This window comes from Lygodium microphyllum, chromosome 24, assembly GCF_053477565.2.
Source record: "Lygodium microphyllum isolate KBCC chromosome 24, Lygodium_microphyllum_v1.1.10, whole genome shotgun sequence".
NCBI lineage: Eukaryota > Viridiplantae > Streptophyta > Polypodiopsida > Schizaeales > Lygodiaceae > Lygodium > Lygodium microphyllum.
In genome coordinates, this window is record NC_141158.1 from 6,114,801 (window position 1) to 6,258,979 (window position 144,179).

A 144,179-nucleotide genomic window follows, 5' to 3' on the forward strand; every position below is an offset into this window, starting at 1 on the left:
ATATATGAACGCCAGTGAGACTGGGTTGAAAGATGAATCCTGGAAACTAGAGGGAGTATAAAGAAATCGGGACATATCTTGAGACTCCTACACCTAGGGGGAGTATAAAGGACCCAATACAAGTCGAGCTACCATGTGCAGAAGTGCGGATGCAGCCCGAATGGTTTGATAGGCTATTGATGTGGTTTGAGGAGAGAAAAGCATGCATGCTAGAGGCCCTATTCATGAATGCCACGTATTGAATTAGATGATGGCTATGTGATAGTAGAAGAAGAAGATGAGGCCATGTGGTTGCACTGTGAAGAACTCGTGGAGCTGGTGAGTATAAAGTAGCAGGTCATGTGTTGTGGAAAAATGGAAGGCCAAGTGAGTCCACATTGTGTGGAAGAACTCATGAGCCACGAGTCTAAATGAATAGTTGGGTATGATGTGGAGAAGGATGAAACTCATGGAGCCACAAGTCTAAATGAATGTGTTGGTTGTGTCGAGATGAGTCATGAGGTCATGAGGCTGTGTTGCGAAGAACTTGTGGTTTTGGTGAGTATAAAGTAGCTAGAGGATGGGAATGGAGTGGGAGTAGAGGCCAGTGGGCCATGTAAAAAGATAGAGGTGTATACAATGGAGGCCAACACTACAAGAGAAAGGCCCTATAGACGCGCACTGTACACGCGAAAAAGCGGGCGTGTTTATAAGTGAGTGTATCAGCACGTTTATTCACGCTAGTGTAAAAAACGCGTCTATATATCCGTGCTGATAAACACACTTATAGATGCGAAAATAAACACACATATTTTTCATTTCTCATAAAGTCCTTGAATATGACCAAACCTCTTAACAGCTAGTATTTGTTTGAATAGGGCATGATTGGATGTATATATGACATAATTACACCTGGATCATACGCTAGGACATGATATACATGTATAGGATCATATAGACATGATATACATGTATATACGACATGATATACATGTATAGGACATAAACATGCATATGACATGATATACATTACCAACTTTACTTCTTTCTGAGTATTACAAATATGCATCCAATCATTCAAAGCTAATTATATATATGTGATTTCATGCCCTATATACATCCAATCATACCCTATACAAATGTGATTGGATAGGGCATGATGATTGGATGTATATATAGATCAAAGGTTGACTTGTGCGTTTGCAATATATAAATATAAATAAATAAATAAATAAATAAATAAATATATATATATATAGAGAGAGAGAGAGAGAGAACTGATCAATAAACTCACATGTCTCATTTGTTGTGCACTTAACCTAGCCATGCATGCCAATTCATAGCATGAGTAGATTGATGTAAATCAGTTGGCTTGTGCATGTGCAAGCTATTCCAATCATGTCAAGGTGCACTTATAGCTCACATATAATTTTAGATGAGGTGAACCACATGTAGCCAATGTGCACATGTACTCTTTTCATCATCTTTAGTCAATGTGTCCACTTGTTGGTGACTAATACCAACAAGCCAACTACAAATCTCTTATCTATGAAATGTATAAGTAAATTAACTTGGTTAATTTGATGAGGCCAAGTTTTCCTTCCATGGACAGTGTGGTTGGCTATATTCTACTTCAAGGTTATAGGAACTTACAGAAGTCAATGGAGCATTCTAAAAATAATGATACTTTAATTACTATATCGAGTCACTTCATGTACATATCTTTGATTGATGGATGGATAATATGTCTTCCTCTATCTCTTTCATATACACCTTCATTGCATTATCTCTCTCTAGCTAAAAACCATTCGTGCTTTATCCACCTATTGATACTTGCATGCAATTGTAAGTGGGATAGTCTAGTAAGTCACTACATATGTGCCAATTGACTTACCAATGTGTTCTCTCTTATCCTCAAGCTTTGTTATATATGTCACCACATAGGTCAATTGATTCCCTAAATTGTTCCTGCGCGTCTGTAAGCGCGTATAACATGCATTATCTGCGCATATACACGCGCAATTATAGACGTGCCACGCAGGTATAGAAAAATTTAAAAAAAGTTGTGGCTTTCTTTTCAAACCTGTGCTTTCTTGCGTTTTTTGTGCGTTTTCTGCAGTTCGAGCTCGACAATGAGGCAAGGAAATAAGAGTAAAAAGAGGACAGGAGGAAACAAGAGCCAAAGAGTAAAGAATAAGAGCCAAACAGCAAGGAAGAGAAGAAGATTCAAGCAACTTACCAAGGGAAGGGAGAAGGAGGACAAGGAGCTTGCAACCTAGCCGCCACCCGTTGGAACAAGCAAAGAAGGTGAGTTCTTCTTCTCTCTCTCAATCTTGTTTGCTTTCTCTGTTTGTTTGTCTCTCTCTTCTCTCTCTTCACATGCTGGATCTTGTAATCTATGGAGGTTTTTTTACACGTTTTTAAAGCAAGTTTGAAAAGAAATGGTCCGACTGTACGCGTCTTTCAGCGTGTCCAGATGACAGTGTGACGCAGGTATAGACGTAGAAATAGACACGCTGACAGCGCCCACAGAGACGCAGATATGGACGCGCACAGAGATGCAGGTATAGACGTAGCATGTAATATATTTTATCTGCACAGGGTAATATGATTTTTCTTATGTAGATGTGGAATCTTGGATCCTCTAGCACCCCATTCAACAAGGAGCAATTCATGGGGGAGATGACCAATTATCTTGGTTGCCCTTCCACTATAGAGGAGGTTTTCAGTGTGATGTTTGGGACACCTATCACATCTTTGCCTACACAGGGATCAGCTGACGTACATGGATCGGCCGAAGCACATGCATCTGCAGAAGTACGTGTATCGAGTGAGGTAGAGGGTAGTGCACGTCGAGGGAGAAGGGAGAGTCGTGCAGGAGGACGAGGAGGTCGAGGGCTTTGTGGGGGTTGCCTAGGTGGTGGCTTTCGATAACCCTCACCGGAAAACGAGAGAGGTGAGCCTCCATAAATGTACTACTCTGTCACTGATGGTGGTGGTATCTTGCATGACTTTGAGGGAAGGGAAGTGATAGCCTACTTGAGGAGTGTCGTGCATGCCACATACAAAGATTGCATGATTCCCTTTAAGCACCAAAAAAATGGTTTGTGGCAAGAGGTGCTACGGGCAGTACATAGAAGGTACCCTAATCCTGAGAATTCACGATTCTCAGATGATTGGGGACGGTCAAAGGTGAGAGACGCGCTTCATAACAAGAGGTCTCACCTTATGACGCGCGCCAAGGAGTCATTGCGGAGACAAGAGCAGGGGCGCCCTGGATATGGCCAATCACCCAATTGCCACCGCAAGGAGTGGAAAGAGGCCAAGAAGAGAGCAGCGGAGAAAATGACAAGTCACCAGCATGCAGAGGCACGACGTATCCAGATGGCAACCATGGGATCGTCGCATTATGGATGGGTGGCAGTCATGGGAGGCTGAGTTTGTAAGTATTATTTGATATCTTTTTTTAAATTAAATTTTGTAATTTGTTTCACTTCATTATGTAGTGTGTTTTAATACGTTGTATGTTCAAATTGTTTTGTAGTATCATATCGTTGGTAGGATGCCTACTCCTAGAGAGGTAGGCTACCATCGAGGTCATAACCGGGCATCCACTTGGCAGCATTTCTACGAGGAGGGACTCATCACGGAGGAGCAATATAATTGCGCCATGAGGATTTCACCACCAGAAGAGGTATGTTTTATTTTTTACAGGAAAAGTATAGATAACTCTAATTTATTGTTTGTAATGGTATTTATATACCTTAATCCTTTGTGTAGGCGAACCCTGATGCAGTTGAGGATAGCGAAGGGGGGACTAGCAGTAGCGGTGGTGGCAACGGTAGTGGCACAGGCAGCGGTGTGGTGGTAGCGATGATGATGCCTCTTTTGAGGAGATATAGAGGAGCCCCATGCATGCATACCTCCCCTTGGCTTGTAATTTTCATTTTTGATATGTATTACTTTCAGCTAGTGCTTGTGACCATGACGTCACAAGCACTAGAACTCATAATGTAAAAACATTTCATCTATATATATGAAATTTTGTGTTCTACATACATTGTTTTGTTTTCAGTATCCAATCTTCGAAATAATCTTACTTTGTTTTTCCTAAGCATACAATTTGATGTTGATGGGGGGAAAAAAACCAGAGAGCATATGGCTTGCAAAGCCACATGCTCTCTGGTTTTTTTTTCATACCTCTGCTTTGTGCGTCTATCAGCGCGTCTAAATTGCAGGATAAATGCGCGTCTATTCTCGTCAAAAACTTGCAGAGTAAACGCGTTTTTAGACGCGTAGATACACGTGTGTATAGACGCACAATATGAATATAGCCACTTTTTTATAAATATGATTATATATTTACATAGTGCGTCAATACGCGCATCTATATGCGCGTCTACGGGGGCGTGTAACTCTGACTATAAGCGCGCTTTTAGATGCGATATGGTAGACGCAGAAATAGACGCGCCTGATATTTTTTTTCACAGTTTAAATATTGCGACTACAAGCGCATCTATGGAGCCTTTTTGTTGTAGTGCAAGATGGCCAATGAAGAGAATAATGTTTTGGGGATAAAGGTGCATGTACCCAAGAGCCCGTGTATTCATTACTTGCACGCTTGTACATTGCAGGTGGTGGACGCCATCATCATTGCCACTTCATTCTTTATCCTTTCAATGACATTTGAATAAGGGAAGGTTGGTCACACATTGTGACTAATGGAGTTCCCACATACAATGTCTCTCTCTCTTGCTCTCTTGCTCTCTTACTCTATCCGTTATAGCTCTTGCGTTGCTCTTGCCTTCACTTGTGTGCTCGTGCTCTACCTTTCAACTAGTAATCCTTTGCTTCACCCGAGATTCAAAGCTTCAACTCAAAGGTTTCATGGCAGCCATTGTTTGCTTCTCTCGAGGTATACATTAAGTATTTCTTTCTTTCGACTTGTTCCAGTTTGCTTTACACTTGTTGAGGAGCTTTCCAAGGCTTAATTGAGTCTTGTTGAGTACTTATTAAGTTTAGGAGTAGCCATTTTATCCATTTTGAGTGGATATAGAGCGTGATGTTGAAGTCGTGGATAATTATGGTAGCTTGACAGTAGTCGTATTTTGGCCATAACTTCTGCATTTATAGGGTTGTTGGTTACATTGCTTAAATTATGAAACATATTTTATACTACTATGTGTATAAAAATGTCTATGATGGGCTGAAATTATAGAATGTGTAGAGGTTGCACTCTTGAATGAAGAGGTTAATAGAAAGAATATCAATGCTTTTTGCACCTCTCATGATTTGGGTAATAATGATAGGAGTGGTAATGAAAACTATGGGAGAGACTCTCAAAAGTCTCATTCTTAGTCATGTGGACAGTGTCATAGCAAGTCCCATGGTTGTAAGTTCGCACATTGACTTGTCACTATTGTGAAAAGCAAGGCCATATTTGGTCACAGTGCCATAAAATGCGTGATGACAAGCATTAAGAAAAGAAAAATGATAAAGTGTAGGAAAAGAATGATGATCGCAACATTTTCCCTAGCAAGTCTAGTGTCAAGATTGAAGAGATTAATGCCATGTAGATTGATTCTAATGATGGCTACATACTTGTAGCTTATTCTCTTGATGCTTTGCAGTTGAATGATGGCTCATTTATCCATACTCAATGTTGATTTCTTAATTTAGGGGCTTCATTTCATGTCACCCCTCATCATTGAGAGTGGTTCCACTCCTATCATAGTATGACATGATTTATCAGATTATTGCGTAATGACCTAGCATTGGATATAGTTGGTATTGGAGATGTCCAGTTCGAATCTCCTTCACACAGTATGTTTACTTTGTATGATGTGTGCCATGTTCTGGCTTTGACTAAAATCTTGTCTTGGCATGAGGTGCCAAGTATAGCACTCTTTACTCCTTACTTGTATTTGGGTCTATAGACCATGTTTTGGTAGTGGTGACTGTAGTACCACATGTATCATTATGGCATAGTCGTCTTGGACATATGTCATTAAAGGGAATGAAAATGCTTACTTGTTTACAATATCTTTTGCCTCTTGACTATAAGTATTTTGATTCTTGTGATTATTGTCTTTATGGTAGATAGACCCATAGTTTATATAAAAGGTTTGGCATTACACGCATGGGTGAGCCTCATGCTCTTGTTCGTTCTGATGCTTGTGGACCTATGCCTTGCAAGTCGTCAGTTGGTGGGAAGTATTTTATTAATTTCATTAATGATTACTCGCATAAGGTGTGGGCATACCCCATAAAGCAAAAGTTGAAAGTCTTAGGTGCATTTTTACATTGGCTTGCTATTGTTGAGAATCAGTTTGGGTATATATTGAAATGCCTATGATCTGATAATGGGGGAGAGTATGTATTTGAAGCCCTTGAGCAATTTTGTGACAAGAGGGATATTAAGTATCGGTTGATCGCCCCGTACATGCCATCCTAGAATAGTATGGATAAGCACATGAATATGATGATTTAGGAGTGAGTTCGTAGCCAGACAGGCTTACCACATCACTTTTGGGCTCAGGTAATTACCATTACTATACATTTGATTAATCAATGCCCATGTATAACTATTGGTTGTTAGGTTACAAAGGAGGTATGGTCTAGAAAACCTTCATCATATTCTCATTTGTGTATCTTTGGATGTGAGGCATTTTTTCATATTTTCAAATATAAACGTAATAAGATAGATCCTAAGTTTGTGAAATGTATCTTTTTTGGTTATGCAGCTGTAGGTGAGATGGGTTACAATTTATAGGATCCGCATGCTCAGAAGGTCATTCACAGTCATGATGTTATTTTCCATAAAGAGAAAAGGGATAAGCAGCATGAGCAAGTCATTGAGGTACGTAGGGTGATATTTTAGAAGGAGCTTTTGTTACTGTACAACTCACTAGATAGCTTGTAACAATTGATGCTTTAATGTCCTAGGACAATGATGTTAGACAAAAGGTGCAGGCTTCACAACCTATTTTGTGACAATCTACTAGACATACACGTTAGCTTGATCGGTTTGCATCCTCTATAGTTATGTTATGGTGACATATGCTGGTGAGCCTCTTACCTATGATGACACCATGTGTAGAGGTAATAGTTACTCTTGGGAGAGAGCCATGCAAGTAGAATATGATTCACTTCAAAAAAATCATATGGCGAATTTGATTCCTTTACCTAGTGAAAAATGTGCTTTGCCATGCAAGTGGGTGTACAAGTTGAAGAGTACTCCTGGATGCCCTAACCCAATTTATAAGGCTAGATTGATTGTTAAGGGTTCTAAGTAGGAGCATGGTATTGACTTTGATGCAGTCTTCTCTCCTATCATCAAGATGACTACCCTATGAATGGTCTTGGAGTTGGTAGCACAGCTCGATCTAGACCTCTATTAGATGGATGTCAAGACAACTTTCTTATATAGGGACTTGCATGATGAGTTCTATATGCAGTAGCCTAAGGGCTTTGAGAAAAAAGACACGGAATACCTAGTGTGCAAGTTGAGAAAGAGCATTTATGGCCTTGAGCAGACACCTAGAGAATGGTATTACAAGTTCAATACTTTCATGCATTCACAATGATATACATATAGTGATATGGATTTGTGTTTAAACATGAAAGTGGCTCATGATGGCAGCCTTATGATTTTGGTACTCTATGTGGATGATATGCTAATTGCTGGGAGTCCTCATGATGAGCTCGATGCCTTGAAAGGTCAACTCAAGAATAGCTTTAAGATGAAGGACATGGGAAAAACCTCACATATTCTTGGAATGCGTATCACATATTATCACTCTAAGGGGCTCCTTTACTTGTCACAGTAGTACATCTAGAAGGTCCTTGAGTGGTTTTATATGCAGGATATTAAGCATATTGGATGTTCTTTACTTTCTCATGTGAAGGTTAGACAGGTCGATTGTCCGCAGTTTGATGAGCAGAAGGCCGAGATGACCAAGATCCCTTATGCATCTGTAATGGATAGTTTGATGCATGCCAATGTAGCCACTTGTCCTAACATATCATTTGCAATGGAAGTTGTGGCATGTTATATGGCTACACCTGGAAGGTGACATTGGGATACCATGAAAGGTATCATGAGGTATCTTAAGGGCACTACAAATATGTGTATATGTTATAGTGGCTAGGATATAGGAGTCATGGGGCACATTGACTTTGATAATGTAAGACATGCCGACAATAGAAAGTCCACTACTGGCTGTATCTTCACCTTTGTTGGATGTGCTATTTATTAGATGTCTAGGGTGTAGAAATGCATGACCCTATCTACTATAGAGGCAAAGTCTATTACAACCACCATTGAGGCTTGCAAGGAGGCTCTCTAGTTAGGCCATCTAGTGGCAAACCTTGGTATTATTGATGTGGTCCCTACACTGCATTCGGATTCTATGAGTGTGATTTAGCACTACAAGAGAAAGGCCCTATAGACGCGCACTGTACACACGAAAAAGCGGGTGCGTTTATAAGCGCGTGCATCAGCACGTCTATTTAGCTAGTATACAGAACACGTCTATATATCCGCGTTTATAAACGCGTCTATAGATGCGAAAATAAATGCACATATTTTTCATTTCTGATAAAGTCCCTAAATATGACCAAACCTCTTAACAACTAGTATTTGTTTGAATACATTACAAACTTTACTTCTTTCTGAGTATTACAAATATACATCCAATTATTCAAAGCTAATTATATATGTGTGATTTCATGTCCTATATACATCCAATCATGCCCTATACAAATGTGATTGGATAGGGCATGATTGGATGTATATACGACATAATTACACCTGAATCATAAGGACATGATATACATGTATATACAACATGATATACATGTATAGGGCATACATGTATAGGACATGATATACATTACCAACTTTACTTCTTTCTGAGTATTACAAATATACATCCAATCATTCAAAGCTAATCATATATATGTGATTTCATGCCCTATATACATCCAATCATGCCCTATACAAATGTGATTGGATAGGGCATGATGATTGGATGTATATACGACATAATTATCAGAGAAGTGATTGATACATGCACATGTTGCATCTATTGTGCACTTATCCTAGCCATGGCTAAAACTTATAGATCAAAGGTTGACTTGTGCATGTGCAATATATATATATATATATATATATATATATATATATATATATATATATATATATATATATATATAGAGAGAGAGAGAGAGAGAGAGAGAGAGAGAGAGAGAGAAGTGATCAATACACTCACATGTCTCATTTGTTGTGCACTTAACCTAGCCATGCATAAACTTATAGATCAAAGCTTAATCGGTGATTCAAGGGAGTACCCTCACTTTTTAGGGTAGTCCCTTGATTCTCATTATTCTTGAGGAATATACATCACAATCAATACAATCAAAGCAAAAGCAAGACATGCGTGCCAATTCATAGCATGAGTAGATTGATGTAAATCAGTTGGCTTGTGCATGTGCAAGCTATTCCAATCATGTCAAGGTGCACTTATAGCTCACATATAATTTTAGATAAGGTGGACCACATGTAGCCAATGTGCACATGTCCTCTTTTCATCATCTTTAGCCAGTGTGTCCACTTGTTGGTGACTAAAATAGATCACTGTAAGGATACTTTGCAATACCAACAAGCCAACTACAAATCTCTTATCTATGAAATGTATAAGTAAATTAACTTGGTTAATTTGATGAGGTCAAGTTTTCCTTCCATGGACAGTGTGGTTGGCTATCTACTTCAAGGTTATGGGAACTTGCGAAAGTCAATGGAGCATCCTAAAAATGACGATACTCTAATTACTATATCAAGTCACTTCATGTACATATCTTTGATTGATGGATGGATAATATGCCTTTCTCTATCTCTTTCGTATACACCTTCATTGCATTATCTCTCTCTAGCTAAAAACCATTTGTGCTTTATCCACCTATTGATACTTGCATGCAATTGCAAGTGGGATGGTCTAGTAAGTCACCACATATGTGCCAATTGACTTGCCAATGTGCTATCTCTTATTCTCAAGCTTTGTTATATATGTCACCACATAGGTCAATTGATTTGCTAGTGTACCATCTCTTATCTCAAGATTTTCTATATATTTCACCAGTATTCTCAATCAAAAACATCATATCAAGCATATCTTGCATTAATCAAGCAGATTGGCCAACCCAACATAAATGAAATTGTATGAATAGCAATGTAGATCAAGATCTTAGCTTAAATCAATGACACCTTTTTGCACAATATAAACTGTTAGAGTTTAACTATAATATATAATGCCTACAAATAAGAAAGAGGCTTGATTTGTTGGACCACTATGCACATACAATCTATATATGTCATATTCCCTAAATGCATGCATTGATACTTACAACATGGAGGCAAACATTTTGATATTGAACGACTAGGAAAGTCATGTCATGTTGATCCAAAAACAACCAAAAGCTAGCATCTAATCAGTTTAATTGTTATTGCGCATCTGTCAGCGCGTGTAATAGGTATTATCTGTGCATATACACGCGCAATTACACACGCTACGCAAATATTAAAAAAATTTAAAAAAGTTGTGGCTTTCTTTTCAAACCAGTGCTTTCCTGCGTTTTTTGCGCGTTTTCTGCAGTTCGAGCTCGACATCACTACTCATGTCTATCTATCACTTCATGAAGACAATGAGGGAAGGAAATAAGAGTGAAAAGAGGACAGGAGGAAAGAAGAGCCAAAGAGTAAAGAAAAAGAGCCAAACAACAAGGAAGAGAAGAAGATTCAAGCAACTTACCAAGGGAAGGGAGAAGGAGGACAAGGAACTTGCAACCTAGCCGCCACCCATCGGAACAAGCAAAGAAGGTGAGTTCTTCTTCTCTCTCTCAATCTTGTTTGCTTTCTCTGTTTGTTTGTCTCTCTCTCTCTCTCTCTCTCTCTCTCTCTCTACATGCTATAGACTGTCATCTATGGAGTTTTTTTGCGTGTTTTTTAACCAAGTTTGAAAAAAATGGTCCGACTGTGCGTGCCTGTCAGCGTGTCCAGATGACAGTGTAGACGCAGGTATAGATGCGGAAATAGACGCGCTGACAGACGCACACAGAGACGCAGATATAGACGCAGCATGTAATATGTTTTATTTGCATAGGGTAATATGATTTTTCTTGTGTAGATGTCTGATCCTGAGTTGGAATGCATGAACAACACCTTAGCGGAGTTTTCTAGAGGTGTTAGTAGCTTTTTTGGAGGTTTTCCAAACAAGGAGCAATTCATGGGGGAGATGACCAATTATCTTGGTCGCCCTCCCATTGTAGAGGAGGTTTTCAGTGTGATGTCTGGGACACCTATCACATCTTTGCCTAGCACTGCCGCACAAACACCAAACCTTGGCACACCTCTACTAACGTGTACTCCATGCACTATGCATACACACAGATCAGCTGATGCACAGGGATCAGCTGAAGTACATGGATCGACCGAAGCACGTGCATCTGCAGAAGCACGTGCATCGAGTGAGGTAGAGGATAGTGCCCGTCGAGGGAGGAGAGAGAGTCTTGCGGGAGGACGAGGAGGTGGAGGGCTTTGTGGGGGTTGCTTAGGAGGTGGCTCTCGATAACCCTCACCGGAAAATGAGAGAGGTGAGCCTCCACAAATGTACTACTCTGTCACTGATGTTGGTGGTATCTTGCATGACTCTAAGGGGAGGGAAGTGATAGCCTACTTGAGGAGTGTCGTGCATGCCACATACAAAGATTGCATGATTTCCTTCAAGCACAAAAAAAAAGGTTTGTGGCAAGAGGTGCTGCGGGCAGTACATAGAAGGTGCCCTAATCTCGAGAATTCATGATTCTCAGATGATTGGGAATGGTCAAAGGTGAGAGACGCGCTTCATAACAAGAGGTCTCACCTTATGACGTGCACCAACAAGGAGTCACTACGGAGACAAGAGCAGGGGCGCCCTGGATATGGCCAACCACCCAATTGCCACCTCAGGGAGTGGAAAGAGGCCAAGAAGAGAGCAACATAGAAAATGACAAGTCGCCAGCATGTAGAGGCGTGACGTATCCAGATGGCAACCATGGGATCGTCGCATTATGGATCGGGTGGGAGGGAGTCATGGGAGGCTGAGTTTGTAAGTATTATTTGATTTCTTTTTTGAAATTAAATTTTGTAATTTGTTTCACTTCATTATGTAGTGTGTTCTAATACGTTGTATGTTCAAATTGTTTTGTAGTATCATATCGTTGGTAGGATGCCTACTCCTAGAGAGGTAAGCTACCATCGAGGTCATAACCGGGTGTCCACTTGGCAGCATTTCTATGAGGAGGGACTCATCACGGAGGAGCAATATAATCATGCCATGAGGATTCCATAACCAGAAGAGGTATGTTTTTTTTTTACATGAGAAGTATAGGTAACTCTAATTTATTGTTTGTAATGGTATTTATATACCTTAATCCTTTGTGTAGGCGAACCTTGATGCAGTTGAGGATAGCGAAGGGGGGACTAGCAGTAGCGGTGGCGGTAATGATAGCGGCATAGGCAGCGGTGGTGGTAGCGATGATGATGCCTCTTTTGAGGAGATATAGAGGAGTCCCATGCATGCATGCCTCCCCTTGGCTTGTAATTTTCATTTTTGATATGTATTACTTTCAGCTAGTGCTTACGACCATGACCATGCTTGAGGTCACAAGCACTAGAACTCATCATGTAAAAACGTTTCATCTATATATATGAAATTTCGTGTTCTACATACATTGTTTTGTTTTTTTCAGTACAAAAATCTTCGAAATAATCTTTCTTTGTTTTCCCTAAGCATACAATTTGATGTTGATGGGGAAAAAAAAACCAGAGAGCATGTGGCTTGTAAAGCCACATGCTCTATGGTTTTTTTTTCATACCTCTGTTTTGCGCATCTATCAGTGCGTTGAAATTGCAGGATAAATGCACGTCTATTCTCGTAAAAAAACTTGCAGAGAACGCTTTTGCATGTGGCTTGTAAAGCCACATGCTCTATGGTTTTTTTTTCATACCTCTGTTTTGCGCATCTATCAGTGCGTTGAAATTGCAGGATAAATGCACGTCTATTCTCGTAAAAAAACTTGCAGAGAACGCTTTTTTAGACGCGTAGATAGATGCGTGTATAGACGCACAATATGAATATATCCACTTTTTTATAAATATGATTATGTATTTACGTAGCGCATTAATACACGCGTCTATATGGGCGTGTAACTCTGACTATAAGTGCGCTTTTAGATGCAAAATTGTAGACGTAGTAGTAGACACGGTAATAAACGCGCTCGACATTTTTTATCACAGTTCAAATATTGCGTCTACAAGCGCGTCTATGGAGCCTTTTTATTGTAGTGTAGTTGGCCAAGAATTCAGTCTTTTATGCAAAGAAAAAGCATATTGAGGCGTATTATCATTTTATTTGAGAAGTCATTGAGGACAGGTCTATTAAGCTTGTCAAGATCTCAAATAACCAAAATCTTGTAGATTTGCTTACTAAAAGTCTCTCAGCAGAACGTTTTGCCTTCCTTAGGAAGCTGATGGGCATTAGATGAGATAACGTATTTCCTCATCCTATTGTACTTTATGTACAATTGTCCTTTGTTACTTTTTTTTTCTCTCATTACTAAGGACACACTCATCTTTAAGTGGGAGGTTGTTGGGGGTAAAGGCACATATGCCTAACCACACATGTATTCATTACACTGATAGTACTTGCACACATGTATATTGTAGGTGGTAGGCGCCCATCACTATCATTTCATTCTTTATTCTTTTAGCAATATTTGAATAAGGGAAGGCTGGTGACACATTGTGGTTGTTGGAGTTTTCATGTATGGTGTCTCTCTCTTGCTGTCTTGCTCTCTTGCTCTATCCTCCATAGCTCTTTCTTTGCTCTTGTCTCCACTTGTGTGCTTCCACTAAGGTTCTACCTTTTAGAAAGATGAAGGCCCAAGTTGAGGAGTAGCCTAGTTCTAAGGACTCTTTGATTGGTGAGGCAAAGGATGAGATCATGCATTCGACCCCAAAGCCTTAGGAATCCAAGTAACCTAGTGAGAGGATATGTGTGCACTTGGAGATTTACTCTTATGACACTGATGATGAGAGAGATTGTACTATAGTGGCTAATTGTGAGGGAGTGGAGCCCTCATGTATTGGATGAGATGGGGGTACTAGGGTACCCCTAATGTGGATAGACAGTGGAAAATGGATCTTCTCAAGTTGTAAGGCTTTAGTGTTTTTCACTAAAGCAGCACCCTGTCAGCTTGAAGTTCCTATATCTCACTTCACAAGTCAAATCTCTCTGAACTTCCTTCTAGAGAAGTGTTTCTCTGCTTCTAGAGCTCCTCCTTGGCACCTCAATCATTGACATTGGGCAAGTATAGCTTTAGCATTGCCATGTTTCAGAGTTGTTGTCATACTCTTGTATATGGACATCAGTATCTACCCAACTTGGAGGAGATGGATCTCTAAATGTAGAGCATATCTTCATGAACTCTCTTAAGATTCTAGACATATCTTTCTCCACTTATGGCACTCCCTCCTGGCCCATAACTCATTGACATTAGTACTCTATATCCTTAGCATGATAAAAAACATTGAAATTTGTCCAAGAGTGCACTTGTTGCCGTTGTTCGCCCTACATGCCTGAATCCGCCAACAATCTTGATCATCATTATGGGGCTTTGATAGAGCATAAATAGAGCTTCATTTTCATTAAAAAAGTTTTCAAAATGATCCATTGTAGCTCCTACAATCAGTAAAAAACTGGGGCTGGGTCAAAACCCTAATTCAAGAAGCCATAGCCAAACTTTACTAAAACTCAAAAATCTCATCATTTTCTCTCTTCTGCCACTTGGAGTAACCCATTGCCACTCTGATCTATTGTTCCAGCATCAAATCAAGGAGGGGAAGAACTTGGAAAGATTGATGAAAGATCAATGACCTAGAACTAAGAAGATTCAAGTTCAACATAAACTCAGGCATAGTCTTTACATAGTGTCATTACTTGTGTCTCTTGACACAATGTAATTTGCTCTTCCACTTATAAAATTTGAGAATTCAGAAGTTGTTTGTTGCAACTCCAGCCATCTAACATGGGCAAAGTCTCTCCAAATGCTCGCTTCAAAGGAGTTGGGTTTCACACTTGGCAAACCCGCATCAAACTCATCTTGATAAAGAAGGGCCTTTGGGCCACTACCACTGAAAAAGAAAAGAAGCCTCATGATGCGAACCTTGCATTCACTTGGCAAATGAACGATGATAAGGCTAAGGCCATTATCAAACTGGAGCTAGACGACAGCTATATCCACCATGTGGATAACTATGATACTTTACATGATATACAGAAGAGACTTGACACTTTGTTTGGTGCATAGTCAAAGTCATCAAAGTATGGTCTCTTGATTGAGTTTTTCAGGCTTGAAATGAAGTCCAGCACATCACTTGCCACACATCTAAATTACATGGAAGGACTTCTAACCCAACTTATAGGAATCAACATTAAAATGGAAGAAGATGTTTGCATCAGTGTTCTACTTAAAAGTTTGCCTCCTAAATATAATAATGTATCAACAATTCTAATCAATATTCCAAATCCTAAACTTGTTGATATCCAAACATCATTGTTAGAGGAGGAAAAGAAGCTCTGATACTATGTTAAATATGCAGGATCTAGAGCATGGCACATGCAGAAGCTATGGAGGTTGGAAAATAAAGAGCGAGTTCATGAAGACATTGACATGATTGATTGTTACACAAGTGAATTAGGTTCCAAGATGGAAGCTTAGACTCATAAACACAATCTTGTGTATTAACTGACAATGACACAGAGACTTTACTGAAGGACAAAAGTACTATGACATTGCATTAGAAAATAGTGCAAGTACAATGCTTTATAGGAAACTGAATGGTAGTACTTCTCCTACTGTGCATATGGGATTCTGGTCTTGAGCCCTCACTGCTCCTTACAAAGAGACTGAAGTAGGTGTGATTGCAAATATCTCAACAGGTGATATGTGGCAACCCTACATATCAACTTATATAAGTCGTTTTGGATCCACTTGCAACATCAAGTTGTACAAGGCTACTTCGAGGTGGACATAGTGAGGGAATGGCCCTCATGCTGCATGCTAGATGGTTTAATGATCCTCATCAAATCGGTCTAACTTATATGTGGGTATTTTAGCTCAATCTAGCCAAGTAGGGCATTCTAGTGTAAGCTGACGCAGTATGGCCATCCAATAGTGATGGATTCTTCATCTATTTGCACATCATAGGGACAGATCCAACTGTAGAGGGTTGATTCAATTGGTTTCAACCACCTTGTGCAGTAAAGTTTGATCTAGCAAGGCATAGCATTCTCCTTCCCCACACCTCTTCACTGCAAAGCAGTGCAAAAAGAGAAGGATAACTCATGTAGGAACTATGGACCTCGCTAGGAGAGCACATTGACACTTAGCTTCACAAGGTGTCAAGGTATACTTCAGTGGTACTTTCTCGAAGATCCGTGCAATAAAGGGTACATCAACCAAAAGACGTAGGTCCAAGGATGGTGTGGCGAAGTGGGATTGCGTTTTCTATCCCAATCAACATGCTACCTCCATAAAGAGATAGTTTGTTGCCAAAGGAGTTGTAGAGTCCAACCCCCTCGATTCAAGCCAATTCGCACACTTCAAAGACAACCAAGGCACACTACGGGGGACTTCTTGATATAGGTGCTATGGACTCAATGAGGAGGGCAAAGCGGTATGTGGCCATACGATATACTGCAACAAGTTCCTTCAATGACACCCAAAAGGATGATTTGGCTAAATAGAGCCACTCCACTGAAGAAGCCCACGAGATCGATGCCACACTTTAGCATTGGCAGTCTAATGTGGCGAAGGCAATGCGATGGGGCTTGCAAATAAACCTTGAGAGCTTAACTAAGTAGGGGTATTCGCATAGTTATATTCACTTTTTTGAATCTACTTATGAGTATTGGGTTTATTCTTGTACATAGAAATCCTAGTAACTCCACGACTTGAAGTGGGCTTCAAGTCTTTTGTAGGGGGAGTGGGTATATTGGGGGTACGGTGAATGGTTTCATGCATGTGATGTTGCGTAAGCAGCAAAAAAGTTATGGTGACATGCTAAACTCCCTGCTCGTTGGGGGAGGTGTCAAGGTGGAGTGTTGTGACGTGTTGGATTTCGTGCTGTGATATGGTACGGTGTTGTGTTGAGTTTCCATGCTGTGTTGTGGACTTGGGGCTAGCTCCTAGCCCGCCAAAGGGGGAGCCATGACGTGCTGTGCCATGTTGAGTTATGGTGCCATGCTATGTTGAGATGGTTCACAATGCGACGCATGAGACTAAGACTAGGGGGATCCATAACACAGGCTTGTTGGGTGGGTGGCATGTTGAGCCGACGCAATGCACTACTTGTGGGCCGTTTGCTTAATGATATGTTGGGGGGAGGTATGTCTTAAAGAGACAAGTATAGAGGGCTCGCTGGAGGGGTGGCATGTCGAGCCAACACGGTCCACTACTTGTGGGCTGTTTGCTCAATGTGTCGTAGGGTTTAGTGCAAAAAGCAAGAAGACAAAGACTTTGAGAAGAAAGTTCAATAGTGCACAATCGAGTTGTAGGGTAGGGACGAGAGAAAAGATGTTGACTTCAGACGGGGGTTAGAGCCACACCATGCCCAGGTCAATAACTTGACCGGGCATGATATTGACCTGGCGTGGTGTTGACTTGCCAAGCTTTGTGGCCACACCCGAGTCATTGACTACAAGTCAGGTTACAGCCGGTGACCTCTCTCTCTCTCTCTCTCTCTCTATTGCTTGTGTTTAGCACAGGGAATGCTCATCTCTCTCCCTCTTTCACTACTGGTGTCGAACGCTTCTATCTCGTCGAACGTTGATCTTTCTTGTCGCTAGTACCTTACAGAAGGCTAGGTCATCGTCTGGGTTGAGAGCGCAATACCTGCTGCGACAGATATAGCCTCAGCCCAATACCTGCTACGACAGACGTAGCTCAGAATTTCCATGTGATGGGCAGCAGAGGCCGCAATGTCGATGATTGACTGCAATACCTCAATGAATGATAACAATAACCAGGATGAGCTCTTGACCCAGGCCTATGACGTCTACGACAAGAATTGAGACGGCTTCATCTCTGCCTCGCAGCGCGCAATAGGAGTTGGTGCAGATGTAGTCGTTGAAGGCGCACAGGAGGAGCAATAGCAGGGTCTCGCTCCACGATGAAGGATTGGCGGAGGGAGGCGGGAGGAGCCATAGCCGCGACATCAAGTGGTACTTTTCTCCACCTGCTGGTCAAGTGGGCGAAGCAAACTCACTGCATTTTTGGCGCTACTTCACGAACCATCCTAAAATAACGGACATGAGGTAGAGTTGCACCACCACGCTATGTGTTACTTGATTCTATCGACCTGAGAGATCCAAAGATCAATCTATATTCGTTACATGCATCCTTTATACATACTTCTGATTGTATCAGACCCATTACCCTAGTACATATTTAGATGTAGTGTATTCAGTTGGTAGCATTACTGTATCAGACTTGTATTTAGCCCACATAACCATAATTTACCTCTTGCTTTTGATTACAAAAAGAGTCCTTCTTGCATCCCAAAACATCAAAACTTTGCTTCTAGGATAGTAGAGAACCATAAAAGCTTTGCTTTAAATCAAGAGATCACTTGGAACAAATCACAAAATGTATTCTAATGTGTGAGAGAAGGGGACAACAATGATGCTACCTTGTAATTCCTTGTATCGTAGCAACAACTATTCAAAATAGGCACAAAAGCATCACAAAGCTTCAATAACAAGTGAAGTCCTTTCTTGCCCTATTTCCATACACAAAAAGCTTGCATTTTAATGCTCCAAGAGCATGCATCGTTGAGGGAAATTGAGGTACAATAGTTCAACCTTGTTCTAGAGAACAAATATCCTATTTACGGTTTTCTTTAGAACCCTTCTTGAAATTTCGCATATCAATCTCAGCATACATTGTAGTAGAGATTGCTAAATACATCAAAATAGGGCACTCTTCTTGTTCTTTTGGGTCACAAGCAGTGTGTAGATCATTTGAGAAAGTGATATGCAATAATGCTACCCTTGTTTTCCATGTAATTCAGTAGTGAATTGTTGTACTTTAGTCCCATAAATACTTTAGAGAACACTCCAAGCCTTGCTTGCTCCTCACCAGTATTTTGGCTCATGTTTTATGTTAGAAATGAAGCTCTTCAAGCCTAGCAATCTTCTCCTCTTCTCCACAAATTGATGTAGCCTCTTTCCCTGTTTTTGGGCTAATTTTCATGTAGATTCATGGCTTGATCAGCATGACAATTTTCAGCAAAAAACCCCACAAAAAGCATATACTAGTCTATGTAAAGTGCCTCCCAAAACTCCTTTAAAGAGTGTCTTTGTACACAAGCAAAGGCATATACTACAAGAACACTTAAGCAAACACCTAGAAGACTTGACTTTCCACGCAATATGCCTTACACTTGTGAAGCCTTTCTATCAAGTCACCGTAATGCCTAAGCTCGTTATGCAGATAGAGCAACAAGTGTCCCGTAAGTGTATGACTTAATTCCTTGTTAGGTAGACCTTTGCTTTGCTTTCATCTACTAAACATGTCATATCACATCCACCCCCTCTAAACTTGCACATCCTTTAGTATGTGCCACTTTGCTTAATCTTCAGTTGTTCAGAGTCTTCATCTTCTTCATATTCATTATCTTTGTCTAGCTCATCTTCTATGTTGTCATGAATAGTCTCAACGTCTTGCTTAAACTCTCCATATGCACTTACAATCCCTTTTCTTAAATAGTTTGATCCTTTTCCCTACTATTGGTATTTTTAGCTCAATTCCATCCAACTCATAAAGTGAATATATGGCATTATCATATGCATGCCTCACAATGTATGGATCAAACCATTTCTTGGATATTTTCCTAATGGCACTTTTTGTTGATTATCCAAACTGGTGTCATGCACAAGTACCCAATCTCCTTCTTTTATAGCTCTAGGATAAAGTTTGTGCCTCTTATCAAATCAGTCTTTATTTCTTAACTTGGCTTCTTTCAGTCTTTGCACTACAAGCTCTATATCTTCAAACTTCCTTTCCAACTAACATATCCTTAAAGCTAGAAGCTCTTCTCTACTCATCCCTTCATCCCATGGTAACACACTTCATGTAGGAGTGAGGTCCTCTATTGGCATGATCGGCTTTTGCCTATACATAGACCCTGTTGACATATACCCTGTTGTAGTACTATGAGTAGTGCGATCAGACCATAATGCATATGGAAGTAATCAAGGCCACTCTCAAAACTTTCCCTTGCATACCTTTTCTAATGTCTTGACAGTAGGCAGATGTCCCCTTTTACTCTTCCAATTCTTTTTGGCATTATATGTTGATGTTAGTATAAGCTTCATCCTTAGCTTGGGTAAGAAATCTGTAGTCTCATTGACATCCTACTCTCCTTTGTTAGTTGTGATCTTGCCCACACATCCATAACAACAAATCACATCCTCTAGTAAGAACTTGCATATGGCACTGGTTAGCTTTAGTCCTCAAAGTTTAGCCTCTCCTTGGTTTGTAAGATCCTCCTATGTAAGCACAATATATCTCATCTTCCATAGTCCCATGGCCATAGTCATCAGATCCATAATCCATTTATAATGTATAGATAGAGGATAGGTGGGATGCAAACCATCATGATGCCTCATAGATGAATACATCAGACATGTATTGCAAATCTCAACAAACATGCCTTCCCGCCAATAGCTCTCCTTGGTCTTCTCAAATGTCGTCCATACATCTCTATGACCAGCGTATATACTTTCATGAAATTCATGTATAATTTACTTATCATGTCACACTACTCATAGAGGATTTCCCCTTTTATGCCTTTAGAAAATAGCAATATGCCTTTGTTCTTATTCTCTAAAACTCATAATCTTTCCATCTATCTTTTCTTTCCAAGGTACTCAAATACTTCCTAATCTATAGCCATTTCCCATTTTATAGCTCTTTTGCAAAAGACTCTACAGAAGAAATAGAACATTCATGATCAAGTATAGCTCCTGCAATTTCAACCTCTTCATCATCAACCATCATATTCTCTTCATCTTCATACACGGCTCTAGACAACGCATTCACCATTTCTTGTAATATATTAGAATTCAAGATTCATAGATTTTATGTATTAATCCACTGCAACATGGCAATATCAGGAGTAGAACAGCTCCCAGTCATCCCAAGAAGAGGTAAATAGTCTATCTCCATTATCATTGATGCTCCAATAAAATACTTGTTGAATTTTAGAGTTGTAACCATTCCCAACAATTCTCTCTTATTATATGGATATCTTCTCTATCTCTCATTCAATACCTTTGCCATGAATCAGAATATACACCTTTTTCCCTTTTTGTCATATTGTCTAATATCCCAACCAATGCCAATAGGGCTCATATCATTAGTGACAACAATAGATTTTCCACCTACATAATTAGCTATTCTCAAAGTAGATGCAGCCTTCAACAATCTCTTTAATTTCATGATAGCCTTCGTGTGCATTCTATCCTACTAAAATTTCTACATTTTTATAAGTAGCCAACATTGAGTATCTACAATATGCACAAAATGAGGTATATAGATAAGATAAACTATATGGGCTCCTAAAAATCTCCTCATCTTTGAAACTAAAGAACAAGTCTCTTTCATCTTGTCAATAACATTAGTCTTTGTTGGTGATGACGTACCATATGGTCCGCACACATATCCAACAATTAGAAATTCATTCATCCAAAGATCGATTTCTACCATGAAAGAGTTAGATGCACCTCTTCCAAATCTAGCCAAGATATTTACACAACCATCCATATGTTCAACAACAAATCTTCTATATATCTGATAACACTATATTATGGAGTCTGGGAAATTTCATATACTATGGGGATTTATAGGATGGATATTCATCCTTTTCAGTGTACCCTTTTATTGGCATGCTATCCTATCAATAACATCAATATTTGCTGGTGATGGCCTTTTGCCATATGGTCATGTTCAACAATTACAACTTCATTTACCCCAAAGATTGATTTTTGTCATGAAAGAGTTAGATGCACCTCTTCTAATCTAGCCATAGTCATCCATATGTTAAAAAAAAAAACTTCTATAACTTTGATAATTCAATTATTCATCTTCATCATTTTTCCGAGAGCATAGTTGTTGCAGCCTATTTAGTGGGCTCCTGGTTAATTCACTACATGTATATCCTCTATATTACGTGCGTTCAAGGCCTATTTATAAGTATCCTTATCTGTGAATTTTTCCTTAATAAAAACATAATCCTTTTCTATTCAATTTGTAAGTAATCACTTTATATGGAACTCTTCTATACATAAAAAATGTGTAAAAAATTTATGTGTGCCTCTAACGATCCAGGCAGCTTCCGCCCTTTCCCAACAAAGACAAGCCTTATCCATAGATCTGAAAGCCTAATAGGTTTACCTTTTGAAAGCTGGAGTCTTTCTTGTGTCACTAAAGTGGTCCTCTCAGACTTCTCTGATTCCCTTTATGTAGCATGGCGTCTCAAAGTCTTGATCAGGTAAACAACCTGGTTAGTATGTCTCACATCATTGGACCTAAATGATATTTCTTCAGATAGATTGCACTATATGGTACACACACCCTCTCTCTTAAAAAGTGCGGCACAACCCCTATCGGCCATGGAGCCAATGGATTCAACTCCACAAAGGTCTTTACAGTAGGATTAGTAAACAATACAGAGGTGTGTAAAAAGGCATTCTAACCCCCTTAAAAAGAAAAGAAAAGGAAAACACATCCCAAAAGTAGTTGATTATCACCTTGCGGAGAGTTTGATAGGTTCTTGGGTATGAGTCAAACTCGATGCCTTGTCTTCCTTGGGATAACAGCTAGCCAAAATAAAGAAATAAGGAAGTTTGGAGTGAAAATAAAAGTGAGCAGGAAAGAAAATGATAAATTTTCACCTTGCGAGAACTTGGTAGATTCTTGGGTGCCAAGTTAGGACTTGGGGCCGATGCCTTGTTCTCCTTGGGTCACTCTAGGCTCAGCTCCGTCCTTTTATATGCTTGAGTATGTAGGTAGTTCAGGTAACTGCTAGGATGATCTCTTTTATGGTTCATTTTGCCAGTCTCTGTTGGAGTAGTTGGTTAGCGACTTGCTATAGATTTGTGTCAGATTATGCTGAGCCTATCCCTTGAGGATCTTCATGCCTTGATTTTGTCAAGGGGTAAGGTAAGAGCTGTTCTTGTGCTTTTGTGGTCTATTTTTTGTGGCAACTTGATTCTTTTTATGGTTGTTTGTGTAGATCAGTTCGTGGGATTCGATGAGTTGTCGCCCTATCCCATGGTCGCCAATGAGAGCAGATTTTTAAGGCCATTTTTGAAGTGAAAAAGGGTCCGAGCGGCCGTAAAAGGCCAATTTTTCATGAAAAATGAAATGGTTGTGGATCGATGAGCTAGAGTTTTCCTAGATGGAGTTCGATGCTAGGAACCCAACGTAAGTCTCGATTTGTCGATTGGAGTCCGTTTGACACTCCACTTAATCCCCGCAAGGTTTGCATTATGAAGCAGTTATGTAATCCGAGAGCCAGCTAGCTTTATAGATTTCAACATCATGAAGTAAGCCGTCTAGACAAATCTCAAATTCAACCTGTTTGCCCCTCCGAAAGCAAAAAAACCACTTGGCCAAAGTGTGAAACCTCCTAGATGAATTGGTTTTTTTTTTGTTAAAGCTTAATAAGCTTAGTTAGGATGAGAAATTAAGAGTCATGCCTTTTTCACAAAACGTGGGAGGGGGGAATTTTTTTCGGCGCCTCCATTTTGGATTTAAAAATGATTTTTCAGCCTGATATATTTTTCACAAAACAATATAGAGGTGTGCAAGAATGCTCATATTAGCAAGCTCCTTCAATTCTTCGCCATCCATCACAACAAAAAGTGCTGAAATTGATGCATTCTACAGGAAGATTTGATTTTAGTATTTCTCTCTCCTCTCTCCTCTCTTCTCTCTCCTCTTGTGGTTTGTTCTCATGGATCAATGTAAAAGACAGGGGGATGGGTTGAGATGGACGTTTTTGATCGTGCGATGATGGAGAAATGGAAAGAGGCATGAATCAAGATTGGAAGGATCATGAGTGTCCATGAAAGAGTGTCAACAGGCCTCCAAGTTCGAAAAGTGCTCGCCATAATGAGCGGTTTTATGAGAAAAGGTAGATTTCATCATTTTATGATCCATTGTTGTTTGAAATGGTTAGAAATAATTGTATTTGATTGCCCATACTTTGATTGATTAGTCATGTTTAAGGAATCACAAAAAATTAGGCGTATAATAATTTTATACTAAACACGCAAAACCCGAGACTATGCGGTTTAAGGAAAAATATGCGATTTTTGGGTTTTTGGTGTGTATTTGCTGTTTTCATGGATTGAAACATGCTTAAAAAATCATTTTTCACAAGTTTATTCAACCTAAATAAAAAATCAATAATTATTAGTAATTTTATATAAATAAATAAATAAAAATAAAAAAAATGAAAAAATAAGTTTTTCACATTAAAAAAAGGAAAAATAAGATTGCTGTTTGTGAACATATAATAGAGCTAAATCATAAGGTTTAGCCTTAGTTCAGCCCTATCTCTTTGTTGAAGTGAGTTTTTATTGCTTTCAAAAAAGAAAAATACATTAAAAAACCACTCCTTAAACGTATCAACACATGTAAAATCTTAAATGGTAGGGAGTAGGGGGTTATTGGTGGGTAAAGTATACTGAATTTTGATGTTTCACAATGCATATCATATAGAGTTCATGGTTGTTTAAAATTTAAAAGGGTCTAGTAGCATGAGAGAACTCGGTACTAGCCCTAAGCAATGGAGCACTATCGTAGTAGAGGAAAATCATGAAAAGAATTGTCTTTGCACTTTCACATTGTTGATTTTTAATGAATAAATTTGTTTGAGCAAAATGTTCATATACACACTTGCATTGATGCACCATATGGTATCATATCCTTGATGCATAACACGTATTTGTATGAGTGATGACCTACGTTGAGAGTGTGAGGTATCCTAATCCATAGGGCTAGATATTCGGTTCCTTGGTGGTTATTCTATTAGGTTTATCTATTATTTCTTGGATCATTTAATTGAAGGAGTGGAGTTTGTTTTGAAAGAATATTCATTGGATTACAAAATTGGACAAATGAAAGCTCTTAGAGACACTCCTAGCCGACAAATCGTGTGGGGTGGTTTTAGGTGAGTAGTGAGGCTTGGGTAGTGCCTTCTTAGAGTGAGTGTCACATCCGTTTTAGGTCCCGACACATAGTGCCATGAAATGCGCAAATACAAGTGCAAATAAAAGAGAGGAGGAGATTAATATAGTGTAGCATGATATATTTGATGATCTTATCTTGGTAGCTTCTTCTTTGGATGCTTCACAACTGACTGATTCTTTGTCAAGATATACTCAATGTTGGTTGATAGATTTAGGGACTTTCTTTTTATGTGACCCCTCATAGAGAGTGGTTTTACTCCTATCACATTATGGCTGGATCTGTCTATTTGGATAATGACTTTGGCATTGGAGATAGTTGGTATGGGTGATATCTAGTTGTGTTTCAGTTTAGACATCATATTCACTCTTCATGATACATGTCATGTACTGGCTTTCACAAAGATTTTTATCTCTGACACCTTGGATGATGCAAGTTATGTTATCTCTTTTGGTGATTCCTCATGGAAGATTACCCATGGGAATCTTGTTATTGCACATTGTGCCAAGTTTAGTAAATTCTACCCTTTGCTTAAATTTCGGTCAATTGAATTTTTTTTGGCAATGTCAGTAGTTCCACATGTGTCTCTTTGGCATTGTTGCCTTTGGTGCATCTCTTTGAAATGAATGAAAATACTTACCAGTTTGTAATATCTTTTCCCCTTAGACTATAAGTGTTCTAGTCTTGTGATCATTGTTTATAATATGGGGTTGGCAGGCACTGAGTACTTATAAAAAGTCTAGTATAAAGTGTATGGGTGAGCCTTTAGCTCTTGTTCATTTGGATATATGTGATCCCATACCTTGTTAGTCGCTAGATGATGTGAAGTACTTTGTCACATTCATTGATGATTATACACATAAGGTCTAGGCTTACCCTATTAAGTAGAAATTGGATATCTTGTCAACATTTCAACATTGGCTTACTCTTGTTGAGAACCTATTTGGGTATAGGATGGAATGACTAAGATCTAATAATGGAAGCGACTATTTTTTGAAAGCTTTTGAACAATTTTGTGATGATAGGATATTAAGCATTAGTTGGTCACCCCTTACAGCCCTCCCTAGAATGGCATTGCCTAATGCATGAATAGGATCATTTAGGAGAGAGTCCACAATATCCTTAGCTAGGTAGGCTTATGACAACACTTTTGGATTGGTCCAGTTACTACTATCATACATCTGATTAACTGATCCCCTTGCACTGACTAACCAGGTTGTAGAGGAGGTCTAGACTAGGAAACCTCCATCATATGTTCATTTATGCATCTTTGGTTGTGAGGCATTTTTCCATGTTCCCAAAGATAAGCACAATAAGTTGGATTCTAAGTATATGAAATGCATCTTTCTTGGTTATGAGGATGCAGGTGAGATGGGCTATCACCTATGGGATATGCATGCTCTCAAGGTTATCTGTGGCCATGATGTTCTTTTCTATGAGAAAAAGATACATAAGCAACTTGAGCACGTGGTTGAGACATGTAAGGTGATCTTTTAGGAGGAGCCTCCTGCTCCCATAGCCCGCTAGAAAGCCTGTAGCACAACTGATGCTCAAGTGGCAGAGGCCCTGCTTGTTGTGTAGAATAAGTCTATTTTGAGATGCTCTACTAGAGCTAGACTTCAGTCTATGTTAGCCTGAGCACTTGAAACCCTCCATGGATTATGTTATGGTGATAGATGCAGGCGAGCCTCCCTCTTATGATGAGGCCTTGGATAGAGATGATACTCACTCATGGGACATGGCTATATAGTTGAGTTTGACTCCTTACAGACTCCTTATAGACTAATTGTACATGGGATTTTGTTCCTTTGCCTAGTGGCAAGAAGGCATAATGATGTGAATCCTAATGCTTGTAAAGAGTTAGAGAAGATAGAGGCTCTTATGAAGCAATGTAAAGATAACATTGGAAAAGCTCAAGAGACAATGAAGGCCTATGCGGATGAGAAAAGAAGACATGTGGAATTTGACAAAGGTGAATGGGTTTTCTTGAAGGTTCTAAAATCCCCATATGCTTCTCTTAAGGGAGGACATAATAAACTTTCTCATAGGTATTATGGTCCATACCAAATAATTAAGCAAGTTGGGGATCTTGCCTATAAACTTGATTTATCTTCAATTACACATATCCACAATGTCTTTCATGTATCTCACCTCAAGAAGTATATTGGTCCTAAAATTCAAGTTCTTGAAGAAATAGCTCCCCTTAATGAAGACAGTTTGATCACTTATGAATCTGAAAAGATTATTGATTAAGTGAGAGAAGATTCTAAGGAATTGAGTTTTTGTGGAGTACCTTATAAAGTGAAAAGGTTTGCCTTTGGAAGAGTCTTCTTGGCAACATGCTTCATATTTGAAACAATTTCCATGGCTTTTTCAAGAGAATAATTCACCCATTGAGCAGTAATCAGCTTGTTGCAATAAAATTTTATATTGAAGTTAATTGCTTTATCTTCATCAAAGTTTGATTTTGATGACATGGCTGGATACTACATATCACCATCTACATTTCTATAGCTTGCACATGGAAATTGGACACTTCTACTTCAAGATATCGCCAAATTTGTACTCCAGTCTATTTTGGACAACTAACAACAGTTTGTTCCATTGACATGGTCCCTCTTCATTCACTTGTTTGGTCTTCTTCAGCATGGAGTTTTATTTCAGCAAGATTTTATCTATTTCAAGCTATTCTTGTACTCATTTTTGTATCTTGTCCCAAATTCAGCTTTGAGAACAAAGCTCTTCTAAGCCGGAATGGCTTGTAATAGCGTCAAAATGCCTTAATATCTTAGCCAATATTTAGCATGCTAGGATTAATTATAAAAGGCTAAGTTGTAACTAGCTGTAACATGCCATAGGAACCCCTCCTTCTTATTTTCAAAAAGAGAGAAATTATTATTGTGTGCAGTTCAAATTTTTTTACTCCCCCCCTCTCCCCGTCGACAGCACGTCGGGGAGAGAGAGAGAGGGAGTGATGGTGTTGGGGGGCATGTAGCCCCCCAGGTGGGAGGGGTGGCCATGCCACCTACCTCCTCCCCTCCCCTATATAAGGGGAGGCTTCTCCCCTCCCTCGAGGGAGACACAGAGGTTATGCCCCTTCCATACGTCGCCAACCCTCCCCCGTCAGCTGCTGTACCACCCCCTGGCCGTCAGTCAGCCCTATCTCTGCCCCCTCCTTGCTGTGGCGGCGCTGTATACTCCTCCCCTGGGCCTTCCGATTGGGCATTTTCCTCCCCCGCCATTCTGCTGAAATGGGCCCTAGGACTTCGACTATAGTCAAACCCCCCCTATTTGTTGACGCTACAGGACCCTCCCTAGGCCCTCCAAACAAGTCGCCTCCCCCCTGAGCGCCATCCAGTATGGCATGTGAGGAGAGAAGTAAAAGAAGAAGAGGGAGAGTGAAGAGAAGAAGAGGGAGAGAAGGAGAAGGAGGAGAGGAAAAGAAGGAGAGGGAGAGTGAAGAGAAGAAGAGGGAGAGAAGGAGAATGAGAGAGGAAGAGGAGGAGTGGGAGAGTGAAGAGGAGAAGAGGGAGAGAAGGAGAAGGGGAGAGGAAAAGAAGGAGTGGGAGAGTGAAGAGAAGTAGAGGGAGAGAAAGAGAATAAGAGAAGGAGTAGGAGAGAAGTAGAGGAAGAAGAAGAAGAGGAAGAGAAGGAGAAGGAGAGAAAAGAAGGAGAGGGAGAGTGAAGAGAGGAAGAGGGAGAGAAGGAGAAGGAGAGAGGAAAAGGAGTGGGAGAGTGAAGAGAAGTAGAGGGAGAAAAGGAGAAGAAGAGAAGGAGTAGGAGAGAAGTAGAGGAAAAAGAAGAAGAGGGAGAGAAGGAGAAGAAGAGAGGAAAAGAAGGAGAGGGAGAGTGAAGGGAAGAAGAGGGAGAGAAGGAGAAGGAGAGAAAAGGAGTGGAAGAGAGAAGAGAAGAAGAGGGAGAGAAGGGGAAGGAGGGAAGGAGAGATGTAGAAGAAGAAGAAGAAGAGGTAGAGGGAGAGAGGAGAGAAGTAGTAGAAGAAGAGAAGAAGAAGAGAAAGAGAGGGAAGGAGGAGAAAAGAAGTGGGAGAGGGAGAAGGAGAGAGAGAGAGAGTAGGAGAATAAGAGAGAAGGAGAAGAAGAGAAGGAGAGAGAGAGAGAGTAGGAGAATAAGAGGAAAGAAGAAGAAGAGAGGGAGAGAGAAAGAAGGAGAAGAGGAGAAAAAGAAGAAGAAGAGAGAGAGAGAGAAAGAAAGAAGGAGAGGGAGTGGGAGTGGGAGTTTGTAAGTAACCACAACAAGTCACCCAAACCACTCCCTCGACGAAGGACCCCATCTAGCGGTCTTTCCTATCGAGCCTATCAACCCGAAACCCGTTAAGGTCCGGACTGCCCAGTCTCCACAACGAAAATGGCTCCCAAGAAGAAAGTCGCGGGAAGTGTAGGTGTCCAAGCTACCGGTAATGCTGGAGAGGCGAACGGAGCAACCAATGCAACAAACACGAATCAAACCCAGGTTCTAAGCTTTAAAATTAATTAGGTATTATTTCTCGTGGAAGAGATGAAATGGTTTGTGACGTGCATGGAACAAGAATGAGTCTTAGGGTTTTGTTTACTCTAAGTATTAAGTTGCATGCATGAAACGGTAGAGTTGGAATTCGCATAAGATTTTATGCATGAAATGATAGCTTTTACTCACATAAAATGATAAGGTTATCGCCTTACCTCGCATGAAATGATAGCTTTTACTCACATAAAATGATAAGGTTATCGCCTTATCTCACATGAAATGATAGCTTTTACACACATAAAATGATAAAGTTATCGCCTTATTTCACATAAAATGATAGCTTTTTAACCAGTTCAGTGCATGAATAGTCATTTAGAATTCACGTTTTGCAATCATGGTTAAAAGAAACACATGAAATGTTAATTTCTGTTCATGAGATACACTTGCATCATTAGACAAAACCCTAGACTTTCATATACACAAGTCACATGTGATCCAGTGCATTAGAAATAAGTACTCGTTACCAGGATTAAAGAGAGATAAAAGTCGTTAGGAGGTACAACTATACTAACGCACAATGTGCACGATGCTTAAGGCTGATTGGGAAATCCTGCATAGAATCGCACTAAGAGAATTGAAAGGATCGCATGCATCTAGACTGCATCTTGAAAGTCTAAACGAAGAATTATGTGTTGCTATGTGTGTTAACTGAGCTTGGTTGGAATTAGAGATTAAAAGACCCTTGGTTGGGTTGCGAATAAGGCATGTCCATTGCCTTGACTAACCAGCTAATGCTTGAGTTAGGGACTAAGATACCCTAAGGTAAAACCCAAGGGAAAAGGGCAAGTATAAGTCAACTTACCAAGACCATTTGCTTACATATCTTGTTTGACATTATTGGAATCTCGCCAAGTCGCGAAAAGACCCAAGATTGGATATTGGGAGCATCCGGGAAAAAAGGAGTCACACCTTAGCAGTCGGACGTACAAATGACCTCTGAAATGTTCATGCTTGTACTTGGGTACATTATTTGGTCTCTTTGCTCAAGGAACTAATTCAAGGAAAACACTTAATGCTTCAGGTTGAAAGCCTGGAGGGAGAGGCAGGAACAGTTACCTCCGACGACTGTCTGCCTGGCCCTATCCAAGGGGATTGTTAGCCGCACCGGGTATATGGACCTAACCTGCCACAAGAGGTCTCTCCGTGGGTGCTGCTTGGAGCGGGAGGATGCTTGGGTGCCAGGGGAGGCTCTGGCTGTGTTACCGTGTTTCTGACCACGTTACCGCAGCATAGAGGAGCGAAAACTGGGAAGAAGAAAAAAGAGCAAAAAATGTGCCTTGACTGGCAACCAATCCCTGAAAAATTCAAATGTTCAGACATGACCCTCAAGAGGCTTCAGTGTTGGGCCACGGCAATGAAAGAAGAAAAGGCGCACCATTAAAATGTGGGAGCGCCCCCAAATCTGTGTAAAAGAGTGCCAGGCTCGCTCCTGTGCAAAGTGTATGCATTAGTGGGAATAGGATAAATTAGAATGGTGGAAAATGGGAAAAAGGACCTAGGCTACGTCCGGCCATGTAAAAGAGGAAAAGGGGGATGACCGTCCGAAAGGGATTTAGGGTTTTGTATATAAAGTTGAAAAGTGAATGAGAATCTCATTCTTTGGTGTGTGGCAAAAGGAGTCCTCTTCTTCCTCTCTTTTTCTCTCCTTCTTGCTTGTGTGTGCTCTTGAGAGAGGGAGTGTGAGAGTGTGAGGGAGTATGTGTGAGGGTGAGGGATCAAGAGGATGAAGCTCTTCACCATCTCCTCTCCTCTTCTTCTCTTCTCTCCCCTTCTCTTCTCTTGCGCGTGCGGCTATGGAGGATGGAGCTTGGAGATGGAGGATGCTTGAGGATGCTTGTGCTAGCATCTAGGATCGTGGAGCTACCGGAGTGCAAGAGAGAGGAGGGTACTCGATTGAGCATCAAGGTAAGCTCACTACACTCGTAGGATCGACGTCGTGTCGGCTAGGTGAGAGATAGCCGTTAGAGCTCGCTTGAAACGCTTGAAAGAATAAGCGGTCCGGGAGTCTTGGCGGTTGAGTGAAAGCTCCCACAGGCTGTAAATTCCTTGCCTTTAGATCTCGCGCAAGAGGCCGTGAGATGGGATCTCAAGGCCCGTGTACTAGTCAACGGGTGGAACCTGGAGCAGCAATCTTGTAGGTTGCTGGGATAGCCTTCGGCCGTGATATTGGATGTACTCCAGGATTTTTATAAATAAAGAGTAATTATTGGAGAAAAAGAAACTTGCTTGGCATTGTTTTTGTGTCAATGCCTAATTAACGTGAAGGAACCCATGATTAATTTGTTTAATTAAGGAAGCTGATTTTGCATGTCAAAACGTAATGTGTTAGGTAATTAGATAACTAAAGAAAACTGAGGAAAGTGCCATGGACGTGACTTAGGTCCGTCCTATGGAAGGGTGGTCCCGGTTAGCTGGGAACTTTTCTCAAATGATGAGATAATAAGACAGTGAAGACCTAGTATCAGTAGATGTAGAATTTCTGGTTTATTCTGTTCTAGGAAAAATGAATGGGACTATGCCATATGGCAAAGAGGTTGACCTTCACATCCCTCTCGTTTCCCATTCTCCATGAACCAAGTGCAGCATGAATTCGCTTCGACTCTATTGTTCCTATGCAAAGTGGTACATCTGGAGCTCGACTCTAGCTCCTTCCTAGAGACTTTGTTGATAGGAAAGGAACCCTGACCTCAGGTTGATCCCAAGTGGGAACGGCTGGACACTTCTGCTCGGGGCAGACTCGGGAAGACCTGGATCACAAACCCTGTGTCATTCCCTGCGAGTGCCAGGCGGAGCCTTCTAGACACTCCTCTCGATGGGCTGCTAAGACATGTCCCATAAGTGGACAAGTGGGCACGTTACAATTGGTATCAGAGCGAACCAACGGGATCTAAGATTTACAAGGGAACTTAATGGAGGAAAGTAAAGGGAATAAGGGGACAGCCAGGGGAAGGTGAGTAGAATAGAGCAGTGTTTTCTGTTGAAAAAATTTCCTTACTCACTTATGTGCTGGGTTGCAGAGTCACGAAGCATGGAACAAATTCTTAGTGTTCCAGGTTATGTTTATGACTGCAATGCGTGCTTCGGATTATCAAGAGAGGCTAGGTATGATGAATATTCTGGACCGCATCTATAATCCTTCACCCCTGTATGCGGAACGGAGATGGACGGGAGAATCAGGAATATACTACATAGCAGCCCACCGATTTGCGTATCTTTAGACCAACTTGAAGAGAATCAAGTGGATGGAGGATTTAAAGATCGTGAAGCTGTTCATCTTTGTCGAAGCTCACGCAAACGCAACCCTGCATGTTGGCGATTGGCAAGTCAAGCAGAACAAGTATGTGTATGAAGAAGTGACTTGGGTGATCCCTGCCGACAGAATCAAAGTGCTAGGGTGCTATGAGAAGAACGGGCATCAAAGGAAGGGATACCCCAAGCTTCCTATGACTTATTGATTCCTGGACCCCACTCCATATTATTACTCAGTCCCTGTAGCCGATTGTAACACAATCCTACTTTCCCTAAACTGATGTACTAATCAGCTTGTTCTAATTTCCAAAAATAAATGTACTCAAAGGGCTATGCCCTCATGAATAAACAAGACTTTTACAATTGTCTATCCTGATTGTAAACGTTGGCAAAGGTGTTAAGTGATTAAGTCACTTGGCTAAAAGCTGTGCAAGTCATAATAATGTGATATGAGGAACGAGTGATAAGTTGTTAACATAAAGAATCTTATTGTCCAGACGCAAACCCAAGTGCAGGTTCCAAGTCTGACTCTCGTACTAAGTATAGCTGTGATTCAAGAAAAGAAGTTCCTTCTCAAACAGATCAAGCCACCCGAGTTCGATGGCAAGGGAAGGATTGTTCAAGCTGACGCCGAGATCTGGATCGAGTCCATGGAGGACCATTTTGAGGCAGCAGGAATTGCACTTGCTAACCAAGCTATGCTAGCCAAACTTAAGCTTACACATGAAGCAAGACTTTGGTGAAAACAGTGGTGCACAGACCAAGCGATCTCGGAAGGGACAGTCACTTGGGAGAAGCTTAAGGAAGCTGTGCGAGGGAGGTATCTGCCACCTGCCTACCGCACACAGAAGATGAACGAATTCTATGAATTGAAGCAGCTTGGACTATCCCTTGATGCATATTATTCAAAGTTCATTTCTCTCCTAAAGTACGCACCTCCAATGGATATGACACAACATGTGTCAAAGTTTTGTGCTGGGTTGAACCCACCCATAAACAACCGATTGGAATCTATGCGCCCAATGGACATGTAGGATGCACTCATTCGAGCTGCTCCAATAATACAGGAAATGCAGATCAAGCCAAGGGACAACAGGACTTGGCCTTACAGGGATCAGAACAAGGGAATGTATAGGGCTCAGACTGATGGGACCTCAAATGGGCCGGCACTGGCTATGGCACTAGCTGGACCTCATGCTCATAACAGACAAACACACCCTCACGGCCTTGCGGGCCAGAAGCGTCAATCTGCTGCTAAAGGACGAACTGTCCTAAAGCCTAATCTATGCCTTTATAGTTTTATAGTCAAAACATTTCCCTTTCTATAAACTCCACAGAGGGAGAACCCATACACATTGGCCATAAATGCCACGATAATCACATACATGGGAGGCAACCTCTCGGTGGAAACACCGCGGCCCCACTGCAGCTCTCCTACATCGTAGGGATTAGCCCCTTGATGCGTTGCTCAATATATAGAACAAACGAACAAACTCCACTCTTTCGTTTTGCAAGTATTCCAGGAGATACCATGTGTCCTTACCAAATAATCTCGCAAGAAACGAACGTCTATCCTACGGCTTAGGATGCCTTTCCACACTCAAGAGTGGGTCATTGTCATTGAAAATAGGTGCTATGCATCCATGCTTTTTATTCCGATACCATGATTGACATGCATATGCAAAAGTGGATGCTCTTAAAGTGCTCAAACATAATTTTAAATCAGAAACATGTGGTGCACAACCAGGCTTTCCAATGCATTTCACTAACTCGTTGTGGCGATGTAAGGATAGCACTGAGACAACACTTATGCTACTACCCTCTTAATTAACATACACAGACTCTATGTCATGATATGCATCAGAAAATCAATAACAATCAGCACGTACATCACACCATTCAAACATCCCAACCCCCTACATTTAGGTATTGCTTTCGTTGCATAGGTGTAGAGGTTCATTTTGTCATGTTTTAATGTATAAAAAGCAATAAATCACAAACTTTGACAAAGAAATAGGGCAAACTGAGGCTAAACCTCGTACTTTTCCATTACCATACATCCACAAACAATTATATTTTTCCTTATTTTTGTGAGACGTATCTTTATTTTTCCCCTTATTTTTCTCATTTTCTCGATTTATTTGGCAATAAAATATACTATTTTTTGGTTTTTCTTGTTCCAATCACTTCGACATACTAACATTCAATTTATCTTTCATTTTTTCCCCATGGGAACACCTTTTACCCACCCGAAACGGAAAAACTACCATTTTACCGCTAAAAGACCGCATTTTGGGTTTATGAAAATTAAATAGAGCATGTAAATCATTGCAAAATCAAAATTTTCTGATAAACAACAATCACTCATGATGCAACTAGCACACAAACCAATTTTCATCCAATAACAACATAATTATCATCATAAACTATCAAAAATCCTTCATTTTCTTCATAAAAATGGTTATACCGTGTTTTTACATAACCCGAGACGCCTTGAATGACTGCATAACCAGCAAACAGAGCCTCCATTGCTCTCAATCCAATGCTGTACATCAATCTTCATCATCTCCATCAATCTCCATCACCGTTTTCTTCATTTTTCCTCCCGATTCCTCCTTCAAGATAGTGCACATGAACAACCCATAGAGGAGAGAGAGAGGGAGGAGAGAGAAAGACTAGATTCTGTTCTCTTCATCCAGATAGCTATATCTTGCGCAAAGACTGGCGATAGAGTTAGGCAAGAGGGAGAAGTTAAGGCCTAATCTCTGTTGCATGGGGTACTTGCAGCCTCCAAATCAAGATCCATGAGGGGGGCGGGGGGGCGAAAAAATCGGCACCATCTGTTCACGCTATCTCTCCACATTTTCTTCACATTTTTTTAATAAAAATTTGGGGGGGGGGGGGTTAAAAGTCCCAAAGGGCATCCCCTCTTTGGTCCTCTCAATGTCCACCTTTTCAATTCTTGGCCAATTTTTGGCCTCTTTCTCGTCCGGGCTCCGTTTCAGCCTCTGAGAAATCTTGCGTATCTATCTCGACATCCTGCACTGACTGGCAACTCCTGGTATCCTGCACGGCAATTGGAAAATTTATCAAAAATCCACAAGTGTCGCTCGGGTGCCTTTTAAAAATCGTCTTTCACTTGGTGCTTAAAATCATCCTAGCTGCAGCCGCCGCCTTCGATGTTGAATATTTTTCCCCTAAATTCCAGATTTTTTAGCAAATTTTAGGCACATCCCGGGCTCAAAACTCCGCTCTCATTGGGGACCACGGGATAGGGCGACTCAGCCGATCGAATCCCACAACAGATCTATACAAAACAACCAAAGGAAGCATCAAGCTGATACAAAATAGATACATATGAAAGCACATCACAATGCTCACCCTACCCCCTGACAAAACCAAGGCATGAAATCCACAAGGAGTGGCCTAGCATAATCTGATAGAAGGTCCCAAGCTAGTCACTAACTGACTATTCCAACACGGCCAAACTAAAAAGAACTATCCAAGAGGTTGCCCTAAGTGGTGGTTTGAACTACCTACCTAACTAAGGACAACATAACCATGAGCTCCTACTAGGCGAGGACTCCTATAACCTGATCAAGAAGTATTTTCTTTTAGCACATTTCTTCTTTTAGGTTTTTACTTTCCCCATACTCGAGCGTGTAAAAAGGAGGGAGCTGAGCGTAGTGACCCAAGGAGAATAGGGCATCGGCCTCAGGACCTGTCTCGGTACCCAAGAACCTACCAAGCCCTCGCGAGGTGACACTTAATCCTTTTCTGACGCTCACTTTTATTTTCACTCCAACCTTCCTTACTTTCTTCTTTTCCAGCAAGATACCACCCCTAGGAAGACAAGGCATCAGGCCCGGGTTTGACTCGTCCCTAGAAACCTACCAGGCCTCCGCAAGGCGATGATCAACTGCTTATAAATTTTCATTTCTTTTCATTTCTATTTTTATAGGGGTTAGAACCCCTTTTTACACACCTTTGTATATATTTATTGTCTTTAAGATATTCGAGTTTTTTTTCCCTCTTTATTATCATCATTTTTGTCGGCAGGCTTGTCTAACTGTCTCACAACTAAACAAGAACTCCTAGAATGGCTACCTAGCAGGCTAGCATAACAAGGTCACTAGAACTGCCTTCTAAAACAAGTCTTTCGATGTCTGGCAATGTCTTTACAGGAGGCAACGACTACTCATACCTCCCTCAGACATGCCTAACCTAAACTTGGGACTTCATGCCTTGGACTCCGGTCCCCAATCAAGAAAAGAAAAATCCCTACAAGTACACAAACACATATAGCATAAAAACACAGTACTCGTAAAGGAGAGATATCACCTGGATAGGGCCACAAGAAGTCTCCGTGCGACATAGGCTCCTTCCAAGCTCTTCTTTGAACTTGTCTAGCACAAGACTAAAACAATAAACCATTAACCGCACCTGTACTAAACAGACAACTGGCCCTCTTGGCCTAATGAAATAAAACACTCAAACCTCGCGAAACTGGCCCTCTTGACCTAACGAAATAAAACAGAATAGCACTTACACATCCCTCCCCAAAATAGTACAGATATACAATAATATGCTTCTTTCCAAGGAAGAAAAATAAGGCTCACAGCCCTAAGCTAAATGCATAAGATTATGACCCATCCCTCCTGCATATATAGCAAGAGGTGTACGCATAATATGTTGTCTAATCAACCTATTGGTCCAGGATAACAACGGTAGATGGTTCTCAGCTACTCTTTGCATCACCCATATCAACCATCGCCTACCATATATTGCATACTTTGATAACATTTCCCACAAGCGACCGGGTCCTGTCTCATTATTGATAGCAATATCCAAACTAGGACCATAGTTGAAGAAAAGGTCTTCTTCATAAGGAAGGTTTGCTAGTGAGTCCGCAAACTAATTCCAGTAACGTGGAATCAGCTGAAGAGACACTCTCTCAAACTCCTCAAGTAGGGTCATGGAAGTTCGATGATATATACAAAGGATGGGGTTCCGCACTGTGTATATCCCATCTAGCTGATTCAAGATCAACTGGGAATCCCCTTTTACTAACAACCGCCGAATACCACCTTGTTTGATAATATGCAGTCCCATAATCAAGGCTTTATACTCTGCCATGTTGTTAGTGAATCCTACCGTGAGATAATCAGCTAACTTCATCGTAACTCTACGTCGAGGATCTCGGATTACTACTCCAACACTCCCTTTTTTATTAGGGCCCCTGGACGCTCCATCAAAATGTAATGTGTACGTCCACAATGGGTTTACACAACTTGCCATCACGAACTCCTCTATTCGTAAATATGATAGTCAAAATTTAGCATGTTTAGAGGGTGAACTGACGGCTCCATCCCACCTTCTTCATTAAACTCAACAGGGATACTTCACAACATTCGTAAGCAGTGATGGCAGAAGACTTTGATCTCCCACACAAAGGTTCCGTCTTCTTGCTCAATCACTTTGTATCCTTTGCTCCACCAGATAAGTTTCCCCTGATGGTATCTCTGCTCCAGATTTTGCAGGTCTCAAATCAGCCCCGGCATGGACTTGCAATGCATTTCTCAGTGTTCATACTTAGAAATAATAAGGTTTAATCTTATTAAGATTAACCTTATTTTTAAATTCTACTCCCTGCAGATCAGCTAGTAGAGCCGTAGACCTATTTTTCCCTATCCTGACAATCTTGTAGGGGCCATCCCATCTAGGTTTCAGCTTCCCTGGAAATAGCTCCCTACGCGCATAGTAGTACAGAACTAATTGCCCTTTTGTAAATGTATACTTCTTTGCTTTAAGGTCGTGCAACTGCTTCATCTGACGTTTAGCTACCTCCTGGTGTAATAAGCTCTGCAATTTTAGCTCATCTAGGTGGGCTATGGTCGTGAAACACTCAAAGAGTGCATCCTCATCTCCCAAAGAGTGGTTAATTGCAAACCGTATGGTTGGAAACTCAATTTCAAGGGATAACACATACTCTTCCCCATAAACTAATTTAAATGGAGTATGGCCGGTAGCTCTCTTGAACGTTGTATTGTATGCCCATACTGCCACATACAACTTCCTGTCCGAGTCTCGTTTCTTCTCCAAGACTTAGACAAGATACCCACAAGCTGTTTATTAGTACTTTTGACTTGCCCATTGGCTTGCGGATTATAAGGGGTCATTTTGTTGTGCTTGATTTGCCAAGCTTCAGTCAGGCTTTTGATCACTTTATTCAAAAAGTGGGTTCCACGGTCCGACACTAGTTCCTTTGGTGGACCGAAACGACAGATAATCTGCTCTAAGAGGAAACTTGTAGTCTCTTTTGCATTGTCCTACCTCATCGCCCGTGCTTCTGACCATTTTGTAAAATAATCAGTTACTACTATAATGTACCTCTTCTAGGTACTAGACGACGGGGTGATAGGACCCACAAAGTCAATGCCCCTCTGAGGAACGTTTTTGGGAGGCAGGCTATGGCTGCTATCAACGACTATTCACGACAAAACTGACATGGGTCAAAAATGAGACAGACAGAGATTCGCAAGGACTTGATCAACTTGTTAATAGCACATAAATTGATAGTGATTCTAAGGAGGATGGTGTGGCCTGCTAGGCAAGAGCAGCAGGACTTGGCAACTTAAAGCAGAGGCAAGTTGAGGTAGCACTCTGAATTGCAGAAGCATCACACTGTTGCTACACAAACAAATGACAAGTTCACGGGTTATTCAATTGCACTTGTAATGGAAGGATAGCCATGATAGGCGTAAGTGATCGTTTCCTATTCTCTCTGCTATCATGTCTTTGACAGGTATCACATTTCTTAACGTACTCAAAGGAATCTTAGAAGATGGAAGGCCACTAATATCCAGCTCTTAAAGCTTTCTGTGTCGTCAATCGTCCAGCGAAGTGCCCTCCACATGCAGAGTCATGGCACTCTGCCAAGATGAAAGGAACCTCGTCAGGCATCACACATCGGCGATAGATATCATCAACACCCTACCGATATAGTGTTCCTGTGATCAAGGAAAACTTCAAAGCCTATTGTCTGATTTTCCTCTTTTCTGATTTTGATAAACCAGCTCTAGTCTCTCCCGTTGATAGATAATGTGTGATAGCAGCATACCAAGATGGGATAGAAGCTGTATCAATTTTAAACATTTCTTCAATATCACTTCCTTCAACCAAAGTCTCTTTCGGCTCCCCGAAATCCACAAGGCATTCCACAATCCCCTGCAACCTCGGTGGCTTACTTTTAATCTCATAATCGAACTCCTGTAAAGTGATTAACAACTTTGCTAGATGATCAGGTGGTTGTAGCTTGTTCATAAGCAATCTAAGCCCCTCCGCCTTCGTATAGAAAACTACCTTCTCATAGATGATGTAGTGCTTGAATTTTGTAGTCGCAAAGACCATCGCAAGGTAAAACTTCTCCATGTAGGTGTAGTTAATTTCTGATATACCCAATTTTCGACTAGCAAAAGCTATCAGATGATACCACTTTTCCTCCCAAATTTGGGCTAAACAACTAATACTATGCATGGTGGCTGCTGAAAACATGTAAAATACCTCGCCTCTTTTAGGTGCTTTTAAAACTGGTGCTTTTACTAGCTCCTGTTTCACATCCTCGAAAGCTACCTTACAAGGGTCGCTCCATACAAATAGACAGCTAAAGGATAATAAGTTCGTTAATGGCAATGTCCTTTCTGCCAAGGCATTTATAAACCTCCGATAGTACCCTATCGATGACAAAAAGCTATGTACCTCTTTCGGAGTGCATGGTGGACTCATAGCGACTATAACCTTGATCTTTTCAAGGTCAGTTGCAATCCCTACTAAACTGACCACATGACCTAGCAATAGCCCATACGGCACTCCAAAGACACACTTTCGTGGGTTAAGAGTGATACAAAATTGTCTGCAGTGCTCAAAGCACTTTCTTAAAATAATCAACATCCTTTCTCTTACAGTGGCTGCCCCCAGGTCATCGATAAATACTTTCAGCTCATCTCAGGAGATGTCACCAAAGGTCTTGTCAGCTGTTCGTTGCCATGATCCAGGTGCATTGCACAAACCAAAGGCCATCAAATCGTATGCAAAAGTACCAAAGACAGTAATGAAGGTTGTTTTCAACTTGTCCTCTTCTGCAATTGCCATCTGGTTGTATCCTGCAAAGCAATCCATAAACGAATATATTTTCCTACCTGCTAATTGATCCAAAATCTGGTCAATAAATGGCAACAGGTAGTAATCCTTAACTGTCTGCTTATTCAGCTCTCTAAAATCTACACATAGTCAGATCTGGTTGTTTTTCTTCTTCCTGATGACAACTGGTGAACACCACTCTGTGTGCTGTACAAGGAAGAATAAACCAGCTTTCTATAACTTCTGTAACTTCTCAAACAGCCCGTCCCTCAATTCAAAAGGCATACGCCTTACTTTCTGACACACAATATTGTTAGATATGATCAATGCCCCACCCTCATTAGGTGCTACCAATGATCCATGGTGCTCAAAGTTGTAAGGCCCCCATTATGAAGAGAAGCCAAATGTGAGCCCGGACATTGGTGGAGTCCTGACTTGTATATCAGATGAGGTCTATGTGACCGGATGGCAAAAAGGTGACCATTGTGGGTCTAATCTTTGGGTTAGACGGAGTGGTTAAGCTGGTAGCAACTCGAGGTGCATTGCATCGAGTTGCGGTGTAAGGGAGTTAAAAGGGGCCCCGATTGTGGGGTCCGGGGGCCGCGGAAGCGGCCCCTGCCTGGGGGGTCCCAGGGGGGCCAGCGGCCCCCTTGGCGGGGGTCCAGGGGCAGCGCCCTCGGCCCGATGGTAAAGGGAATATTCCCTGGAATATTCCCTGACCGACTAGTGGAGGCTCATATGGTAGGTCGTTAGGTCAGCAGGCCGACCTAATGACCTTCGCGGGCTATAAAAGCTAAAGCCCTTCCCAGCCATCACTCACTCATCTTTCACCCAGTCAGAGTTGTTGTTCCAGCTAGCCTTAAACTCTTCACCTATCTTCTATCTAGATCACCATCTAAGCTTCACACAGTGGAAGCGCACGGGTGGACAGAGCCATCTTTGTATCAGTTGTTTGGAGTTAAAGAATTTACTGATTCTCCTCTTATCTGTTGTGTACTCTCTATCTCTTTCTCAGATTCTGTTCGCTGCGCCGTGTAATATTTTACAAAGATGACTGTATTCTTTTACAGGAATAGTATGAACAGCCAGGTTGGGAGGAATGCCTCTCAGCTCGTCATAACTCCAAGCAAAGATATCGCGGAATTCTTGAATCAAGGACACATAGTCCTCCCTTTGTGCTGAACTGAGCATGGAACCTAATTTAATTGGCCACAAATCATTCGGTGTACCAAGGTCCAACTCAATCACATCTGCGTCTCTTATCCTATCTTGCGGCTCTATCGGCTCATTTAGAGTTATCTGATAAATATCCTCTATAGTGGACCCCTCTTTAGATTCATCACTGGATGATGTCTCGGATCCTCTAATATCTCTAATTTAGTAGAGGATAAAGGAGCTCTCTCACTCTGAGGAGACTCAGGGTAAGCATAGACTATTACTCGATTAACACCTCTACCTAGAACCACTCGATCGGCGGGTATATCGACTTGAAAGTCTATTCGTAAAATCCAATGCCTGCCTAGCAAGACTCGATAGCTAGGACGTCCTGCAAATCTTATCACCCTAAAGTCCAAGAAGCATTCTACACTTGCAACTGTAACATGGACTTTAGTAACGCAACCTTTTGGTTGCCTTAGACAATCATCAGCCATTCTAAGAAGGGTGGAGCTGTCTTTTTGGATGCCTAGACCCAACCTCTCCATCAACTCTGAACTCATGATATTGATGGAGGACCCAATGTCTACGATAGCATGCTTCACTAATATTCTATCCACGTATGCTGAAACCCTAGGGAAATTCTTTTCAGCATGATCAAACCAATCTTCCCCTACTCGTGCTATGCCCAAAGGTTCTACAATATGCCCAATACGCAGGATCTTCTTGAATTCCTTGCGTACTCCTGGAGATAATTTAATCAACTGTAAGAGGTTTACATCCGGTTTGACTTCGCAAAGGGAACTTGCTAAATCAAAATCGTGATAGGTAGCCAACACTCTCTTTTCTTGCCAAACCATCCTTTCTTTTGGTCTCGAGACTGGCTTTGGTACTTCTTTTTTAGCTCTCTTTTCTCGCCAAACCATCCTTTCTTTTGGTCTCGGGACCGGCTTTGGTACTTCTTTTTTAGCTCTTGCCTTCTTTCTTGGAACTTTCTCATCCTTCTTAGGATCGAATTTTTTGTCAACAAGCCTTAGAGGTCCACCTTCCACGCCAGGATTCAGGACTTGCATCCCCTTATCCCCTTGCTTAGGGTTTCCCTCGACCCGTTTTACATCACCTTTATCACCCTCTCTAGCCTTTTAGCCTCTTGTCACAGCTCGTAGGTTAGAGGTTTCAGTGCAATTGACATGTACAGCCTTGATAAGGCTGACTCCATTGCCTTGTGGCAACTCCTCTATAGTGGTCTTTCCTCTTTGCAATATTTGTCTTGGTCCATCATTTTGCTGGAGGTTACTATCTTGCGCTCTATGATTAACTGGACCTGGCTGTTTACTCCCTTGTTGGAGGGAACTAATCTTACTCCAACAGGTAGCGGCTAAGTGGCCCTACTTCCCACAAATATCACATTTAACATTTGGACAATTTCTAGGAAAATGTTGTCCGCCACACCACTTACAGCTGAATCTTGAGGGACCGCCCTCTTCAGGGAGTCGACTCCCTATTAGATTCTGCTGCTTCTTCAGGAAATTGACGTCAACAACTATTTGCCGATATTGTTCAAAAATCATGTCGGTGCAGTGCTTCATCATATCCTTAACTTCGCCAAGGACATTAGATGCACTCGACTCATAGCCTTGATCATCTATCTGTTGTTCCATTGGCCTAACAATTTGATTGGGCATTGGTTGTTGACTCACAGGAACAACATTAGGGTTGGAAGCTTGGTCTCCAACATTTGGTGGAGCCAACTGACTAGGCATAGGCATAGTCACACTGGGAGGAGCTGGCAGTAAAGGTACATTTTGAACCATGCTTCCTCTCCCATTAGGGTTATTCATAGGCATCCCTTGACTTCCATTTATCAATGGTAAATTGCCTCCAGGTACTAGACCCGCATTGAGATTTATTTGAGAGGAGTATGCCATTTGTAATCGTGACTCTACTCCTTCTGCCCACGCGATGGCGATGTCTATATCAGCCAAAGCCACACTACTCAATTGTACGTGAATATTGAAATCCAATCCATGCAAGAAATATTGCAATTGGACAACCAGCGGAATAGGAATGTAAGTTTGTAACTTACGAAACACTTCCTTAAGCTTCTTGGCATAGGCTTTCACATTCTCATGGGGGCCTTGGCATGTTACATTCAAAACACGCAACCAGTATTGGCCACCTCTTTCAAGGGTATTTCTCCTCAGAAAGCTGCATAAAATTGGTTGATTGTAGTGATGGTTCTAGTCTCTATGCTATGATACCATACTGCAGCCCTTCCTTTTAATGTCATGTTAAAGAACATCATAAGATGTCCCTCATCTTGGATACGGTAATTAAACATTAATCTTTGGAATTCACAAATGTGAAACACTGCATCTTCTTCAGCTAACCTATTAAAAATGGGCAAAGGCACTCCTAAAGCTGGCAGATTCGGTGTCCCTGGCTGCAAGAATTGCAATGGGTTGTGGCATGACGACAATCGGATTGACAATAGGAGTTTGGACTGATGGGATCACACCCCCACTTGAAGTGGGTTGACTTGGTGGAAGAGAGGAAAAACTTGCGCTTCCTCATGCACCTAAAGGACTATGTGCAGCAGTTGGGTTACTAAGATCACTGCCTCTTATGCGTATCGGGCTACTCCTTTGAGGAGAATAGCGACTTACAATCTCCAACCGCCGTCTAGCCCTCTCCACATGTTCTGCTTTTTGTATTTCAGCTTGACGGTCCTTGTCAGAGGACATAAACTAATTTTTTGGTCCCTGAAAAACCTAGATTCGAGAATCACTACTTGTTGGCAGCTCTCGGCAGACACACCACTGATGGGACCTCAAATGGGCCAGCACTGGCTATGGTACTAGTCGTCGGACCTCATGCTCATAACAGACAAACACACCCTCACGGCCTCGTGGGCCAAGAGCGTCAATCTGCTGCTAAAGGACGAATTGTCATAAAGCCTAATCTATGCATTTATAGTTTTATAGTCCAACGTTTCCCTTTCTATAAACTCCACAGAGGGAGAACCCATACACATTGGCCATAAATGCCACGATAATCACATACATGGGAGGCAACCTCTCAGTGGAAACACCACGGCTCCACTGCAGCTCTCCTACATCACAGGGATTAGCCCCTTGATGCGCTACTCAACATATAGAACAAACAAACAAACTCCACTCTTTCGTTTTGTAAGTATTCCAGGAGATACCATGTGTCCTTAATCATCTCCCAAGAAACGAACGTCTATCCTACGGCTTAGGATGTCTTTTCACACTCAAGCATGGGTCATTGTCATTGAAAACAAGTGCTATACATCCAGGCGTTTTATTTCGGTACCATGATTGACATGCACATGCCAAAGTGGATGCTCCTAAAGTACTCAAACATAATTTTAAATCAGAAACATGTGGTGCACATGTGACCAGGCTTTCCAATGCATTTTACTAACTTGTTGTGGCGATGTAAGGATAGTACCGAGACAACACTCGTGCTACTACCCTCTTAATTAACATACAAAGACTCTATGTCATGATATGCATCAGAAACTCAGCAACAATCAGCATGCACATCACCATTCAAACATCCCAACCCCCTACGTTTAGGTATTGCTTTCGTTGCATAGGTGTAGAGGTTCATTTTGTCATGTTTTAATGTATAAAAAGCAATAAATCACAAACTTTGACGAAGAGATAGGGCAAAATAAGGCTAAACCTCATACTTTGCCACTACCATACATCCACAAACAATCATTATATTTTTTCTTATTTTTGTGAGACGTATTTCTATTTTTTCTCTTATTTTTTTCATTTTCTTGATTTATTTGGCAATAAAATATGCTATTTTTTGGTTTTTCTTGTTCCAATCACTTCAACATACTAACATTCAATTTATCTTCCATTTTTCCCCCATGGGAACACCTTTTATCCACCCGAAACGGAAAAACTACCATTTTACCGCTTCGGCTATGCATTGACTACAAAGGGTTGAATCAATCAACCATAAAAAATAAATACCCCATTCCAAGAATAGATGAATTACTTGACTGTCTTCAAGGTGCGAAGATCTCTAAGATAGATCTTAGATTTGGATATTATCAGATAAGGATCAAGGAAGAAGATATCCCAAAGACTGCATTCAGCACAAGGTATGGATACTTTGAATTTTTAGTGATGTCATTCGAGCTGAGAAATGCTCCTGCTACCTTCAACAAGTTAATGCAAGATATCTTTAGGCCCTATCTTGATGACTTCCTACTCGTCTTCTTTGACGATACCTTAGTCTACTCTAAACAGGAAAAAGATCATGAACCCCAGCTTTGCATTGTTCTTGAAACAATTAGAGCACACAAGCTTTATGGCAAGAAGAAGTGTGCATTTTAAAAGCAATAGATTGAATATCTGGGATTCATTGTATCAGTGGAAGGAATTTCAGTAGATCTAGCCAAGGTCAGAGACGTTTTGGAATGGCCAACACCAACTTTTGTCAAAGAAATACGTAGCTTTCTTAGATTGACAGGATGGTATAGGATCTTCATCAAAGATTATGCTTTGATTGCAGTGCCTTTGACTGATCTACTAAAGAAGCAAGTAGCAATTGTATGGTCACCTGCCGAATAGACCAGCTTTGACAAGCTAAAGCAAAGCTTAGTGTCAGCACCCATCCTGAAACTTCTTGATCTTAGTAAGGAGTTTGAAGTGGTAACTGATGCTAGCGCACTTGCCTTAGGATGTGTGCTTATGCAAGAACGTCATCCCGTAGCATATTCTTCAAGGAAATTGAAGAGCCATGAAAGGAATTATGCTACCCACAATCTGGAGCTGTTGGCTGTCATCCATGCTCTCAAGCTTTGGAGACATTACTTTCTAAGTAACAAATTTTCCTTAGTGACGGACCCTAAGAGTCTTAAATGGATCTTCACCCAGAATGAGCTCAACATGAGGCAACGTCGATGGATCGAAGTGCTGGAAGAATATGACTTTGAAATCAAATATAAGCCTGGAAAAGAGAATGTAGTTGCCAATGCACTCAGTCGCAAGGCATTTCTAAACTCTCTTATTTTGCAAGATCCATCAACAGCAAGGTCACTAGCCATAGAGATATCAATGCCAAACAACCCAATTCTTGAGCTAGCTAGAGAAGAGGCATGTCATGACCCAGTCTATCGGAAATTGCTAAGGGAGATCCCCATCAAGGATCAAGACCCGAAGCTAAAAATGAAGTATTAAGAATTCTCTGTCAGTAGTGGGCTTTTCTACTTTAGGACAAGACTATGTATCCCCGCAAGCTAATCTCTCAAGCAGAAGATACTCTCGGAAGCCCATGACTCCCCTTTCTCAGGACATCCTGGCTATGCCAAGACCCTTAATGCGGTCAGGAAGAGCTATTATTGGGATAGGCTCAAGGGTGACATTCTCAAATATGTCACAGAATGTTTGTCTTGTCAACGCATTAAGGCAGAACATGTCAAAATGCCGGGGAAATTGCAACCACTTGACATTCCCCAAATGATATGGGAATTCATTAGTATGGCTTTGTTGTTGGCCTACCCCAAGTTCAGGGAGGATACAACTCTATTATGGTTATAGTAGATATGCTCACCAAGGTTGCACATCTCATCTCTGTCAAGACAAACTATAAAGCCTCAGACATCGCAAGATTATTCATCAAGGAAATATTCAAACTGCATGGGTTACCCAGAAGAATCATTAATGATCGTGACTCTCTCTTCATATCACACTTCTGGAGGGCTATCTTCGAGGCCATTGGGACTCAACTCTATTTCAGTACAGCTTACCATCCCCAAACTGATGGTCAAATGGAACGAGTCAACCAAGTCATTGAAGATATGCTTAGGGCATACTGCTGTCCTAAACCCAAAAAGTGGATTCAATATTTGCCACTCGTTGAGTTTTCCTACAATGCTTCTTACCAACAACGTATTCAGATGACCCCTTTTCAAGCATTGTATGGGTATGATTGTCATACTCCTTTGAGCTTCTCGGATCCAACTCTGATTCGAAACCGTACATGAATCTAAGTATCTTTGAGGGGAGAAGCTTCAAGGCAGATGTTGGAAGACATGGATGATCAAATCAAGTCAATAAGACAAGACATTCAAGTTGCCAAGGATAGACAGAAGGCTTATGCGGACTTGAAACTGTAAGATAGATCCTTCGTTAAAGGTGATATGGTCTTCATCCGTGTACACCCTAAAAAGAGTTCATTGTCCTTGGGAGAGTTCAAGAAGCTAAGTCCAAGAACCTTACAAGATCACTAAGTGCCTAGGACCTAATGCTTAGAGACTACAACTGCCCGCAACCCTAAAGGTTCATAATGTATTCCATGTTAGCCTATTTAAAATGTATCTACCTAATCTGAATCATGTACTTGATGATTAGCAAATTGTAATGCCTAGCCAAGGAGTCCTTGAGCTACAGTCTGATAAAGTCCTAGATGTTAGGGAGAGGCAGTTTAGTTCAAGGACCTTGAGAGAATACCTTGTCCAGTGGAAAGATTATCCCGAAGAGGATGCCACCTGGATGGACTAAGATACTCTCAACCAACAATACCCCCAAGTCCTCTCGAGATGAGGACATCTCGATTCCTCTAAGGGGGAGAGGATGTAACATGCCATAGGAACCCCTCCTTCTTAATTTCAAAAAGAGAGAAATTATTATTATCTGCAGTTCAAATTTTTTTACTCCCCCCTCTCTCCCCGCCGACAGCATGTCGAGGAGAGAGAGAGAGGGAGTGATGGTGCTGGGGGGCATGCAGCCCCCCAGGTGGGAGTGGTGGCCATGCCACCTACCTCCTCCCCTCCCCTATATAAGGGGAGGCTTCTCCCCTCCCCCAAGGGAGATGCAGAGGTTATGCCCCTTCCATACATTGCCAACCCTCCCCCGTCAGTTGCTGTACCACCCCCTTGGCAGTCAGTCGGCCCTATCTCCCCCCCTCCTCGGGCTAGCGGCGCTGCATACTTCTCCCCTGGGCCTTCTGACTGGGCATTTCCCCCCCCCCCCTCCCCCCACCGTTCTCCTAAGAGAGCCTTGGGCCTTCGACTATAGTCAAACCCCCCCTATTTGCTGATGCTGCGGGACCCTCCTTGCGCCCTCCAAACAAGCCGTGTCCCCCCTGAACGCCATCCAGTTCGGCCCGTGAGGAGAGAAGTGAAAGAAGAAGAGGGAGAGTGAAGATAAGAAGAGAGAGAGAAGGAGAAGGAGGAGAGGAAAAGAAGGAGAGGGAGAGTGAAGAGAAGAAGAGGGAGAGAAGGAGAAGGAGAGAGGAAAAGAAGTGGGAGAGTGAAGAGAAGAAGAGGGAGAGAACGAGAAGGGGAGAGGAAAAGAAGGAGTGGGAGAGTGAAGAGAAGTAGAGGGAGAGAAGGAGAAGAAGAGAAGGAGTAGGAGAGAAGTAGAGGAGGAAGAAGAAGAGGGAGAGAAGGAGAAGAAGAGAGGAAAAGAAGGAGAGGGAAAGTGAAGGGAAGAAGAGGGAGAGAAGGAGAAGGAGAAGGGAGAGTGAAGAGAAGAAGAGGGAGAGAAGGAGAAGGAGAGAGGAAATGAAGGAGAGGGAGAGTGAAGAGAATAAGAGGGAGAGAAGGAGAATGGGAGAGGAAAAGAAGGAGTGGGAGAGTGAAGAGAAGTAGAGGGAGAGAAGGAGAAGAAGAGGAGTAGGAGAGAAGTAGAGGAAGAAGAAGAAGAGGGAGAGAAGGAGAAGAAGAGAGGAAAAGAAGGAGAGGGAGAGTGAAGGGAAGAAGAGGGAGAGAAGGAGAAGGAGAGAAAAGGAGTGGAAGAGAGAAGAGAAGAAGAGGGAGAGAAGGGGAAGGAGAGAGGTAGAAGAAGAAGAAGAAGAGGTAGAGGGAGAGAGGAGAGAAGTAGTAGAAGAAGAGAAGAAGAAGGGAAAGAGAGGGAAGGAGGAGAAAAGAAGTGAGAGAGGGAGAAGGAGAGAGAGAGAGTAGGAGAATAAGAGAGAAGGAGAAGAAGACAAGGAGAGAGAGAGAGAGTAGGAGAATAAGAGGAAAGAAAAAGAAGAGAGGGAGAGAGAAAGAAGGAGAAGAGGAGAAGAAGAAGAAGAAGAGAGAGAGAGAGAAAGAAAGGAGAGGGAGTGGGAGTGGGAGTTGGTAAGTAGCCACAACAAGTCATCCAAATCACTCCCTCGGCGAAGGACCCCATCCAACGGTCTTTCCTACCAAGCCTGTCAACCCGAAACCCGTTAAGGTCCGGACTACCCAGTCTCCGCAAGGCAAATGGCTCCCAAGAAGAAAGTCACGGGAAGCATAGGTGCCCAAGCTACCGGCACTACTGGAGAGGCGAGCAGAGCAACCAATGCAACAAACATGAATCAAACCCAGGTTCTAAGCTTTAAAATCAATTAGGTATTATTTCTTGTGGAAGAGATGAAATGGTTTGTGACGTGCATGGAATAAGAACGAGTCTTAGGGTTTTGTTTACTCTAAGTACTAAGTTGCATGCATGAAATAGTAGAGTTGGAATTCGCATAAGATTTTATGCATGAAATGATAGCTTTTACTTACATAAAATGATAAGGTTATCACCTTACCTCACATGAAATGATAGCTTTTACTCATATAAAATAATAAGGTAATCGCCTTACCTCACATGAAATGATAGCTTTTACACACATAAAATGATAAGATTATTGCCTTACTTCACATAAAATGATAGCTTTTTTAACCAGTTCAGTGCATGAATAGTCATTTAAAATTCACGTTTTCGCAATCATGGTTAAAAGAAACACATGAAATGTTAATTTCTGTTCATGAGATACACTTGTATCATTAGACAAAACCCTAGACTTTCATATACGCAAGTCACATGTGATCCAGTGTATTAGAAATAAGTACTCGTTACCAGGATTAAAGAGAGATAAAAGTCGTTAGGAGGTACAACTATACTAACGCACAATGTGCATGATAGTTAAGGCTGATTGGGAAATCCTGCATAGAACCGCACTAAGAGAATTGGAAGGATGGCATGCATCTAGACTGCATCTTGAAAGTCTAAATGAAGAATCATGTGTTGCCATGTGTGCTAACTGAGCTTGGTTGAGATTAGAGATTAAAAGACCCTTGGTTGGGTTGCGAATAAGGCATGTCCATTGCCTTGACTAACCAGCTAATGCTTGAGTTAGGGACTAAGATACCCTAAGGTAAAACCCAAGGGAAAAGGGCAAGTATAAGTCAACTTACCAAGACCATTTGCTTACGTATCTTGTTTGACATTATTGGGATCTCGCCAAGTCGCGAAAAGACCCAAGATTGGATATTGGGAGCATCCGGGAAAAAAGGAGTCACACCTTAGCAGTCGGACGTACAAATGACCTCTGAAATGTTCGTGCTTGTACTTGGGTACATTATTTGGTCTCTTTGCTCAAGGAACTAATTCAAGGAAAACATATAATACTTTAGGTTGAAAGCTTGGAGGGAGAGGCAAGAATAGTTACCTCCGACTGTCTGCCTCGCCTTATCCAAGGGGGTTGTTAGCCGCGCCGGGTATATGGACCTAACCCGCCGTGAGAGGTCTCTCCATGGGTGCTGCTTGGAGCGGGAGGACGCTTGGGTGCCAGGGGAGGCTCTAGCTGTAAATCCCTTGCCTCTGGATTCCGCGCAAGAGGCCGACGTGACTCGAGATGGGATCTTGAGGCCCGTGTACTAGTCAACGAGCGGAACTTGGAGCAGCAATCCTGTAGGTTGCTGGGATAGCCTTCGGGCGTGATATTGGATGTACTCTAGGATTTTTATAAATAAAGAGCAGTTATTGGAGAAAAAGGAACTTGCTTGGCATTGTTTTTGTGTCAGTGTCTAAGTTATGTGAAGGAACCTGTTATTAATTTGTTTAATTAAGGAAGCTGATTTTGCATGTCAAAATGTAATGTGTTAGGTAATTAGATAACTAAAGAAAATTGAGGAAAGTGCGGTGGACGTGACTTAGGTCCGTCCTACGGAAGGGTGGTCCGGGTTAGCTGTGAACTTTTCTCAAATGATGAGATAATAAGACAATAAAGACCTAATATCACTAGATGTAGAATTTTCGATTTATTCTGTTTTAGGGGAAAGGAATCGGACTATACTGTATGGCAAAGAGGTTGACCTTCGCATCCCTCTCATTTCCCATTCTCCATGAACCAAGTGCGGTATGAATTCGCTTTGACTCTGTTGTTCCTACGCAAAGTGGTACATCTAGATCTCGACACTAACTCCTTCATAGAGACTTTGCTGATAGGAAAGGAACCTTGACCTCAGGTCGATCCCAAGTGGGAACGGCTGGACAATTCTGCTCGGGGCAGACTCGGGAAGACCTAGATCGCAAACCCTATGTCATTCCTTGCGAGTGTCAGGTGGAGCCTTTTAGACACTCCTCCCGATGGGCTGCTAAGACGTGTCCCACAAGCAGACAAGCGGGCACGTTACACTAGCCAAGGTTCTTTTTTCCATTTCTAATATTACATATTTGAGGTATCAACCTCCCACCATCTAAGAGGGTGCATACTCTTAGCCACCATAGCTTGGGGTGCATACCATGCTACAACCTCTCATCAACTGATTCTCAGCGATTAATGGTAATATCATTTCAGTCTAGCCACCTTGGCTATGGTTTCTTGGTAAATTAGTCTATTTCTTTGTATTTTTAGTTTAATTATTTCTTATGGAAATTATCTTCTTTACAAAAAATTAATTTTCACTTTGATCCATCATCATATTTGTTTTTATCCCATATGAACATGATTTGATCACTCGAAATTAAAAAAAAATCATTTTTTTCTCTTAAAATATGCATTTTATATTTTTAAAAATTAATCTCACACACACACACACACACACACACACACACACACACACACACACACACACACACACACACACACACACATGATTCATGATAATCCTCAAACACATTGCAACCAAGCCTCAAAAAAAATTTCATCACACATGAAAATATTTGCACCATGAATTATAAAAAGGAATTTGATTTTCTATTAAAAAGATGAATTATTGCCATTTTTTGGGTTTTGAGTCTCAATAACTAAATTTTTGAATAGCCATCAGATCCACCATTGATATTCAATAGCTCCTCAGCATCGGCACAATCTCACATCAATCTGCCAGACAACCGATCTCCATCCCAATCAATTCTAATGAATTCACGTATGAATCGCTCTCAAGAGGAGAGAGAAAGAGTGATTTTGCAACTCCATGCTCAGGCCACCATTTTCAGATCCATCACTAGTGATTTGAAGTGCAAAATTCACAGAGTAGATTGGATCAATCGAATAACATGCTTGTGGATCTCGTGTGCCTTTGGTTACTCTTGTATCCCACATCCTATTTGAAGTCTCTTCACTTCATTTTGGCACATGAAAAAATTATGAAAAATACAAGACCACTACAAAGTCCATCTTCCAAAGTGATTTTAAATCCTACCTTCCACGGCTACTTAAAATGATCAGATCTACATCTGCCACTTCCATTGAACTTTAATTTCGGCTTCAAATTGATAAATCTTGGCATATTTTTGGCATTCTTTGGGTCCTAAAATTTTCTCTTAGGATTACTTACAAATTGAATAGAAAAGGGCGATGTTTTATTTATGCAAAATTCACAAACAAGGATATTGGTTAGTGGTATGATCAATTAGTGACCTAGTGTGTTTTCATGTGATTAGACTTTAGTAAGCATTATGGAATAATGAGAAGTAGAGAAAAATGAGAGTTCACAAAACTCTATTACAACTTTATGTCTTTGTCTCTCTCTCCCTCTAAATCTTGAACATAGTGTCTGAGCCTAGAGCCTAAATCCCAAAGGCTTGACGGTGGCATTGTCATCAGCATTGCAAGAGCTAGAGCTTGAAGTCAAGAGTGAAGGGAGCTGAGCTTTAAAGTGGAAGCACAAGCGGTAGCAAGAGCTATGGTGAAAGGAGCAAGAGCAAGAGCAAGAGAGAGAGACATACACAATGTGGAAACTCCAACAGTTACAATGTGTGACCGGCCTTCCCTTTATTCAAATGTCACTGAAAGAATAAAGAATGAAGTGACAGTGATGGGCAACCCCCAGTTGCAGTGTGCAAGTATGGGTAATGTCAGTACAGTAATATACATGCGGCTAGATGGAGGTGCCTTTACCCCCAACAATCTCCCACTTAAAGATGAAATTTCCTCAGTGAAGAGTGAGAATAAAAAAAGAAAAAAGACAGTACAACATGTACATAGATACAAGAGGATGAGGAAAGACATCATCTCATCCAATGCCCATCAACTTCCTAAGGAAGGCAAAGCACTCTGTAGAGAGGCTTTTTATGAGAAAGTTTACAGGATTTTGGCTAGTTGGAGATCTTGACAATGTCAAAAAACTTGTCCTCAATGAGCCCATGAATGAAGTGATACCTCACCTCAATCTGATTTGTCTTCGCATGGAAGACCAGATTCTTGGCTAGCTGGATACCACTCATAGAATCCGAATGCAGTGTAGGGATAACATCTGCAATACCAAGGTCAGTAACCAAAAAGGACCCAACCAAATGGCCTTCTTGCAAGCCTCAGTGGTTGCAACATACTTAGCCTCTGTAGTAGTAGAAAGAGATTTGCATTTCTACACCCTAGACATCCATGAAACAAAACCTCCAATAAAAGTGAACACATAGCCAGAGGTGGACTTCCTACTATCTGCATGTCCTGCATAGTCAGAGTCAGTGTATCCCATGACTTCTATATCTTGGCTGCTGCCATAACATATGCACATATCAATATTTCCCTTTAGGTACCTCACGATACCCTTCACAATATCCCAATGCCTCTTGCTAGGTGTAGCCATATAACGTACCACAACACCAACTACAAAATCAATATCTGGATAGGTGGCTATCATGGTATACATAAGACTACCCACTATAGATGCATAGGGAATCTTGGCCATCTCGGCCCTCTGCTTATCTGTCTGTGAGGGACAATTGGCCTATGATACTTTCACATGAGAAGGCAATGGACATCCAATAGGCTTTGCATTCTGCACATGGAAGCACTCAAGGACTTTATGAATATACTCTCTTTGTGATAGATAGAGTAGTCCTTGATGCCTATCACGTGTAATGAGCATACCAAGAATATGAGAGGCATGTTCCAGGTCTTTCATCTCAAAGCTCTTCTTGACCTGAGATTTAAGAGCATCTAGCTCATCATGAGCTTTCCCTGCCAAAATCATGTCATCCACATAGAGTACTAAAATCAATAAAGATCCATCACGTGCTTTCTTCGTATACAAGCATGAATCCATAGCACTATGGCTATAGCCGTGTGACTGCATAAATTCATCAAACTTATGATACCATTCCCTAGGTGCCTGCTTCAATCCATAAAGACTTTTCCTCAATCTACACAGTAGGTGTTCCCTACGAGGCTCTGCAAAGCCCTTAGGCTGCTCCATGTAAATCTCATCATGCAAGTCCCCATGTAAGAAAGCCATCTTGATATCCAATTGATACAAGTCCAATTCAAGCTATGCAGCCAAAGCCAAGACTAAGTGTAGGGTGGTCATCTTAACCACATGAGAGAAGACCTCATCAAAGTCAAGCTATGCAGCCAAAGCCAAGACTAAGCGTAGGGTGGTCATCTTAACCACAAGAGAGAAGACCTCATCAAAGTCAACACCATGCTCTTGCTTAAAACCCTTTGCTATACTAATCTAGCCTTGTATGCTAGCCTTAGGTGTCTAGAGGTACTTTTCAACTTGTACACCCACTTGCAAGGCAAAGCCCTCTTGCCACTAGGCAAGGAAACCGAATCCCACGTATGATTCTTATGCGACGAGTCAATTTTAGACTGCATAGCCCTCTCCCAGGACACCTGACTATCATCCCTATGCATAGTCTCATCATAGGTGAGAGGCTCTTATGCATCTACAACTAAGATATAATTTATGAAGGACTCATAGCGGTCAAGAGGTCGTCTATCTCTAGTAGAATGCCTCAATGCAGGTTGTACTACCTATCCAATATCCTGTCTAACATCCTGTCTAATATCATGTCTAACATCTTGGCCATGAGGAGCAACTAGTGCAGGCTGTCTAGCTAGTTGTGCGGGAGAAGGGGGCTCCTCTTGAAAGATAACCCTACGTATCTCAACAACTTTCTTAGGCTGCATATGCATTTTTTCCTCATGGAACACAACATCATGGCTAGGGATAACTTTTCGCATCTGCGGATCCCAAAGATAATATCCCATCTCACCTACATCTCCATAGCCAAGGAAAATGCATTTCACACTTTTAGGATCAAGCTTATTGCATTTATCCTTGGACACATGGCAAAAGGCCTTACATCCTATTGAAACCTAGCCGACTAATGGAGGCTCATATGGTAGGTCAGTCAAGCCAACCTAATTGCCTTCGCAGGATATAAAAGCTAAACCCCTTCACAGCCATCTATCATCTATCTTTCACCCAGTCAGAGTTGTTCTAGCTAGCCTTAAGCTCTTCACCTATCTTCTGTCTAGATTGCCATCTAAGATTCACAGTGGACATCCAGGGCTCGAACGATCCATCTTTATATCAGTTGTTTGGAGCTAAAGAATTTTTTCTTCTCCTCTTATTTGTTGTGTACTCTCTATCTCTTTCTAAGATTTTGTTCGTTGTACCATGTAATTTTTTCAATTGGATGTGAGACCTTTTGCCATGTGCCCAAGGATAAATGCAATAAGCTTGATCCTAAAAGTGTGAAATGCATTTTCATTGGCTATGGAGATGTAGGTGAGATGGGATATCATCTTTGGGATCTGCAGGCACAAAAAGTTATCCACAGCCATGATGTTGTGTTCCATGAGGAAAAAATGCATATGTAGCCTACGAAGGTTGTTGATATACGCAAGATTATCTTTTAAGAGGAGCCCCCTGCTCCCACACAACGCTAGATAGCTTGCACTAGTTGATCCTCATGGCCAAGATGTTAGACATGATGTTAGACAGAATGTTAGATAGGATATTGGACAGGTAGTACAACCTGCAAGCATTGAGGCATTCTACTAGAGATAGACGACCTCATGACCACTATGAGTCCTTTATAAATTATGTCTTAGTTATAGATGTCAAGATTGTAGGAGAGAAGGAAGGAGTCTCACTTGTAGCTTTCTTGCTTGCACAATGGGGGAATACACACAAAGGTGGAGGCTGAAAACAGTTTTCCTCTTCTTAGTTGTGTAAGCCAAAAAGAACTCAAGTACAAAGAAATAGAAGAACCTATATATGGGTCTCAAACCAAACTCAACTAACTAAGGTGGCATACTAACTGAGCCACAAACTAGAGTAGATAAGGATAGCTGTCATCTAGCTATTATTCATGGGAGGTGTACCAATCGCATCTGCAGCTAACAAGTCAGTGACATAGATGCACAATGGTCACCTTGGCATATCATGAGTGGAGCTCGATATCTCAACACTCCCCCTCGAGCTCAATCCCAATTCCTGCACACCAAGCAGGTCTCTGAACTTGCGCAGTTTCTCTGCGCCCAATGCCTTCGTAAATATGTCAGCTACCTGATCCTCTGTGCTGACATAAACTAGATCAATAAGACCTAGTAAAACCCTCTCCCACACATAGTGATAATGCACCTCAATGTGCTTTGTTCTAGCATGATAGACTGGGTTATTTTCCAAGCGTATACTACTCATGTTATCACAATAAATGACAATTGGCCCATCTGTAGGCTGATGCATATCATAAAGTAGCTTATGCAACCAAGCTACCTCACATGCAGCCATTGCTGCACCCCTGTACTCAGCCTATGTGCTCGACAAGGCAACTGTAGGCTGTTTCTTGCTGCTCCAAGTGACTGCAGCACTCCCAAAAGAGAACACATATCCACTGGTAGATTGTCTATTAGAAATACTACCAGCCCAATCAGCATCAGTGTATCCATGCAACTGTATCTGAACCCCAGTCTCATAAAGTAGTCCATACTGCAATGTGGACTTCACGTACCTGAGTATGCATCTAGTCGCATCCAAATGCGGTTTCCTTGGAGCCTGCATAAACTAACTTACCAATCCAATAGCATAGCTCAAATCTGGCCTGGTAATAGTCATATAAATCAAACTTCCTACTATGCGTCTGTATATAGTAGGGTCTTCCAGAAGCTCACCTGCATCTGCGCTCAGCTTTACATTGTGCTCCAAAAGAACTGAAATAGGCTTACAGCCTGTCATCCCATATTTGGACAGCATGTCCAATCCATACTGCCTCTGCAAGAGCCGTATCCCACTTGGTGATCTAATCACCTCAATGCCCAAGAAATAACACAGCTCTCCCAAATCCTTCATCTCAAACTTTTGCTTCAATAGCATTTTCACATGAAGGATATCTTCATCACTGTCACCTGTCATAATCAAATCATCAACATACATGACAAGTAGCATAATACCTTTCTCTGTTTTTCTCACATAAAGTGATAAATCTGCCTTGGAAATCTGAAAGCCAATAGTGACAAGATACTATCCTATCTTGTCAGACCATTCTCTAGGTGCTTGCTTCAAGCCATACAAGGCTTTCTTCAACCTGCAAACAAACTCAGGATGAACATCATGCACATAACCTGGTGGCTGCTCCATATAGATCTCTTCTTGCAAATCACCATGCAAGAAGGCATTCTTTACATCCATCTGATGTAAAGACCATCCCTTTGATGCAGCCATAGCAATGACTGCTCTTACGGTTGCCATCCTTGCAATCGGACTGAATGCTTCTTCATAATCAATGCCATATGTTTGTGCATACCCCTTGACTACTAATCTTGCCTTGTATCTATTCACAGAACCATCTGCATTGTGTTTCACCTTATAAACCCACTTACAACCAATTGCATTCTTATCTTTAGGCAAAGGTACCAATTCCCATGTAGCATTGCTCTCAAAACATCCCTGGTCTTCCTTACTCCAGGTGTAACAATAGAAGGAATACCCAACTCATCATCAATGCTCTGTTCTGAGCCACTGGATTCACCATCCACATAAGAGTGACCTGCATTCACATCAAACATGGGCTGATCTACCTTCTCTTTTCCTTTTCGTGATACCTGTATACCACTATCTGCATTACTTTGAGAAGATTCTCGTGATCTCAATCTGGCTGTCCATGGCGAAGAATGTGAACCACTGCTAGAGGATGCTCTAGGTCCACTAATATCTTGTGACTACTGCTGTGAATTCTGTGCATCATTATCATTTTGTGCATCTACATTATCAATCACATTTACTGGTTTATACCAGCTACTCATCTCATAAAAAACAACATCTCTGCTCACTGTAAACTTACGAGTAGAAGGGTTATAGCATCTATACCCTTTTTGCTACAGAGAATAACCAATAAAGATGCACTTCTCAGCTTTTGGATCCAACTTGGATCTCAACTCATCTGGCACATGAACATAGGCAATGCAACAAAAAATTTTCAAATGAGAAATATCTGGCTTCCTACCAGTATACCTCTCCTCTGGAGTCATGCCATGTATTGCTGTAGTGGAAGTCCTGTTCATTATGTAGACTGCTGTAGCAACTGCCTCAGCCCAGTAAAAATCTGGCAAGTCTTTTTCATACCAGAGAGCATGTGGTTGCAACCACATGCTCTCTGGTTTTTTCCCCCCCTCCCATACATCATATTGTGCATTTGGGAAAAAGACAATGGATCTGAAAGCATGAGAACTACAACCCTTGACCGCTATATGTGGAAAGGTGTTGGATGTGGGGCGCGGGATACTACTACATAGATGCCAATCGACTCGCCTATCTTCAAAACAATTTGAAGAGGCTAAAGTGGCTAGAGGACTTGAAGATCATCAAGTTATTCATCTTTCATGAGGCTCGTGTAAATTTGATCCTACACATTGGAGGTCCGCAAGTAGAAGAAAATCATTATATCTATGAAGAGGTGGTCAAAGTCTTGCGAGCAATGAACATCATGGCTACCAAAAACGGGGACTTTCCAAACTTCCCATGACTTACCATTTCCTGAGAATCCATTTTCCCAATCCATATTACTATTCTGTCCCTGTAGCTGAATCCAATAGGGAATTATTAACCTGACATTGATGTATCCATTGACAAGAAAATCATCCCATCCAATCCTTATCTATTTCTGAATAATTATACTTGAAGCTTATGCTTCTTTATGGATAAATAAGTTTTTCTATGTTTATTTGAATTGTTGCACAGTAGTCCATTGAAAAATAAATTGTGCATTGATTCAAGTTGTATAGATATATGTAAATGTAATTTTAACGCGAGGGTTTTAATTCAAAACCAGATACAACGTGAAGCGCAAAACTAGAGTCTTGTTTCCGCACTAAGCCCAGCAGAGGCACAAGAGAAGAAGTTCCTTCTCAAATAGATTAAACCACCAGAATTCAACGGAAAGGGGAAGACTGTTGAAGCTGATGCCGAAGTATGGATTGAATCCATGGAAGATTACTTGAGTGCAGCAAGAAAACAACACATGTAAATCAGGCCATGATTGCCAAGCTCAAACTTACCAGAGAAGCTAGACTATGGTGGAAGTAATGGTGTAAAGACCAAGCAGTCACGGAGAGCATAATTACTTGGGATAAGCTAAAGGAAGCCATTCAGGGAAGGTACATGCCACCTGCATACAGAACTTAGAAAATGAATGAGTTCTTCAAATTGAAACAGTTGGGCCTATCACTGGAGGTGTACTACTCGAGATTTGTCTCCTTGTTTCAATACACTCCGACAATGAGTATTCCCCAACAAGTCTCAAAGTTCTGTGATGGGCTGAACCCACCATTGAACACTCAGTTGGAATCAATGTGTCCTTTGGATGTGCAAGATGCATTCATAAGAGTGGGACCTATTGCTTGAGAAGTTCAGCCGAAGCCCAGAAACAATAGACTATAGTCTTATAAAAACTAGAATTCAAGAATGTTGAAAGCTCAAATCAAGAGGAATCAAGGAGAAAGTCAAAGCCAACGGAAGCCAAGGGAAAATGCAATCAGTGAATTTGTCCCCACTCAAAGGAGCGATCAAAGCATGCGAAGTTTCCACTATAATGAACTTGGACACTTCAAAAGGGAATGTCCCAAACTTGGCAGAGAGCATCGCCAAGGAAAATTCAGCCAGAGCTACCCGTGGCCACGGTTGTGCAGCAATGGGAAGGGCAAAAACTTTCAATATCTCCATTAAGGGAATCAACGAAGAAGGAAACCCATCCATGAAAACTGAGATTGAGAGGGCATCCATTCATGCCACTCTCCATAAAATAGGACCGAATCACCAGTTCTTAGTAATCTAAACACCATCAGACTACCAAGGTAAGAAATTCAAAACCTTGATTGATTGTGGCAGCACTCATTCCTTCATTTCACTAGCTTGTGCAAGAAGGTTAGGTATAGCCACTGTAGCTGCACCTACCCTGCTTGTTGAAAGAAATCACTTGCACTAGACAAACTGCTAAGGTGGAAATCCTACTCGAAAACAAGCCCACATATGTTAAGTTCATGGTAATGAGTCTAGGAGTCCATGAGTGCCTACTCGAGATGGATTGGCTAATCCTCAATGATGCTCACATTCATTGTGGAAAAGGACAAGTCTCCTTTCGTAATCCTAACGATGAGCAAGTGACAACACAAGGAGAAGCTAGTAAACCAAAGATCCAGCTAGCTAAGGCAACACGAATAGTTCAAGGGATAAGGAAAGGATTACCCATCTACCTGATCAAGCTAAACAAACCGGAATAGGTAGAGGACACCAATGAAGAACCATCTTGGTTAAAAGAGTATGTGGATGTGTTCCCAAAAGAATTGACTGAATTACCATTACCAAGGGAAGTGGATCATGCAATTAACATCGGGAGCTGCACCAGTCACAAAAAGGCCCTACAAGATGTCAATTCTTGAAGCTATTGAGTTAAAGGAACAACTCAAATAGCTATTGGACCAAGGATACATACGCCCCAGCACTTCTCCTTGGGGAGCTCCAGTTTTATTTCAAAAGAAGAAGGATGGTACACTTCGCCTTTGCATTGATTATAGAGGCCTGGACCAAGTAACCATCAAGAATAAATATCCTATCCCAACGATAGACGAGTTACTTGATCGATTGCAGGGAGTAAAAATCTTCTCCAAGATCGACTTAAGGTCTATTCCTAAGACGACATTCAACACAAGATATGGCCATTTCGAATTCACGGTAATGTCTTTCGGATTGACTAATGCCCCTGCCACCTTTAACATGCTAATGTAGGACATTTTTAGACCATATCTTGATGATTTTGTGCTTGTCTTCTTTGATGATACCTTGGTTTATTCCAAGAAAGTGGAGGACCATGAATCCCATGTTCACATCATCCTTGAGACCATGAGAACTCATAAACTCTATGCTAAGAAGAAAAAGTGTGCCTTCCTCAAGAGGCAAATTGAATATCTTGGATTTATTGTGTCAAATGAAGGAATCTCTGTAGATTCTACAAAGGTCAAAGATGTCCAAGAGTGGCCTCCACCAACTACTACTAAAGAAGTATGTAGCTTTCTTGGATTAACAGGTTGGTACAGGATCTTCATTAAGAACTACGCCTTAATCGCAACACCCCTTATAAATTTGCTAAAGAAGCAGGTTGCCATAGCATGACGCCCACTGAGCAATCAAGTTTTGATAAGCTCAAGCATAGCCTAGTGATAGCACCGATTCTAAAGCTCCCTGACTTGAGCAAGGAATTTGAAGTTGTCACTGATGCTAGTTCACTTGCACTGGGTTGTGTACTAATGTAAGGAGGTCATCCTATAGCATATTCTTCAAGGAAGCTAAAGACCCATGAAAGGAATTATGCTACCCATGAGCTAGAGCTATTAGCAGTTATTCATGCTCTCAAGCTTTGGCAACACTATTTGCTTGGTAAAAAATTCTCTTTAGTCATGGACCACAAGAGCCTTAAATGGAACTTCACCCAGACTAACCTCAATATGAGGCAATGACGTTGGATTGAGGTTCTGCAGGAATATGATTTTGAGATCAGGTATCGAATTGGCAAGGAGAATGTGGTTGTTGATGCCTTAAGTCGCAAAGTGTTTCTCAACTCCCTTATTATGGAGGAACCCTCGATGGCATAATCATTGGCAACTATGGTATCAATACCCAACAACCCTATCCTTGAATTAGCAAAGGAGGAAGCTAGCTATGATCTAGAATATCTAAAGATGATGGAAGAGATTATGGAAAATGACCAAAACCCCAAACTTAAAGTCAAATATCAAGAATTTTTTCTGTCAATGAAGGACTTGTCTACTTTAGGACAAGATTGTGCATACTCTCAAGTAGGATACTCAAACAAAGAATACTTTGGAAAGCACACGATTCCCCTTTTTCAGGCCATCCCAGATATGTCAAAACTCTCAAGATGGTCAAAGAAAGCTACCATTGGGAAAGGCTTAAGGGAGATGTGCTCAAATATGTCAGGAATCTTTGTCTTGCCAACACATTAAAGCAAAACATGTCAAGATGCCTGGGAAATTGCAAGCTCTTGACATTCCCTAGATGAAGTGGGAATTTTATTAGCATGGTCTTTGTTGTTGGACTACCTTTAGTCCAAGGAGGGTACAACTCAATTATGGTTATAGTAGCCATGCTCACTAAGGTTGCACACCTCACTCTGGTCAAGACAAACTAAAAAGCTTCAGACATTTCTAGGTTATTCATTAACGATATATTCAGACTCCATGGGTTACCTAGAAGGATCGTTAGTGACCGCGATTCCCTTTTCACATCTCACTTTTGGAGAGGGATATTCGAGGCCATTGGGACTCAACTTTGCTTCATCACAGCCTATCACCCTCAAACTAATGGCCAAACAGAGAGAGTCAACCAAGTCATTGAAGATATCCTTAGGGCATATTGCTGTCACGAACCTAGGAAATGGATCCAATATCTACCATTGGTAGAGTTTGCCTATAATGCTTCTTACCAACAAAGCATTCAAATGATGCCTTTTCAAGCATTGTACGAGCATGATTGCCGTACTCCATTGAATTTTTTAGATCCTACTTTGAGGGTAGAAGCTTCCAAAGAAATGCTTGAGGAGATGGATGAGCAGGTCAAGGCCATCAAACAAGATACTAGAGCTACCAAGGATAGGCAAAAAGCCTATCCGGATCTAAATAGACAGGCGCGACTCTTCAAAGAAGGGGATATGGTCTTTATTCGGGTACGCTCCAAGAAGAGCTCCTTATCACTAGGAGAATTTAAGAAACTAAGTCCAAGGTATTGTGGACCCTACAAGATCCTCAAATGTCTAGGGGCCAATGCTTACAAACTCCAACTCCCTGAGAACATAAAAGTTCACAATGTATTCCATGTTAGCCTACTAAAGAAATATGTATCCAATCCTAGCCATGTACTCAATGATCAAAAATTTGTAATGCCAAGCCAAGGAGTCCTTGAGCTTTGGCCAGATAGAATCCTAGTCACTCCGAAAAAGAGATTGAGAAGTAGAACCCTCAAAGAGTACCTCATCCAGTGGAAGGACTATCCAGAAGAAGATGCCACATGGTTTGATGAGAGTACTCTCAATCAACAATACCCCCAATTCCTTTCGAGATGAGGACATCTCGATTCCTTAAGGGGGAAGGATGTAAAATGCCATCGTGATGACGACACCCCCCTATTTTACTCAATTATCGCCAAATTAATAACATAATATTTTAAAAAAATTATGACTCCCCCCTATTAATGCCATCGGATTGGCGGAAGGAGGAGGAGTTGAATTCAATGAAGGCAAAGATGAGGGAAGGAATGTGTAGAACTCGATGGGGGAGGAGGAGATCATGACAGACAACGTGTAGAACTTGATGAGGGCAAGGGTGAGGGAAGGAACGTGTAGAACTTGAAGGGGGGAGAGGAGACTGAGGATCATGGAAATGACAAATGTGATGGGGGGGAGGGGCACACGTGTGCCACCTCCAACCCCCACTATCTCACCTTCTCATTCCAGGAGGCACACTTCGCATGGCGGGAGGGCCAGCCCGACGGCCAAAGGGAAGGCAAAGGGAAGTGTCCTTCCTTCCTCCCCCCTATAAAACCCCCCCTCCTTAAATAGGGTGACGAACCCTCTTTTTTTCTTCTATTGCCACCCTTCCCTTATAATTTCCCTCCCTTTTTCCTTTCATCAGAATCATTATTCTTCTTTTCCGCCCCCTTGCTGCCAATTAGAGAAGGAGGGGGAGGGGTAGTGAAGGAGAGGAAGAAAGAAGGAAGGAGAGGGGATGAGAACCTAGAGTAAGGGAGAAAAAGAGAGAAAGAGAGAGAGAGAGAGAGGAAGGGGGTCAAGGGCAACTCCTCTCGTGGGCAAAGGCTTGGGTGCCCTCTTCCCCCCATTGCGATCCTTGTAACCTCTCCATCGACTGCCTCAAATTGACAAGGAGACCATAAAAGGCATAGGTAACTCCGGCAAGGAGACCATAAAAGGCATAGGTAACTCTGGCACCAAGGAGTCCTTCGAAGGAAGTGAAGGCCACCTCCTCCAACTCCACAATGGCCCCTAAGCATAAGCTCTCCTAGGAAACTGGTAAAGCTGGGACTATGGGAGAAGAGTCGGGCAAAGAGGCCACCATCAACACGAACGGGTTATCAGGCGTGAATGCTAACTCGACACTCCAAAACTAAGTTTCCCTCCCGTGTCTAGAAATTGAAAATCGAATATTTAAGCATGGGCATCATTACATACCTGGCATCGAGTAACTTGCATATTTTGAAAAGTAGTTGAAAAAGGTTTAATAATCATGAGTTATCGGGAATTAAATTAAGTATCTACGGTTATAGTAGAAAAACGAGTCAAGTATCAAGATCAAACTTTTGCAGATGCATCATGGATTGCTAGGGTATATAAATATTCTGTCTGGGCCAATTGTACTCCATAGACCATCGTAGAGAATTAACTTGCATTTTCAAGGAATGCACATTTGAATAATTAAGTCATGCCTCTTGAGTTGCATAAATGTACTGGAAGGTAATTCTATGAATAGGGACCTTGCATCACATTCACAACTTAGGGGGAGACTTGCATTGGGACTTGCATGACATCATGAGTAGCTTCAATTGCACTACATAATGGGGTATGCATCTAAAAAGGTAGATTAGGATGTGCACGTGAAATGCTGAGCTTATTTGAAAGGAATAGTTTGGTAAATAAGGTCCTAGCCGATAAGCGATGTCAAGGTTTAACTCGACTCACCTATGACCTTGGTCGCAAGATAGATATATCATTTCCAGAATATGGAACATCCTGAAGCTAGCATAAAGAAGCTCAAATGTAGTACCCACAATCAGAATGACGGTTCACCAAGCTACATTTGGTGCTTGTAGTTATTTCGGAATGGTAGATAGACTTGGTTTACACAAATGAACCCTATTTCCTAATTTAGGGCTTGATTAAGGAAGCTGCTTTTAAATGTTCCACATAAATTGTAATAGGACCTAATTAAGAAACTAAAGAATGCCCATTGAGGGAAGTGGGTGGGCGGCCTGACGGATCCGTCCTATGGTAGGGTGGTCCTAGAAAGCCAGAAGGCTTCTCACAAGGTTCTATAGACGAACGACCTTTAGGTAATAGTAGATTAGAACCCGATTCATACTGATGGGACCTAAAACGGGCCGACACTGGCTCATGCACTAGCCGGACCTCTATCATGCACTCAACAACCTCACGGCCTCGCGGCCAGGAGCATGGATGACACATACATTATCTTCCTAAGCATCTTGCATTTGTATGACGTCTTGTAGTCCAACTCTAACCTAATCAACACTCCTTAGAGGGAGTCCCAGCACATTGCCAGATAGCATGAAGCACAAACATAGGAGGTCCTCCAACGGCTGAATGCCGCTACCTCAATGTGACTCTCCTACACCTTGGGGATTGGCCCCTCGATGCATCGCTAAACATATATAACATACGCACACAAACTTCTCTCTTTTATGATTCGCGTATTTCCAGGAGATATACCATGCTTCCTTACTTTACTTACCCTTTAGACCCAACGCCTAGCCTACAGCTTGGACCACCTTACTCACTCAACATTGGTCATATTCCTCTAAAAAACAATTGCTATGTATCCAGGAGGTATTATCTAATACTTTTTAACTTTCATGCTTCATGCAAACTGTGAATGTCCACGTGCTCAAACAATTAAGAAAATCAGCTTTGGTGCTTAGTGCAAAAACATTCCTTCAATGGATTTCTCTATCACTCGTATGCAGCGTTGCATAAACCTAGCACCGAGAAACCCTCGTGCTACTAGGTCCTTAATCTTTAAATATCCTCCAATCTATATGGTATGCATAAAAACCAGCAAGCTTTTCATCATTTCATTCAACATTTAAACACCTTTCATACACTCCACCCCCTCACCCGTTTAGGTTGTGCATATTGCATAGGTTTACGGTTCATTTTCTATATTTTTATTGCATAAAAAGCCATAAAAACTCACTATAACATAAAGGTAGGGCTGAACTGAGGCTAAACCTCATACTTCAGACCCCCCATACATCCACAAACATGGTTCTTATTTTTCCTTAATTTTCGGCACTCAAAATCTATTTTTCCCCTATTTTTCCCTTATTTTCTCTATTTTTCTCTTATTTTTCACAATATTTAATAACTGAAAATTAAAAATGGGTTATGGGCTGTGGCCCTTAGGTTTATTTGCAGCAAAAAGACAAGTTTAGTTGGTGTGTCTTATGATATTTTCCATTGATATCTCAAAAACACCCAATTTCTCCATATTTTGCATATTTACGGGTTTTTCACTACTAATTTCATCCACAACACTTATGATTTTCTAATTTTCTGAGCATAAACAGTTGAAAGACATTGAAGACAACATTATAATGCATTATCATCTCATGGGAACAAGAATGCATCAAGCAAATTGCATAAAAATACAATTTTCCTTTGTAAAAATGAGATTACCATTCTTTGGGGGTTGCGGGTTTTTATTTGCCATATCTCGGGACTGATTTCCAGCTACCATTAATGCTCATGACAATCCATAATCAGCAATCTTCAATCTTCTTACACTATGGAGCAATCCGGTCTTCATTGGACAAGCATCCATCATCCATTCTTCTTCTTCCTCTTCACCACATGAATCTGCCTTTAGGGGAGAGAGAGGGAGGAGAGAGAAAGACTGAAATCAGAATTCTTCACAGAGACTACCATTTCTCGGGTGAGAGGTGGCGATAGAGTCCACAAACAGAGGGGAATGAAGCCCCATAATCCATTGGGGGGGTTGTTTGCAGCAGGCAAGTTGCCTCTCCATCCTCCATGGCGCATTTTTCGGGCGCCATCTTCCTCCACGTTTTTTCATCCCTCTTCCTTTTCTCTCCACGTTTTTTGCTTCATAAGGTGCATAAAATTTTCGGGGGGGTGGGGGGGGGGGGGGTCCAAACTCAAAAGGCATGCTCAAATTTGGCCTCCTAAGTGTCCACCTTTTCATGTCTTGACCATTTTGTGACCATTTCCCCGTCCAGATTCGGAATTGAGCTCTGAAAAATCCTGGGCATCCGGCTTGGCATCTTGTATTGGCCGGTAACTCTTGCCAACCCACATGATTGTCTGAAAAATTATGAAAAATAAACAAGTGTCGCTCGGACACCTTTAAAGCACTTTGGCGCTTAAAATCGTCCTAGATCGAGCCGCCGCCTTTGACATTGGATATTTTTCCCTTCATATTCATAATTTTTAGCTATTTTTAAGCACTTCTCGGCACCAAAATTCTGCTCTCACATACCATTTTAGGGGACCAGAATGGGACTATGCCTTATGGGCAGAGAGGTTGAATGGTGCATCCCTCTCGTTTCCCATTCTCTTTGAACCAAGTGCGGCATGGATCCGCTTCGGCTTGGGTATCCTTGTGAAAAGTAGGATGTCCAGGACTCGACGCTAGAATGCTATCAGGAGACCTTAACCCCTAAGAACCCGGATTTCAGGTCGATCCTACTGGGTTCAACCACAAAAGTTCCATTGCAAAGCGGACTCGGGGAAACCTAGGCGACAAACCCCGGAACATTCCATGGGAATGCCGGGCAGCGACGCTAAGATTCATTTCGCAATGGACCACTAAAAACGTGCTTGGACAGTTGTTAGGCGGACATGTTACATGAGGTCATCAGATGTGATGATGGTATATGGCTATCCCAAAAGTAGTATGGCTTGGATATGTTATCCAAGTATGGTATGATAGCATATAAGCCTCTTTCAGTAGCATTGGAGCAAAATGTGAAGTTGAGTGCTGGCATTGGGGATGAGATAGAAGAACCTACTATGTTCAGGAGGATAGTAGGGAGTTTGATTTACATGACTATGACAAGGCCAAGACTTGAGCTATGTTGTTGGCCTTGTTAGTTAGTTTATGCAGGTGCCTAGAAAGCCTCATTTGGATGCAGTTAGACACATATTGAGGTATGTAAAGTCCACTTTACATTATGGACTTTTTAATGAGGCAGGTAAGTATATACATGTGTTTGGATGCACAGATGCAGATTGGGTTGGTAGCATGTTAGATAGAAGGTCTATCGGTGGCTTCATGTTTTCCCTTGGTAGTGTAGCAGTTACATGGAGCAACAAAAAGCAACCTATAGTTGTCTTATCGAGTATAGAGGCTAATTATAGAGGTGCTGCTATGGCAGCATGTGAGGTGGTATGGCTATAGAAGATATTAGGTGATTTGGATGTGTAGGAAGATGGTCCAATTGTCATTTATTGTGACAACATGAGTAGAATATAGCTAGTTAGGAACCCAATGTTCCATGCTAGGACAAAACACATTGACGTGCACTACCAGTTTTAGAGAGAAGGTACTTGTAAGAGAGATTGACTTTGTATATGTTAGCACACACAAGATTAGATAGCTGAAATTTTTGCAAAGACATTGGGTGCAGAGAAGCTTCGAAAGTTCCAAATCTTACTTGGACTTGCAGAGATAGAGTTGAGCTTGAGGGGGAGTGTTGAGATGGCAAGCTCACACGTGCGAACATTGATGATGTACTGCCTGGCTAGATGGGTCCACATGTCTACACTTAGCATGTGGGTGGTCATTATGATACTCACATGGCCACCTACTTATCAGTTATTATATTTGATTTGTTACACCTACCTATAATTGGCATAGATATAGTGCCAGTCGACTAGTGTAGTCAGTTATGCATTGTTTAACTTAGTAGACCACTTTCCTTTATGTTGTATCTTATCTATACTTTGTGCACATTGTATAATGTGTGAAAGGCGAAGAAGAAACCAACAAGTAAATGTTTTGGACTCCATCTCTCTTCTTGTGTTCTTAAGTGAGCTTCCTCTTGTGTGTACAGTGTGGGTTTAGTGTAGTAGCTCAAGCAAGTGCCCCCACCACACGATTCTTGACACAAAGACACCTCAAACTCATTTCAAAAGGAAGAGGCTTGGTAATATTATTTTCCCTCCATCACTAAGGGAAGCACTGTAGTTTTCCCTCTGTCATTGAACTTGAGCACATGCTCAAGCTCATATCAACATTGTCTTTTTTATATTGACTTCCTTTCTCTTTTAGGTAATTTGAGAGGGAGCTTGAGCATGTGATCAAGCCTATATTATCATTCTATGTTTCACATGACTTTTAGGTGTCTTTGAGACATAAGGGAGGGACACTTGGCAAGATAATGGGACATATGTGGCTTTGAGTTCTCTTTTGGGATAGAGCTTGCACACATGATCAAGCTTGTATCAACCCTCTCTCTACCAAAAAGGAGCTTGGTGTTTCTCTTCTATCTTTGAGCTTGAGCACATGATCATACTTATATAAACCCTCTCTCGAAGAGGGTTGATAGAAGCTTGACCACATGCTCAAGTTCTATCCCAAAGAGACCTCGGATTCATATAAAAATGGAGAGGATCTATATAGGCTTGAGCACGTGCTCAAGGTCTATCCTAAAGAGACCTCACATTCATACAAAATGGAGAGGGTCTATATAGTCTTGGGCACATGCTCATGCCTTGTCCCACTATCTTGCCAAGTTGCCATCCCCTTTGTGCCAACGACACCCTAAAGTCATATCAAACAATGAAGATTTATATCATTTTACTCCCCTTTTATCTTTTAAATTATAAAAGTTGAGTTGTGAGTCATAAGGAACATGGATGTACAAAAATGACCATCTTAATTAGAGAGGAGAAACTATTAATGCCATGCCCTCAAAGGGAGAGGGGAAAATCATATTGACAAGCTTCTTTCCCATAAGGAGAGGGTTAATATGAGCTTGAGCACATGCTCAAGCTCGATCCCAAATAAATCTAGTGTAATGTTATGTAAACCAAGGTTTTTTCTTTTCTATAAATGTTTATTAGTTTACAAACAATTCTTTTCCATCAATCAACCAATTCTTGTGGTCTTGATCTCACAGTTTATTGTTGTTGTGCATTTATGTTTAGAAGAAATGTTCCTAAGAGTTTGCAACCTATATGTATTGTCCTGCCCCCTAAGAAGAGGGTTAATATGAGATTGATCACATTCTCAACCTCCATCCTAAAGATATATCAAAAAGTCATATCAAATAGATAGGGTTTGGATCATAGAGCACATGCTCAAGCTTTGTCCCAAAGACATGTTAAAAGTGTTTCAAAATGAGAGAGAATTGATATAAGCATGAGCACATGCTCAAACTCAACGATAGAGGGGAGAAAATGTTACCAAGATCCTTCCTCATAGAGACCATAATATTTATTCATTGAAGGACTCGTTTTAATATAAAATTTCCATCCTTTTTGTTGAATGATCATGGTTCTAAGAATGTTTAGTTTTTTGTATTCCTTGAAGGTGGTTCCCACATCTTTCATCACCCTAATGAGAAGTCTGCATTCAAATCCACTTAGTATACCCATGTCATCACTGAATTCTAAATGCCAATGGCTAGTCTATTGTAGTGAAAGTGATATTGAGAGAAAGAGAGAGACAATGAGACAATGAGATGGAGAATGTCTCAACACTTGTATTGCACACTTGCTTACACTCTTGCTTTGGAATAGATACACAATAAAGGTGTGGATATGGTAGGTTCTCTTAGGGAAGAATCATCCACTTGTCTTCCTAGATATTCTCTAAGTACATGTTCATATGACTACATTCTAATATTCTAACATTCCCCCTCTCTAGAAAAGGTTAACAATATCTTCTAATGTTCTTACTCCCTTCTCAAAAGAAAATAGGATTTTCTTTTGCAGTACAAAGAATTTATGCCAATCATTTTGGATACAAGAGAAGTAAGATTACAATGATGACTATAGCATGAGACCTTGTCCTTTTGTTGCAAAAGATATACATCAATCTTTTCTTGCAATGATTTAAGGGATGTAAGTTGATGATGAAGATCTTTGGGCTTTGGTTGATGGATACCTTGATGAAGAGTTAATCACCATAGTTTGCTTCATGATAGACTTGATAAGAGATGGGATCATCATATAAATAGATTATATATTCCAATTGGAGCTTGATAGTTGTGGAATAAAATAATTGTGAGTGCGTGCTTATAGATGGAAATATGATCCCAATGTTACTAGATACCATATTAAGATAGAGATTGATACGATACTTGTGACATGATCATTGGGAAGGTTGCTGATGAATACGGAAGTGTAAAATAGCAAGTGATTGATAAGAAATTTCAAGCATATTGTCCTTGAGAGAACTTCAAGAGTTGAGTATCACATCTTCAATAATATCATACTTAGTGTCATTGTGCTCTTTTATACATAGAAAGTAGATTGTGCAAATGTGCACGAGTATTTCTTTGTACTTTATCCATTCTTTTCCTCTCCTTTGGAAGGCAAAAATAGTTAGCCAATTTGAGAAAGATATGATTCCTAGATGATGATTTGGATAAGGCAAAAGATAGACAAATTCATGATGAAACTGAGAGAAAATTGAAAGAGAGAGTATTGGTGATTGTTGATGAGGTTGTTATCATGTAACATAGAATAATGATTGAGATTTGGTATACAATTAGAGCAAGATGATTGCAAGAGGAAGATAGGATATGATAGAAAGAAATTATGATTTGATAGATTGAGATTGATGGGACATACGTAAATATAGTGTGGATGGAATGTGATGGTAGAATAACATCATGTGTAGGGATTCATGATTGCACATTGAGAAACAGCGATGTGAAAGTGACAAACTCAAGGAGATAGGATTTTTATGCGCACTTGGAAACATTTTGAGAATACCAAATGTGTAGAAGGAAGCCAAGAGTGTGTGCAATTGCATTTTTTCAAGAGATAGTGGCACACAGGTGAAGCGGAGTGTGTACGTGACCATTAGAATATGAGAATATTGAGCCCATAGAGAGAGTGTGAGATAAGGACTAGGATGTGATCTTGAGATTGAAGCAGAGTTTAGATAAAGACTAGATCTTGAGTGAAAAATGTAAGGAAATATGATAGAACATAGAGATGTAAGAGAAGTTGAAGCAATGTATCTGATGAGGGAGTGACCTCAAATGTTGGTAGAAATATCCAATAAGAGTCGATGAGGAACATTAGGCATATCCACATTGTTAATTGACAGACTAACAAGGTTTTTCCATCTTCTTGCCACTAAAGTACTATCCAAATGTGTTGAGGAATACAATTCAATAGAGAAGCCATAGAAAATGCCTTCTTGGGCCTCAAGATGTAGAGAAAAAAGGGCGTCCCCTTCTTCAATTGTTGTTCCAATTAAGATAGTTTCTATTTCAGGATGCAAGAGGAGAGATTAACATAGGTGACAAACATTGTAGTATTGAGAGTGACCACAAGAGCTAGAACATGCTCGGATGGATGAGTTGAAAGCATGAGAGTACAAAATGGAAAAGCCATGAGAGAGATGTGGATATGAGGGGCCTTTGTGTAATATTTCCGCTATGAAATATTGAGGACCTGTAATCCGTGCAAAAATCAAACAAAAATAATCTCCCGTATCGATAAATGTTGTGGTTAAGTGCTTACTCTGCGCATGCGTCAATAAACTCTAGCCTGCATAGAGCACAAGACCGTGGCTTGAAACCACAAGCCCACACACGAACACCCTTTACGGGGAAAAAGGAAGTGGATAATGGTTAAAGTTGTGGCAAATTTTTTAATTAATAACCCCTCCCCCTCAATCGATGCATGGCGGGGAGAGGGAGTGTGAGAAGGCTTGAGTAGGAAGCATGAGGGAGGGGAGCATGCAATAGCCACGTGTATGGCTATCCCCTCCCCCCTTTATCCTATAAGACCCCCCCTCTCAAGCATGAGGGAGAGGAGGGAATCGTGTGCCCCTGTTGCCATGAGAAGTCGCCATATTGCTGTCGCCACGTCACGGACTGCTACCGCCAGGATCCACCATCATCGCCTGCTGCACCAGGCTGCCTCGCCTCCACCTACCATTACCATCATCACCATAATCATCATTATTATCATCTTCATCTCCCTCATTGTCGCCTTCATCCCCCCCCCCCCCCCCCCTCCCCCCAATCATTTCCACCCCCATGTTATTCTGAACAGAAGCATAGAAGCTTCTAAAAAGAAGCTTCTAAGCTAGGCTTCCATAAGCCTTGTTTCCCTGTGTTTCCCCGGGTTTTCTTAAACCATGTCTTGAAAAGGCAATTTCTGCACGAGGGGGAGTAGGCAGTTTTTGAGGTTGATTTGCCAAATCCTGGAGGGAGTTTGGAGATCGGATAAAGGCAATGACAAGTTTACGGAGTCAAGGATCTACATCATCAATGGCTCCAAAGCTAAAGACGCGAGGTGCACACGCGGGAGCCTCCAACCCGAGTTCACGCGTGGACAAACCTACGAGTCCTCATGTCCAGGTTCCAATTGTATTCCTACATGAGAGGGATGCATTAAGCATGATGGTTTTTTAGGAAAATTTAAATGCATTTATCCATTCGTTTTACAAATTTTAGTACATGCCGATTAATTGGAATTGCTCGCACTCCCATCAACAAGGGTAGTTTCAGTCTTCTTGAATGTATAATGCATAAATTAGAAGAGGATATCGTGCTAAGAAGGATAGATCTTATGTCGCATGTAGCACTTATGATTTAAATTCATGGACGTGATTCGTATAGGGGATAGTCTTAGACGCCCATTGAATGTTGTCCAAGTAGTTGCATTGGATGAAAGGGATTTATGTACCTTGCAAATGGCATGCAGAGATAATTACATGCTAGGTTGGGTTAGGTGTCAAAGGACAAATTAAATCAATAATGGTCTCATGGTATTCGTTCATGCACAGAGTCTTTCCATCAAAGATTGTATTTAGAAAAGAATGCAATTTCATATTAAAGCTTGAATTCAATGCATTAAACGAAGAGTTTATGGGCATAGTTCTTGATGTAAATCAACGTAGGTTTTATACGAGTTAGCCCTAAATTGTCAATTATTATGATTTAGGCAAGGAAAAGAAATGCTCATTGTAAATCTTATAGTTGCATAGAAGGAAAAAGTCTATGAATCGCATATTTGCATGGAATATTGTATCTTGAATTTACTTACAACTCTTAGGAAGAGTATTTGCATCTCTTCTAAGGAAAGATCACCTCTTGTCGCAAGACAATTAGATCAATTAGGTAAGTCGCTTGTAATGGTGTAACTCAAATGATGATCACCTCAATGCACTAGGTAGAGCTAAGCCGCGATAAAATTCTGCCTAGTATGGCACTCGAAAAACCGACTTAATATTTCCAACCCCAAAGATCCTACCCACATTCACAGAATGTTAGGCTTAGCTGGACGCCTATGCAAGAATGATCTAGGGTTTTACCCTAAGGATCAATTAGCCAAGTACTAGACCTCTGTATGGATTTAGAAACCCTAGGGCCAAATGGTGTCGGCCTAGTAGGGTTAAGGTTGGGTTGGGTCAAGAGGACATCCCAAACCCTACATCTTGAACAAAGGTATTCTTGACCAAGGAATACCGTGTGATGGGAGAAATAATCCCACAACTTAGGTGCGGCACTTGTCTCGTGCAACAAGTTGCAGCGTCGCATGGTTTTGTGTCGAAACCACAAAATAGTATTGCCACTCCTTAGAATAAGGACTAGCAAGTTCTAAGTACAAGTCTAATTTGCAAGAGGATGAGTAGTCATCCTGCTACATTACCCTTCTATGAGGCTGAGTTGCCAAGTTAGGGTAATCATGAATTGCCTAGCAAGCAATTGACCAATCAAGTTAGGACAGCGAGGATGTCCAAGATTTATTGACCTTAATATAAGGAACCTAAGGTGTTTGTTAATTTGGGTTAACACGGTATAAACCCTAACCCAAGGAAAGAGGGTAAACTAGCAACACAGCTTATGAAACCCTTGGGATCTTTCCAAGTCACAATTGATCCGGGATCGAATGCTGGATGCATTTGGAGAGAAGGATTTACACCTTAGCAGTTGGGCAAACAAACAACCATTGGATTGATTGTGTTTGTACAGTTAGGAGCACTGCTTATACTTCTTTGCTCAAGGAACTAAAGATGGAAAAATAATTAATGCTTCAGGTTGAAGGCTTGGAGGGAGAGGCAGCATCAGTTACCCCCGACTGTCTACCTGACCCTATCCAAGGGGGTTGTTAATCGCGCCGAGTACGTGGACGGAACCCGCCGTGAGAGATCTCTCTGTGGGTGCTACTTGGAGCAGGAGGACGCTTGGGTGCCAGGGGGTGCTCTAGCCATAAATCCCTTGCCTCCGGGTCCTGTACAAGAGGATGACGTGACTCAGGATTGGATCTCGAGGCCCGCATACTAGTCTGCGGGCGGAAACTTGGAATAGCAATCTCTGAGGATTGCTGGAATTGCCTTCGGGCGGATTATGGATCAGCCTTCAGGCTGGATTATAAGCACCACAGGGAGAACGGTAGGGGGAGGAAGCAGAACTTGAGATCGACATGAACCGATTCAGGGAGGATGTAGTCCCACAACCCCCCTCATCACAGTCTCAAGAGCCACCACAGGAGGACCCATCTGCGGAAAGACAAGCCGCATCTAGGGAAAGATGCAGAAAGCTAGTAGAGGAAGCTAGGAAACAACTGAGAGCCAAACCAGTCGTGCTGCTGTCCGCACCCCTCCCACCTTGCCCTGATGATATCCCCGCTAGATTCCACGCAGAACTGGTGCTGTGGGAGAGACAAGAACAAGAAAAGGATCCATTCACCTTTAGTTTTCTCCTACCCAACAGTCTGCAGAGGGTCTTGCCGCTCAAGGTGATGGATGAGGTGATCGTGATTGGTGGCCGGTTGGGGCAAAGATGGCTAGAAGAGCGAGAAAAAACCCTGACCTCTTGGGGAATAGAAGCGGCTGATTACTGGCAGAACAAAGTTTTTGAAGTTCCACACACTGTATAGGGCTACAAAAGCCAACCCTTGTGGAGGAGGCGAGTATGCGACATCAGTATGCTCACCTAGATGGCGTTTTGTAACACCCTGCCATTCGAGCGAAACAACCCCACCTACATGGCATACCCTCAAAGGGTAGGTGTGGATTTTGATGCCACTCTCCACGGGCGGTACGACTTCCCTATTATTTATAACTCTAATGTAGTATCCTTCGAGCATGCCCTTCTCTTTAAGTCCGAAAGCCTAGATGATTCTATAACATGCTTTCTTGCAGATTTCTCCTCATGCCCTGACCTCGCCTTTGTAACAACCTGTAATTACCTTAGGTTACTTAAGCTACTCCTTAAGCAGGACCCGACTCCACAAGAGCGTGGCCTACCTCCCCTCTTCTTTGACCCTAACTCTATTGACAACTGCGCCATGGCTCGCCTTATGATGAGGGCTAGTCTCCTCCCCTCTTTTTGCCTAGCCCTCCTAGAAGATATGAATGACAACCAATTCACTAGGTGCAATCACCCTTTCCTCTCCACCACTTCTCTCCACGTCTGCATGAATCTGGAAGGATACATGCAAAGCTACTAATTTTTGAGCAAATCCATCCGACCCCCTTTCCCTCCTCATTCAGATGAAGAAAATTAGGCATGGCTGTCATTCTGCAACTACAACCAAAACAAAAGAAAGAAAGAAAGAAAGAAAAGGAAAGTCAAAGCAAAGAAAAGAATAACATGAAAGGAAAAGCACACAAGCACTCACTTGCAGAAGCACTTAAACACCACATAGAGCACTATCACTACACCTAGGGGTTCTCAAGTTAGGCGTGCCTGGTGGCTTCGGTCGGCCGGCTCCGCTCCTAACCCCCTAGCCCTTTTTGCTTCCCCACTTCATGCTTAGGGCACATCAAGGGCAAGACATACCTAGGGAGCTAACACTCGCCTATCATTAGACCTGTCACTCTAAGCCACTTGCACTGCACCTCCCTTAACAAAAATGGGGTCCTCAAGTGTGGGACATCACCCAAGCTTGCCTGCAGTTAGACCCACCTCCCCATTCCACTAGCATGAGCACACTGCACTAACACAGTAAGGTAGATAGGCACTCCCCTTAGGAAGAGCACCGCACCTTCTCCTTTCAAGCATCACACAAGCAGCAAACCACCAACTTCGGAGGTCCCCGTCAACCACTCGCTATCCATCTGGCTTCCCTGACAAACATTAGCTTTCATACACACCTGAATCTACATGTGGCCCTTCCCTTTACACCATCATTGCCCAAGTGCTTACCACCCTACAACAACACAGAAGTGCCATGGGACTGGCACCCGTCTCGAAGGGGGGTAATGTAAACCCCAAGTCGAGATGACAGAAAATGGTAGAAAATGAAGGAAAAAGCAAAAAAAACATGGAAGAAGAGCAAAGACATGCAGGCGACCTCTAAAAGCTAAGCCGAGACCAAAGGCGCAATTTTAAATGAAAGGCGCCTCAAAAAACTTGGAAAACTCTTGTAAAAGAGCGCCAGGCTCCCTCCTGTGCCATTTGTAAAATATTAGACGGGAATAGGCTAGAGGGATAAGGCTAGAAGAGGGAAATGGAAAAAGGACCTTACCACAATGGCCGGTCATGTAAAAAAGGGGATGGGTGCCCATGGGATTTTAGGGCTTGTATATAAAGTTCAAAAAGTGAATGGAAGCTCATTCTTTGGTGTGTGGCTAACAAGAGCTCTCTTATTCTTCTCTTCTTCTCTTCTTCTCTTCTTCTTGCTTGTGTGTGCTCTTGAGGGAGGGAGCATGAGAGTGTGAGGGAGTGAGTGTGTGGGAGTGAGGGATCAAGAGGGTGAAGCTCTTCACCATCTCCTCTTCTCTTCTTCTCTTCTCTTCTATTCTCTTTTCTTGCATGCGCGGCTATGGATAATGGAGCTTGGAGATGGAGGAGGCTTGAGGATACTTGAGCTAGCATCAAGAATCGTGGAGCTACCGAGGTGTGCGAGGGAGGAGGATACTCACATTGGTATCAAGGTAAGCTCACTACACTCGTAGGATCGACAGTGCATCGGCTAGGTGAGAGATAGCCATTAGAGCTCGCTTGAAACGCTTGAAGCAATAAGCGGTCCGTGGGTCTTGGCAGTTGAGCATGAGCTCCCACTACATTAGTCTTTGGCATACATCATATAATGCAGCCCGAAGGCTAATCCATAATCCGCCCGAAGGCAATTCCATAATCCGCCCAAAGGCAATTCCAGCAATCCTCAAGGATCGCTATTCCAAGTTTCCGCTTGTAGACTAGTATGCGGGCCTTGAGATCCAATCCCGAGTCACGTCGGCCTCTTGTGCAAGACCCGGAAGCAAGGGATTTACAGCCAGAGCTCCCCTAGCACCCAAGCGTCCTCCTGCTCCAAGTAGCACCCACGGAGAGATCTCTCGTGGTGGGTTTCGTCCACGCACCGGGCGCAGCTAACAACCCCCTTGGATAGGGTCAGGCAGATAGTCGGGGGTAACTGATGCTGACTCTCCCTCCAAGACTTCAACCTAAAGCATTAATTATTTTTCCATCTTTAGTTCCTTGAGCAAAGAAGTACAAACAGTGCTCCTAACTATACAAACACAATCAATCCAATGGTCGTTTGTTTGGCCAACTGCTAAGGTGTAAATCCTTCTCTCCAAATGCATCCAGCATTCGATCTGGGATCAATTGTGACTTGGAAAGATCCCAAGGGTTTCATAAGCTGTGTTGCTAGTTTACCCTCTTTCCTTGGCTTAGGGTTTATACCCTGTTAACCCAAATTAACAAATACCTTAGGTTCCTTATATTAAGGTCAATAAATCTTGGACATCCTTGTTGTCCTAACTTGATTGGCAATTCATGATTACCCTAACTATTAACAAACACCTTAGGTTCCTTATATTAAGGTCAATAAATCTTGCACATCCTTGCTGTCCTAACTTGATTGGCAATTCATGATTGGCAATTCAATTGCTTGCTAGGCAATTCATGATTACCCTAACTTGGCAACTCAGCCTCACAAAAGGGTAATGTAGCAGGATGACTACTTATCCTCTTGCAAATTAGACTTGTACTTAGAACCTGCCAGCCCTTATTCTAAGGAGTGGCAATACTATTTTGTGGTTTAGACACAAAACCATGTGACGCTGCAACTTGTTGCACGAGACAAGTGTCGCACCTAACTTGTGGGATTATTTCTCCCATCACACGGTATTCCTTGGTCAAGAATACCTTTGTTCAAGATGTAGGGTTTGGGATGTCCTCTTGACCCAACCCAACCTTAACCCTACTAGGCCAACAACATTTGGCCCTAGGGTTTCTAAATCCATACGGAGGTCTAGTACTTGGCTAATTGATCCTTAGGGTAAAACCCTAGATCGTTCTTGCATAGGCATCTAGCTAACCCTAACATTTTGTGAATGTGGGTAGGACCTTTGGGGTTGGAAATATTAAGTCGGTTTTTCGAGTGCCATACTAGGTAGAATTTTATTGCAGCTTAGCTCTACCTAGCGCATTGAGGTGATCATCATTTGACTTACACCATTACAAGCGACTTACCTAATTGATCTAATTGTCTTGCGACAAGAGGTGATCTTTCCGTAGAAGAGATGCAAATACTCTTCCTAAGAGTTGTAAGTAAATTCAAGATACAACATTCCATGCAAATATGCAATTCATAGACTTTTTCCTTCTATACAACTATAAGATTTACAATGACCATTTCTTTTCCTTGCCTAAATCATAATGCTTGACAATTTAGGGCTAACTCGTATAAAACCTACGTTGATTTACATCAAGAACTATGCCCATAAACTCTTCATTTAATGCATTGAATTCAAGCTTTAATATGAAATTGCATTCTTTCCTAAATACAGTCTAATGGAAAGACTCCGTACATGAATGAATACCATGAGACCATTATTGATTTAATTCGTCCTTTGACACCTAACCCAACCTAGCATGTAATTATCACCACATGCCATTTGCAAGGTACATAAATCCCTTTCATGCAATGCAACTACTTGGACAACATTCAATGGGTATCTAAGACTATCCCCTATACGAATCACGTCCATGAATTTAAATCATAAGTGCTACATGTGACATAAGCTCTATCCTTCTTAGTAGGATATCCTCTTCTAATGTATGCATTATACATTCAAGAAGATTGCAACTACCCTTGTTGACGGGAGTGCGAGCAATTTCAATTAATCGGCATGTACTAAACTTTGTAAAACAAATGGATAAATGCATTTAAATTTCCTGAAAAACCATCATGCTTAACGCATCCCTCTCATGTAGGAATACAATTGGAACCTGGGCATGAGGACTCGTACATTGTCTACAGGTGAACTCGGGTTGGAGGCTCCCGCATGTGTACCTCACATCTTTAGCTTTGGAGCCATCGATGACGTAGATCCTTGACTCCGCAAACTTGTCCTTGCCTTTATCCGATCTCCGAACTCCCTCCAGGCTTTGGCAAATCAACCCCAAAACCTGCCTACTCCCCCTTGTGCAGAAATTGCATTTTCAAGACGTGGTTTAAGAAAACCCAGGGAAACACGGGAAAACAAGGCTTATGGAAGCCTTGCTTAGAAGCTTCTATGCTTCTGTTCAGAATAACGTGGGGGTGGAAATGATTGGGGGGGGGGAGAGGGATGAAGACGACAATCAGGGAGATGAAGATGATAATAATGATGATTATGGTGATGATGGTAATGGCAGATGGAGGCAAGGCGGCCTGGCATAGCAGGCGATGATGGCGAATCCTGGCGGCAGCAGCCCGTGATGTGGCAACAACAATATTTGGACTTCTCACGACAGTAGGGACACACGATTCCCTCCTCTCCCTCATGCTTGAGAGGGGTGGTCTTATAGGATAAAGGGGGGAGGGAATAGCCATACACGTGGCTATTGCATGCTCCCCTCCCTCATGTTTCCTACTCAAGCCTTCTCACACTCCCTCTCCCTGCCATGCATCGGTTGAGGGGGAGGGATTATTAATAAAAAAATTTGCCACAACTTTAACCATTATCCCCTTTTTTTTTCCCCGTAAAGGGTGTTCGTGTGTGGGCTTGTGGTTTCAAGCCACGGCCTTGTGCTCCATGCGGGCTAGAGTTTATTGATGTGCACACGGGATAAGCACTTAACCACCAACATTTACCGATGCCGGTGATTATTTTAGTTTGCATTTTGCGTGGATTATGGGTCTTCATTATTTCATAGTGGAAATATTACATTCTCTCCCCCTTAGAGGAATCGAGATGTCCTCATCTCGAGAAGAGCTGGGGGTATTGTTGGTTGAGAGTACCTTCATCCATCCAGGTGGCATCCTCTTCAGGGTAATCTTTTCATTGGATGAGGTATTCTCTCAAGGTTCTGCATCTCAAATGCCTCTCCCTAATATCTAAGATCGTCTCAGGCCGTAGCTCAAGGACTCCTTGGCTAGGAATTACAACTTGTTGATTATCAAGCACGTGACTAGGGTTAGGCACATACTTTTTCAATAGACTGATATGGAATACATTATGAACTTGTAGGTTCTCAGGGAGTTGTAATCTGTAAGCATTAGGCCCTAGGCACTTGAGGATCTTGTAGGGTCCACAATACCTTAGACTTAGCTTTTTGCATTCACCCAAAGATAGGGAACTCTTCTTTGGATGCACGCGAATGAAGACCATATCTCCTTCAATGAAGGATCTGTCTTGACATTTTAGGTTCGCATCAGCCTTTTGCATGTCCTTGGCCGCTTGGATGTCCTATCTTATTGATTTGATTCGGTCATCCATATCTTTCAGCATCTGCTTTGAAGCTTCAACCCTCAAGGTTGGATCCAAAAATTTTAAAGGACTACGACAGTCGTGCCCATACAATGCTTAAAAAGGGGTCATATGAATACTTTGTTGGTAAGAAGCATTGTAGGCAAACTCAACCAGTGGAAAATATTGGATCCACTTTTTGGGTTCTCGACAACAGTGTGCCCTTAGCATATCCTCGATAACTTGGTTGACTCCCTCCATTTGACCATCGGTTTGGGGATGGTACGCTGTACTAAAGCAGAGTTGAGTCCCAATGGCCTCGAAGATGGCTCTCCAGAAGTGTGATGTGAAGAGAGAGTCACGATCACTGATGATTCTTATGGGTAACCCATGCAGTTTGAATATCTCCTTGATGAATAACCTTGCAATGTCCGAGGCTTTATATTTTATCTTAACAGGGATAAGATGTGCAACCTTGGTGAGCATATCTACCACAACCATAATGGAGTTGTATCCTCCCTGAACTTGGGGTAGGCCAACAACAAAATCCATACTAATGAATTCCCATTTCATTTGGGGAATGTCAAGTGGTTGCAATTTCCTTGGCATTTTGACATGTTCGGCCTTAATACGTTGGCAAGACAAACATTCAGTGACATATTTGAGAACGTCACCTTTAAGCTTCTCCCAATAATAGCTCTTTCTAACTGCATTGAGGGTCTTGGCATAGCTAGGATGTCCTGAGAAAGGGGAGTCATGGGCTTCCCAAAGTATCTTATGCTTGAGTGATTGGCTTGCCAGTATACATAATCTCGTTCTATAGTAGACAAGTCCACTATTGATAGAGAATTCTTGATACTTTGCCTATAGCTTTGGGCCTTGATCCTTGATGGGGATCTCCCTTAGCAATTTCTGATAAGTTGGGTCATGGCATGCCTCTTCAGTTTCCTTGAGGAGTATGCTATGAGATGACCTTCTTGCATAAGCACACATCCTAAGGCAAGTGTGCTAGTATTAGTTATCACTTCAAACTCCTTACTAATATATGGAAGTTTCAGGATAGGTGCTTATACCAAGCTTTGCTTTAGTTTGTCAAAGCTGGACTGTTCAGTAGGTGACCATACAATTTATGCTTGCTTCTTCAGTAGATCGGTCAGAGGTGCTGCAATCAAAAAATAGTTTTTGATAAAGACCCTATACCATCCTGTCAATCCAAGAAAACTATGTATTCTTTGACAATTGTTGGTGTTGGCCATTCCAAAACGTGTCTGACCTTGTGATGGGACCTAAAACGGGCCGGCATTGGCTCATGCACTAGCCGGACCTCTATCATGTGCTCAACAACCCCACGGCCTCGCAACCAGGAGCGTTGATGACACATACATTGCCTTCCTAAACATCTTGCATTTATATCACGTCTCCTAGTCCAACTCTAACCCAATTAACACTCCTCAGAGGGAGTCCCAGCACATTGCCAAATGGAACGAAGTACAAACATAGGAGGTCCTCCCACGGCTGACTGCCACTACCTCACTGCGACTCTCCTACATCTTGGGGATTGGCCCCTCGATGCATTGCTAAACATATATAACACTTCGCACATAGTCCTCTCAAGGTACCAATTATTTCGTTCCAGGATGTACCATACCTCACTTTACTTTTCCCCTTAGACCCAACGCCTAGCCTACAACTTGCGACAACCTTACTCAATGTTGGTCACGATCGAGAGAATACAGGTGCTATGCATCCAGGAGGTATTGTTTGAACCCTTTTATCATTTTATACTTCATGCAAATTTTGAATGTCCATGTGCTCAAACAAAGAAAAATCAGCATTGTGCTTAGTGCAAAAGCATTCTTTCAATGAATTTCTCTGACGCGTAATTGCTACGTTGCACGAACCTAGCACTGAGGAGACCTCGTGCTACTAGATCCTTATTTTAAATTAACGATCGATCTATATGATATGCATAGATGAAAACAATCAGCCTTTTCTTTCTCTCAGCACTTAAACACCACTCTCATTCTCTCTACCCCCTCGCCGTTTAGATTGTGCACGATGCATAGGTTTAGGGTAATATTTTCCATTTTTTTGTTGTATGAAAAGCAATAAAAACTCACTAAAACATAAAGATAGGGATGAACTGAGGCTAAACCTCATACTTCAGACCCCCCATACATACACAAACATGAATATTATTTTTTAGTATTTTTCGCACACTCAAAACCTATTTTTTCTCTTATTTTTATCAATTTTCTCTATTTTTCTTGTATTTTTCGCAACAATAAATAACTGAAAATGCAAAATGAGTTGTGAGCTGTGGCCCTTAGGTTCATTTGCAGAAAAAACACAAATTTAGTTGGTGTGTCTTATTATATTTTTCATTTATATATCAAAAACACCCAATTTTTCCCTATTTCGCGTGTTTTACATGTTTTATTTTATTATTTTCGGCCATACGGCTCATGATTTTCTGGTTTTCTGATTTCAAACAGTTGGAAGACATTGCAAACAACATTATTACCAATTTATAGCCCATATGAACGATGTCTCATGTATCAAATAGCATAAAGAATCAATTTTTCTTATAAAAATGCATTGCCAATTGTATTTTCGGGTTGTGGGTTTTTATGCCTCATTGCGGGACTGATTTCCAGCCGCCATTAATGCTCATGACAGTCCCGAATAAGAAATCTACCCTCCTCTTGCATCACGAAGCAATCCGGTCTTCATTGGACAAGCATCCATCATCAGTTCTTCTTCTTCTTCTTCACCGCACGAATCTGCCATTAGAGGAGAGAGAGGGAGGAGAGAGAAAGACTAATTTTTTTTCTCTCTCTCTCTACAGTCCACCATTTTGTTCGCGAAGGACGGCGATACGGAGTGAAGAAGTAGTGGAGCAGTCCTGCCTTATCATTGCCATGGCTTACTTACAGCCATGAAATCGATTTTTGGGGGGGGGTGCCGTTTTTTGATCGTGTCGATCTGTTTGACGACATGCCGCCCTCCTTTTTCGTGAGATTTGGGGGTAGGGGGTCCCAAGAGGCACCCCCTTTGGCCCCCTCCTTGGCCACCCTTTCAATTCTGACCCTTTTCCCGGCCTTTCTCGCATACGATGTCCGAATCGCATTCCGAAAAATCCTGGGCGTCTGCCTCGAGCTTCCCCGAATCACACAGGCACATGGAAAAATTACTAAAAATCAACAAGTGTCACACGGGCGTCTTTAGAGCTCTTGACGCTTAAAATCGTCCTAGGTCGAGCCTCTGCCTTCAACATTGAATATTTTTCCCTCAATATTCGTAATTTTTAGCTATTTTTAAGCACTTCTCGGCATCAAAATTCCGCTCTCATTGGCGACCATGGGATAGGGCGACTTAGCCCGTCGAATCCCACAGTAGATCTGTGCAAAACAACCAAAGGAAGCATCAAGCTTATACAAAATAGATATATACTAGACACAACACAATGCTCACCCCACCCCCTTAAAGAACCAAGGCATGACATCCACAAGGAGTAGGCCTAGCATAATCTGATAAAAGGTTCGAAGCTAGTCACTAACCAACTGCTCCAACACAGCCAAACTAAAAAGAACTGTCAAAGAGGTTGCCCTAAGTGGTGGTCTGAACTACCTACCTAACTAAGGACAACACAACCAGGAGCTCCTACTAGGCGAGGACTCCTATAGCCTGATCAAGAAGTATTTTCTTTTAGCACATTTCAGCTTTTAGGTTTTTATTTTTCCATACTCGGGGATGTAAAAAGGAGGGAGCTGAGCGTAGTGACCCAAGGAGAACAGGGCATCGGCCTCAGGTCCTGTCTCGGTACCCAAGAACCTACCAAGCCCTCACAAGGCGACACTTAATCCTTTTCTGATGCTCACTTTTATTTTCGCTCCAACCTTCCTTAGTTTCTTCTTTTCTAGCAAGATGCCACCCCTAGGAAGACATTGCATCGGCCCCGGGTCTGATTTGTCCCCAGGAACCTACCAGGCCTTCGCAAGGCGATGATCAACTGCTTCTAAGATTTTTCCTTTCTTGTCTTTTCTTTGATAGGGATTAGAACCCCTTTTTACACACCTTTGTATATATTTATTGTTTTTAAGATATTTAGAGTTTTTTTTTCCTTTATCATCATCATTTTTCTTCTGGCAGGCTTCTCTAACTGCCTCACAACTAACAAGAACTCCTAGAACAGCTGCCTAGCAGGCTAGCAGAACAGGGTCACTAGGACTACTTCTAAAATAGGTCTTCTGATGCTTGACAATGTCTTTACAGGAGGCAACGACTACTCAGACCTCCCTCAAACATACTGAACCTAAACTTGGGACTTCATGCCTTGGATGCCGGTCCCCAACAAGAAACAAAAAACCCCTTTAACAAGTACACAGACATGTATAGTATAAAAACCACAGTACTCATAAAGGAAAGATATCACCTGGATAGGGCCACGAGAAGCTTCCATGCAACAAAAGGCTCCTTCCAAGCTCTTCTTCCGAATCTGTCTAGCACAAAACTAAAACAAGAAACCATTAACCGTACCTGCACTAAACAGAAAAACTAGGACCACAATTAAAGAAGAGGTCTTCCTCATAAGCAAGATTTGCTAATGAATTCGCAAACTGATTCCAGTAACGTGGAATTAGTTGAAAAGACACTCTCTCAAACTCCTTAAGTAGGGTCATAGCAGTCCGATGATACATACAAAGAATAGGATTCTGCACTGTGTATGTCCCATCTAGCTGATTCAGGATCAACTGGGAATCCCCTTTTACTAACAACCGACGAATACCACCTTGTTTGGCAATATGTAGTCCCATAATCAAGGCTTTATACTCCGCCATATTGTTAGTGAATCCTACCCCGAGATAAGCAGCTAACTTCATTGTAACTCTACGTTGGGGATCTCAGATTACTATGGCAACACTTCCTTTTTTATGAGGACGCCTGGACGCTCCGTCAAAATATAATGTATCGTCCACAATGGGTTTACACAGCTGGCCATCAGGAACTCCTCTATTCGTAATTATGGTAATCAAAGTTTAGCATGTTGAGAGGGTGAACTGACGGCTCTATCCCACCTTCTTCATTGAACTCAACAAGGATACTCGTCAACAGTCGTAAATAGTGATGGCAGAAGACTTTAATCTCCCACACAAAGATTCCGTCTTCTTGCTCAATCACTTTGTATCCTTTGCTCCACCAAATAAGTTTCCCCTGATGGTATCTCTGCTCCAAATATGGGTGCTCCAAATAAGGGATTAACCGACCCATCAACTGACTTTAAGCTCTTTCGCAGGTCTCAAATCATCCTCAGCATAGACCTGCAATGCATTTCTCTATATTAGCATACTTAGAAATAATAAGGTTTAATCTTATTAAGATTAACCTTATTTTTAAACTCTACTCCCTGTAGATAAGCTAATAGGGCCGTAGACCTGTTCTTCCCTAAGCTAACAATCTTGTAGGGGCCATCCCATTTAGGTTCCAGCTTCCCTGGAAACAGCTCCTTACACGCATCGTAATAGAGGACTAATTGCCCTTTTTTAAAGGTATAACTCTTCGCTCTAATGTCATGTAACTGCTTCATCCGATGCTTGGCTACCTCCTAGTGTAATAAGCTCTGTAACTTTAGCTCATCCAGGTGGGCTATAGTCGTGAAACGTTCAAAAAGGGAATCCTTATCTCCCAAAGAATGGTTAATTGCAAACCGTATGGCCGGCAATTCGATTTCAAGGGGTAACACACACTCTTTTCCATAAACCAATTTGAATGGAGTATGGTCGGTAGCTCGCTTGAACGTGGTATTATATGCCCATACTGCCACATACAACTTCTTGTCCCAGTCTCATTTCTTCTCGGAGACTATTTTAGACAAGATACCCACAAGCTGTTTATTAGTACTTTCAACTTGCCCATTTACTTGCGGATTATAAGGAGTCATTTTATTGTGCTTGATTTGCCAAGCCTCAGTCAAGCTTTTGATCACCTTATTTAGAAAATGGGTTCCACGGTCTGACACTAATTCTTTCGGGGGACCGAAACGGTAGATAATCTGCTCTAAAAGAAAACTTGTAGTCTCTTTGGCATTGTCCTGCCTCGTCGCCCGTGCTTCTGACCATTTTGTAAAATAATCAGTTGCTACTATAATGTACCTCTTCTGAGTAGTAGACGACGGGGTGATAGGACCCACAAAGTCAATGCCCCACTTCTCAAATGGAAGGATAGCCATGATAGGCGTAAGTGGGTGTTTCCTATTCTCTCTGCTGTCATGTCTTTGACAAGTATCACATCCCTTAACATACTCAAAGGAATCTTGGAAGATGGACGGCCACCAATATCCGGCTCTTAAGGCTTTCTGTGACGTCAACCGCCTAGCGAAGTGCCCTCCACACGCGCAGTCATGGCACACTTCCAAGATAAAAGGAACCTCGTCACGCATCACACATCAACGATAGATATCATCAACACCTTGCCGATATAGTGTCCCTGCAATCAAGGAAAACTTCAATGCTTGGTGTTTGATTTTCCTCTTTTCAGACTTTGACAAACCAGCTCCCGTCTCTCCTGTTGATAGATAATGCGTAATAGCAGCATACCAAGATGGAATAGAAGCTGTATCAATTTTAAACATTTCCTCAATATCGCTTCCTTCAGCCAAAATCTCTTTCGGCTTCCCGAAATCCACAAGGCATTCCACAATACCCTGCAACCTTGGTGGCTTACTCTTAATCTCATAATCGAACTCCTACAAAGTGATTAACCACTTTGCCAAACGATCAGGCGGCTGTAGCTTGTTCATAAGCAATCTAAGCCCTTTCGCCTTTGTATAGAACACTACCTTTTCATAGAGGATGTAGTGCCTGAATTTCTTAGTCCCAAAGACCAACGCAAGACACAACTTCTCCATGTAGGTATAATTGATCTCTGAAATGCCCAATTTCCGACTAGCAAAAGCTATCGGGTGATACCACTTTTCCTCCCAAATTTGGGCTAAACAGCACTGATACTATGCGTGGTGGCTGCCAAAAATATATAGGACACCTCACCTCTTTTAGGTGCTTTTAAAACGGATGCTTTAGTGAGCTCCTGCTTCACATCCTCAAATGATATTTTGCAAGCATCACTCCATGCAAATAGATAGTTATAGGATAATAAATTCGTTAGTGGCAACGTTCTTTCTGCCAAGGCATTTATAAACCTCCGATAGTACCCTATTGATGACAGAAAGCTATGAACCTCTTTCGGAGTGTGTGGTGGGATCATAGCAACTATGACCTTGATCTTCTAAGGGTCAGTTGCTATTCCTACTGAACTGACCACATGGCCCAGCAATAGCCCATAAGGTACTCCAAAGACACACTTCCGTGGGTTAAGAGCGATACAAAATTGTCTGCAGTGCTCAAAGCATTTTCTCAAAATAATCAACATCATTTCCCTTACAGTTGCTGCCCCCAAGTCGTCAATAAATACTTTCAACTCATTTGGGGAGATGTCACCAAAGGTCTTGTCTGCTGTTCGTTGCCACGATCCAGGCGCATTGCATAAACCAAAGGCCATCACATGGTATGCAAAAGTACCAAAGACAGTAATAAAAGTTGTCTTCAACTTGTCCTCTTGTGCAATTCCCATCTAGTTGTATCCTGCAAAGCAATCCATGAGCGAATATATTTCCCTACCCGCTAATTGATCCAAAATCTGGTCAATAAACGGTAACGGGTAGTAATCCTTAACTGTCTGCTTATTCAGCTCTCTAAGATCCACACATAATCGGATCTGGTTGTTTTTCTTCTTCTTGATAACAACGGGTGAACACCATTCTGTGTGTTGTACAGGGAAGATCAAACCAGCTTTCCTTAGCTTCTGTAACTCCTCAAACAGCCCGTCTCTCAATTCAAAAGGCATACGCCTTACCTTCTGACGCACAGGACGACTTGTTGAGATATCGAGCTCCACTCGTGATATGCCAGGGTGACCGTTGTGCATTTATGTCATCTACTTGTCAGTTGCAGATGCGGTTGGTACACCGCCCATGAATAATAGCTAGATGACAGCTATCCTTATCTACTCTAGTTCATGGCTCAGTTAGTATGCCACCTTAGTTAGTTGAGTTTGGTTTGAGACCCATATATAGGGTTCTTCTATTTCTATGTACTAGACTTCTTTTTGGCTTACACAACTAAGAATAGGAAAACTGTTTTCAGCCTCCACCCTTGTGTGTATTCCCCCATTGTGCAAGCAAGAAAGCTACAAGTGAGACTCCTTCCTTCTCTCCCACAATCTTGACATGGTATCAGAGCCTTGTTCGTGGTAAGGAGCTCAAGAAAGCAAGCCAAGCTCGCGGTGTTCTGGTAAGAGCAGTAGTGTTGCTTTCATTTTCTGTTTTGGGAGCAAGTCTCTGCAGGTAGCACAACTGGGAATTGTAAGAGTGCATTGTCTCAGGTTGAGATGCCCTTCGCAGTGAAGCAAGAGGGCAGTATATGCTGCGGGTAAGGGCTTTAGCCCTTGGCGACCCTGTTTTTTTGATTTGAGGCCATTTCGGGGCCTGTTTTGGAGGCGGAAGTTTTCTGCACGCACTCAGGAAAAGGACCAGTTTTATGCTGTGCAACCATTTTTCTACAGGTCGGTGAAAAGTTACTGTAGAAATTGCATCGTATGCCTATGCGCAGAGACATTGGGAGTTACAGAATCATCCCTGTTGCCTGTTGATGCAAAATCATCACTAGGAAGTGACTATGTGGTCAAATACCACTTTCGTCAGTTTTGCAGATTTGCCCTTGTGAGGTTGAAGTTGTGTTCTTTGCAGTGACAGAATTTTTTGCAGTGTTCTGTAATGGCGTCTGATTCTCTTTCACAGATTGTCACTGAAAAGCTTGACAAGAACAACTTCCAAGCATGGAAGTTTAGAATGACAAATTTCCTTATGGGAAAAGGATATTGGAAAATTGTTGCAGGAAATGAAGAAGAATCAGTTCTTCCTGATGTTCCCAATCAACAGCAAATGCAGGCATTTAAAGCATGGCATGAGAGAGCCAGGAAAGTTATGTACTGGCTATCTATCAGCATTTCAGACTCTATGATTGTGCATATTCAGGATGCAAGTACGCCAAAGGAGGCATGGGATACTCTGTCAAAAATGTATAGCACAAATACGCAAGAGAGGAAAATGCAGCTCAAGCAAGAGTTGCACAATGTGCAAAGAGAAAATATGAGCATCAATGACTACCACATGAAGGTGAAGAAGATTGCAGATGCACTTGCTTCCATTGGGTCGCCAGTGGAAGATGATGATTTAGTTTCTGTGACCTTGAATGGTCTAGGAAAGGATTATGCCCAGTTCTGAACATCCATTTCCGTCCGTGAAAGATTTCCTGATTTTGAGGAGTTGATTGCTCTTCTAATTTCTGAGGAGCAGAGAAATGGTGGTGCATCTTCTTCAGGAGGAACTTCAAAAGAAGCTGTCTTCTACTCAAATGCTGGAAGAGGTAGAGGCAGAGGTAGAGGAGGCCGATTTGGAGGCTGTGGTAGAAATCAGAATATGCAACAAACTCAAGAAAACCAGTCCTATGGAGGAGGACATGGTAACTCTAGAGGCAGGGGGAGCCAAAGAGGTCGTGGTGGATGGCAAAGAGGCCAAAATGCAAATAGTAATGATGAATGCTACTACTGTGGTAAAATGGGTCATATGGCTAAAGACTGCTATAAAAAGCAGAATGACATCATGAATGGAAAACTGCAACAAGGGAATTATGCATCTTCTAGTAGACAGGGTGATGACAGAAATAAGCATTTGTTTATGGTGCAGCACATGAACAATTCTGTGCTGGCCAGCAATAGGTATTTTCGTTGCTCGTCCAAGCTCAGCCTAACCTCCGCAGGTTGGGGTGGCATCTACAATCCAGCATGTAAGGCTCTGCGTGCGATGCTGAGCTTTCTTTGTGTCACCTCCAATGACTCTCCTTGCTCTGAGCGGGTGGTGTCCATGATGGTGTCGAGGAAGGATTTTTGTTGGGCACCGAAGGCCACTTGGGCGGCTTCCGCCTTGCTCTCTGCAATGATTTTCTCCTTCTCTACCAGAGCAAGGCGCCGTGCCAGTGTCTTCACTCTCTTTTCATTATGCACAGCCCACTCCTCTGCTCTCTTGTTCATTTCCTCCATGCTCTCTCCTTGCTTTAGGGCTATATTTTCATTTTTTTTTTGGAGTTGCCTGAGTATAACCAGTACAATATGTTGAGGCTATCAGCCTTTCAATGGGTTGGAAAATGTCAAGTTTCGAAGGCTCAGAAAATGGATAGTACAATGATGATTGCGCCCAACTCCCTGACCAGTCTCTCTTGCTCTTCTTTTTCAGAGTTTAGTTGATCTGTTAGGCGCTCAATCTCTTCTTGTTGCTCCTCTATGTCTTGTTTTCTCTCCTCATCTCTGGCATTCATCTTAGCCACAAGCGCGTCAACCTGAGTGGATTTCGTAAAGAGCTCCTGGTATTGCACTATCAGGAGCTTGTGCACTCTTTGCATCTTCGCTAGCTCCTATGTTTCGTTCTCGAGCTACTGTCTCCAGTGCTCCTCCTTGTCATCATTAGCCTTGACTGCTTGTTTGAGATCTGTGATCTCCCTTTGCTGCATGGCTATCATCCTTGTTTTATCCAGTTGGAAGGTGGCTACTGATTCCTTCTCAGCTGCCAACTCAGCCATGGCTATCTTGCGTTCCTCCTTAGCTTTCTCCAATTGGGAGAGCAGCTCGGTGACATACTCATTGTAGTTAGCCGATGGCATTATCTTTGTGTGGATGGGTGAGGTTGAGGCTTCCACCTTCTGCCATTTAGGATCTTGCCTAGATTCTGCATCAGTAGCTAGCCTCTTTTGTCCTGTGGCTGTGGTTTCTGTGCTTTGTCCCTGGGCCATCTCTTTGTTAATGAAGTATTGCATTCATGCCACGAAATTTGACACATCGGCATTGGTTGGGATGCTAGGGGTGATGGTGGTGGGTTTAGTGGAAGGCACCAGGAGGGTAGGAATTGGATGAATTGGGGCCTTGCCCTTGCCCTCAGTGACTGTAGGTGGCATGATCTATGGCACCTGTGTGCTAGACCTTGGCCCTTCTTCTCTATGTGGACTCAAGTTCCCCAATTCATCAGCTCGGCTTTGTTGCTCAATGGACCGGCGTATGGCTTCAGCCAGGTCCTCTTCCTCCTTCCTTCTTAGTTCTTTCTCTTCCTCATCAGCCTTTCTTCTCCTTTCCTCCTTTGCTTTTCTCAGCTCTTCCTTCTTTTTCTCTTTTTCTTCTTTTCCTTTCTTTTCTTCTCCTCTGCTTCCTGTTTTGATGCCTTCTTTGCTTTCTGTAATTCTTCTTTCTCCTTCTCTTCCTCCTATCTCTTCTTCCTCTCTCTCTCCTTGGCCTCTTTTAGGGACTCTTTCTTTGCCATTTCCAAGTCTTCTCTCTCCTTCTTTCTGCCTTCGTCATCCTTCTTCTTTCTTTGCGTTGTCTTCTTTTTGGGCCTGGTTGTCTTTTTGCTTGTCTGTTCTTCCCCTTCTTCCTCTGTCTCAGTTTTATCGATGGACTTATCCTTGTCTTGGTGAGGAGGCAAACTTTCTAGCGTTTCTTCTTTTCCTTCTTGTGCATCCTGTGCTTCCTTCACTGCCTCCTGGATGAGCTCAGTCAAGACTGGAGATTCCCCTCCTGCTGGCACACTTCCTAGGGCCAATGCTTTGGCTGCTTGGTTGATCGTTTTTCGCACATACCTATTCCAGTCCACTTCATCTAGGGTATGGGATGCTACATTCTCCAACACAGGTATGCTAATTTGATGCATCAATGAGTTGTAGCACTGGCTGGAGAAGAGCACATGTATCAGCTTTGCTTGCATCCTGGATTTTGCATCGGGGATATCTTGGATGCTTATGCCGTCATTTATGAGCACATCTTCCCTCTTCATTTTAAGCATGGCATAAACATTCCTTTTCTGTTTCCTCTACGTCTTTGGCTCCAACCCTAAAGCCTTCTCCACCAAGGCTAGGTCTAAGCGGACCTGTACCTGCTTTGCATTTTCTCCTCTGCCCACCATCACAATGCCACATTCTTGATCGCACTTCAGGTGGTCCGGCTCCTGCGAGAACTTTTCAAGATACTTCTTGAGGTTGCATTGTTCAACCACCCTCCTAGCTGCTTCCTCCTTGGCCATCACAACTTCTACATTGTGGATGGTTTGAAACTTAAGTTGGCTGAAGGCGCGGTTCTCTAGGTAGATGTGGTATTGCTCTCTTTCCTTGTCTGTGAATGGGAATCGGTGGGCGCGGTCTTGCTGTGACATTTTATGTTCCTGCCATAAATCGTAACTTTCATTAGTGCTTTCCACATATTAATTCACTGATTGCTGCAAAACAAAAACTCTATGCTTTTTGAATGAATTCATTAAGAAGCAATGTAGATTTTCCTTTTCAGACTTGGACTTTTTACCCTTTACTTCAAAGTTTTCATACCCATTTTCCTACCCCATCCGTTTTTTCATAATATATGTTTATGTTTTTCACTGATTTTGCTTTGATTTACCCCCTTTGATTCATTTCTCATCTGATTCATTTCACCTTACCCCCTCCCCTTCCATCTTGAGAAGAATCCTTCCTAGGATTGAGGGTCAAAAGGTCAAGGGCTTTCGGCATGTTGGTGAAGGAGTTACTTGTGAAGGAGCCAAGTATAAAAATTTGGATTGTATTCCAATTGAGCTTCGTGGTCCAAATCAAAGGGTCGAATTCCCATGTACATGATGTATGTGAGAACATCTATGAGGAAGTCACCAGAGTCAACACGGCTAGCAATGTGTAACTCTTCCTCAGTCAATAAGCGATCGAGGTAGGGGTGTTCTTTGATGTGTTTTTCCATGGGTTGGCCCCGAAGAGTGTTTAAAACTCTATATGAGGTGGGCACAACGTAAGTGGGATCATACTCTGCTATTTTGATGGCGCGGCATTGCTCAGTGTTGGTCATTATGCGACATCCTTCAACTTCCCATTGCAACCTAAGAGCGTACCACTGCCTCAAGAAAGGTGATCCAGTATCAGCGAGTTGTGATAACTCCACGATTTCTTGGTCAGTGATAGAAGAAGTGGTTCGTGGATTGTATGATGTGATAAGGCGCTGCTTGATGGCTTGCTCCTTGGAGATTTCATTGTTAAGCAACTCAGCAGCGGAGTGAGAAGGTTTGCGAATGCAAATTCAAAGGTTTTCCAAGAGCAAGTCATATTTTCCACTTCAGTTGCAAAGGGTTCTTCTAATAGACCTAAGTCCAAGTGGTCGTAGCTTAGCGCAAGTGACACAAAAGTGTCATCTAGTATTTTAATACAATCCACCACATCATCCCGGTGTCCTCAACGAGGTCAGCGGCTAGCGCTAAAAAGGATTTTCGTTCATAGGAGGGCGTAAGGCCGACAGGTGGTTGAGGTTTGACAGAACAAGAGCTTTTGACAACGAAGATGGGTGGTTGGGAGGATTCGTGAGTTTGTGGTCGGGCTACTTGGATGTTGAGTGGATTAAGAGCAGCCACGATGGACGGGCTGTTGCATTCAGGTTGGAGTTGGGGAGGCGGATTGACTTCGGCGGGTGATGACTCTTGTGACGGAGCCTGCGGTTTGGGCCGGTAGGCTTGTGGGACTCTCTTGGGCCTAGGCATGGATGAGGCAGATGGTTGTGGTTCAGGAGAGCACTGCGGCTTGTGGTTTTGAGGGTTTATGAAACGCAGTTTGATCAAGCTTGAGGGAGGTGTATGAATGGTGCCTTTGGCCGTGTGGGCCTTAGGGATCCACAACTAGGTATTTCCCTTGTAATAGCCTTGCACATGTAAGAGGGCTTTAGGGACCCATCTTTGCTTGATCATGCGGTGCTTTCTATGACTACGTCTTGGCCTCCTAGGTTTAGAGTTTTTGGTCTTATGAGGATAGGAGCGTCGACTCCTAGGCGGCGGTTGTGGCTGCTTAGGCTTCCATTGAAATCTAGGCTGTTGAGCCTTATGTTTTGCTACTGTGGGCTGTGATTTCCGAATTCTGGGAGGTGGTGGCCGCACACTACCCCCCTCCTTAGATTTGGTTATGGAGAATTCTATCGGTGGCTTTACGGTTGGTGATGAAGTTGCGCAGCCCTTGCTGAAAGCTGTGACAATGCGAATGTTGCCTATTACGAGGTGGATGCGTTGCGACTCATAATCAACATTGCAGTGAGTCTGCTTTTTGAAAGTGTGCCCTAACAGCGACTCCGTGCCTGTGTCTTTAGCATTTGGCAACACGTAAAAAATCATCGCGACAGTCTCAGACTTGATAGAAATGGCTACTTTGCACTTGTCGAGGAGTGCGTAGGAATGGATCCCATATGGGCTTAATTTAGCATTCGTGGGCTGAAGTGGTGGCTGCCAAGTTTGGTCCAATGATCGTGAGTTATGAGAGCGGATTTTTGAGCTCGGGATGTGCCTAAAATTTGCCAAAAAATCCGGAATTCAGGGAAAAAATATTCAACATCGAAGGCGGCGGCTCCAGCTAGGACGATTTTAAGCACCAAGTGAAATACGACTTTTAAAAGGCATCCGAGCGACACTTGTGGATTTTTGATAATTTTTCATACTACTGTGCGGGTTTTTAGGAGTTACCAGTCAATGCGGGATATAAAGCCGAACACGCAGAAATTTACAACACTCGAATCGGAGCTAGGACGGGGAAATGGCCACAAAAGGGGCAAGATATGAAAAGGTGGACATTTGAGAGGGCCAAAAGGGGTGCCCTTTGGAGGAATTTTAACCCCCCTTCAATTTTTGAGTTTGGGGGCCATCAAAAAACGTGGAGAGAGAATGGAGGAAGAAGGCGCCATCTTCATGCTGAAAAATGCGCCATGTGGAGATGGAGATCATGATTGCAGCCTGCAAATAACCCACATAATCGATCATACCCCCGATTTTCTCTCTCTTTGCCACTCTTATCGCTTGTCTTTGCCCGTGAAATGGCTGTGGGAATGAAGAGAACAAGATCTAGTCTTTGTCTCTCCTCCCCCTCTCTCCCTTAAGAGGCTGTTCTTGTGTGTAAGAGGAAAATGAAGAATGGTGAAGGAAAGCTTATTCGGATGAGATCGGATGGCTTCCGGATCGATGAAGACATGAAGATTGCTGATTTTGAAGGTGCTGGACATTGAATGAGGGATAACCCTCAGTCCCGTAGCGAAACCGAGATCCCGAGACATAAAGCCTAAGCGGTAATTCAATTTTTATGAAGAAAAAATGAGTTTTTATGCTATTTGGATGATGAAATATTGTTCCCATGGGCTGATTATGCATTACATTGTTGTTTACTATGAGTTTGATCAATTTATGCTCAGAAAATTAGAAAATCATAAGTGATATGGCTGAAACTAATGGTATAAAACCCATAAAACACGTGTTTAAGGGGTAAAAATGGGGTTTTTTTGCAAAATAAAGGGGAAATATGAGACATAACATCAACAAAACCTAGAATTTTACTGTCAAGGAACCTAAGGGCCATAGCCCATAATCAGTCTTAGTTTTTAGTAAATTTTTATTGAAGAAAATAGAGGAAAAATAACAAAAACGGTGAAAAATGGGTCTTAAATGGGAGAAAATTGGAAAATGATAAAAAGAAAACTCCAGAAAATCACATAAGTGTTTGTGTAATGTATAATGAAGGTAGAGCATGAGGTTAGCCTTGGTTTACCCTCGTTTCTATGTTTCCATTCGTGTTTATTGCTTTCTCTACAAAGAAATACACATAAAACGACTTTTACACCTATCAATGAATGCAAAACATTAAACAGTAGGGTGAGGGGGGAGGTTAAGTGTCAAAGTACAATCTTAAACCTGATTTATGTGTTGGATCATGGCTATAGGACGTTGTTTTAAAATAAAGGAAAAGACAGCATGAGCGTAAGGCTCGGTGTCTCTCCTCATTTCAATACATAAATGTTAGCATGGAAATCATAAAAAGATTGGTTTTGCATGATGCACAATGCTGATTTTCTATTGTTTGTGCACTAAACCATTCACATTACGCACTATGCATGGTTCATGGTATCAAAGGAAAATCTCCTGGACTACAAAGCAATTGTTTTCTTAGGATTTTGACCCACGATTGAGAGTGTGAGGTTATCCCTTGCCGTAGGGTAGAGGATCGGTTTCCTAAGGGACTATTGAGTGCGGACACATGGTATATCTCCTGGAAATACGAGAAATATAAAAGAGAGGAGTTTGTGTTCATTTGGTAATATGTTTAGCAGCGCATCAAAGGGTCAATCCCTGCAGTGGGGCTCCGACTATTAGTCGATAGAGTGTCTCCTATGTGCATGTGACAAGGCATTATGCCTATGTACTTTGGGATTCCCCTTTGAGGAGTTTAAGGGAACCATTGGACTATAAATTATAAATGCGTAGATTAAGCTTTAGGGCAGTTTGTCCTTTAGCATTAGATTGACGCTCCTGGTCCGCGAGGCCGTGAGGGTGTTTATGTGTCCTGAGCATGAGGTCCGGCTAGTGCCATAGCCAGTGTCGGTCCATTTCAGGTCCCATCAAGTTAGGACATTGAAGTCTGCTCCCTCATCAATCAAAGCATTGAAAGTGCAGGTTTGTTTTGCAGTGACCATTATATGGAGGTCCGCAGGCTCTATGGCTTCCTCATCCTCGTCATCAATCTCAGTGATTGTGGCCACTCGTACTTTGACAGGCGGTTCTAACATCGGGGGCTCGTGCAAAGGGGTGGGAGGGTAGTACTTCTTGACACGTCTGCCATTGAAGAAGCCTATTCCCTCACCGTTTAAGGTTTCGAGTTCGACATTGCCTGTGCGGCTAATCACACGAACTTTGAAGGGTCCAAGGCCTCGAAATTTCATTTTCTATTTATGTCCCTTAACGGAGTAGAGGAGCACTAAGTCGCCCTATTCAAAGTCGCGCTGCTTGACATGCTTGTCAAACCAACTCTTGCGACGAGCCTTCTCACATATAAGTGTATGGGTGGCTAGAAAAGGGGTGTTTGATAGGCGTTCAAGCTCGACCAGGAGTTGCGTCCATGCCTCCTTCCCTTCCCGTCATTCTTGAAGGGCTATTCTCAGGCTAGGAACAAAGAATTCTAAGGGTAGGATTGCTTCTGTTCCATAGGTCAGCATGAACGGGGTTTGACCACGACAGCCGTTTTATAAGCTGTACGGTAAGCCCACAAAGCTGCCATAAGCTTCTTGTCCCAGTTGCTACGTGAGGCTGAGACTACTTTGATCTGGATATTGACGAGAATCTTATTCGTGGATTCTGCCTGACCGTTCGCCTAAGGGTAGTATGGTGATGATTTGCAATGGAGAATGAGAAAGGTGGACAGGAGATGTGCTATCACTTCATTGATGAAGTGCGTGCCTTGGTCACTGACCAGTTCGATGGGGCAGCCGAATCGCAAGATCACTTGCTTCCATAAGAACTTGGCAGTCGTCCTAGCGTCATTTTTATGTGTGGCTCTTGCCTCTGCCCATTTCGTGAGGTAATCCGTGGCCACAATGATGTACTTGACTTGTGAATACTGCGCTGCAGGATTGATGGGTCCTACGAAGTTGATTCCCCATTTTTCGAAGGGTTGCCGAGCAATAATTGGGGTCAACTCCATCTGATCCTTGCGAATCGGGATTTTTGTCCGTTGGCACTCGTCACAATGCTTGACAAATTGCGTGGCATCGCGAAAAAGCATGGGCCACCATAGTTGAGACTGCAGCACCTTCCGTTATGTCGTGTCTCTACTAAAGTGTCCTCCCGCAATGCCGCTGTGTGCCTCCGAGAGCACATCGTGCATCTCATGCTCACATATGCATCTACGCAGCAATCCGTCTTGCCCCAGCCTATAGAGTTGGCCTGCAATCAACTGATAGGGCTGGATCTTAAGGATTAAGCTCCTAAGTCGGGCTTTTTCTATTGGTCGCTTAGGTAGTCCGTGCTCAAGCACTTGGACTATGTCATCCGCCCAATATGGTGTTAGATCAACCTTAAATAAATCTCTCTCACTGGACAGGTGGAATAGCTGGGCGTGGGTAATTCATCAACGATGCCTTGTCCAGCGGCTTCTCCCGTGGGAATGCGTGACATATGGTCAGCCATGTAGTGCTGTTTTTCTTTCCGCACAACCACGGAGAAATCGAATTCCAAGAGCAGAAGGAGCCATCAAGCTATGCATCCTATAGCACAAGGTTTGTTTACTAGATAGAGCACGGCTTGATGGTCCACGAAAAAGATGAAGGGTGTGGCCAATAGATAATGCCGGAATTTCTTCACAGCGAACACCATGACTAATCCCTCTCTTTCTATTGTCGAGTAGTCCATTTCCATCTCAGTGATTTGTCTGCTAGCAAAGCTCACTGGATAATCTAAGTTGTGCTCACCAGGTTGGCACAACACTGTCCCCATGGCAAACTTAGAAGCATTGATGTGCATGTGAAAGGTAATAGTCCAATCTGGGGCTCATAGAATTGGAGCTATGGTTAGATCCTTTTTCAACTCTTCATATGCTCTTTGGCATGCCTCAGTCCACTTGAAGACTTGAAGACAATCAGCAGCTTGTACAATGGTCTAGCGATCAACGCATAGTTCAGTACAAACCGTCGAAAGTACCCCGTATGGCCTAAGAAGCATTGAACTCCCTTGTAATTAATTGGGGGTGGAAGGTCAACAATAACCCTGACTTTTGAGAAGTCAGTGGCAATGCCATTCTTTGACACCATGTGCCCTAAGATGCATCCATGCTTTACACAAAACTGGCACTTTAAGGGGTTCAAGGAGAGATGATATAAGCGACACCATCCAAAGACTACGCGGAGTTTGTCTAAGTGTTTGATCCAGGTCGAATAGACACACAGGTCGTCGACAAAGACTTCTAACTCCTTACAAAGCATGCCCTTAAAGATGGTGTGCACATGAAGCATTGGAAAGTGGCAGGGGCATTGGTCAACCCGAAGGGCATGACTATGTAAGCAAAGACACCCCACTCAGTGGCAAAGGCGGTCTTCTGCCTGGTCCGCAGGATGCACTTGCACCTGGTTGTACCCTGAGAAGCCGTCCAAAAAATTGTAGGCTTCCTTGCCTGCCACCCTCTCAAGCATGTGCTTGGTGTACGGCAATTGATAGTTGTCCCTCTTCGTAGCAGCGTTCACCTTCTTGTAATTGACACACACTCCCGATTTTTTCATTCTTTTTCATCACAATGACTATGGGTGATACCCAGCCTATGTGCTCAATTTCGTAAATGAATCCTGCTCTCATTAGCTTGTCAATTTTGTCTTTGACAGCATGAGCGTGTTTTGGATTCATAGGGTACGGTCACTGTTTGACTGACGTTGCGTCTGGCGTCAAGGGTATGTTGTGAGTCACGACACTTAGATCTACCCCCTTAATCTCTTCCAAGGACCAGGCGAATACGTCTATGTACTCTTGCAAGAGAGCGACAAGACTAGTTTCTTCTTTGTCAGTCAAGTCGTTGGCAATGAAGACTGGTCAGGGTGTTTCCCCATCCTGGGCCAGATTCACCTCCTTGACCTTGGTTGGTCCCTCGATTGGTTCGTTGGTTTGTCCTTGAATTTTGGTGCCTAACAGAACTACTACCTTATCCCCTTTTTTGAATTTCGTGAAGCGCTTAGGGAGGTCTTGCCATTTTTGCTGTTCTTCCGTTCGCGTATCCCTGGGTTGTTTTACCTTTTCTTGCCTTAATCGTCTGTGCCTCAGGTGGACAGGTAGGCTCCCCTTTGTGCCTCTAGTCGTGGGCGGCCTAGGGATTTCTGGATCACTGTCCGAACTAACCTCCAACTCAGAGTCGAACTCCCCGTCTTCGCTAGAAGAGGTAGTCTCTCCTGGTGGATGTAGTTCAGATGGTGATTCTGTCCTAAGGACTGGTGTCTAGGCTAAGCCTGCTTGTTCAAGGTCTATGGCTCCTACATGTTCCAAACAGGCACGGTCACATTCCATGCACATGACCCCTCGCTCTATCCTAAAGATATTTCTTTTCTGCAGCTTGGAGTCTGCACGTATTTGCTCTATTTCTTGTCCTTCAGTGTCGTATTCTACAGTATCTACTTCACCCTCAGTTCTATCACTGAAGGATTGGCAGTCTTCGTATTCATCGTTAGAATCCCCTTCATCAAACTGCTCGTTATCTCCTAGGGCTTGATACACCTCTTGTCATTGGTCAGGGAGTAGGGCCCAATTATACATGCGGTTTAAGTCATGCACTCTGGTCCATTGCCACTTGGATTCACCTAAGAGATCCTGGAGTGGTTTGAAGTTTGCAGCTGAATTGCCAGCTAGCTTGTCTGTCAAGTATTCCAGCATCTCCTAGAGTTCCCTTTTGTTAGTTGGGACTTGGAAGTTGACAGGCTTAGGCTTTCCCTGAAGGGTTCCTGCCATCATGCAGACTGGTACGGAGAGTGTGTCGCTAGGCTTACCGATTGTTTTGATGGTTTGCTCATACGCCTCATGATCAGAGAATGGCAGGTCGATTGTAGCAATAACATGCATCCAATCCCACTCATCCTCTGGGCATGGGATATACTTGGTCAAGGGCCCATAGGACTCTTTGACCTGAGTGTTACCCTTGAGCATAGCAGAGATGGCGTCTAGGTTGACTGGTGAGGTCTTCCAAGTATCCATCTCTATCCTTACGGCATCCGTTCTGTTGCCAAGGAAGATCAAGCTGTTACCCCAATCTTCGATGACTCTAGCATTGCGCATCCAGGGTCGACCTAATAGAATATTGTAGTCCACTCCCTTCATGACTATAAAGTCAACAGAGAACTAGATGCTTGCAATCTTCACTAGCCAATTCTTAAGTACCCTGAATGGCTTTACTCTCATACCGTTTGCTAGTGTGACATTAAACCTAGCAGTTTTGACATGCGGGTTTCCCCAAGTCTGAAGCACTGCATGGCTAAGCACACTAACCCCAGCTCTCGTGTCTATGATTCCCCTTCTTATTGTGTTGCCTAGGGCTAGGACCGGTAAGACTGCGTGCATCTTAGAACCTTCCCAGAAGGCATTGACGTGCAAGGATTTAGGCACAGAGTGCAACATCAAACTCGGTATTTGCGTTTCTCCGTCATGGTCTTGAGGGTCTGTCGTGACATGCTCTCGTGACCCTTCGACCCACTGCTTAAGATCTTGCCATAGGGTAGGATGCTGCCTAAGCAGATCTCCTAGGCTATGTTACAAGGATAGTCACTAGTATGGTCAGGAGATCGTTGGATACTCGTCTCTCCCCTAACCTGGATTGTCCTGGCCAATGGCCTGACTGATCTGTGGCTCTGTAGCATCAAGGCTTGGTCTTACCGGCACTGCTTGTGGTGCGGTTGCTTCTGCTGACTTAGGTTGAGGCGGTGATATTGGCGTGCTTACACTGGAGAGATCATCGATCTTGTCCTCTATGATGGGCTCAGTGTCCTTGAGATGCTCTTGAGCCTCCTTCACCCATTCCTTCACCTTTTCTATGGCCTCTAACTGTTGCTTCGGATGCGGGTATTCCCCTACCTTAGCACTTCCCTTTTCGACCGTCTTAAGTCTCTGCCTCTGCGTCTCAAACCTTCTTTCCAGCAGGCAGAGTCGTAGAACTCTCGGTTTTTAGTGTGACTTTAGCTTTTGATCTCTTCTTTTTCTGCCTTCGGCTTTTCTTCCCTATCGAGGCTGTGTCAAGATTGCTAGGTCCTAGCAGAGAGATGCCGGGCTGCTTCGTCTGGGCTCGGGTCATGACACGCAATGGGATAGGTGTGGCCTCCCCATCGAGGTTTTCGACACCAAACAACCCCAATGGGACAGATGGTATGTTGGCTGAGCTAGAAGATGGCTTTCGCTTTGGAAAATCTACAAAGAGATGGGTGATTCTGCACTTTGCGCACCTTTGGTCAGCCTTGTCTCTATTTTGCTGCTCTCTTTCAGGCCAGTGTGATGAGACATGACCAGGGTGACCACAAGTCCAGCAAATGATTGGATCCTGCATCTGCCCTCTTAGGCCTCTACCTCGTCCTTTTCCTAATGCCATCACCGGCACGGGTTGATAGTCCATGAGGACAGCGTTGCCCTCGTCGTCATGCGAGACGTAAGGGTATATGTAAGTTTCTTCCTCACTTGGCTCTTCCACGTAGTGGACTGGAGTATCGCTTAGTGGATGGGTCACGTAAGGACCAGGCGGTCTAGGGATGCCCGTAGGATTTATTTCCATCCTAGGAACAACTGGCTTCATATCGTTAGGTGCGGGAAGCGCCAATGGGGCTCCCCTTCCAAAGAATGGCTGCGGCCTGTTTGCTAGGTAAGGCTGGCCGTAGGGTTGCAAGTACGGAAGTCTTCTTGGTAATCTACAATGCGCGACGTCATGGCCAAACTTACCGCAGTTAGCACAAGGTCTTGACCTAGGGTCTTGACACTCAACCGATAAGTGGTTTCTGTCACAGTACACGCATTGGACGTGCAGGTGCATTGGTCATCTCAACATGCCTTGCAACTTGGCTAATTCCATCTTGACATCAGCCAAGTTGTCTTGGTGGTCTTCTCCTTATCTTGGGATGATGGGATTGATCGCTCACTAGAGACTGACGCTCTCTTGGAACCTCGCGAGTTGGTCTCCTCTACGTTCGAGCTCCTAGAGCTTCGCTCTTTTAGCTGATCATCGACTCTGATGGATTCCTCAAACACTCAAGATATCGCGTCTCGCTGCAAGCTTGAATTGCCTGTCAAAGCCTTATATAACTCCTCATCTCGAATTCCACCGATGAATACAGTCAAAATTGCTCTTTCAGTCAGTCCCTTGCCCAGAGGGATTCTCTTGAAGAGACTCCTCACATGGGTTACGTAGTTGCGAATGTCCTCCTTCTCTTTCTCCTCGACATTTATCAAGCATACTAGTAGGTTATCGGAGTATCCGGGCTCGGCTAATCTCTTAATGAAGAGATCCTTGAGGCCTTTGAAGTTGGCTTGCTCTACAGCATCTAAGCTCGTATACCACGTCCTACCCTTGTTGCCTAGGCAAAGCTCGAACGCTTGCGAGCGTTGAGTTAGATCGTTGAGGCCGTTGGCTTTGCAGACTTGCTCAAACTACTCAACAAAGTTGTATGGGTCGTCATGGGGTTGGTACTTGTCGAGTTGCTTGGCAATGATTGGTATTTTGGACTGGCTCTTTGAGCCTTGGTTCGTCCCTAGTCCTGCGAGCAGCGATGTTGCTAGTGCCGCGGCACTTTGCTCTGCAGCCGTGTTATCTAGCAGTTGCTTCATGAGAAGCTCACTCAACGTCAAGTCCCCCTCTAGGGCTCTCTCGTGATCTGTTTGGTTCCTACCTGCTAAGTTCAACACTCGCTGCACCTCGTGCAACTCCGTACTTTGCCTTTGGCTTCTAGTTGCTAATCCCTATTGTATTCGGCTATGCTTTGCAATGCTTTGCGGGCTAGCTTTCTCTCCTCTTCTAGATCTGCGATGATAGCGTCTGCTGTCCTACCGTGGTGCTCATACCGGGCGTGTGCGTCGTAACTGCTTACCAACTGCTGCTGAATAGCATCTGGGAAGACGTTCAAATCGAGTTCCTCATTAGACATGCAGTCTGAGCTTTCCTCTGCCATTGTCGACTTGTCTTGCTCCACCAAGCTGTCGATCAGGTTCAGTAGACTTGTTAAATCCACATCATTGGCGCCCCTTGCTTGGTCCTAATTTGCGCTTTGATGGTTTGTCTATGTCTTGGGTCCTCTCCTGTTGGTGGGTTCCTTGAGTGGTTTATCTGAGTGAGTTCCTTTAGTTATTGAATACAAACCTCAATTTATGATCACTCAGTGCGTGTGTCGTTTCTCGTGCACTTGTGCTCAATCATGCTTTCAGCTTTCTTAAGTGTACTTCAAGTGCGGAAATTCAATGTGAGTGCAGCAAGCAATTCCTAAGCATCTTACACACTCTCACTTGTTTCGGGCCTGATAGGCTTGTAGATAAATTTTCTGGCCATTTTGTCAGGGTTTAGGGTTTTTCTTGTATGTCGCCTTGTTTGTTTTTGGTCAGTCAGGTGTTACAGCTCAGCGGTTCACGTCTAAGTCCTTGGGTCTCGCACTGCCTACTTCTAGCTGCTAAGCGGCTGTGCGCTACGATTTTTTCCTATTACATGTGTCAGAATCAAGTTCTGAGCACCCGAAGGGTTTCAACAGTTTGCGTGTTGCGTTTTAGCTGGGTTAGGTCAAATTTCTAAAAATTTTGATAAAAAATTGCACTCAGACCAATGGGTCCGAATTGCAAGGTTCGAGTAGGTCACTCGGACGGGCCGAGGCACAGGGCGGAGGGCCGAATTTCAGGGTTTGACTCGGATGGTTTTGATTCGAATGGGCCGAATGGCAAATTCGAACAAGGTGATTCGGAGGGGCCGAGGGCCGAATTCGAGACTCGGACGGGTCATTCAGACAGGCCGAGGCCGAATGTGCCACATGGCCAAAATTTTGACTCTGACGGGCCAAATGTGTGGACTTGGACGGTTTGCCTCAGAAGGGTTTGGGTCGAGTGGGCCGAGTGACAGGGGCCGAGGGCCGATTCTAGGACTCGACCCAGAAAAGGCCACTCGGACGGGACGAGTGTGACACACATAAACAAAGCGAACACAAATTTGATCGATTCACAAGATTTAAGCAAGCACAAAGGCCATGCACTTCTAGATCCTATCTAGGGTAATAGAGGGAGAGATTCATATACCTAAACGGGCCGGTAAGCACGTCGGTGATGCGATCGAATTGATGCGGGCTGGAGCTCTCTATCTCTCTCTCTCTCTCTCTCTCACTGAAATGGCACAAATGAGCTCTCCCTTGGCCTCTTGGCTCTTATACCCCTTCCCGAGTGTGGTCTTGATGCCCCTAATCACTTACTTGCTCATCTTAGGCATCACTAGCGAGCATTTTACCAATTTTTGCATGATTTTTGCCCTGTTTTGCCTAGTTTTGAAATAGTAAACCCTACCCTTCTCCGGTTCGATTTCCTAATTCTAACCTACGCTAAATGCGACAAAAATCGAAGGCAAAAAACTGAAATAAATTCTCCATGTTTTTCAATCATCAAACAACCAAAATATCCCAAAATACTTACTTGTTTTGAAGATAAAAAACAACCAAACTTCCTACCTATCTCAAGCTCCGTTTCGGGGATGAATCCCCTACTTCGATGCTCAATATGAGGCGCGCAAGTGCTCAAGCTTGAATCCGTTGGTCCCGGAAACCAAAATGTAGTGGGAGCTCACGCTCAACCGCTAAGACCCACGGATCGCTTATTGCTTCAAGCATTTCAAGCGAGCTCTAATGGCTATCTCTCACCTAGCCGACGCACCGTCGATCCTACGAGTGTAGTGAGCTTACCTTGATGCCAATGTGAGTAGCCTCCTCCCTCGCACACCTCGGTAGCTCCATGATTCTTGATGCTAGCTCAAGTATCCTCAAGCCTCCTCCATCTCCAAGCTCCATCCTCCATAGCCGCGCGCACGAGAAAATTTAAGAGAAGAGAAGAGAAGAAGAGAAGAGGAGATGGCTCACACTCTCACGCTCCCTCCCTCAAGAGCACACACAAGCAAGAAGAAGAGAAGAAGAGAAGAAGAAGAGAGCTCTTGTTAGCCACACACCAAAGAATGAGCTTCCATTCACTTTTTGAACTTTATATACAAGCCCTAAAATCCCATGGGCACCCATCCCCTTTTTTACATGACCGGCCATTGTGGCAAGGTCCTTTTTCCATTTTCCTCTTCTAGCCTTATGCCTCTGGCCTATGCCTATCTAATATTTTACAATTGGCACAGAGGGAGCTTGGCGCTCTTTTACAAGAGTTTTCCAAGTTTTTTGAGGCACCTTTCATTTAAAATTGCACCTTTGGTCTCGGCTTAGCTTTTAGAGGTCGCCTGCGTGTCTTTGCTCTTCTTCCATGCTTTTTCCACTTTTTCCTTCATTTTCTGCCATTTTCCGCCATCTCAACTTGGGGTTTACAACTGATAAATAAGATCAATTGTTGAAAAGAAACTTGCTTGACATTGTTTTCCTATATCAGTGCTTAAGTTACGTGAAGGGACCGGTGGTTAATTGGCTAATTAAGGAAGCTGTTTTTGCATGTCAAACTAAATGTGGTAGGTAATTGGACAACTAAAGCAATCTTGAGGAAAGTGCAGTGGATGTGACCATGGGTCCATCCTACGGAAGGGTGGTCCCAGTTGGCCGGGAACTTTTCTCAACAGAATTGATAGTATGGTAACGATGACCTAGAATCTAGAAAGCTAGAGCCTCGATTTATACTGTTTTAGGGGAACGGAATGGGACTATGCCTTACGGGTAGAGAGGTTGAGCTTTGCGTCCCTCTCATTTCCCATTCTCCTTGAATCAAGCGCAGTATAGATCCGCTTCGACCTTGATGTTTCTGCGTAAAGTAGTTCGCTCGACGCTAGTTACTTTCTAGGAATTTGACCACTAGGAAAACCTTGATTCAGGTCGGTCCTAAGTGGTAACGACCGGAATGCTTCTGCTTCGTGGCAGACTCGGGAAGGCCTAGATCTCAAACCCCGTGACATTCCATGGGAGTGCCATGTGGCGCTTTCTAGACTCTCTTCCCAATGGGCTTCTAAGACGTGTCCTGCAAGTGGACAGGGGGACACGTTACACTTTGTTTGGTAGAGGATTGGTGGGGTTGTCCATCAAAGAACTTTCTATGTATTCCACTAGTTGACAAGAGAGAGTGAACAATGGATTTAATGAGGATACAAGCATGGAACATATGTGTTGCATGATGTGATAGAAATATCTTATGATAAAGACTTTAGATAAGGGATAACATTGAAAGTTTAACAAAAAAGGTGAGAGTAACCATGTGGCAAGGGCAAGGAGCTAGGAAACTCTGTGAAACGTATGTGTGTTGGCACAAAGTAATAGGATAGTCTATGTGAGTGAGGATAAGATTAGAGATAAGGTTTGTGGATAAGGATAAAAAAAAGTGGAGGAAAATAGAAGGTGATGTAAAGGCTTGATCTAGATAAGAAATGAGTGAAGTGTATGTGGCATGGATAGCTCAAAGCCTCAAGGAAAAGTAGGTGAGGTTTTGACAAATGCTAGTGATGATATCATATTATGGTGGGGGTAGCAATAAGATAATTGGCTGGATTGGCACACACATTAATTGCTATGGTAGCAACTAGGGTGTTCAGTGGGCATGGACATGAGCAGTAGCTAGATGAATAGCCAGAGGTGGTTGATGATGGCGATGTAAATTAAAGACGATGAAGAGGCTGTGCTGTGGTATTTTCTACTCACGGTCAACAAGTGATACAAACTAAGAATGCTGAAGAATCCTTGATGGGATACTAAAGCATAGATGAAATGCCAAGTCATCAAATTTGATGGCTAGTCACTTGCTAATATTTGCTGAAGGTGCACTCGATGTTTGGTGAAGCTGCCTCTGATATTTGTTGAAGATTATGCATTGTAGGTCATAGTAGGTTGCTCACAAATGATGTGATTGACTAGGTCACAACATGATGATAACTATTGTAGGTCCAAATATATATTGGTCTGCTAAACCCCAACTATCTGGTTGGTGGAGTTTCTAAGCATTGATTATACACTAGAGCTAGTGACCTGGTAACTCATATGGCACTGAAAAATGCGACATAGGTGGGTGATGGTGGTGAGAGTGGGGGCAATCAGTATGGTGGTGGCACATGAAACATGAGGCATAGTGGGCTGCTTTGACAATTATTGTGTGTTGTCTTTATTGATTGTTTCCTAGTCCCACTTTCATTCAATAGATAGATGCTAAAGATACATTTTCCCAAATATAGTAGATTTTGCCAAGATAATTAATGGAAAAAATAGTCAACACAAATGATTGTATTACCAGTTCAATAAGATACTCCCACGTTGTTGTAGATATTGGCCTTTGTGAAACTCTTCTTAAGGTAGATAATCACCAATGAATATTACCACCTTGTGATTCCAAGATAAATATAACTTGCTATCATACCCAGTATCGATGAAACTCAATGTAGAAATACTCCTTCAGGTAGAGATACTTGAGATATAGATTTTGTTGTGAATATTCTCAATGAAAAGCACCTACTCATTGATGTATAAATATTCAAAACTCCTTGGAATGTAAGATTTGTTCCAGATCTCCTTAATGATAAGCACCTTCATGTCAATGTAGATACTTTGTTATTGCTTAATAGAAAATCCACCTTGAAGTTCTTGATGTAGAAATAGCTTTTGTGATGAAGAAAACCTCACAATAATCAAGTGCAAAACTCAAGTGAATGCGAATATATAGTTAATGTTTCTTCAATGAGAAGTCTATCATGTATGCACTCAACTTTTGAGATATTTGCAATCACACCTACTTTAGTCCCTTTGTAAGAAGTAGTGAGGGCTCAGGACTAGAATCCTATATGCATAGTAGGAGAAGTGCTACCATTCAATTCCTATAAAAGCATTGCACTTGCACTATTTTCTAATGCAATGATAGTACTCTTTTCTTTAAATAAAGTGTTCTTGTCATTGTCAATACACAAGATTGTGTTTATGAGTCCAAGTCTCAATCTTGGAACCTAATTCACTTGTGTGACAATTTGACTTGTCAGTGTCAATGTCTTCATGAGTCTCTACTTTCCATTTCAACCTCCATAGCTTCTGTCATAGCCATGTCCTAGATTTGAGTTTCTAACATGGTATCAGAGCCGAGTTGGGCATGGCAGTGCTCCTCCATCTCCATTCTACTCTCATCTAGCTCAGCTTGAGCTCAGTCCATCAGCTCAGGTTAAGTCTAGGAGCTCATCTCCTACTCCTTCTCCATTTAACCTTGTGGCAGCCATAGTCACCTTGCACCTATCCCGCTTCAAGCCTGTAGATCTCTTCAACTAGAAGAGAACTTGACAAGCCTTCTTCTGGAGAAGTGTAGTTCTAATGCTAGAGCTCCTCCCTGTCACCTCAAAGTTCAACATTAGGCCATTTCAAGCTCAACATTGTGATTCTTCACAGTTGATGCCCTGTGTGTCTTCCATAGCCTGTAGGACCTACTTGACTTAGAGGGCTGAGGCACATCTCCCGAGCTTCCTTCTATGAAGATCTTCTCTAGGTCAAGGCACTCCATCCTATCCTAAAAATTGTCGAGATTCATGCACACTGAGACTAGCATTGAATAAAACGTCGAAAACTATCAAAAAATGTGTATGATGTCGTTGTCCACCCTACACGCTTGGATCCCCCAGCAATCACATCCATCATCATGGGGTTTTGATAGAGCATGAAGAGAGCTTCATTTCTATAAAAAACGTTTTTGAAATGACCCATTGTAGCTCCCACAATCATAAAAAAACCAAGGCTCGGTCAAAACCCTAATCCAGGGAGCCATAGCCAAACTTCACCAAAGCTCAAAAATCTCATCATTTTCTCTCTCCTTCCACCTGGAACAACCTATTGCCACTTCAATCTACTGTCCTAGCATCAAATCAAGGAGCAGAAGAACCTGGATTAAGTGACGGAAGATAAACGACCCTGAACTAAGAAGATTCGAGCTTGACATAAACATGGACATAGTCGTTACATAGTGTGTTTTCACACTGTCATTACTTGTGTCCCTTGACACACTATAATCTGCTCTTCCATTGATAAAATCTAAGAATTTTGAAGTTGTTTGCTACTGCTCTAGCCAATTGGGTTTCACACTTGGCAAACCCGCATCAAACTCATCTTGATGATGAAGAGGAGCCTCTAGACCATTGCCACTAGAAAAGAAAAGAAGCATCGTAGCTAAAAACTAAGGAAGAACCAATCACCTCTAGAGATGAACATGCATTATATGTTGGCAATAGGTACAATGGCAAGAGGGATTAGCTCTTCTGTGACTTCTGCAAAAGGACCGGAAATACGGAGAAGTTCTGCCACGCCACTAAAAGGCCCCAAAAGGCCTATCTAGTTGCAATCAAAGAAGAAGAAGAAAACGGAACAAAGGAAGAAGAAGAAGGAGAAGACCACCAGGAGAAGGGCAAACCTCATCAGTCCTTCTATTTAGATATATTTTTTAAGCCTTGTATTTCCTAAGTCCTAATGCTTCGGACATAAACTTATAAACTCCTCATGTAGCCTTGTACTTCAGCCTCTGTACACTTTGTGAGGCCCCTACTACAGCCTCTGGATGTCCATCATGTTTGTGGTACCCACACTTAGCCTTTCTGCGATAACAACCTCTGGAGTTTTTGCCATGTTTATGGTGTGTTGCTCTCACTAAAGCCTCTACACACTTTGTACTTCTAGTTGTGATTGAAGTGGGGTGTTGGGATATTTGCAATCACACCTACTTTAGTCCCTTTGTAAGAGGGCTTACGACAAGAATCCCACATGCATAGTAGAAGTGCTACCATTCAATTCCTATAAAAGCATTGTACTTGCACTTTTTTCTAATGCAATGATAATACTCTTTTCTTTACAGTAAAGTGTCTTTGTCATTGTCAATATGAGTAGTGATTTTTGACTCTGAGAAGTGCTTAAAAATAGCCAAAAAATCTGAATTTCAAAGAAAAAATAGACTTGATCGAAGGCGGCAGCTGCAATCAGTATGATTTTAAGTGGCAAGCCCCATAAGTGCTTTAAAGACCCATTGAGTGACGGTTGGGGATTTTTCATAATTTTTTCAACTATCATATGAGACTCTAGGAGATGCCCGGCAATGGGGGACTTCGAGATGGTCAAGCAAAAATTTTCAAAAGTAAAATATGACGCTGGACACAGAAATGGGGGTGCCCAAAGCCGAGGGCCAAAGTGGAGGTAGTGTAAATCAATCTTGTAGTGGGGGGGTGTGACCTTTGGGGCCTCCACCCCCAAATTTCTCACGCAATGGGGGGGGAGGGAGGTGTTTTTTTCTTGAAGGTGAAAAAAAGGGGGATATGGTGGTAGCAAATGACATGAAATGGAGAGGAGGGGAGGCCATAGGCCATCTCCCTCCTCAATATACCCATACCAACCGATCTTACCAGCCTAATGCTTGATGTTTTTGCTCCTCATCACCACTCTCAACTTCAGAAATGGCTGCCCGGTTTGACAGATAAAAAACTAGTCTTTCTCTCTCCTCCCTCTATCTCTTCCAAGCAGTGGTTCATGTGGGAGAAATCAAGAAGAAGAGGGGCTGAAGGATGCTTGTTCGGCGACGATCGGATTGCTCCAAGATCAAGAGGAGGTTGAGGGAAGCATTCATCACTGAAGAATGATTGTCGGATGGTTCGTTGGCAGTCCGTATCAATTATTAAAAAACCGACAACATGCAAATAAGCAGTATGCCACATTTTTGCAAAGGAAATTTGCTTCTTTTTTATGTTTGATGGTCTAAATGAAATTCATATGGAACAAAAATTTATTTGGATCTTGTTAAAATTATGATTGAGGGCTATGCATAAAACAAATGTAGATCCATAATAATAAATGGTCGCAATAATTAAATTATAACCCGAAAAATACATTTTTAGTGTAGAAATGAAGGTTTTATTGGTTTCGGGTGGGGAAAAGAGATGCACATGGGATAAAATTCTGAGAAAAAACATCTTTCAGCTGTCAAAATTGGTCACTAATCATAAATAAAAAATATTTTATTTTTATGCACAAATAAATAGAGAAAAATAGCTAAAAATGGAAAAAAAAAGGATTTTTGTGTTATTAAAAAATCTAGAAAATTATGATTCGTAGTTGTGGCTGTGGGCATCATGGTTTACTTGGAACAAGGGATTTTTTGCATACTCTTAAAGGTTCAATTCCCAAAGATGGCATCCTATAATTTTTTAAGCATGTGAGAGTTTTAGTTTATTAGCATTGCTTGTTAGGGTATATGCTTATACAATGGTGTGGTGGCAAGGTAGTTCAAACCCTAAAATTTTTTACTCAGGGTTAATTGGAGTTAAGTGTCCCATTTTTTTGAGTTAAGATTTGTGGATTTGGTAGTTGAAAATATGCTACTTTTTTTATAACACCTTTCGACGATCCCTTTTGTAATATTTCAACTACGAAATATTCAAATCTCACGCAAAAAAGCAACCTAAGTAATCTCCCGCAATGATAAAAGTCAATGGCTAAGTGCTCCCTCCGCGTGCATCAATCAAACTCCACCCCGCGTTGCACATAAGCAACCGTGGCTAAAGACCCGAAGTTCCACACGGGAACGCCCTTCTTGGGGCAAAAGGATAATGAATTAGTACAAATTTTTTTAAAACTCCCCTCCCCTTCAGCCGTTGCATAGCGGGGGAGAGGAGTGTGAGAGGGAGTATGAGTTAAGTGGAGTAGAGAGGAGCATGGGGAGGGGATCATGCCACCCTCCATGTGTGTAGCTACCCCCCCCCCCCCCCCCCCCTTTCAAAGCCTATAAGAATCCCTCCAAGCTAGAGGGGAGGGGGGAGAGGGAGGATCGTGCAGGCCGCTGCCGCCATCATCGCTAGGACCGCCACATCACGGGCTGTTGCCCCCGGGCTGCCGCGCCCCCTGCCATCGTCATCATCATCATTACCACCATCATCACCATCTTCATCATCATCGTCGTCGTGATCTTCTCCATCCTCTCCATTACATGTCACCTGTCTGCTCACAAAAGCTTAGAAGCTTCTTTTTGGAAGCTTCCATTAAGGGCTTCCATAGGCCCTATTCACTCGTGCCTTCCTCGGGTTTTTAAAATCGAGTTTGTAAGGCCGATTCCTGAGAAGAGGAGTAAAATTGCAGGCAGTAGGGAGTTCGGATAATCGGATAAAGGGCAAGAGGAGTTTTCTGAGTCAAGATCTACGTCCTCGATGGCTCCTAAGCTAAAGTCGCGAGGCGCACACGCGGGAGCTTCCATCCCGAGTACATGAGTAGACAACACCCCGATTCCTAATGCCCAGGTTCCAAAAATTAATTTTGCATGTGAAGGATACATTAAGCATGTCTTAAATTCTCGTAGGCAAGTTTGAATACATTGGAAAATTCATATACTCTCATCAAATTACCAAGTTAAGTTGCATGATGATTACTTGCATGATCAAGGTAGTTGCCTTCTTAATAAACACATATTGCATAAGTTAAAAGGTGAATTGTCTAAAGGCATCCTTGTTGCCTTGCAAAAAGAACAGCACATAATGCACCTAGGTAATAATTTCCTAGCGGTGATTCGCATATAAAATAATCGTAGACGGCCATTAAATGATGTCTGAATTGTTACAATGCATGGAAAGAATTTATGTACCTTGCAAATTGCATGCGATGATAGTTCACGGGCTAAGTGCTAGAGGAAGGATTAATTTAATGATGGACTCATGGTATTCGCTCAACCGTGGAGTTCTCTATCAAAGTTTGAATGCATCTTCATTAAAAGTATTAAAGCTTTGATTTCGTTGCATCAATGTAGGATTATAAGAGTTAGCTCCAAATTGTCAATCATTATAGTTTAGGACAAGGAAAAGAAAAGAAATTTGTAAATCTTTTAGCTGCATAGAAGGAAAAACGTTTATAGTCTTGAAATCACAAATTTTCATGGAATGATACATCGCATGCATCTTGCAGTTCCTTGCATCTTTTAGGGAAAAGTATTTGCAAATTTAGAAGAATGTATTTGCATCTTTAATAGAAAGATCATCTTAAATTTCGGGTTGATCAAACTAAGTAATCCATATATAATTGAATAGCTTGCATGAGAATCATAAAGGTACAATTAGATTGCTTATGACAATCACCTCAAAGTGCTAGGTAGGGTTAAGTTACGTTAAAATTCTGCCTAATATCGCACTTGGGATGCCGATTTAGGACTTTCGATCCCAAAGATCCTACCACATTCACGGAATGTTAGGGTTAGCTAAACGCCCATGCAAGAATGATCTAGGGTTCTCACCCTAAGGATCAATTGACCAAATACTAAACCTCCGTATGAATTTAGGATCCCTAGGGCCAAAGCGTTATCGGCCTAGTGGGGTTAGGGTTGGGTTGGGTTGAGAGGACTCCCAAACCCTATATCTTGACCAAAAGTATTCTTGACCAAGGGATACCGTGTGATGGCAGAAATAATCCCACAAGTTAGGCGCGACACTTATCTCGTGCAATAAGTTGCAACGTCGCATGGTTTTGTGTCTAGATCACAAAATGGTATTGCCACTCCTTAGAACGAGGTTGGCAAGTTCTAAGAACAAGTCTAAATTTCTCAAGGATAAGTAGTCATCCTGCTACCTCACCCTTCCTTGGGGTAGAATTGCCAAGTTAGGGTAGTTATGAATTGCCTAGCAAGCAATTGACCAATCAAGTGAGGACAACGGGATTGTCCAGGATGTATTGACCTTAATATAAGGAAACCTAATGTATTGAAAATTTGGGTTAACAGGGTATAAACCCTAAACCAAGGATAAAAGGGTAAACAACCAACTCAGCTTATGAGACCCTTGGGATCTTGCCAAGTCAAAATTGATCCCAGATTGAATGCTGGATGTATTCGGAGAGAAGGAATTATACCTTAGCAGTTGGCCGTATAAACGACCACTGGAGTGCTTGTGTTTATACACTTAGGAGCACTATTTGTTCTTCTTTGCACAAGGAACTAATGCTGGAAATTAACTAATGCTTCAGGTTGAAAGCCTGGAGGGAGAGGCAGCATCAGTTACCCCCGACTGTCTGCCTGACCCTATCCAAGGGGGTTGTTAGCCGCGCCGGGTATGTGGACTGAACCCACCATTGGAGGTCTCTCCGTGGGTGCTACTTGGAGCAGGAGGACGCTTGGGTGCCAGGGGGACTCTGGCTATAAATCCCTTGCCTTCGGATCCTGCACAAGAGGCCGACGTGACTCGAGATGGGATCTCGAGGCCCGCATACCAGTCAACTGGCGGAAACTTGGAATAGCGATCCCTGAGGATTGCTGGAATTGCCTTCGAGCAGATTATGGAATTGCCTTCGGGCAGATTATGGATTAGCCTTCAGGCTGGATTATATGATGTATTCCAAAGACTAATAAATAAAGATCAAATGTTGAAAAGGAACTTGTTTGACATTGTTTTTCTATGTTAGTGCCTAAGTTACATGAAGGAACCGATGATTGATTGGCGAATTAAGGAAGCTGTTTTTGCTTGTTAAATTAAATGAGGTAGGTAATTAGATAACTAAAACAACCCGAGGAAAGTGCGGTGGATGTGACCCTGGGTCCATCCCATGGAAGGGTGGTCCCGGTTGGCCAGGAACTTTTCTCAAAGGAAGTGATAGCAAGGTAACAATGACCTAGAATCTATAGAGCTAGAGTCCCGATTTGTGCTGTTTTAGGGGAACGGAATGGGACTATGCCTTACAGGCAGAGAAGTCGAGCTTCGCATCCCTCTCGTTTTCCATTCTCCTTGAACCAAGTTCAGCATGAATCTGCTTCGACCTTGATGTTTCTGCGTAAACTAGTTTGTCTGGGGTTCGACGCTAGCTACTTTCTAGGAACTTGACCATTAGGAAAACCCTGATTCAGGATGGTCCTAAGTGGGAAGGGCCAGAATGCTTCCGCTTCGTGGCAGACTCGGGAAGAGCTAGATCGCAAACCCCTTGACATTCCATGGGAGTGCCGGGCGACGCTTTCTGGACTCTCTTCCTGATGGGTTGCTAAGACGTGTCTTGCAAGGATAAATGGGGACATGTTACAGTTGGTATCATAGCCAACCAACGAAGATCTAATATTTACAAGGAAACTTAATGAGGAGAAGTAGAGCAAATGTTGTTGTTAAGAGCATTTCCTTACTTACTTATCGATGCTAGCCTACAGAGTTGCAAAGCATGGAACAAATTCTTGGTGTTCCAGGTTATGTTTATGACTACGATGCATGCTTCGGATTACTGACGGAGGCTAGGTATGATGAATATCCTAGACCGCATCTACAATCTTTCACCCCTGTACATGGAACGGAGATGGATGGGTGAATCGGGAATTTATTACATAGCTGCCCACCGACTTGCGTACCTTCGGACCAACTTGACAAGAATCAAGTGGATGGAGGACTTAAAGATCGTGAAGTTGTTCATCTTTGTTGAGGCTCACGCAAATGCAACCCTACATGTCAGCGATCAATGTGATGGAAATAATTGGTTTGTTGAGCCACACACCAAGATAACCTTACAAGATGGAAGGCACAAACTTTCATGTGAATGGATGCTTTCGTCACATTAGCTGCCTATGCATTTCACAGGATGGGCATCCATTTGAAGGATTCACATGCCACCATTGCAAAGGGATAGTTAAGTCGTCTGACTTTAGAATGAGATTGTATAGAGATGAGAAGGTTAAGACCAAAAGAGGATATAGGGGGACTGGCTGCGGAAGAAGACTAGATTATCTCACAAAGAATGAGCTTACTTAGAATGGCATCTATTTTTGCTAAAAAGCAAGTAAGGGAACTTAGCATGTAGCTATGGCGGAAAAAATCTCAAGTTGCGCCGCATGCCATTCTTTCTGTGAGAGTCCAAACTTTAAGAGAAGCCAACATAGAGTCTCTTAATCGTAAAGATGTAAAAAGGTTCTGCAACAACATAATTGAAGCCCATAGGTTGGGAAAGTTTGGTGGTAAAGCTGCCTTGTGGGACTTTCTACAAGACGTTTTCAGAAACATGATTAGGTCAAGTGCGGGACGAAGATATAATGAAAGCACAAAGGCAATATTTGAAGTTGTGAGGATGTGGGGGGCCCCAAGGCTACATGATTTCCTAAGTTCCAACCTTAATGGACCCTCTTTATCAACAACAAAGAGAGGGCAAAGACATGCCACTCAATTTGTACCAGGCATACACCGGTGCATTTTTTATGCGATTTTTGAAATCTATCAAGTGGAGAAAGAGAAGCATGACATCATGTCGAAGGTTCCTTTCATTTTAGTGGAAGACGAAACTGCCATAAAGAAGCGGGTCAGGTAACAATATCATGGTCTTTCCAATAAAAATGGATTCATACCTTGTTTGAATTAAGAAAGTATTGTAAAAGAGTTTGTGCTTTTTTCACCAATGCTTGTAGGTGGAACCCAAGGGATGATACACTCTCGGGGGGGGGGGGGGGGGGGGGGGGGGGGGAGGGGGTGTCACTCTATACAAATCCTATATATCACATGCATTCATGGCATGCTTTATATATCCCTATGTGACATTTTTTGTGATATTTGTTTGACCCTTCTGTGTTTTTTACCATAATTTATAAATCCCTTTCTATAAGTTTATTTTTTTAATACAAGAATTTAAGAGATCCTTATGTAATAAATACAAAATACTAGTTTTATCGTAGAATTGATTGCAAACTAGTTGCATCAACACCTATTTGCCACATCACCTGATCTGCTACATTTTACTCCTTTGCATCATTGCCAGGCTATCAACTCATCAGCCACTGCTATGTTCGTTGTTTTTAGTCTCAACTACTCCATCGGACATTGATCTAACCTTCTTGAGCTGTATTTACTATTGCATGACATCTCTGGAGATTTTTCACTGTGTTTCGGGATCCGTAAAAGTATGATACACTTCAACTCATACTCTTTGCCTTGGTCCTCAAGACACAAGAGTTCAATGTTTAATATTCACCCTACATAGTGTGTTTATTGCATTGAGAATGATATATATATTCATCCTACAAATTGTTGAATGGGTGTTTGATGACGTTAATAGCCATATGTCCTCCAACAAGCAGGCGACTAGTAGGGCAACATGTCTTAATAGCAAACATGTACAATAGCTCCAAGATGATGCAGTAATTGCAAATGTTGAGAGTGCTAGAGGTAGTAGGTAGACCGTGAATTAACTAGGCAACAAATGAATAGGCATGCAGCAGCTCAAGAGTGTCCTAAACCAACCAAGCAACAATTGTATACTAGGAATAGCAGTAGGATAGCTGGTAACAAGGCCAACAATCAGGTCACCCGGCACTGTAATAGTTGTGGACAATAGGATAGTACTTCAACAAAACTCCACAAACTAGCAATGTCCTCCCAAAGGAGTGAGGCCAATAGTGGGCATCAGAGGGATGAATGATAGCTAGATAAAATAAATAAATACTCTATAAATAGACTCCTATTTATAGAGTATTTGAGATGTAATCTACTACCAAAAATAATCCATTTAATAATAATAAAATAGCACGGATGTGCTTTTGGGGCTAGTTTAAGGAGTCTTAACCATGGATTACCAAAAACCCTAAAATTATTGTCTAAACAATTACTCCATGGCTACGACAGCTTTCCATGCCTTAGTAAGTTACCTAGATGTTGCCAAAAGGCCAAGCATACAAGCAAATGATCTAGAGTAGGTGTCATGCTATGGTCTTTATGCATTAGCTTGAAGTACTTCACCCAAGGGGACTAAGCTAGCATGGACGCATGTAACAAACTCACAAGTATGTAATGGAATCTATCTTAACACTTTGTTGTGGCATGTGCTCAAAGCAATGTCTGAACATTTCATCCTCCTGGTTTTCACCATAGGCCTTAATCATTGTTTTCCATGCCACCACACCTTGGGAAGGCATCTTGTCAAACACTCCACAAGCTTTTCCTATCAAGCCATATTTTTGATACATGTCTATCAACATAGTATCCACAAAAAAATCATTGTCTAGAATTTCCCTGACCTCTGTTGTCATGGCATGTTTTGACAGCTGCTAAGGTGCTACAAGATTCAAGCAAAGAACATATGTGGGAGGATCTATAGACATGCCTACAAATTACATAATCTAAAATAGTCGAGCACCTCTTGGCACACCCCTATTCAGAGTACCTTGCAACTAACAAGCTGTTAAACATATTTCTTTTATTGACAAACCAGTGAACATAAGTGAGCCACATTGGTGAAGTGGGATTGTGTAAAAATGATATCTTAATAATGATAATAATGGTTGGAATCTCGAATGACCGCACCAATTTTGTGGAGTTCTTCCATCTACACTATTTTAATAAAGGAAAAAAGAAATAAGGGTCCTCTATGCTATAGAAATCTTCAAGGATGTAGCATGAAACTGACATCTTCAAGGAAACTTATGCTTATTCAAGGTAAATTTGAAGGATGTAACATGCAACAGTGCATTAAAAAGAAAACTTGGGTTACCTATCGTAGAAGGATGGACAAAACTATGTAGGTATCTTGGAAACATTTGATTTCTATTGCAAGCAAGTTCACAAAACTTGCTCCTCCTCATCACCATCACCATCCTAATTTGTCTCATGATCACAATACCACCTGCTGTTTCTTTGCTTTACTAGATCCCTTGCTTAGCTCTCTGCAAAAGCCAATCAGTAAAATTTGAGGTGGAATCTTGTGGGTGGCTAAATGCATGGAGACCAACAACAGCTACAACAAGTACAATACATTTACTAGATTATATGATAACATCTTATACCACAACAGCTATACTAAGTAGGTCTACAACAGCTACAACAAGTAGAATATATGATTGGAGCTAAGATGACTTGACTCTTCATCAAAATTGTTCCTTTTCATGGAGAGGAGATCTTGCACTGGTCTACATCCAAGCAATTTGAGAAACATGGACAATACCCTATTTGCATTCATGAAAGCCAAAGAGATGTACAAAGTAGCCATTATCCATGACCCTAGAAACCCTGCCATAGTACACAACAAAAAACTCTACTCTCTCCATTCTTCCAGCTTCTATCACCATCCCAATGCTCATTATTTATGTCATGGTTCCTGTGATGATCTTTAGTAGCCCTATCATAAGTATCATGGTGGTCATGTTTTTTATCATTCCATTCAGTATTCCTATCTCCATCTCTATCCCTATCCCTACACATGTCCCTCTCACTGTACCTCCCCCTGTCCCTGTCCTTGTCTCTGCCTCTGTGTCTATTCCTATCCTTGTCTTTGTCTTTGTCCCTATGCCTCTATCACTGTAAACTTGAGTGACTGCATGCATTGAGCATGCAAACAAAGCCACTTGGGTTTGGAGACATGCCCTTACATTGCATCTGTTCAAAACAATACAGCACATCTACACTACGGGCATGAGGTTGCATACTGACAGATGATTTTTGATGCCGAGAAGTGCTTAAAAATAGCCAAAAATTACGAATACCAAGGAAACAATAGACTTCATCGAAGGCGGCGGCGGCAATCAAGACGATTTTAAGAGGCAAGTCCCTAAAGCGCTAGTGCTAATTTTCATGGAAAATAAAATGATGGTGGATGGCTGAGCTGGAGTTTTCCTACATGAAAAACGACATCACGAATCCAACGCAAGTCTCAGATCTCAATTTCGAGGTGGTTTGATCCCCCATTTAATCCCTGCAAGGTTCAGGGTTGTGAAGCAACTACTGGATATGGAAGTCAAGAAGAGCGTGGCGTAGCCCAACTTTGTAGATTTTGATGCCATGGAGCCAGCTGTCCAATCGGATCGCGAATCGGAGTCCATTTGCACCCCCAAACAAACTGAAAACCCTTCCATAGTAGTGTGAAAGTGGTTTTTTTTAAAGTGGACATTTTATAAAGGAAATGAAATGAAACTCTAAATGAAGAAAACATGCAAAAACATGTTGTGATGCAGGGAGGGGCATTTTTTGATTGACGCCCCATTTTTTGGAAATGTATATGCCTCCTGGATACTCAATCATGTAGAGAGAGAAGGAAAGATCCCTGATCCATGCAGAGGGCAAGATTTTGATGGTAACCACATGCAATATGATGAAGGGAATGAAATTTTGATTTTTAGTCTTTCTCTCTCCTCCCTCTCTCTCTTGCATAGAAGCAATTCATGTGCAAGGCTGAAGGATGCTTATCCGGATGTGATCAGATTGCTTCAAGATGAAGAGGAGGCTGAGGAAAGAGGTTCAGCAGTGAAGAATGGTTGTTGATCGGTTTGTGGGCTGCTCATAATAATTATTAAAAAACCCCGCAACATGCTCCCTCTCTCTCTTGCAAAGAGGCAATTCATGTGCAAGAAATCAAGAAGAAGAGGGGCTGAAGGATGCTTGTTCGGTTGTGATCGGATTGCTTCAAGATGAAGAGGAGGCTGAGGAAAGAGGTTCAACAGTGAAGAATGGTTGTTGGTCAGTTTGTGGGTTGCTCAGAATAATTATTAAAAAACCCCGCAGCATGCAAGACACGCGGTATGCTCCAATTTTATGAAGAAATTTGCTTGTTTTTGTTGTTTCATGGTCCAAATGTTGTTCATATGCAATGAATTTTTGTTTGAACCTTATTTGCATCATGGTTGAGGGCTGTAACTACAGAAATACAGAACCCGCAATGATTTAGAGTCGTTATTAATTCTTTAAAACCAACAAAATTGCATTTTTAATGGAAATTAGTGGATTTTCTCGATTTTGAGTTGGAGAAAAGGGGTGGAAATGAAATAAAATTAGAGAAAATGTTAAGTTTCAGTCTAATAATAAGACAATATAAATAAATCCGAAAATACCTATTTTCTATGAATAATAAATAGAAAAAAGTGAAAAATAGAGAAAAATGGATTTTTCGCGCTCAAAAAATATGGAAAAATAAGATTTATGTGTGTGAATGTTTGGCAAGGTTAAAGCATGAGGTTAAGCCTCAATTTGGCCTTGTCTTTTGTGTTATAGTCTGTGTTTATTGCTTTTTACGTACAAAAATGATACAAAACAACCATTTACACCTATGCATCGCAGCAACACCTAAATGGTGAGAGGGGGATGAAGTTTGTGCGACGATCTAATTGTTGAAAAGATACAAATTCTGATTTCCCTCCTTGTGCATAGCATTTAGGGATCGTTCCATAATTAAATATAGGCGACTAGTAGCACGAAAGTTCCGGTGCTAGTCCCTAAAGCAGCGCAGTACATAATGCTTAGTTAAAATTCATGAAAGGGTTGTTTTCCGCACCTCACATGGCTTTTTTTAAAAATCATAAAATGGTTGTGCACAATTGCTATACATCTTGCATCAAGATTGCCACATGGTATCTCCTAGAATGCATTGCAATTGATTGATAAACTTTGACCAACGCTGAGAGGACAGGAAACCTAAGCTGTAGGTTAGACGGGTGCTTCTGTTGGGGAAAGTTTTGTGAGGCAAATCAAAATCTCCTGGAACATTGAATTATGAAAGAGTGGAGTTTGTGCAAATGTTATATGTGTTAGCAACACATCTTGGGGCCAATCCTTGAGGTGTAGGAGAGTCGCAGTGGAGCCGCGGCAATCAGCCGAGAGGTGCTTCCCTATGTGTGTATTACGAGGCATTATGCCTATATGTTATGGGATCTCCCTCTGAGGAGAAGGGAAGGTGAACGTTGGACTACATATTGGATACAAACGCAAAATTTTCATAAGCATTTAGTGCAAAGTGAGTCTTAGATGCTCCTGGCCCGTGAGGCCATGTGGTGGGGTTATCTGTTGTATGCATGAGGTCCGGCTAGTGCCATAGCCAGTGCCGACTCATTTTAGGTCCCATCACATACCCTGCAACTAGAGCATTCCAAGAGACCACAAGACTTCAATCTCCCATGCATCCTCTTACATCCCTGCTGGTGCATAAATATTAGCCATGTAGATGTAGGCTAAAGCAGCTGTTTTATCCATTTAAAGGAGATAATCAAAAGCCAGTCTCCCAAGCCTCACATTCTTCCACTTCAAACAAAAGCCATCCAGACTGGAAGATAATCACTAGATGGAATCATTTCAATAACTGCAAACCCTTGTTAAACTCCCCTGCACAACCAAAGAGATCAACCATACAACAGTAGTATTGTGCATCTGGTGTGACACCAAATTTGGCACTCATCTACTGGTGTGACACCAAATTTGGCACTCATCTACATAAAATACATTTGGCCCTTATCCAGTGAGCATCTAGTAGACCTGAGTGACTGCATGCATTGAGCATGCAAACAAAGCTACATGGGTTTGGAGACACGCCCTTCCATTGGATTTGTTCAAAACAGTCCAACACATCTGGATTATTGGCATGGTAGCATACCCTGCAATTTGTGCATTCCATGAGACTACATGACTTCAATCTCCCATGCATCCTCTTGCAGCTCCATTGTGCTGCATAAATAACAGCCATACAGATGTAGGCAAAAGCAATTGTATTATCTGTCTGAAGGATACAATCAAAAGTTAATCTCCCAAGCCTCACATTCTTCCACTTATATCAAGCACCCAAAAAACCCATCCAGATTGGAAGATAATCACTAGATGGCATCATTTCAATAGCTATTAAAGCCTTGTTAAACTCCAACCATACAACATTGGTGCTGTGCATTTGGTGTAACTATACATACCTGTCCATTATTGTAAGAAGTACAGAGATTAAGAGGCACTAAGAGATTCTTTACATACATGTCCATTACTCTAAGAAGTTACTTTCACACATCTTGAGCCCTATGTCAAGAGCGTGACTAAGTTCTCAAAATACCATGGACCAGAAATTTTTTTAGCTTTCCATGCCTCATATATAGCTAAAAGTGTTAAGTGATCACCCTTTAGTTGAAAGAACATTGCTCCTTTTTTATCAACATGTGTCTGCTTCTCACAAGGTCGATGAAATATGTTTTGTGCTTGGAGCATTGATATAATGGTCAATATCTTGTCACTGCAACCCAAGTCCACACTAGATAATAGCATTTTTGGTCAAGGGGGCTCCAAACCGAACTCTTTCATCTTCCTCCCTAACTTTGCAAGAAGCCCCTCCTCATCAAGTGCTCCTAAGCTATACAACTTCTCCACAACAAAGATCAAAACCTGAGAAAAAAGTTGGGGGGGTTGTCTCCATAAAGTCAAATGATAATAAATCATTAATGACCATAGCCTTCATCTGTGAATTTATCATACCAAGATTGATTCTTTGAATCTTTGGCATGGTTGTTGGCAGCATCTCATTTCTGTATGCACTTTCTGTGTAGATCCAGTAGCACTTGCCTGGTCCAGTACAGCCAGATCTCCATGCGTGTTGTTTTGCATATGCTTGATAAATGGGTGTAATGACAAGGGAGTCTATACCAAGCTTGGGATTGTAGACATTCCGTTTTGTAAATCCTGATCAAATACATAATAAATGCCATCAATTTCAAAGAGGCTTCAGCAATGTTGGTGGCTACTATCGCTTTTCTTGTTCCTAGAGGAGTTGGCTCAAAAATTGTCTACATCTCACTGGGGAGGGCACTATAGATAGGGAGAATGATTAGCTCAGGAAAATTTGGGCCGAGCCCTTTCATCCTTTCATATAGATTTCGGTGCTCATTTTCATAAAATACATTTGCCCTCATCTAGTAGACCTAAGTGACTGCATGCATTGAGCATGCAAACAAAGGTACCTGGGTTTGGAGACACACCCTTATAATGCATCTATTCTAAACGGTCCAATGCATCTATACTACATGCTTGACTTGCAAACCCTGCAATTAATGCACTCCAGGAGGCCACATCTCGCACAAGAAGTTCATCAAACAATTCCCATGCTTTTGTGAATGTGCCACACTTGGCATACATATCCACTAGAGCATTGGCAATGCCCACATTTCAATGCTTCAAATTGTTCACCAGAAACTTGCTCACTAGGAATCCATCCTGTTGCCATAGCTCATTGCCACCAGCAAAAGGAATGCTGATGGACTCACCAACCCCAGAGAGAAGAGCCTTATGAACCTTGCATTGCTGAGTTCTTACAGAACATTTTCCATAATTCTATGACCATAATTCTTTGCTTCTCTATCTCAGAAATGAGTACTGTAGCTCTATGGAAATCATTAGAGACCCAGATATTCCTAGCAATAGTTATAGTTGACCATTCCCATGTGTTGATCAAGGCACAAGCAATTGCAATCTTCTCACTGTGCCCACGGAGCACATCCTTCTTCATGTCATCAAATATGTTTTTTGAAACCAAACCCAAGCTTGGAGAATAACCCTCCCGTGACATTGTTTCTGTTAGATCCTGTAGCATACATATTCACCAAAGCATTTGCGAGCATAGCATTTCCCTCCAACAACCCCAGCCTAGCAATCTCTTCATGATTTTTTTAACCCTTGTCAATGGCTCCTATCTCAGCACATGCTTTGAAGGCACTCAAGAAGGTGATTGCATTAGGAATGTGACCCTCCCATCACATCTTGTCAAAACATTTCAGTGCTTCCTTACCTTGCCCATGCTGTACATATCCTGCAAAATCAGTGAACTCTGAGAGACAACATCCCTAATAGAAAGCTCGTACAACACTCCCTCTACTTTTGCAAATACACCACACTTGGCATACATATTCACCACAAAATTGCCAAGCACACTATGTCTCTCCAACCACCCCAGTCAATTTATCTCATCATGAATTTCTTCACCCTTTACAACTGTTCCTACATCTCTCCTGCATGTGCATATGCTTTCAAAGCACAAGTAAATGAGACTACAGTGGGGCAGTGCAACTCATGTCACATCTTATCAAAACATTTCAATGCCTCCTTCCCTTACCCATGTTGTGCATACCCTGCAATTAATGCACTCCAAGACACCACATTGCAAACAAGAAGTACATCCAAGAGCTCTTGTGCTTTGCAAGTGCACCACATTTGGCATACATATCCACCAAAGCATTGTCAAGCACAACATTTCTCCCTAGCCAGCCCAGTCTAATGATTTCATCACAGATTTGTTTGCCCTTGTCAAGTGCTCCTACGTTGGCACATGCTTTCAAGGCACAAATAAAGGTGACTGTAGTGAGGGAGCGCCCCTCATGTTGCATCTTATCGAAAAATTTCAATTCCTTGCTTTTGTTGTGCATAGCTTGCAATTAATGCATTCCAAGTGACTGCAATTGATCAACATTTGATGTGCTTCTGCAAATAAACCGCAATTGCCATGCATATCTAACAATGTGCAGCAAACACAATGCTCACTTTCCAAACCCTTCATGATCAACTCGGCATGTATTCCCTGACCTGTTTCTAAAGCTCTTGATGCACTACAAGGTTTCAAGGCATATACAAAAGTGAAAATGCCTGCAGACACACTTTTTAGCTGCAATTTCAGCATGTCAAAGTTCCACATAACCTGCCACGAGTGTATTCCATGAGACTTCATCACGAAGTGGCAACATGTCAAAAGCATGATGTGCTTCTGAAAGGGAGTCACATTTTACATAAACATCTACTAATCCATTGCACACATAAAGCTCTCTTTCATATCCCCTTTTGATGATTTCTGCATGTAATTATTGACATGTTTCAAGGGCTCTTATAGTGGCACAAGCTTTTAGGTGACAAACGAAGGTGAAAAAATCAGGACAGATACCCTCCAACAGCATTTGGTTAAAAAGATCCCTGCCCGCTCACCAAGCTTCTGTTCAACATATCCTGCAATTAATGCAGTCCATGATGTAACATCTCAAATTTGTAGTTCATGATAAACTTCTCGGGCTTCTTCAATCAAGCCACATTTCCCATACATGTCTACCAACATTAAGCTCCCCTTCCAAATCCTCAAAAGTGCAGAGCCAACATTAATCTCCCCTTCCACTCCTCTTCTAATTGTTTCATCATGGATTCTTAATACCAGCCCAGTGTGATGCACCTGTGCCACCATCATGTGTCTTGATATTAACACATGATTTGCAGGTCCTTTCAGAACTCCACTAGCTATGACTCCAACTTCAAATACAAGCTTCACACTAATACGAGCTCCTAGATTTGAATTCTGAAATGACATAGGAGATATACTAGTAAGAAACTCTCAAGGAAATCAAATTAGACACATAAAATAATAGCATGTGGAACTATGGTACAAACATTATAGAGATACATCAAACTTATAAATCTATCTTGAGAGCCTACCTTTAAATCATAGATTAATTGTGCAAGGTCCTCAATGGAATAAATATCGTGGTGTGGTGGCAGACTGATAAGTCCCACACCAAAAGTGGAATTTCTTATCACTGCAATGTCACCTACTACTTTATGACCGAGAAGCTCACCACCTTCACCTGGTTTTGCTCCTTGTTAAAATGTGGAATGTCAAGGTTACGAACCTGCACAAAATAAGTCTTGTATAAGAAACAACAACGTTATGCAAAACTTCCTAACATGTGCCATCTTGATCTGTAGCTCAATTGCATTTGTCAGATAGTAGCTTGTCACACAAAAATGACCACTTGCAACCTGTTTAATTGCACTTCTTCTGGGATTTGGAGACCCATCTGGAAGCTCTTCCAAACAAGAGGCATTCTACCCACCTTCACCTGCATTGTGGGAGCTTTCGCTCAACCGCCAAGACCCACGGACCACTTATTGATCAAGAGTTCCAAGCAAGCCCTCATGGCTATCTCTCACCTAGCCGTCACGCCGCCGATCCTATGAATGCAGTGAACTTACCTTGATGCTCGATCGAGTGCCCTCCTCTCTCTCACACTTAGGTAGCTCCACGATTCTTGATGCTAGCTCAAGCATCCTCAAGCCTCCTCCTTCTCCAAGCTTCATCCTCCATAGCCGCGCACGCAAGAGAAGAGAAGGAAGAAGAAGAGGAGAAGGGAGGAGGAGATGGTAGAGAGCTTCACCCTCTTGATTCCTCACTCTCTCACGTGCTCACTCCCTCAATCTCTCACACTCCCTCTCTCAAGAGCACACACAAGCAAGAAGAAGAAAAGAAGAAGAGAGGAAGAGAGAAGACTAGTTTGCCACACCAAAGAATGAGCTCTTCATTCACTTTTCCACTTTTTATACAAAACCCTACTTCCCTTTTTGGGCGGTCATTCCCTTTTTCCTTCTTTTACATGGCCGGTCATAGCCCAGGCCCTGTTTCCCATTGTTCTTTTCTCTTCCTTGCTTTCTTTCCACTACCCTTTTGTCTTTACAAATAGCACGGGTAAGACCCCAGCACTCTTTTACAAGATTTTAGAGTGCGCTTTTTGTGCGCCTTTCCCTTTTTATGGTTGCCTTGGTCTTTAACAGTTGTCCTTGCGCTTTTTGGGCTTTTCTCCTTCTTTTCCTCCCGTCGGCTACCTTCTTATCACCTTTGCCCTGCGTCTTCTCTGCCTTCTTTCGCTCTTGCCGTGTTTGAGGTTAACATTGCCCCCCTCCTAGACGAGTGCCAGTCCCATGGCACTTACTGGCGGAGGGAGCAAGTGGTGGTAGGCGCTGAGGACTTCGGGGTGACCGGGGCTTGGGGTTTGCAGTGGCAACTGGGTATGCGGGGGTTGGTTGGTTGTCGCGTTGGTTGAGTTTGTCAGCTCGCTGGATGCCGGGTGGGCAATTAGCATGGGAGGTTGATGAAGAATGCATGCCACTTGGGTCGTGGTTGTCGATACCTGCAATTGAAAACCCTGTCAGGTGGTCTCTCCCTAGGGGGGGTGCTAGTCTCTGTATTGTGCGCAAGACTTAGTTTGGGAGACAGGTCGAACTCTGAGCAAGCTGAGAGTGTTGTCCTGCACTTGAGGACCCAAACTGTGAATTAATTCTGTGTAGGTATTATATGAGTGTCGTGCGTGTGCATACTTAATTATTACGTAGTTAGGCGACTGGGCGACGGGGGCTGCGTGGAGCAGGAGGGTGGTAATGGGGAGATAAAGTGCACCTCAGTTTTTTTTTTTTGCCATGGTTACATGGGAGCAGCAATACAAGGGATAATGGGAGTTCACCCCTCATCATCCGAATTAGGGGGGAGTGTGGGTGGAGGCCGGGGGGCCTTGTTGAGGAACTTCCGGCTTAGCAAGTAGCCTTTAGTATGGAGGTGGGTTTTAAGGGTGGTGGTGGAGAGGAAGGGGTGATTGCACTGTGTAAACTTGCTGTCGTTCATGTCCTCCAGCAGTGCAACACAAAAAGATGGCAAAAGGGCAGCACGCATCATGAAATGGGTCATGGTGGTGCTATCTATGGCGTTGGGATCAAAGTAAAGGGGCGAAAGATGGCGCTCTTGGGGCGCAGGTTCGTGGTGTACTAGTATTCTAATTAATCTGAGGTAGTTACAGGTGGTGATGAAGACTGGGTCAGGACAAGAAGAGAATTCAGTAAGGAATTTATTTATGGAGCTGTACAAATCGGGTAGGGTAAAGAGAAGGGTACTCCTATGGGACGTGGAGTTGGCATTGTAAATAATGGGAAAGTCAAACCTGCCGTGGATGGACGGGTTAAAATCCACGCCTACCCTTTGAGGAAACGGCATATAGGTGGGGTTGTTCCTTTCCGAAGGGAGGGTGTTGCAAAACGCCATCCACGCCTCCAGGTTGACGTAAAAAATGCGCTGCCTCCAGGTAGGTTGGGAACTATATCCTTCCACGGTGCGGGGTACCTGGAGGACTTTGTCCTGCCAAAATTCACGGTCCTCGGTCCCCCAAGCAGTTGGGTGGGCCTCACGCTCTTCTAACCATCTAGCTTTGAGCCGGGCCCCCATGGCGATGACGTCCTCCACCAAGTGAATGGGCAGCACCCTATTCAGAGTGGTGGGCAATTCGAAGCATAGGTCGAAGGGGACCCGGCTATACTCCTGCTGCTCCCAGATGATCATCTCCGCACGGTACTCAGCGGGTGAGTCTTGGGTGCGCAGCGGGAACGAGACGGGCTGTTTCAGGGCGGGTCTGGCCTTGAGTTTTCTTCTTGCCTTCTCCACTAGTTCCTTCCTTCGAGTGGTGTGGGCCGCTCTTCGTTCGGTGGTTGCATCATGGGGTGGCACTTCGGTTTGTTGGGGTTGAGGGGGTGGCGGGGCATATTCCTCGTCCTGAGGCCCTAATTCAAGCTCGTGCTCACCCCCTTCCGCTTGCTCCTCCTCCTGTGTTTTTTCTTCCGTGAACCCCAGATCATCCATTTCCTGTGTTGTGAGTCCTGCTTGTGCCAGGCATTTCCTTTGTTCCTCCAGGCTCTGCGGAGGACCTCCCAGTTGCAGTGGTACGTGCAGGCCTGCCATAAGGGCCTGGCGCGCAGTGGTTAGCTTTTTCTGCAACTGATCATTGGTCTCTCCTGTTTCTGAGTGGGTGGTGTGGAGTAGCGTGCTGATGAAAGTGTGTTGCTAAGCCATCATAGCAAGTTGAGCTGCCTCTGCTTGGTTTTCCGCCATCACTTTGTCACCTTCAGCCTTGGCCAGCCGGTGCGCTAGGTCTCGCACTCTCCGCTCGTTGTGAATTGCCCACTCCTTTGCCCGCTTTTCCATGTCCTCCAGGCTCTCTCCTTGTCGGAGGGTCATTGCCCTGAGCTGGTGTTGTTGGGCTTCGAGCTCCTGGTGCAAACGGGACTGCTCTCGTTGTTGTTCTGCAATCTGCTCGTTGAGTTGGTCCCGCGTCGCCTATAATCAGCGCACCTGTTCTGCCCGCAATTGATCCAGCTCTGCAACGTCTTCTCTTATTTTCTCGAGTTGGCTCTGTGCTTCCAAGTTAGTTGCAGATAGCTGGTCGTTTCTGCGTTGAAGGTGGGCATTTGTCTCCCTTTCTGTGGTGAGACGGTCCATCAGAATTTTCCTTCGTCCTTCCCAAGTAGCATCGCGCTCCTTCAGGGCTTTCAGCTCCTCCACCTCCTTGGTGCTGGCTTCCTCCTTAAGCGCAGCAATTTCTTTTTGATATTCTGTTATTTGTCTTACTCTGTCTAGTTGGAGGACCGCTTGCGATTCACGCTCCGTTGCCAGCTCTTCCATTGCCACCTGCCTTTCCCGCCTGGCTGTTTGCAACTGCGCGAGTAGCTCCTTTACATAATCATCATAGTGGCCAGCTGGGGGTGGAGAGTGGGGCCGGATTGTAGTAGTGGCGGTCTCCTCCACCTTTTGTCTTTTCTCGTCTGGCTCCTGCTCTAGCTCGGTCGTTGCTGCCTTTTTGGCCCCTGAAACTGGGGTGGCCTTGGCTGCGTCCCTTGCTAATTCTCATTCTACCAAGAATTGTAGCCAGGTAACTATATTGCTTTCATCTACCTTTGCGATGTGCACCAGGGTGGTCGTGTCAGGGGGCATCATCTTGAGGGGAGTGGCTTGTGCGGCTGGTGCGGGGGAAGGGGAGGAGGGTCTGATCGATTATTTTCCCTTCCCTTCTGTAGGAGGCGGTGGCACGGGTTCCGGTGCACCAGTGCTGGGGCCTGGCGCTTCAGAGTCGGGTTGGTATGCCCTGCCCGCTCCTTCTATTTCTTTCCTACGTTGTTCCTCAATGGAGCGACGCGTTACCAGCTCCAATTCTTCTTCTTCTCTCCTCCTCAGCTCTTCCTCAACTCTTTTTCTTCTTTCCTCTTCTTCTCTCACTGACTCTCTTCGGGCCCATTCGAGCTCCTCCCGCTCTTTCCTTCTTTGCTCCTCCTCTCTCTTTCCATGCAGGGCTTTGGTTCGTTGCTCCGCTTCCCTTTCTGGTGCTGCCTGGCGCTCCTCCTCCTTGTCAGTGTCCGTCTCTGTTTCATCTGACTGTTCGTCCGGCCGGGGCTGGGATTGCGACGGCGATTCGCCTCCTTTTCCGCCGCCTCCCTGTTTGTCCTCTTCAGCACGTCCTTGCCCTATTGCCTCGTGGAGGATTGCAGTGAGGACGCCTCCAAACCCTACGGTGGAGGCCTTGGAGGACGAGGCCTTGCGGGTCGATCGAGGTGAGAGGGATTCTCCTGCCCCGGCCCTTCCTGCCATTGCCAGGGCCTTTGCTGAGGCCTTGATCGTCCTTCTCACGAAGCCATTGAGGTTTACCTCATCCAGTGCCTGAGCTGCGATGCTTTCGAGTAAGGGCACATTTATCCTGGACATGATGCTATTGTAGCGTTGGCTAGAAAATAGGGCATGCATCATTTTTGCCTGCAGTTGGATCTCTGGATCAGGGATGTCTGCCAAGTTGACCCCGTCGTTGGTGTGGATTTTCACCTTGTCCATTCCCAACATGGCGTAGACATCCCTTTTCGGCTTCTTCTCCACCTTGTTTGGAAGTTCCAGAGCTCGTTCTACCAGTTCCGGGGTTAGCTCAACCTGCACCTGTTTGGTGGCTCCTGCGTCCCGTACTGTGATGGTGCCTCTGTTTTTGTTGAAGGTGCGTAGGAACTCTGCGCACAGGGCATAGTCTATTCTCAGGCCTATTGCTTCCAGGTGCCGTTGCAAGTGGCATTGCTCCATGATTCGTCGCACTGCTGGCTCCTCAATAACTACATCCTCCAAATTGAATATATGGCGGAACTTCAGCTGATTGAATGCTCTGGTTTCCACCGTGAGGCCGTACCGCACCTGTTCCTCCTCCGAAAAAGGGAGTTTGCTCACCTTGTCTTGGCCTGCCATGGTCACTACCTGTACATCCAGTCAACTCGCCCCTTAGTATTTTGGCAACCAATTTGTGGGACAAACATAACAGATTTTATCATTTTATAATAAAAAAAATTATTATTTTTCAACTTCTATCACATGTTCCTGCATGTCATTTTAATTTGGAGCTTTTTCATGAGTGGTTCACTTTTTTAACTTTCATGCTTAGTTTGCTTTTTAGATTTACTGCCCCATTGTTTAGATTTACTGATTTACTGCCCCACTATTTCCTGCCCTTTCCCTGGAGAAAAGAAAAATCCATTCCCGGATTGGGGTGTGGGCTACAGGTGGTCAGGTTGTTTTAAGAAGGAGCCAATCGTAGAAGTTGGGGTTATATTCGAGGTGTGCAGTGTGGTCTAGGTCACAGGGTCGGATGCCTACGTGGGTGATGTATGTGAGGACATCGGTAAGGAAATCTCCGGAGTTGGTCCGACTTGCGATATGGAGCTCTTCCTCGGTCAGGATACGATCGAGATAGGGGTGTCCTAAGATATGATCGTCCATGGTTCGACCTCGAAGAGTGGTTAACACTCGATACGAGGTGGGCGCGACGTATGTGGGATCATACTTGGTCGTCTTGATGGCTCGGCGTTGTTCGGCGTTGGTCATTTTGCGGCATCCTTCTGTTGCCCACTTTAATCGAAGAGTGTACCATTGCTTCAAGAAGGGAGATTCGGTGTCTGCGAGGTGGGACAACCTTGCTGTTTCTTGGTTGGTGATGCTGGACACCGTGCGCGGGTCAAACGATGGGATGAGGCGTTGCCTAATGGCTTGCTCCTCGGAGACCTCGCGAGCGAGTAGCTCAACAGCGGAGCGTGAAGCTTGTGTGAAGGCGAATTCGAAAGTCTCCCACGAGCAAGGCATTGTGCGTACGTCCGTTGCAAGGGGTTCTGCTAACAGTCCCAAGTCTAGGCGGTCATAGCTAAGGGCCAGTGCCACAAAAGTGGCGTCGAGTTGTTTGATGCAGTCCACAACGTCAATCCCTATGTCCTCGGCGAGGTTCGCGGCTAGTGTTAGGAATGACTTCTGTTCATAGGAAGGCTTAAGGCCGTCGGGTGGTTGAGGTTTGTTGGGGCTAGAAGTTCGGTCGGCACAGGGCTGCCGGTGGGGGCCTGTTTGAGTCAGCGGCTCGACCAACGGTTGAAGGGACGGGTCGAGGTTGGTCTGAGGGACTGTGCTCGGGTGGTCGGCAGGGCTGTTGGGTTGCGGGCCAGGGTGGTTGGGTGAGACCGCCGGCAGTAGTGGCCGGTGCTTGGGCAGTTGGGCGTGTATGGCGCCTGTGGAATGCCTATCAAGGAAGTCGAATGACTGGGATTGGTTGCGCGGTTCGTGGTCTTGAAGTGTCCGAGGACCAGACGTTGCGATTGACATAGGAGCTGGACTTGTGTCAGTGGGGACCTTCTTGGGAATCCATAGCAAGGCATTCCCTTCATAGTAGCCTTGTGCCTGCAACAGGGTTTTAGGGACCCATATTTTCTTGACCACGCGGCGCTTGTGATGATGGCATCTTGGTCTTCTAGGTTTAGGTTTGTATGTGTTTCGCGGATCCGCACGTCTAGTAGTAGACTGATCCCGCGGCTTTTTCGGCACCCAGCGCAAGCGAGTCTGTCGGGGTTTTGTCTTAGGTCTGGCGGGTTGCGGTGCATGGGGATCTGAGGGTAGTAGATATGTACGGCCTTCTTTCTTGGTCCTTTGTGCAACTATTTCTAATGGTGGTTCGTTGAGCATGGTTGGGTTTACGAGGCGTTGGTTGGAGGTCGTGGTAATTGTCACATTCCCGATTGTTAGGTGGATGCGTTGTAACGCATAATCAACATTGCAGCGGGTTTGCTTTTTAAAAGTCCGCCCGAGCAGTGACTCTGCGCCTGTCTCCCTGGCATCGGGTAGGACGTAGAACAACATGGGGATAATTTCAGTCTCGATAGAAACTGCAACCCTACACGTGCCAAGGAGAGGGTAGGATTGGGCCCCATATGGGTTCAATCTGGCTGCTGTAGGGTGAAGTGTTGGAGCGCCCAGTTGGGTCCAATGCTCCTGTGCCAAGATGTTAAAATCCACCCCCTCGTCAATCAGGGCGTTGATGGAGCACATTTACTTGGCCGTGATTGTGATGCGGAGGTAGGCGGGTTCGACAAGCTTGTCCTTATCTTCTTCGATTTCTGTAAGTGTGGCTACTCGTATTTTAACAAGTGGTTCCACCATTGGTTGTTCATGCAGTGGGTGCGTGGGCGGGTAATACTTTTTGATTCGACTGCCGTTAAAGAAGCCGATGCCCTCTCCATCCACGGTTTCTAGCTCGACACTACCAGTACGACTGATTGCGCGGACCTTAAAGGGCCCAAGACCTCTGAATTTCATATTCTGTTTGTGTCCTTTAACTGAATAGAGGAGTACTAGGTCGCCCTGCTCAAACTCTCGTTGCTTGATGTGCCTGTCAAACCAGGTTTTGCGTCTAGCTTTCTCACAAATAAGCGCATGGGTGGCTAGCAGACGTACCTCCGACAGGCGTTCTAGCTCGACTAAGCGTTGCGTCCATGCCTCCCTCCCCTCCCATCGTTCTTGTAGTGCTATCCGCAGGCTGGGAACAAAGAATTCTAGGGGGAGAATAGCTTCGGTCCCATAGGTTAGCCTGAAAGGCGTTTGCCCGACGGCCGTCTTATAAGCTGTTCGGTAGGCCCACAGGGCCGCCATCAACTTGTTATCCCAGTCACTTCGTGAGGTTGAGACAACTTTGGTCAGGACGGCGATGAGAGTTTTGTTGGTTGACTTAGCCTGGCCGTTAGCTTGAGGGTAGTATGGTGAGGATTTGCGATGGATGATGAGGAATGTGGATAGGAGATGGGCTATCACTTCGTTGATGAAGTGTGTTCCCTGGTCCTCGCTGACCAATTCGATGGGGCACCCAAAACGTGAGATCACTTGTTCCCATAAAAACTTGGCAGTTGTCCTAGCGTCGTTTTCCCGCGTGGCTCTCGCCTCCGCCCATTTGGTGAGGTAGTCGGTGGCTACCACGATATATCTAGCCTGTGAATATTGTGCCGCAGGGCTGATGGGTCCTATGAAGTCAATACCCCACTTTTCGAAAGGTTGGCGAGCGATGACTGGGGTTAACTCCATCTGATCTTTACGGATTGGGACCCTCGTTCGTTGGCACGCATCGCAGTGTTTGACAAATTGTGAGGCATCCCGAAAGAGCGTGGGCCACCGTAGCTGGGACTGCAACACCTTCCGAGCTGTTGTATCCCTGCTAAAGTGTCCTCCTGCAATGCCGTTGTGCGCCTCTGAGAGCACATCGTGCATCTCATGCTCACATACGCATCTACGTAGCAGACCGTCTTGCCCCAGCCTATAGAGCTCGCCTGCAGTCAACTGATAAGGCTGGATCTTCAGGAGTAACCGCCTGAGTCGTGCCCGTTCCATTGGTCGTTCGGGCAGCCCATGCTCGAGTACTTGGACTATGTCGTCCGCCCAATATGGTGTTAGGTCGGCTCTAAATAGGTCTTTTTCGCTGGTCATGCGGAATAAGTGGCTGTCTGGTAATTCGTCCACTATGCCTTGTCCCGCGGCTTCTCCTGTGGGTATTCGGGACAGATGGTCAGCCATATAGTGTTGTTTCCCCTTCCGTACTACCACTGAGAAGTCGAACTCTAGGAGCAGGAGAAGCCATCGTGCTATACGATCGGTAGTGCAAGGTTTGTTGACTAAGTAGAGCAGGGCTTGATGGTCGACAAAGAAGGTGAAGGGGGTGGCAAGCAGGTAATGCCGGAACTTCTTCACGGCGAACACCATAGCTAGCCCTTCTCTTTCCGTTGTTGAATAGTTCATCTCTGTTTCAGTAAGCTGCCTACTTGCAAAACTTATCGGGTAATCTAAGTTACGCTCGCCTGGTTGGCACAGCACCGCCCCCACGGCGAACTTAGAAGCGTCGATGTGTACATGGAATGGCACGGTCCAATCTGGGGGTCACAGGATAGGTGCTATCGTTAGGGCTTTTTTCAGTTCCTCGTAGGGTTGCTGGCAGGCCTCGGTCCACTCGAAGGCCACTAGCAGTTTGTACAATGGCCTAGCGATGAGCGCGTAGTTCAGTACGAACCGCCTGTAGTATCTTGTGTGACCTAAGAAGCATTGAACCCCCCTATAATTGCTTGGGGGTGGGAGGTCCACGATAACCTTGACCTTTGAGAGTCCGTGGCAATGCCGTTCTTGGACACCACATGTCCCAGGATGCAACCGTGCTTTACCCAAAATTGACATTTCAGGGGGTTGAGGGAGAGATGGTATAAACGGCACCGTTCAAAGACCGTGCGGAGTTTTTCGAGATGCTGGTTCCAAGCTGAATGGACACACAGGTCATCGACGAAGACCTCCAACTCCTTGCGAAGCATATCCTTGAATATGGTGCACATGAGGCGCTGAAAGGTGGCGGGGGCATTGGTTAGCCCGAATGGCATGACTACATAGGCGAAGATGCCCCACTCAGTGGCGAAGGCGGTCTTGTGCCTATCTGCAGGGTGCACTTGCACCTGATTGTATCCCGAGAAGCCATCCAGGAAACTGTAGGCTTCCTCACCTGCCACCCTCTCCAGCATGTGCTCAGTGTATGGTAAGGGGTAGTTGTCTCTCTTTGTTGCTGCGTTTACTTTCTTATAATTGACGCACACTCGAATCTTGCCGTTTTTCTTCATCACAATGACTATGGGTGATACCCAGTCCGTGTGCTCAATTTCGTAAATGAACCCAGCTCGCATTAATTTGTCAATTTCCTCCTTGACAGCATGGGCATGCTTGGGATTCATGGGGTATGGTCGCTGCTTGACCGGCATTGCGTCCGTCGTCATGGGTATGTTGTGAGTCACAACACTCGGGTCCACTCCTTGTAGCTCGTCTAGGGACCAAGCAAACACATCCCGATACTCTCGCCAAAGAGTGATGAGGTTGGATTCCTCCTCCGTGGTCAGGTCCTCGGCAATGAACACCGGTCGGGGTGTTTCCCGTTCCAGGGCAAGGTTTATCTCCTTGACCTTGGCTGGCCCTTCGATGGGTTCGCGGATTCGCCCTTGGCGTTTGGCGCTTAGCAGAACCACCACCCTATCCCCTTTTTTGAATTTCGAAAAGAGCTTGGGGAGGTCCCGCGGCTTTCGTTGTTCTTCCGATCGCACGCCGTTGGAGTGCTCTGTGTTATTCTGTCGGAGTCATCGGCGCCTCAGGTGGATGGGCAGATCTCCCCTGGTGCGTTTGGCCGTGGGTGGCCTGGGGATTTCCGGGTCATCCTCCGAGGTAACTTCAGATTCAGAGTCGAATTCCTCATCTTCACTAGGGGAGGTGGTCTCTCCTGGCGGCCTCAATTCGGAGGGCGACTCGGTTCTAAACAGGGTTGCCGCTCTTGGTTGGGTCAGGCCGGCCTGCTTAAAATCCACAGCCCCCATTTGTTCCAACCACGCACGATCGCATTTCGCACACATGACCCCTTGGTCCTTCCAAATGGCCGGCCTCGGCTGCAGTTTTGCATCCACTCGGATTTGTTCGATCTCTCGCCCTTCGGTATCATATTCTATCGTGTCCATCTCACCGTCACTTTCTTCATCGAAGGGTTGGCAATCTTCGTATTCGTCGCTAGAATCCGCCTCGCTGGACTGCGCGTCGACGATCTCCAGGGCCTGTTTTGCCTCATTTTGTTGGTCGGAGACCAATGCCCAGTTGTATCTGAGATTTAGTTCGTGTACTCTGGTCCACTTCCATTCGGGTCGTTCCAAGAGGTCTTGGAGCGGCTTGAGATTGGCAGCTGTGTTGAGCTCCAGTCGGTTCGTTAGGTGTCCCAGTATCCCTTGAAGTTGTCTCCTATTGGTTGGCACTTGGAAGGCGACAGGCTTAGGTCTGTCATGGGGGCTTGCTGCCATCATGTAGACTGGCGCGGGCTGTGTTTCTCTTGGCTTGCCAACTGTTTGGGCAGCCTGCTCGTACGCTTCCTGATCCCAGAATGGCAAATCGAGCGTAGCGAGAACGTGCATCCAATCCCGCTCGTCCTCTGGGCAAGGGATATACCTCGTCAAGGACCTGTGGGATTCCTTGTTCTGGTCGGTGCCTTTGAGTAGAGTGGAGATGGTATCTAGGTCGACTGGTGAGGTCTTCCAAGTGTCCATCTCTATTCTCACAGCGTCCGCTCGGTTGCCCAAGAAGATCAGGTTGTTACCCCAGTCTTCGATAACCCTGGCATTGTGCATCCAGGGTCGACCCAATAAAATGTCATAGTCTACTCCCTTCATGACGATGAAGTCGACAGAGAACTGAATTCCTGCAATCTTCACTGGCCAATTTTTCAAGACCCCGAATGGTCTCACTCGCATGCCATTTGCTAGTGTGACATTAAACCGGGCAGTTTCGACGGGTGGGTTTCCCCAATTCTGTAGCACTGCATGGTTGAGCACACTGACCCGTGCGCCTGTGTCCACGATCCCCCTTCTCGTTGTGTCCCCTAGCGCTAGGATTGGCAGGACTGCGTGCATTTCTGAGCCCTCCCAGAAGGCGTTGATGTGCAAGGACTTAGGGCTTGAGTGCAGCGTCAAGCTTGGCAAATGCGTTTCTGCCTCCTGGTCTTGAGCATTTCCTGGCGCTTGCTCGTGCGGTCTGTTGATCCACCGCTTGAGATCCTGCCACAGGGTCGAGTGTTGCCTGAGCAGCTCTCCCAGTGCAACCGTTACAGGGGTGGCTACTAATGAGGTTAGGAGATTGCTAACCCCCTGTCCTGGTCTATGTTCAGACTGTCCGGGCCAACGGCCAGGGCTGTCCTGTGGTTCTGTTACGTCTAGGCCTGGCCTTGCCCTTGTTGGTACTGCTAGTGGCGTAGTCGCCTCGGCAGACTTAGGGTGGGGTAGCGATGATGGTGCACTCATGCTAGAGAGGTCCTCAATCTCATCCTCCGTAATAGGCTCGACGTCCTTGAGGTGCTGTTGAGCCTCCCTCACCCATTCCTTTACCTTTTCTATGGCTTCCAACTGCCGCCTGGGATGTGGGTATTCCCCCACCTTAGCGCTCTTCGGTTGTGCAATTCTAGGGGCTGAAGTTTCTGCCTCTGCGTCTGAGACCTTCTTTCCGGGTGGCAAGGTCGTGATGCTGTTGGTTTTTAGTGCGACCTTAGCCTCTGGCCTCTTCTTTTTCCGCCTTCGGCTTTTCTTTCCTACAGAGACAGCGTCGAGATTGCTAGGTCCTAGCAGAGAGACGCAGGCCTGCCTCGTTTGTGCTCGGGTCATCACTCGTAGAGGGATAGGTGTGGCCTCCCCATCGGGATTTTCAACCCCAAACAGTCCCAAAGGGACGGATGGAAAATTGGCTGTCCCAGAAGGCGGCTTCCTCTTTGGGAAATCTATGAAAAGATGAGTGATTCCGCACTCCGCACACCTTTGGTCAGCTTTGTCCCTATTTTGCTGCTCTCTCTCTGGGCACCTTGACGAGACGTGGCCGGGATGCCCACATGTCCAACAAGTGACTGGATCCGGTGGCTGCCCTCCCAGGCCTCTACCCCATCCTCGTCCTAGTGCCATCACCGATACTGGTCGATAGTCCATGAGGATTGCATTGCCCTCGTCGTCATGCGAGATGTACGGGTACATGTAGGTTTCTTCGTCACTGGGCTCCTCTACGTAATGCACAGGGGCATCACTTGCCGGGTGGGTCACATAGGGACTAGGCAGCCTAGGGATGCCGATAGGGTTGATGTCCATCCTAGGGACCGCTGGCTTCGCATCGTTAGGTTCTGGTAGGGCGAGAGGAGCTCCCCTTCCGTAGAATGGCTGTGGCCTGTTAGCCGGATAGAGTTGGCCGTAGGGCTGTGTGTACGGCAGTCGTCGTGGTAATCTGCAGTGTGCGGCATCATGGCCGAACCTTCCACAGTTGGTGCAGGGTCTCGACCTAGGGTCCTGACATTCTGCTGGCAGGTGGTTTCCTCTGCAGTATATGCACTGGGTATGCTGACGCGCAGGTCGACGTAATATGTCCTGTATTTTGGCCAGTTCTGTCTTCACCTCGGCCAAGCCGTGGTCTGCCTTGGCGGACTTCCCTTTATCGTGGGATGACGTGTTGGGCTGTTCGCTAGAGGTTGGAGTTCGTTCTAAACTCCGTGGGTTGAGTTCTTCCGGGTTCGAGCTCCTGGAGCTCCGCTCCCTCAGCTGGTCATCGACCCTAATGGCCTCCTCAAACACTCTAGCCACCACGTCCCTTTGCAAGCTCAAGTTGCCCGCTAGTGCTTTGTACAACTCTTCATCCCGAATCCCGCTAATGAACACGGTTGACACCGCCCTGTCAGTCGGTCTTTCGCCCAAGGGGATTCTCTTAAGGAGGCTTCTAACGTGGGTGACGTAGTAGCGGATGCCCTCCTTCTCCTTCTGCTTGACGTTCATTAGACGCACTAGCAGGTTGTCAGAGTATCCGGGTTCGGCAAATCTCTTAACGAAGAGATCCTTGAGGTTATTGAAATTGGCCCGTTCTACATTATC